The sequence below is a fragment of the Schistocerca serialis genome, chromosome 9 (assembly GCF_023864345.2).
Source record: "Schistocerca serialis cubense isolate TAMUIC-IGC-003099 chromosome 9, iqSchSeri2.2, whole genome shotgun sequence".
Taxonomy (NCBI): domain Eukaryota; kingdom Metazoa; phylum Arthropoda; class Insecta; order Orthoptera; family Acrididae; genus Schistocerca; species Schistocerca serialis.
The window spans coordinates 59,183,988-59,328,166 of record NC_064646.1 but is presented as its reverse complement, the minus strand read 5'-3'; the positions used below and the strand labels follow the sequence as shown (position 1 = coordinate 59,328,166).

At 41.4% G+C, this 144,179-nt stretch overlaps 1 protein-coding gene and 2 non-coding genes across 3 annotated transcripts; 1 reads left to right on the top strand and 2 right to left on the bottom strand.

The window, feature by feature from the left end:
* Window positions 1-61,509: 61,509 nt before the first annotated feature.
* LOC126419188 (alpha-tocopherol transfer protein-like) lies at window positions 61,510-120,594 on the bottom strand. The gene is made up of 6 exons (XM_050086322.1): window positions 120,366-120,594; window positions 77,046-77,202; window positions 68,796-69,048; window positions 63,218-63,328; window positions 62,625-62,733; window positions 61,510-62,507 (listed from the first exon to the last, which is right to left on the bottom strand). Exons 1-6 carry the CDS (start codon window positions 120,442-120,444, stop codon window positions 62,356-62,358), a joined length of 861 nt encoding a protein of 286 aa, XP_049942279.1. The 5' UTR covers window positions 120,445-120,594; the 3' UTR covers window positions 61,510-62,355.
* On the top strand, window positions 92,957-93,029 carry Trnav-aac (transfer RNA valine (anticodon AAC)). The gene has a single exon. It is a non-coding gene; the product is annotated as a tRNA-Val (tRNA).
* Trnap-cgg (transfer RNA proline (anticodon CGG)) lies at window positions 93,246-93,317 on the bottom strand. The gene has a single exon. It is a non-coding gene; the product is annotated as a tRNA-Pro (tRNA).
* Window positions 120,595-144,179: the final 23,585 nt, after the last annotated feature.

Here is a 144,179-nt window from a genome sequence, read left to right as displayed (position 1 = left end):
CACATCTATGTGCAGAAGTGCTGTCCTACAATAAGATATAACACAAGCTGTATGATGGAGTGATACTAAACACTTTCTATGGATGTTGTACTGTATCTATAAAATCAGTAATAATTTAAAAAATTGTGACTTTTTTTTTTGGAAGGGAGGGGTTTAGGGTGGTGGATTGGGCTGATAGAGGTGATAGGTGGAAAAGGAGGTAGGTAGTTTAGTCTGAGGAAGCAGATAATGAGGAGGGGGCAAATAATCAAATGTTTATAAAATATTTGAAATACATTTACATATTCCAAACACTTTAAGTAACCATTATAAATGTATGGGATAATCAAGTGTTCATAAAAATTTGGAGTACATAGTTGCATTTTGGAGACACATTTAAGTAATCATTAGCAGTATATGCACTTACATCTACATCTGTAAATATTAAATGTATTAGATAATAAACCACATACAAAATACAAAACACATTAGGTGATAAGCCATTAATGCAAGCAGATGTTTATATTTATGCTCATGTAAAAATAAAATAAAGTTTGTGCAAAACAGTCGCTGTGTAGTTATTCTAAAAATCAGCGTATAGAAAGCTCAGTGGGTGAGAGAGCTGGATATTCTTTACAGTGGTAACATACCAAATATGTTATATAATGTAATCATTGTAATGTTTATGGCTGTTACATAATGTCTATAAAGCAGAGCTGAAGTATGTATAACAATTCAAAAATCATTATTTTTATTTTTTACATGAGAATGAATACAAGCATTATAAATGTGGATATACATATTATTGTACCCAATATTAAACTGCTATCCCGTAGTCTCAGTTACATTTCCCCCGCCCCCTCCTCTGTCACAAAACTCCTTTACATCTGCTTGCATCAGTGGGTTATCACCTAATATGTTTTATATCGTACGTAAGGTTTATTACTTAGTATGTTTAATAGTTGCAGATGTAGACATAGGTGCATACACTTCTAATGGTTATTCAAATATGTCTTTGCCGCGCAGAGTGGTCACGCGGTTTGAGGCGTCATGTCATGGGCTGCACGGGCCATCCCACAGTAGGTTCGAATCCTCCCTCAGGCAAGGGTGTATGTGTTGTTCTTAGCATAAGTTAGTTTAAGTAGTGTGTAAGTCTAGGTACTGATGACCTAAGCAGTAAGCAGTTTTTGTCCCTTAGGAATTCACATACATTTGAACATCAAATGTCTTCAGAATGTGACTATGTTTTCCACACTTTGATGAACACTTCATTATCTTGTATCTTTATAATGGTTACTTAAAATGTTTGCATTATGTAGATATGTTTCAAAATATTTTATGAACATCCATCCCCCTCCTTTCGCCCCCCCCCCCTCCATTATCTATTATCTACATCCTCAAACTGAACTATCTACCTTCTTTTCCATGTACCACCTTTTTAATTCAAATCCCCCCCCCATACACACTCATACAAAATTACAAATCTTTATATTATTACTGATGTTATGGATACAATATAACACCCATAGATAGTGTTTAGTATTACTGTAGTTTAAAGAATACTCTACTGATTTAACCAGTGAGCTTTCAGATATTGTTAATTATCAAACAACTATTGTCTTACACTTGAGAAAATACTTCATATTGTTCATTTATTTTCTTATGGATTTTTACCATCTTCTTAACCTTCATGCAAATCGTGGCATATGAGCACATGCTTAAGCATTTTATAGACGGGGGTACACATGTTTTATTAGTATTTCAATAAGTGTTGTAACATGGACTCTACAGAAGTTTTATTTGTATTTGTCCAATGGTATGGATCTGAGTCCAATAAGTTTATGAATTTTGGTCTCCCCTGCAATGGGACAGCATCCTCTAACATTACCTTTTTTTAATAGAAATAACCGATATCACATATGCTCTTGAATCTGGTGTAGGTGAACATTCTCAGCTGTTTAACTAAATGAACTTCATATATGATTTTGTGTACAATGTGTTATGTTTCAGGCTAAAATATGTAAAAAGAAATGAATGTGTTACAATAAATATGTAGTAACAATTAAAATAACTCTTCTTTTAGAAATATTTGAAATTAGAAATTCTGGCATACTTAAAATTCATATTATTAATTGCACAATCTGACAGTAATTATTAAATTTGTATCTGGACTCATTTATAAAATAATGATATAGTTTAGTAAAGATTCTTTTTTTGTCAAGAAAGTTAGGAAATTATTTTGCTTTGTAAACTCTTTGGAATACTATGAATACCACAGAATGTAGGTAGTGGTGGGCATGCCTCTGGTGGAAGTACATGTTTTTCTGAGTTTGTCAACAATAATGTAATTATTGTTTTTTTTTAAGTGAAAAATTGTAAAGTTGGTATGATTTAGAAGAATGGGCAAATCTTCATCAGTTATTCAGTTCAACAAGGACCCACAATGTTATAAAACTACAGGCTCAAGAATGTACCCTAGATGCAAAACTTGGAACCAACAACAATGAGATAATTAAGATAAGTAAAAAGTTTTTCTTTTGTGTATCTTACACCTCTCGAAGCTTTATGAAAATAGTGAACAGACGAAGAGAAATGTAATGGAGATGTGTGGGAGGGTAAGATTACAGCCCCCTCCACCTTTGAGCTCTTCAGAATACCCCTTTCTCCTCAGTTCCCCCATGCCACTACCTTGCCAGCCACACCACTGCCACCCAAATCCAGTTTAATTAATGTCTCATGTTCTGCTGGCTCCACAGTTACATCTATATTCCTTCCCCCTCCTCACCTTTTTACTGGTTGATTGTACTTATGTGAGCATTTGTGTACTGCTGTTGCAAGTTGTAATGATACACTTTTTTTTCCCTTTATTGAATTTCGATTCCCCTTGAAGGGGGCGGGCTGGCAGTAGCTTAGTATGCTGCTCTTCAGCCTACAGAATTTTTAAAACATAAGAAGATAAGAAAATATAAAAGCAGGTGAGAAAACAGTGACTTAAGTTGTAAAACAGAGGAAAATTGTGGAAAGTTAAAACATAAAACAAAGGGGTTGGTGATGCTAATAAAATACGCAGGAAGCAGACAGGTAAAATAGTAGAAGGCAATTAAAAAGACACAGTGACAGTCTGGTTTCTGTTCACAAGAGATATAAAAATCACACCCAGCGACAGTATGATTTCCATTCGCAACACTTCGGAAAAGACACACAACACTTAACACTCACTGGAAACACTGCACGAATAAGTCGGCATGATGACGACACACCACAGCCAAGGACAGTTGCGGGGGGGGGGGGGGGCATGGACAGATGAGGGGAAAAAAAGGGGGGAGGAGAGGAAAAACGAAAAGGGGGGAGAACTGATTGGTGGGGGGGGGGGGGGGGGGGGCAGGGCAGACGTGAGAGGGAATGGGGAAAGGCAGAGGAGGGAAATGCAAAAGGACTCAGGGGAGAGGAGGGAGGCAGAGAGAGGGTAGGTGGGGAAAAACCAGGATGGAAGGGGGCGTGGGGAGGGAGCCCAGGAAAAGTACAGAGGAAGGGAGGGGGAGGTGAGAATCAGAGTCAATAGGAGGGATAAATGGAGGGAGAGAGGGCATCATCCGGGAGGGGGAGTCGACGGAAGCCACCTTGAAGATGAAGGGTGTAGAGATGGAGGGTAGGGGGGACACAACAGTGAAGGCACGGCAGAGGGTGGGGGTTGGAGAGGAGAGGAGCAACCAGGGGATGAGGGAGATCAAGGCAGCAGGAGGTGTAGAGTATGTGGATATGTTTGAGGAATAGGAGCAGATGGGGGAAAGGAATCAGGTCATAGATGATCTGTGTGGGGGACGGGAGGTGTATACTGAAGGCGAGGCAGAGTGCATGGTGCTATGGATCTGGAGGGACTTACAGAATTATGATACATACTACTACTCACCTATGTAGTACTCCAAGGTTAACATAATTAACGGTATTAAAGGGTAGAAACTCTACGTTTGTTGCAAATATGTTATGGTAAGACCTCCCAGTGTTTACATGTGAACTTTAACAGTGGATCTCGATGTCATACACTGTAAACATTACTGTTTACCAGTGTACACAAAGATAATGTATCTACCATGCAAAATTAACAGTTCAGCTACCTTGTTTCCTAAAACACCACAGATTGCATGACGCAGACTGTGATGTCTCTCAGGCGATCTCTGGAAGCTCACTTCATCAATGTCCATGTTAGTTGTTCAGACACAATAGAGAGGCGTGTACCTGTTTATTGCTTAGCAGTTCCATATAACAGTTTTGGTATAGGTTCCAGACAGGAGTGTTTTCAATATATTTAGGCATTTTAGAGATGTTCTCAGTCCTGAAAATGACAGATCTGGTCTACATGACCAGATATACCTTTTCGAAAAGGGCTTGTATTTCATACCAGTCTGATATCTTTTGACTTGTAAGTAAGGTAAATAATCATGGTATTTATATTCTATTTTTCATGGTTGTCCTGGTTCTTGATGTGTGATTAATACCTCTATTTTTTATTTCAGTTTTTGTACTTGGAAATGGCCTCAGGCCAAAGTGTGGGTAGTACAACAATAAAATAAAATTTACAGTCAAACAATGGCAGTATCATTGAAAAAATTTACTCTGACTGTAGCTCCAGCCAAAATAAAAAAAAAAAAAAGAATCAACTACACAAAAATAGTCCACCAACTCGTAGATGGCTATAGTAAAGATGAAATAAGGTGCCAGATTACCAATGTGACAAAAAACTGCATTTTTTTAGTAACTTATCCATATGATAACACCATCTCAGTTTATTATCCATATGAATGCTTCAGAACTACACACATGGAGCAACATCCAGTGTGTGCCCACTGATTTCTTCTGGTACTACTAAGTCAATTTTATTTTTGGTATGCAACGGGCATTACTTATAGACTTCATAAAAAAGTAAAAGTGATCATGGGACAGTACTGCATTGAGTTACTGGACATCTCTGACAAGAAACTGAATGAAAGAAGCTCCATTTGGCAAAGAAGAAAAGTGCTGTTGGCTATGAAAATGTGTCAGCACCTTCATATGGAGTTGTTGCAAAATGTGTGAATTCTTGCTACATCTATTGTACTAGACCAGCCTAGCCCACTGTAATGTTATTGTTCTCAAAAATGAAGAAATGGCTTGTAGGAAAAAAATCAGCTCAAATTAGGTCATTGTCAAGATGGAGGCATGTATGTGGCTAATTCCCAATTTTGGATATGTTAAGAACTCTTGGGGCATAGGAAAAAGTGTAGATCACTGAAAACAACAATACTTTTTTTTTATATGTATCTTCATTGCTGACTTAGATACTCGAACTGTCCTCATTTTTAATAACAGCCAATCACTGTCAGCCTATTTGTGGAATGTAGATATGTATAATTAGTGAGGTTTTGATCGGTGTTTCTGAGTGTGATGCCTGCCACCAATGAAACCATTATGCTGGATTCTACAAAGCGCTACACAATTATTGTGATAGTTATCTAAGAAAGTTACCTTAATGAAATATGAAGGCAGACAATTTTATAGCCCACAAACTAATCAATTTGTAGACTATAAAAGTGAAAAAAGATGTAAAACATGTGATTTTTAATAAACTCTTTGGATAAAGAAATGAATTGCAGTCATAGGTCGTTATCAAAACAGAATGTCATATCCATTTATATGGTGTTTTCTACAAAATGTCAGAGTTTTTACAGTTCCAGAACATTCCAGAACAATTTGCAAAGTCATATAAGGGAATGTGTGTTGCTTCTATTATTTTATGCATCCAGCATTCTCCCATTAAACAATTTCTTACCAATATGTTATGTACAGAACAAAATGCAACTACAGCTCATACTCACTGAGGTCTTCCCTCATCCATTTTGCTGTTTTATGAACAACAGAAATGTTTTCTGTCAGATATCATATTAGTAGCACACACTCAGATATGAACAATCATTTTCCAGTGAACAAATTATTATTTTCAGCTTTAATATCTAGAAATTACATTAAGCTTACCTTTATCTTGCCTAGACATATGCTTACCCATTTTTCCGAGCAGATTACCCAAATATTTCTGTGATTTTTGACTTCCGGGGCACTGAGAGAATCTGTGGACAGATACATGCATACCAAGTGTCGACCATGGCAATGCATAATCGCTGATTTTTTTATTCTTCTCTACGCTGACCCCCTTCACTTGTCCCTCATCTCAGAAATTTCTTGTGTCATGCTTTGTAAAGTTTCGTGTTGTACTGTGTTCTCATATTGAAAAAATCTACTCAAATCATTATGAGGCTGACTATTAATAATGCAGTATACATCACTACCATATGCAATATCTCAAACTAATTTTGATTTATTTGAGCACTTGTTTCCTTACATCTGGATCAGCACTTTAAAAAAACAGGCCTGCAACTGTTGCACCATCACTGCAATGTATCTCTCCTCTACCGTCAAGAATAACAGAATGTATACATGTGTTTTGTTTAGTCAGCAAACAACTATAATTCAAATTGTAAGATTTTTTATTTTATGCTGAGGTTTTGCTGTATTTGAATTTAGCGAGTGTGAATAAGACTGGTGGCTGCAGTAAAGTTCGGGTTAAACTGCTATTCAAAATCATCTGGTTAGGTAATTTGAAGCATGGTGCACAGATTATGTACAGTAAATTCTCTACCAACTACTGCTTAATACTTTTTATTAATTTGTCCAACAGCATACCTGGCAATATGTTGATACGAGTTGTGTTCTTTCAGCTGTGGCTTCTTTAATAACAGGGGCATGCCAAAGTTGATTCAGAATGCCATTTCTTCCACTTGATGAAACCCATTACAGACACATCTAACAAAGCCACACATATGATCTGTCATGTTGTTGTTGCAGTTTACAGTCTGAAGATTGATTTGCTGCAGCTCTTGACCATAATGTAACATATTCAAGTCTTTTCATCTGTGCATAACTACTGCAAACTACAACCATTTGAACCAGGTTACTGTATTCAAGCTTTCACCTCCTTCTACAATCATTACCTCCCCCTCACTCTTCCTTCCACTACAAGAGCATGTCCTGTTAAATTGTCTCTTATTTTAATCAAATTGTACCGTAATGCTATTTTTTCCCCCAAGTGATACAGTAACTCTGATCCACCTTATTATGTCCTATATGTTCTTCTGCACCACAACATTTCAAAACATCCTGTTCTTTTCTAGTCTATATTGCTTATTGTTCACATTTCACTACCATGTAAGGCTACACTGAAAACAAAAACTTTCAGTTGTGACTTTCTGAAAGTTAAGTTTATATTTGATCCTATAACATACCTCCTTTTCGAGAAAACTTTTCTTACTATTGTCAGCAAACATCGTATATTCTCTTTAATTCAGTCATCACCAGCTACTTTGCTTCTTAAATAGTAAAACTTATCTACTAATTTTGGTGTCTCATTTCCTAATCAATATACTTCAGCATCACCTGACTTAATTTGAATGCACTTCATTAGCCTTGTTTCGATTCTAGTAGGGTTCATCTCATAATCTCTTTTCAAGACACTATCCATTCCTGTCAACTGATCTTCTAACTCCCTTGTCATCTCTGACAGAATTATGATGTTATCAAAAATGTCTTCTTCACCATCAGATATTTATGATTTTCAAATTTCCCCTTAGTTTTTGTATAAAAAACTTATTAATGCATGTAGGTATAGTCAGATTTAATGGGTAAGAGGTTATGAATAACGTTTCACAAAATTGTACATAGCAAACTAAAATGTTACAGCATTGGCAAAATCCCATTTTTGCTTGAATGAAGTCTTATCCTCACAGCAGAAAACAGGATGACACACAGAATGTGTCACAAGTATGAAGCTAACCTCAGAATGGAGAAACAGAATACATTGGTACTAAGCTTGCTCTTTTTCTGAACTTACATAAATGATCTTCCAATGCTTTTAAAGAACAATTAAAAATTGTAAGGTATATTGATGACACAAGCAGTCTACCTTATTACATATAGTACATTCCATTGGTTGTATTCAATGGATGCCACAGAGCATGTGTGTGTCCAGGGGTTGGTTCTGGATGGAACGAAATCACAGTTTGCTACAGCCTCCTCCTCTTCCTCTGCCTCTTCCTGCTTATTTTGCAGTAAGTGGTCTGATATTACTTCTATTCCTATATTGTAACTAAAGCTGTCATAAAACTGAAAGTTGCATTACACACCTCAGTGCTTCCTTAGACATGGTATGTAGGAGATGGTATGCTCTTACTTACCTCCAGCCTTCAAACTGACTTACCCTGGCTCTTAGAGAAGGTCAGACAGTTGAAATAGACTTCAAACCACATTCCATCTCAGTATTTTCCATTTAATGTTACCAGAGGTTAAAGAAGTGAGAAGCAACAAATTGAAATTCTAGGATTAACTGGAGATCAGACTTTAGAACAGTGGATTCAAGTTCTAGAACTTACCAACTGTGCCGCCTAACCACAACTGTATCATCTGCAGAAAGGACACATATTTATGTGTCCTGAAACTACAAATGAAAAGTCACTTGCTCTCATGTTCAAAGAAAACAGAGCACATTGAATGACTAGAGATAGGACGTTAATATTCAGAGTACATGTGCGTTAGTATGTTCTGCAGAATGATTAGTATTTCAGTCACTTCACATCAGCACGTTTCCTATTGCCTAGAAGGCAAAGGGTCCTCCATGGGATGTGATGATGTATTCTATGCATGATGGAATCGACGGGTGTAAGGCATGAATGGCATCCTTTATTAGGCCATCCAGTCTGCACCCGCCTGTTTCCAAAGTCCATCTGTGGTGGTTGACATTGGGTCACAGTGCTGCACCCATTTCACCATATTCCACATTTTCAATTGGTGACAAATCTTGTGATCTGGTGGGCCAGGGCAAAAGGCTGACATCCTGTGACACCAAGAAGGCACGTATTCATGCAGACACATGTGGTTGTGCATTGTATTGCTAAAAAAAATGGCATCTGGGGTGCTGTGCACAAAGGGTGTGACTATGGGTCACAGGATGTCATTCATGTGCCCTGGACACGCAGCAATTGCAATTTGTGGTTGTGCCCAATAGCACCCCTCACTATAAGGCCTTGAGTTGGCACTGTAAAACTTGTGCAAATGCAGCTCCTCCTGTCTGCAACGAACCAAAATGTGACCATCAATTTCAATCAAACAGAACCTGGATTCGTCCAAAAACGCTATCTGATGCCATTCCTGTCCCCACTGGTGTCATTCCATATACCATTGCTGTCTAGTATGTCACTGCACATTCGTCAAAGGTAGGCAGAGAACTGGATGACACACACGTAACCCATGCCACAATAAATGGCGATGGACTCTCACTCCTGATAGTATATGATCAGTTACACTGTTCCAGTGTTGCACCAGAGCTGAGGATGACGCAGGTCTGCCCTGCAATGCCACTCGAATGAGGTGTCAATCCTCTCGGGAGGTGGTCTGAATGGTCAGGTGGTTAGGTCAACCCATCTCATCATGTTCTACGGCCTTAAGTGAACCATTCTACACACGCTTGTTGCGCTGCCAAAACACTTCATCCCACACAAGCAGGAATTTCCCTGACAGATGCATCACATTCTCTCATGCCAATAATGCACCCTCCTTCAAACTCAGTGATTTGATGGCATGGTCTCCACATACATCTGCGAGGCATCCTGCAGATCTGCTAAAGTCACATTGATTCATTAGCTTTAGTTTATAGTGACAACGATAGCTGCAGGACCATTTTACCAGTAAGTGGTGTTGCACTTCAATATCAATGTTGACCTTGAACCTATGGGCCAATGTGGTTCGAATGCTAATCATTTCTACAGGACATACTACTGTGCATGCCCAGTGAATATGAATATCCTAATTCTAGTTGTTCACGGTGTTCTGTTTCTTGTGAGCATGAGTTTATGTTTATCAGAAACAAAAGAGGAACAAGAATCGAACCTTGTGGTACACCATACCTGATTGCTTAAATGTCTAAGTGCAGTGCTGTATGATCACATGTAAGTGATACTCTGATTTCTCTCATTCAGGTAAGATAATAACCATGAATCTGTTCTGTTTACAGTTCCAAAACACCTTTATTTTTGCAAGAGTTTATCTGGGTTCACGCAATCCAAATCCTTAGCAAGTCACAAAATATTCCCAGACATAGTAACTTATGATTTAGTAATTCTAATACATTTGTGAATATAAATATAGCCTGTACTGTTGACAGACCTTTTAGAAATCCACACTGTTAAGTTTAAAGTACTCGAATCTTGCCCTTGTCCATATCACAACAATATACAATGACTAACGTTCCCTCACAGCTAGGTAAGGTGTTAAGTGACGACTATCACTGTGGAAGATTACAGAACAACATGACGTGTTTGAGGTCCAATGCGAATTCCCGATGCGACGTACTGAGGTACAGAGATCGAAAGATTGAGCCAGCTCGGTCGGCGGCGGCGGCTTATATGCACGCTCTCCAGGGGGCGTTTTCGTCGTGTAGCCTGGGGGCATGTCTTTGTTTTCTCGTCATTGGCGCGCCTAGTTCAACGTCTGCTATACAATGTTTCCTAGTGCCGACCTGTAAGATGGCGAAGGCGTAGGCCAGCTCAGTAAGTGCAATAATTTCCAAGAGGACATAATAAAATTAAAAATCGTCGGGTTAGTGATGGAGAGATTAGGGCAGATAACAAAAAGGGCAGTCAGGAAACTACACGAAGCTGTGGTAGTGTTTTGGGGAAACAACTGATAGTCGATCAATTGAATGCAGAAGAAAAAAACGCGTTAGCAGAAATTTGCAACGAGTAAGGAGACATACTTCATTTAATACGTGACACATTTGTCATGTGCATCCACAGTAATGCATTGAATACCAACACATCGGAACGTGACAGGAACATGGTGAACAACAGACCATACAAAATATCTAAAACACAGATAGGGGTTTTTAAGGAGCAGATAGAACAGATGCTGAAAAATGACATCATCGTCGAAAGCAAGAACACAAGGAATTCACCGTAATTTTTGGTCTCAAAAAAGAGATACGTCAGTGGCAAACAGAAGTGGAGAATGGTAGCTGACTACAGACCGTTAAATGATAGCACATCAAGCCATACATTTCTGTCACCAGATATCTCCGTCAGGGGCGATTCTAGAAGTCGGTCAAGGAGGGGGGGGGGGAGGGCTAATGGGGGGAGGGGGTTTGCGGGAATGGAATATCACTTAACAAAAGGAGAGTTTGGGTCCTCTACCGACAAATTGGTAAAATTTAGTGTTGCTTAAAGTAGTTTTTGGCAACTGTTTTGGAGTTCAGGGCAAAAAATGTGTTTTAATAAATAATAAGACGCCAATTTTAAGTTAAATGATATTTGTTGGTTTAGATAGTAAGCTATTTCCACTCATATTCTTTTGTTAAAATGTGTTTGAAATACTTTGTAACCTACATTGTTACATAATTATTAAAAAAACTGATTTAATCTGTTGGGCGTAATATATTCGCTGATTTCTGAAGTCATTTTATCCAGTGTAATATGATACTCCATGGGAGGGGGGCTATAGCCCCCTCCCCCCCCCCCCCCCCCCTTGCCACTGCCCCTGATCTCCGTTATCTTTGATCAACTAGGACAGCCAAAATACTTCTCAATGCTTGATCTTGACCTTAAATGTTGTCAGTTGAAGACAGAGATAAGAAGGCGTTCAGCTCAAATTATCAGCACACTCAAAATACATATGGGGCTGACAGAAGCCCCAGGTTGTACTCAACGATTAATGAACACAGTTTCGGCAGGTCTGCAAGGAATTAAATGTTTTGTGTATCTAATGATGTCTTACGGGAGAAGCTCTGTTTAATTTTTGATAGATTTGGGAACACAACTTTAAACTGCAAACAGGGAAGTGTGAGTTCTTAAGAAGAGACGTGATCTTTTTGGGTCATTGTATTAGGGACAAAGGGATTTCACTGGACATAGCAAAGACAGAGAAGGCAAAGCTCTTTCCGCAGCCAAGAAACAATGAAAGAATTAAAAGAGTTCTTAGGATTAACTGAGTACTTTGGAAGATCTGTTGTAAAGTTTAGCAAAATCGCGAAGTCACTCCACGAATTGCTAATGAAAGGAGTAGAATATTAATGGGGTGAAAGACAACGTAATGCTTTCGAGGAACTGAATGATGCCACGGTACCTCAACTGCTACTGCTTCAGTAGTTGCTCTCCCAAACGAGCAAACCAGTTGCGTCTTTATCTGTGTTCATTCGTACTTTAGGTACTGGCGCTAAGCACGGTTATTTTTAAAAAGAATAGCTCGATGTAGTCGTAAGGTCTGATCCACGCACGTCTGCTGTCATGTCCCATATCTAATTCGCTGCGGATGACAATCTGTAGCTGCGACCCTACACTCAAATAATCTATGCATTGGCTAGAATTGCAAAGTAATAAAATACAGGGTGTGTTTAAAAAATTCCGTAACTTTGTCCACAAAACTTTTCTACGCTTACCTTTTACTTGTGGTCTCCTTCGAAATACTCTCCACCACAATTGATGCACCGCTCCCAACACCGTTTCCACTTCCGGAAGCGGTCTTGGTGCGCCTATTGCAGGATCGCGCCGTATGCGAATTTTCTTTTATGTGGTCATCATCGCAAATCTTCGTCCCTTCAAGCAACTTTGGAAATTAAAAACAAAAGTACGCAGGGGAGTAGGGAGGATGAGGCAGCAAAGTGATTAGTTTTTTTTTTTTTTTTTTTTTTTTTTTTTTTTTTTTTTTTTTTTTTTTTTTTTTTTTACGGTCACGCACCACAGAGATAAATGTACGGGTATGATATCGTGATGCAAGAGCCTTGAATTGTCTCGCCACATTTCAGGTTGCTCCCTTCTCACATTTTCTCGCAGTGGTCGCAACACGTCCCAAGAGTGCCATCGATTAACAGTTTGTCCCTGGCACGAGTTCATGATGAACTAATCCTTCAAAGTCAATCAAACTAAGCCTTCAAAGTCAAAGAAAGCTATCAGCATGGCTTTGACATTTGACATGACTGACGAGCTTTTTTGGTCTTGGAGAACCTATCCCGATCAACTGTGAAGCCTGAACCTTGTACTCAACATCACAATCATAGACCCACGTCTCATCACCAGCTATGATCCTCTTAAGGAACATCTCGTTCTCATTTGCGCGACCCAAAACTGCTTCAGATTGACTCTTGAGCCGTGGGACGAACTTGGCGGCAACACGCATTCCAAGATGCTGTGTCAGGATTTCGTGACATGAAGCAACTGAAATGTTAAAATTCTTCTGAAATCTCTCGGACAGTCAGTCTTCATTTGGCACACACTGTTTCGTTAACGTTGCTGACATGAGCGTCGTCGGTAGATATCGAAGGACATCCTGAACGCGAATGACCTTTAACTTCCGTCTGGCCATTTTTAAACCGTGTGAATCATTTGTAACACCGAGTACGGTTTAAGCACTCACCGTCATAGGCTTCTCGCATCAGTTGGTGTATCTCTGTTTCATGGAAAATTTAATGCAAACGCGTTGCTCCCCTAACTCTGCCATCTCGAAATTCGCTAACTGTGCGACACGATGTTCTACTCAACACAGCACTGAACAGTAACTAACAGACACAACAAGGAAATTTCCGGCAGTTACACGTTAAACACAGACGTGTGCAAGGAAGCCATCCGCATTTCGCTCCAACACACCACTGGTTCGAAATTACAAATGAGCCGGAATATTTTGAACGGTGCTATTCTAACGTCTGTAATTGATGCAGACGATGTAGAATTATATTGAATTATTTTTGTTCAAGAAAGGACGTCTCAAATAAATGGGAAGTGGGTCTATGATATTTCAGATAAAATAGAGATAGCAAATATCCTTATCAAATGCAGTAAAGTTATATTGAGGGGGTTACGGGAAAGGTAACAAAAGCTCCAAACTGAATTGTCATCAAAGATACATGAAAACGAATTTCATTCGTAATCTCAATACATTAAATATTCACAGTTCAGAGTTCGACCTGGTGACTTACAAATTATCACATGCGATACAAAGAATAGTAACCCATGCTCTATCTATTCTCAATTCCTTGATACAAGCGGAATGAGTTAAGAGTCCTACTCCGGAGCATATTTAAACCTCTCGAAGTATGAACCCCTTCTTAAGTTTAAAGTATGGCAGCAGCCATTCGCTACCCAGGATCAGTCACCTCCCCATTCGACTTCCACTTTTTACTATAGCAAGTCTGCCTCCTTCCAGAACCCACGTAAAACTGTCTGAATCTCTCCCTCTCTTCACTCCGTAAGTCCCAGTCTCCATTTGACTCCTGTAGTGTTCCGCTATCGTCTGCCTTTCCATTGGCTGAAGGTCATTCCCACGAAAAACACATCATTCCTTCGTGTTACATGACATCTTGAACACTTCCTGGGCTAAAATAATATATTACGACAATATTAAAATAAAGAAATTTTATAAATATGTGAATACACTCAGATCATTCACAATAAAATGAATATAAAAATAAAATAGAGGGGTTGTACATAAATAAATAATATAGTGTTCTTGTGCAGATACGCTCACGTTAAATGACGACGAATTGTTAAATATTATTAAAACAATTATTCATGCATTCTTGACAGACGCGTCGTTTGGTTCTTTTTTCGATTGTGGTGTCCGCTAACATATGTGACTGATCACTTTTAAATCAGATCAGGTTTTTTAATAGCACTTGCTATCAGCATTTCAATAATGCTTATTTAAACGTCAGTTTACTGTGTTGTCTGCAGGCAAAATAGTAAACTGCCCATTAAATAAGCATGACAAAACATGAAATACTGATGCTGTGTTCATTTGCCATGTAAATGTAAAGAATACTATGTTCTGACAAAAGTTTACGTAATAAAAAGATACAGAAGACGGAATTAGTCAAGAAATAAAATAGATACAAATACGTGGTTTTCAGAAATAATGGCTATAGTCCAATGCTGCCATCTGAGATATCGTTTGTTGAAATCGCATAAAGCGATTAAAAGTTGTTAATTCACAGGTTAGTTGTGAAGATGTTTACACATTGTGAAATATTAACTTCTGTAGTTTTAAACATAAATATTCTGTCATTGGATGTGCCTCATTTTCCTGGGATCACAAATGTATTCAGATCTGCTTTAATATTTGATTGTAAATTATTATTAACTCTCAAAAAGCTATAAGAAGCCATCTTGCAGCTTGTCTGACACTCTACCATTTCTTGGAGTATTGTCTGTCCTCTTAAACATCAAAATTCCCCGTATCAAGATTTTCCCATTTCTAGCCATGTGTTTCTTGTTACGCATCTGGACGTGCCTGGACTGGTCACGTAGGCTGACCTGCAACGGCGTTCCCTGAACCCTTGGACCCACCAGCATTCAGCTGCACATCAAATTCACCTTACCTCGTAAAAATTCTAGGCGGGCGATTAGTTCCTCTATATACTTTCAATATTATAAGGAGAAATTGGTCAGTCCATCACTGCTTCTGCACCCAGACTTTACAAACCCATCGACAGTGATAACACTGCTCCGGTCGCAGGTTCGAATCCTGCCTCGGGCATGGATGTGTGTGATGTCCTTAGGTTAGTTAGGTTTAAGTAGTTCTAAGTTCTAGGGGACTGATGACCACAGATGTTAAGTCCCATAGTGCTCAGAGCCATTTGAACCATTTTTTTCATAGTGATAACAGATGCTAGCAATGCAGCTCTAGGCACAGTTGTGTCACAAGGTAAGAAAGCTTGCTAAGCCTCACCCATCACAGACACATCAAGGTCATTAAACAAGGTGGTGTTCAATTGTAGTACTACAGGGAAAGAATTTTTGGCTATAGTGTATGCAGTATTGTAATTCCAACCATACATATACGGACAGCAGTTATAGTGGTAACAGCCCATAAACCATTAACATGGACATTAATCACACCTAAAGTGGAAGCTTAAACTCAAGGAGCATGATTCTGAAATAATTTACTAGTTTAGTTCTAAAGTACGGAATTCCATCAGTGCTTGTAACTGACCACAGGTCAAATTCCTTAAGTTATCCATTTAACAGAGTTTATAAATTGTCATGAATTAGCAGGATTCACACAATAGCTTAACATCCAGAACTCAAGGTCCACCGATGAAGCACTCACAACACTTCAAGATGGGGGATCAAAGCATATGGGACAAGTGAATTCCATAGGCACATTTTGTGTTTAAGACGCCTCCACACAGTAGTACATGTCATACACCTTCTGAAGTAATGTACAGTAGGAAATTAAGCATTACAGGAATACTGCAACGAGAATCAGCAATCTTTCTTGGGGCCTTTATCCCGCTGCAACACACGGGGTCGGCCGTGTTATTACGGATTTGGCAGTTTTAGTTGCAGATGGTCGCTGGATGCCCTTCCTGCCGCCACCACGAACCCCCCCGGGACAGAAGGAGTGTACCCTAGCTGTCTGTGTCCAGTGTAAGCTATGAAATAGCGCAAACGTTTTCAAATGTCTGCGAGTCAAGTAACTGAGGTAGAATGTGGCGACCAGTCCGGTATTCACCTAGTGGGATGTGGAAAACCGCCTAAAAACCACACACAGGTTGGGCGGCACAGCGGCTCTCGTCGTTAATCCGCCAGGCGGATTCGATGCTTGGCCGGCGCACCTACCCAAGCCCAGGAAGCAGCGCATTAGCGCTCTCGGCTACCCTGGTGGGTTAAAGGTAAGTTAAGACTATGACTTATATGTGACAAACTGAAGGCTATAAAGCAATAAGCACATGATGTAGCTAGAAAACAAGTAATTCGACATAAAATGACTAACAAAGAATGGTATGATAAGTTACATAATCCAAATGAGTTTAGAGTAAGTGAAAAAGTGTTATGTGATGGAAGAGGTAGGCATGGCAGATGTAGTAGTAGTAGTAGTAATAATAGCAAATGCCAATGCAGAACAGTTGACAACGAATTTTGAAGTTTCAAACGTAGACTATGACAGTTTAGAGGAAGTAGAAACATATAGTAGAACATGGAGAATTGTAACATACAAAAGTTTCCAGAAGGCTGAAAGATACGTCAAATCAGCAGTACAGAGATGTAGGAACACTCTGGAAGAGCTTAATGTAGGGTTAATAGAATACTGGCAAGAACAACGAGTGATGTATCAAATAGAAAGGTTGACAGAACCACAGAAGCTGCTCTATCAATTGACGAGTCACGGACAATATGTTAAGGAGACAGATGTAGGATTTAGGAGAGTTGTAACATTTATAACAGTATGTGAACTTGTACTACAATTGCCAGATGTATTTGCGTATAACCTATAGAATCAGAATATGAACAAATGATGAAAGCTATAGTCAGTGCACAGAGGGACATATTGCAGTCTCACATACGAAACTCTATACAAATTATGAAGTTCTTCATTCCAATAAGAGACAAATTAAAAGACGTCCAGTTCTCTGTTCCTCCAGGCGAATCATCAGGCTGTGAATTTTCAAAGTTAATCGAAATAGATATATTTATAGCGGGAAGTATACTAGAACACATAATAACTGTTCCCTTAGAAGATAATAACATGTATAACTTATACCCTATATTTCCCTGACCAAAAGAGGTCTCTCAGTCAAAAGGGAAATATCTTTTCCCGTCAACCAGAAAAGGAGTTTTCATTTATAAATGACACAGAATGGCAATATGCGAAATTATCGTTGGAATAATTACATTGTAAGGAGATGAAAACAAAAGGATTTGCAGACAACCTCATACATTATTATCAACATTCGATCAATAAGAGTGTGAAGCCCAGTACCTTCAGCCAGTAAAAGCTCGGCTATACCAAGCGACTATGTAAACAAAATTGTGTATTTAAATCTAAGTATATGGTCGTATTTGAATAAAAATTAGGGGCTATACGTAGTTCCTAATGAAGAAGGTCTAACTGTATAATGTGGGAATTGAGCTCCATATGATGTAGTACTAAGAGGAGTTGGAAAAGTGAGATTCTACAATAAATGTAACGGATGTGGAACAAGAACTTTCATACAAATGCTCTGAATGACATGTACAGCTACAAATAAGAAGTTTTACATTTTTAATTATAAACAAATGAAATTCTTTCAGCAAAGTGAGTACAAACGTTCCTTTTCTGAAAAATCTTACACAAAGGCTCTAATATATTTTTGTGTGGCGTTTGATATGCAGTTATTACAAATATTTGTGGTACAGAATATTGATATCTTCTTTTTCTAGATTTCTGTGAAAATAAAAATACCAAATCTTAGGGCTTTTCTCTTGTATAAATGCCTTACTATTGCAGTAAATGAAAATTCCATCCACAGAACGTTTCATTATAATATTGGAAATTGCATGCCAGATGCAAGTATAATGTCAGTGGTTGTAAGTTATGGGAAACCTGAATCAAATATTTGACAGTGTTTGCATTAGATCTTACTTTATACGGATGTATTAGTGCAAACCACATGCATCCTCTTCTTTATCCTGAAGCAGTCTTTTCTTTGCTTGTCCTCTTAGGTTAACCTGATTTACAAAGTGAGTAGGAATAATCTCAGTTGCATCAATTCTCCTGTTATTGATTTCCTTCAATATCGACAGTGTGAAAGCTCCTGGATCATATCCTAGCCTCCTTAGAGTCCATAATCTCCCAACATTAGGACAGTTAAATACTAAACACGCATCATATACTGCAACTTCATCAGCAGTTGTCGTGACAATGTTGTCTTGGGCCATGGTTTTCCTATCAGAGAGCTGTAATGTTCATTAGGATTTTGAGTTTTTCCGTGCACACACTTTTGTAGAAGTTCTGTATCTGCAAAATACCGAAATATTCTCCACACTGTGACTGCATAAAACTGGAAGAAAACACCGTAGAAATAAATAATATGAGGAAATACAGAACAAAAAAGGGCGTAGTCCAGTGCAAGCTTTTGTTAATTATTGTTTTTATCACAATTAGGAGTGAAATTGGATTGTAATATTCAAGAATTGAAATTTCAGTACCAAGTATTAAATGAAGATCTAATAAAAAATTTTTCACAGTTTTGGTAGCTTTGGTGTATGCCCCCCCCCCCCCCCCCCACCTAAACGTAAGCACTCTTAGCTGCCCCGCCCTTAATCTTAAACAGTACGGAAATCACCTTTTCTTCGTCTGTAAAAAATAATAAAAAATGGTTCAAATGGCTCTGAGTACTATGGACTTAACAGCTGAGGTCATTAGTCCCCTAGAACTTAGAACTACTTAAACCTAACTAAACTAAGATCCTCACACACATCCATGCCTGAGGCAGGATTCGAACCTGCGACCGTAGCGGTCTCGCGGTTCCAGACTGAAGCGCCTAGAACCGCTCGGCCACCCCGGCCGGTTCCTCTGTAAGGAATGTTGGGATAATTCTGGACCATTATCTAGACTAGACTGAACACACAACCGCAGTCTGTAAGAAAGTGTCAACATTACTTCGTTCATTGCAGAAATATCAAAAAGTATTTCCTTTTGAGCTTAAAAACAAACCTATGGAGACTAATACTCCCTATCCTTGACTATGGTGATCCGATTCTACAAGAACTTTTGTATGAGAGCTCACGCTGGCTGGAACTGACAATGAATGCTTGTTTGTGATAGAGTTGTGATGTACACTGTTTCAACCATACCACTCATGCCTCTGAATAATTATTATGAGTACATGCTGATAAGCGTGGGGATTTTCATACCCTGTGTTTGCTGCATCGTCTTCACAATCATTGGACTCCTTCCTATTTATCTTCAATCCTTATGCTACTATCTAAACAACACAACAGAACTACTTGTCCGCAATAAAGTAAAACCTTCTCTGTAGCGCTTCACAACACTGCCACGGTCTTTAAATTATTTTCTGTAACAGGAACCTTACGTTGGAACAATCTTCCTCAACATATTAGAGAATTTATTATCCTTTCACTGTTAAAAAGACAGCTAATGGCCCACCTTCTATCACAATAGTGATCTGTTCTTGCAGCTCGCTCTCATCAATCCTCCCACCCCCACCACTTTTCCCTCTCCTCGTCTATAGAGTTCGCTACTGAACTTCTCGTTTTTCCCAACTGCCATTGTCACGTTCATTTGCTCTTCTCTTTCATTATCCCTTCCACTTCCTCCAATACCAAACAAGGCTTCAAAAGTGCTAAACTAATACGTAAAATTCGTAAAAATCATTCTTAATGCTTACATTATGTTATTATTATACTATTATTATTTTTAGTGTTATTATTATTATTATTATTGTAAGTTATTACTTTTTGACAGTAATGCAAATTATTATTATTGAGTTTGTTAACTAATTGATATCATTCTTAATTCCTACATCATTTTATCCTCATTATTAGTGATACTGTTATCACTATTACCAATTATTATTTTTATTAATAATTAAAATCATTGTTATTGTGATTGCTATGTAATAGCTTTTTGTTGTGTGTTGTTTCCGCTCAGATATGAGAGAGGGCCTTAAGGTCCTAATCTGGTAAGCCTAAATAAGCAATAAACAAATAAGCAATTAAAAAAAGAAATTGTTTGTCAAAGCAAACATTGTAACCCTACAGAAAGAAATAGTTTAACTGTAAATAAGGAGTTTTACACTGACGCTTCTCTAAGGAGTAAGACCAATTTACTGGGAAGGGGAGATGGAGTATCAATAAAGAAAAAACTAAGTCTAGAGAGAAAATAGTAACTGATAGAGAGTAAAGTACATCATCGAAGTACTGTGGCACAGGGCCATGACGTGCCAGGCGCAGTACTGCAGCATAGCCAGGAAGTCGACAAACAGTCGAATGCCAGGCGCTAGTCCACCAAACGATTACACTACAAACAAGGGCATTAGTAAGTATACTGTTTACGGACATAGCTCCACGTGAATCCGACATGTGGATCATATGACTAGAAAAAGAGCGTTGGAGGAGAGAGAGATGGAGAGTCTTTGGAAGGGCAGCAATGCGCTATCAGGAGCCAATGACAGGTCTAGGGTGCAGTGAGTGGCCATATAAGGGGAGACGCCTCTCTCCCTCTAGCCAGTTTCTGAAGAACATACTGAAGAGCTACTGAAAGAGTGGTGCATCTTCAGGGCCATGTCAGGGATGGTTGGGGTAACAAGGGAAAATTCAGAATCGAGGGAAAAACTATGAATAAAACTCAGGGAGCAAGACGTTCCAGAGCAGAGCAGAGTAATGAGCAGAGAGTAGATGAGTAGGACACTCTGAATGAGATGTATACAGACAGCGGGAGCCAGGTAAGCCTAAAATACGAGTATGAGCAGCTATGTGGCCAGGTAGAAGTAGCTGCAATAGTATCAACATAGCTGAAGGAATCATAGGCGGGAATCTGAGGAACTCTGCATGTTGTGTCGTGGCTGCAGGTCACACTGTCATTTCGTAGCAGACAGGATGGTGAAAGTCAGGCGTCTTCTCTGTACTAATATTTGGTATTTTCCTGAGTACGACTTCTTCAGTATGAATAGAACAGGAGCGCACTCCGTTTCTGAATAAATTACAAGTTCCATACCACTTCTGCTTGACGTTATTTCAGATCATCTTCAGATCATTACCTATTGCAATAAGGGCTTCAATGCTATAGCTAGGTCAATACCCCCTCACATATAGGCTAAACGGTTACCAATCCCCTTCTCTCAGTCACAAGAAATATCCATGTCTGGGATGTGACAGAAAGTCAGAATTTTGGCTCCAGGTGTAAGGTTAACAAAATGTGTTCACAAAGACATTTGGAAGATAATCTGACTTAGATTGGAATGGTGGCAAATTGCAGGATGTTGTGGTGATTCACAACTTTTGGTGTGAATAGAAACTCTAGGACAGCAGAGTTCAGATTGAGATCTTAGCAAATGTGGGGTAACGCAAGGCAACAGTAATATAGCGCCCAATCACTAGGCACAAGGGTGGCCTGGCTAACCAAGGGTCCATGGGGTTGATGCTGAGGGTCTTGGCACAGCAGCAGATGCAGAATCAGGTATTAGCGATAGGTTCAGTGCAGCCAAGTATGGCAGCAGCTGATGCATTGTAGACCGCAGGCAAAAGGGGCATGGTTGACAAACTAAGAGTTCAGTATGGAAGACAGCAGCGGCAACCCGTGAAGCGACAGTTGTGATGAAGTGCACCAACACGTCGTGAGCACCGTACAAAACCGAGGAATATATATCCAGAGTAACCTGTAATAGCTGTAACTGTAATTGTAAGCTCTTAGCTGAATGGTGTTTAAAATGGCTTCCCCTAGCGAAGTAAGGAAACAGTAAAATAAATGCTTAGGAAGCATTACGTATTATAGGGAAATCTTTTGACGGTAACAAGAGAGATCTAACAGAATTTATTGAAAACATAGATTCGGCGAAACGCGAGTTTGTTTACATTCATTGAAACAAAAATTATGGGCAAAGCAAGATCCAGACAGCAAGTACATGAGAGAGTGTACATGACAACAGTTAAAGCATGTTTTGGAAGAAAGGTATGCGAGTAAGAGGACAGTAGACTATTATACCTGTAAGGTGTGTCAGGCAATACAGGGTCTTGGACAAATAGGATCAACGAAACGCAGAGAGACTTTCGGGAAGCCACAGCCAGCCGGCCGGTGTGGCCGAGCGGTTCTACGCGCTTCAGTCTGGAACCGAGCGACCACTACGGTCGCAGGTTCGAATCCTGCCTCGGGCGTGGATGTGTGTGATGTTCTTAGATTAGTTAGGTTTAAGTAGTTCTAGGGGACTGATGACCTCAGATGTGGAGTCCCATAGTGCTCAGAGCCATTTGAACCATTTTTTGAAGCCACAGCCAGAGTCACAAGCAGAGAGAACCAGAAATGTGTCATAGGGCTGGACGCCTCTTAAGGACGAGCATATTTTATTCAAGGGCTGAGTAATAATACAATTTATGATAGTTATAAGTCATTGTGATGAAACTGATCAAATTGCAGCCATGTAGGAGCACTACATGAAGACTGCGCTACTTTCAGTGACAGAACAGGGAATACCCTGACTAGCCCGGTGGAGTGTGCGAATGCAACTGTAAGATCGCATGGCGAGGATAAGAAGTTAAGACGTTTTGCATGTAGCTTGCTAGGGCACATAGCAAGCAAATGTCGGAGGAACAAGGAGGACAGAAGAGCGTGTGCAATGACGGAAAAACAGTTCAATAATTTATGCTATAATTGAAACTTGAAACTTCCTTTCTTTCAGGAGTGCTAGTTCTGCAAGGTTCGCAGGAGAGCTTCTGTAAAGTTTGGAAGGTAGGAGACGAGGTACTGGCAGAAGTAAAGCTGTGAGTACCGGGCGTGAGTCGTGCTTCGGTAGCTCAGTTGGTAGAGCACTTGCCCGCGAAAGGCAAAGGTCCCGAGTTCGAGTCTCGGTCGGGCACACAGTTTTAATCTGCCAGGAAGTTTCATATCAGCGCACACTCCGCTGCAGAGTGAAAATCTCATTCTGGTATGCTATAATTGTTACAAACCAGGTCACACAGGAGCAGAATGCGTGGCTTGGGGAAGAAAAGTGACAGAAACTGATCCCAACAAAATGAAAAGAAACTGCAGGGAGGTAAATGGTTCATATTCAGCGTGTGAATGGAATTGTAATTTTCCGGGTAACTGTGGCGTGCCATGTACTATAGTACGGAATGTAACCTGTTTCAGACACAAACAAGCAAGACAGTACAATAAGGCTTGTTAGGTAGGACTTTGGCATGCCTGGAGAAAGGGCAGAATGCCAGTGCCAAGTAAGTTAGAGAAAGTAGTTCAGAGACATTAAAAAGTGACAAAGTCATGTAGTTGGGTAGTGTCGCTTTAAGAAAGGCCGTGGTGTGAGTCGTAGATTGTGCCACAGAAAATGATGCTGAGTATTGCACTAGATCGAGTTAAGCAAGAGATTGAAGCTGTTAATAGACACAAGGCCACAGTTGTGTTTGTTAAAGGGGAAGAGTATTCCTGTAAATTGTACGGTCAGAATAGACGAAGCAGAAAGGCTTTTGCTAAAGAGCGTTAGCACCAAAGCAATAGGTATATTAGGTGCGGGGGAAGTAAACCTATATGTGGAAGATGTCGGAGATGTCGGGCACAAGTTTCGTGTTTATGGATCAGACCTAGACATCTCGTACGATGGCTGATGGATAGACATTTCGCAACCCAGTGGAAGGTTAAATTATACTATGCAGGAAAAGTGGACGTAAGATACCCTTAGAAGTGGAGGAGGAACCGAAAGCATATGAGTTTAAGGCCGATCAGGAGTCCAATGGCGAAAGTGGATCACACAAACAGAAGATATTGTAATTAAAAGCGGATGGTATAATACCGTGAGAGACTGTAAAGGAAGTGGTTATCACAAAACAGGACATGGTACAAGAGATAATATGTACCATAGTCACTAGTGAGAGTGGGAAATGGCAAATACACAGCAACTGCCATAAATTTTTCAAAGGACAAAGTAAAATTAAAAACGGCAGGTTAGTGACAGACAACAACAAAAGTGCCTGAAGTGATGGGCATTTGGGAATCAGTAAATTCGAAAGGAACTCAGGTTTGTGTTTTACGAACACAACTGCGAGTGAATCACTTGAATGTGGAAGAAAGAATGCATTAGTAGAAGCTTGCACCGAGTATGGGGATGTATTCTATCTACCAGGTGACAAATGCTCATGTACATCCTCAGTGACACATAGAATACCATAGTTGCACAACATGTCGGGAAGGTGGTGAATGTTAGACCATAGACAAAACCCTACACACTGAAAAAGATTTTAAAGGAGCAGATAGAGTAGACACTGAAAAAATGATGTCATTGTCGAAAGCAAAATTGTATGGAATGGACCGTTATTGTTGGTCCCAAAAAAGAGAGACGTCAGTAGCAAACGGAAGTGGAGGACCATTGTTGACTGCAGACTGTGGCGTCGCAACTAGTGCGCGATCGCCCATTTTTCTATTAAAACCTTTACTTCAGAATGTATGTGGGCTGCAATGTAAGCCGGTAGAGTATTATACGGTCAGTAGCAGACGAGTGAGCAGAAACTTTAGTAATTTTCGTAAATGTGGGCTGATGATCTTGCTTAACGGCAATAAAGATCTATTGAAGGTTTAAATTTGAACTTCATGTTTAAAGTACGAGTGACATCCCCTTTCCTAATCATTTCTTTAAAGTACATAGACAATTTTCAGCAAATTTTACTTACAGCGGCTCTGGCGTGTAGCTATGAGGTTACAGTTTCCTCAACACTGCTTTTCTGTGATCTCGTAAGTAGCTGCAGTCAGGAGTTTACGTGTGAAGATCTATCGCTGTAAAGAGGTAGGTGAACAAAAATTATAAAAGAAATTGCATTGCAGCAGCAACGTATAATTCGTCGCAATTGGTGCATCGCACGCACGCACGTAAAAAATCCGTCGCAAGACCGTTAAATGACATCACGATAGGTGATACATTTCCGTTACCAAATATCTCAGGTATCTTGGATCAGCTACAGCAGGAAAAGTACTTCTTAACGTTTGACCTTGTAAGTGGATACCATCAAATATTGACGGACAGAAGGTCAGACAGAGATAAGACAGCGTCCAATTCTAACTAACAACATTACATACAAACGAGTGCACATCGGACTGAAAGGAGCCCAAGGTTGCTTTCAACGATTAATGAGCACAGTGTTGGCAGGTTTGCACGGCATTAAATGTTTTGTGTACCTGGACAGCATAGTGTGTTTTGGAAGAAACTTGCAGGAGCATAATGAGAAGCTCTATTAAATTTCTGATAGGTTGTGGGAACACAGTTTGAAACTGCTACCAGATAAAAGTGAGTTGTTAAGAATAGTGAGCTTTTCGGGTCACTGTATTACGATCAAAGGAACTTTACTGGACATGCAAAGGTGGAAAAGCTATAGGTCTTCCCACAGCCAACAGCAACGAAAGAATTAAAAGGCTTCTTAGGATTAATTGAATACTACCGGAGGCTCACTGCGAAGCGAAATTGTAGAACCACTCCATGAAATGCTAACAAAATGAGTAGAATATGAATCGGACGAATGACAAAATAATGTTTTCGAGAAAGTGAGGGATAAATTGGCCAATTCACCATTACTTCAGTACACAGATTTTACAAAGCCATTTATAGCGACGACAGACGCTACCATTGCAGCCCTAGGCGCAGTTCTGTTGCATGGTAGGAAAGCCGGAGAAGACTTATCCATCATATACACATCTAGATCATTAAAGAAGGCAGAATTAACTTCTAGTACTTCAGAGAAAGAAATGTTGGCTGCGCATAAAGCAGTTCTCACCATAGACGACTGCTTACAGTGGTAACAGATCATAAACCGTTTACATGGTTATTTAGTGTAAACGATCTTAGAGACTCCTAACGTGGAGAGAAGCTGAAAGAATATGATTATGAAGTAATCTCCAAGCCAGGTAGCATAAATAGCAATGCAGATGCTCTTAGTAGGATACGGACCAGTAAGCATATCCACACTCCCAGGGATCAGAGGGAAGAGAACGAAAAGAGAAACCAGGTGAATTTGCGCCAGACACAAGTGAACACAAAAATAGAGAGCGATGATGAAACAGCAATCAATACAGAAAGAGAAATTAAAGAAAACACAGTTAGACCTGAGGAAAAGAAAATACTAATAAAGAAAATGCATGATAATCCATTGGAAGAACACCAGGACACGCATAGAACGGTATAAACAGTGGAAAGGAACGTAACACGCTATGGAAGAATATGTATGGAAATACCGTGATACCAAAATAATAAGTTTACACAAGCAAAGACAAAAATGCCACTGGAAACGTCCAATTGAGACGACAGATCATTTAGATATATCAATCACAGACGAAATATGCATGCTTACATTCCAAGACGATCTTAGTATGTTCACATTAGCTGCGCGAATAGAACGGCAAGATGCCGACAAAGTAGCAGAAACATTTGTGGGAAATGTAGTTTTAAGGAATGGAATTCTGACAGTATTTTTAACTAATCACGGGTCAAATTTCTTAAGTGATCTGTTTAACAGCGTTTGTAAATCGTTAGATGTTAGCAGGATACACACAACGTGATATCATTCAGAATCAGGAAAAAGTCACCATACACTTGTAGAGTACTTGCGACACTTTGTGATAGGGGATCAAGTGGCTACCGCATGCATTTTTTGTATTCAACACAATATCCAAAGAGGTACAGGTTATACACCTTTGAATTAATGTGTGGTAGGAAAGCAAACATTCAAGGAATATTGCAGCGAAAATCGGCAAATGTAGGTTATGACTACGATACATATGTGAACAGGCCGAAGACTATAATGCAAGAAGCACATGATGTAGTTAGAAAATCGATAATACAACACAAAAATACTAGCAAGGAACAGTACGACAAGCGACAGAATCCAAAAGAGTTGAAAATAGGTGATAAAATGTTATTACATGACGAAACAGTGAGGTGCGGTAGATCTACGAGCAATACTCAGTGGCGAGGCTATATGAAGTAGTAAGGACAGACACACCGAATTTAATAATAAACGTGGAAAGAAACATAGTTACAAGCAAACATTAAAACAGTAGTTTTAATTTCAGGCTCAGGCAGGAAGGTGACTGCCACAAGTAATAGCAGCAGGTGCCAGTGCAGAACAATTGACAAAGGATTTCGAAGTTTCAGAAACAGACCATGATAATTTAGGGGAAGTAGAAACATACAGTGCCATGCAGAGAATCGTAAATCCGTAAGTTTAGATGCTATAATAAAGCGTTTTCAGAAGGCTGGAAGATATGACAAATTAGCAGTACAGAGATGTAGGGAAACTCTGAGAGCGCTTAGTGTAAGCTTCATAGAATGTCGTCTGCGAGACCAACAAATGACACGTCGTACAGAAACTTACCAGAACCACAGAAGCTGCTCTATCAATTAACGAGGCACGAAACAAGAAAGAAGAGAAGCCTCCATGACCTCGTCAGTTGGGTAGGAAAGATAATACCTGGACCACTAGATAAAGGTGATGCTGCCTGCATATTACAAGGAACACGTGGAGGAGCTGGAGAAAAATTCAAAAGACCTTTTGAGGCTAACTAAGGAACAAGTGGCGATGGTAAGTGGCACATTATCAGGGGTAAATAGAACAGTAAGTGTGCTACAGGAAAACGAAAACACTTTAAAGTTGGGAATGGAGAGACCAGAAAGATTTATTAAATCATATGTTAAGGAGACAGTCGTAGGCAGACCTAAGATTCAGAAGAATTCCAGCATCTGTAACATGTGAGCAAGTACTTCAATTGGTACATGTGTCTGCGGATACAGAATCAGAATTGGAAAAAATGAAAAATGCTATAGTCAATGGACAGAACGGCGTATTGCTGTCTCACATAATAAACCCTACACGAATTGTGAAGTTCCTCAGTATAACAAACGATGAATAAAAATATGTAACGTTCCTTGTTCCTCCAGGTGAATAATCAGATACCACTTGTTAAGGTTAATCGATATAGATCCATTTATAGCGGGAAGCATAGTAGGACACCTATCCTTAGTAGATAATAATATGTTTAACTTATACCGAATGTTTCCCTTGTCGAAAGAGATCCCTCAGTCAAAAGGGAAGTATCTTTTCATTCAACCAGAAAAGGAGTTTTTACTTACAGAGGACACAAAAAGACAGTCTGCGAAATTGCCATCGGAACAGTTAGATTGTAAGGAGACTGAGTGAAATAGAAGGATTTGCAGACGAAGTTTTGCGTTATTATCAACGTTTGTGCAAGAAGAGTTCATGCTTCAGGCATTAAATGTTATAACACGCAACTGTGGAAACAAAACGGTACATTTAAATCAAAGTTTATGTACACATCTGAATTATAGCGGGTGGTTATAACTAACTTCTAAAGGAGAATGTGTAACCGCATTGTGTGTGAATCGAGCTCCAAAGGATGTAGTACTAAGAGGAGTTCGAAAGATGGGCTTCTACAATAAATGCAAAAGTTGTGGAACGATAGCTTTCATACTGATGGGCCGAATGACATATATAACTACAAACAAGGATATAATAGAAATAGAGTTAGACATAAATTGTTGTGTAGCAGATAAGAAAGAAATATAAATCTCTCTACCATTAGATCATGTGGTTACACGATTAGATGATTTAAAAACTACAGGAAAGCGGTCAAACTACATCGACAGAATGATCACTGACCAGCAGAAAAGTATGACGCACTCAAATTATCTAACATGCTATTCAATCATGACATACGTGTGCATAATATTGATTGTACTTGTTATATTAACTTGTTATTATAGATACTGTAAATGGTTTAGAATTGTATGGTAATATTTTGACGACAATGATTGTTGTGGAAAAATATGTGCACGGAACACGATTGTAAATGAAGGCCCGGAAAACATTAGAGTACGAAGACCGCTTACCAGTAGTACCGAAGAAGTAGTGACCTCTGACAGGGATCCTAAAGGACAAGATGATGCAATGTCCCTTAGAAATAGACGGCAGACTAATAAATTCTTGTATAATGAAATTGTAACGCCGGAAATGCATATCCTCATATTGCCATCTGCAGCACTATAAATTTTTTTTCCTTATTTTGTTACCTGAAGATACGACATTTCTGTGTCTCTATATATTGTAATTGTTTTACTGTTTGTATATATATATATATATATATATATATATATATATATATATATATATATATATATATGCATTTATGTTGGTTTGTCTTGTGAATATTATTTTTATACGCTGGGTCTGGCCTAGGCTAGGGAAAACTATGCTATCGAACGAATACATCGATAGGTCGTGTGGAGAACAAAAGTGTTTATGACCTTTGGTAGTGTTAACTCTGCCGCGTGGAGCGCGGGCAGAGCAGAGGGAGTCTGGCTGGGGTAGTGCAGTGGAGCAGGTGTGTTGTGTGACGCTCCCGCGAGTTGCCGCGCTTTCGGGGTTGGGCAGCATGTAATTGCGCTCGACTTGCTATGATAGTTTCTGACACGGTGTCGCGGACGGGAAGCATCAGCTGGCGCACATCAAGAGCCCGTTTCGCCTGGTGACCGAGTCAAGATGAAGGCGCGCCAACAACCAGCTTCTGCAACAGCGACGGCCGACAATGAGTGACTGTCGCCACCTCCTCGATCGACGGCTTCAAACCTTCAATCAACCAACAAGGAAGACTGGAAGCACGTAAAGTTTTAGAACTGTGTGGCAGACCTCAGCTTTGAAACTGTTCAAATCAAAATTACAGCAACTTAGCATGAACCTTTGTTGCTCATTGACCCAATTGCATTACCAAGCAGGGTCCCTTCCTTTTCCGGAATGAACCCGAGTGTCGAAATTCAAACGCCAGCATCATTCGATTTCACTGCTTTAATTTCTAAGTTCAGTTAAGGTATTCGTAGCTGGCAACAATATTTAGATTACACAAGCACAAATTAAGAGTGCGAGTTTTGTTACCGTATTTTAGCTTACCTGTGACTGCAGCTCAGCTTGGTACGTACTAAATTTTACTATTGTTAATTGTTCAGAATCATTTAATTCAAGATCAAAGTTAAATCTCTTATTTCTAAATTGCGTAGATTCAAGTAGCTTTTGAAATGATTGTTGAGGTAGTCCAAGACTAACCGTATTTTACTGAATTTCGATGTGCTTCAGAAAGAAAGCTCACTATTAACTTCAGTCACTAAATTAACTTTCGATTTTCCGGTTTTATTAATTCTTTTGCTAAATTAAGTCAGAGTGTAGCGAAATTTATTACTTCTGATAAACTTTCAGTTTTCACACTACACGTGTCAACCTTCAGTTGCCACGCTTCTAGTGCTAATTATATGTGTAATAACCCTTCTTTTTCAGTTACTGTAGTAGTTGTCCTTAGGACTGGCGACCGTAATTTCCCCCAAATCTCAAATATCTAATTACCGCTAGTTAATTGTTAACGTAACAGCCGCACATTTACTTTCTTTACCCCTTTTCAAAATTAATTTCCACCAGTTTCATTTGGATTTTTCCTTTCATTTAGATGTAACCCTTTCCTCCCTCTTTACCGACAAATTAAGTTCGGTGACGATTGCTTTTCCCAAATTTCCATTAGGTACACGCGGTTTAATTTTTCACTGTCATTAAGGTCGATAAGTGAGGGGGAGGTTACAAAATGTAATTGCATCATCTAATCGTGTAATTACTTCACCTCTGAGGAAGCTTCATAAATGTGTAGAAAGGGCATGTGATAGTGTCACTTCGGCGAAAGTTTTATGTGGAATGTGATTGTTTCAGTCTAGTCGTATAATTGTTTCACGGCTGGGAGATTTTTATATGTGTCTAAAAAGGAATTGTTTGTCACAGCAAACACTGTAGCCCTGTGGAAAGAAATAGCTTAATTGTAAATAAAGAGTTTTACATTGACGCAACTCGAATGAGTAACGCCAATTTCCTGGAAAGAGGGTGCAGCATCCACAAAGAAAAAGTCAAGTCCTGAGAGAAAGAAGTAACAGATTGAAAGTAAAGTGCTTCGTCAAAGACTGCGGCACAGCGACGAAGGCGACCAACAGCAGCATACCAGGCGCCAGTCCATCAAGAGATTAAGCTATAAACAAGGGCATTTCAGTACGCAGTTAACGGACCTAGCTCCATGTGAACTCGAAATGTGACCAGGGCGACATGACAAAGAGCGTTGGAAAAGAGAGACAGAGTGAGGATCTTTCGAAGGGACACCTATACGCCATAAGAAGCCAATGACAGGCCTAGGATGAAGTGTTTAACCATATAAGGAGAGACCCCTCTCTCCCTCCACCCGGCCAACATACTGAAGACAATACATAATTAGAGCCAATGAAATGGCGGCGCATTTTCAGGATCACGTCCTGTTAGGGACAGAAGAGGTATCGAGGGATAATTACGCATCGAAGGAAAAACTGTGAAAAAAACTCGGGGAGCAGGATGCTCCAGTGCAGAGTAGCATAGCAGATTAGGGAGCAGAGTAATGGACAGAGAGTAGGTGAACAGGGCACTCGGAATGAGATGCGTAGAGGTAGCAAGAGCCAGGCAGAACTAGAACAGGAGTATGAGTAGCCATACAGGGGTAGGCGGAAGTGACTGCATTAGTATCAGCAAAGCTGAAGGGATCACAGGCGAGAATCTGAGGAACTCTGCGTGTTACGTCGCGGATGCAAGTCATCGTAACAGTGTCATGTCGTAGCAGATGGAATGGTGCAAGCTAGTTGTCGTCTCTGTACTAAGACTTGGTACTTTCGTGAGAATGACTCCTCCAGTACGAATAGAGCAGCAGTTGACACTGTTTCTGAGTGAATTTAGAAGTTCCAAACCACTTCCACGCGACGTTATTTCAGATCAGCTTCCAATCATTACCTTTTGTAATTCGAGCTTTAATGTTGTAGCTAGGTCAACACTCCCTCTCACACAGGCCAAACGGTTAGTTCCCTTCTCACAAACCCTGTCGTCCAACCTCAGGCAACACCTGTGGTATCGTACAGAGATTGCGTTGCCACACCAAAGGTAGCAACACACATCGATACCACAGACATTGCTGCGCGGAATGGACGAGCGGTTTAAGGCGCCATGTCACGGACTGTCTGGCCCCTTCCGGCAGAGGTTCGAGTCTTCCCTCTGGCATGGCTGTGTGTGTTGTTCTTAGCATAAGTTAGTTTATGTAGTGTGTAAGACTAGGGACCGATGACCTCAGCAGTTTGGTCCCTTACAATTTGACACACATTTGAACATTTTACCACAGACATTAGTGAGGGCTCACTTCAATCCACGACGCCAGATGGGAGGTGCTCATGAAGAACACACCTCGCCTCTCAGTACGGCAGCGCCCTCACACTGATGTCAATATGGTGTCGAACTAGCAAGCGCTCTGATCTAGTTCGAGTCATCAGCTGTCGCAGTCAGCATCATCGTCTAGGACCAACGATTAGTTAAAGTCTCCTACGAACTTGTAGCATTGTTAAGGTCGAAGATTGTACATCAAGAGAACAGTTTGTTAATTAGTGCATCAAGTGATGCTTTGTGAGTGCACGACAGTTGTAAATTATCCAGTACTCCTGCGGGAATGAATTATTCATTTACGTAATAAAAGGAAGTAATATTTCATGTATTCTAGTCGACGAACCTTCTCGCAGAGCGGTCGATGAACCCACGATTGTGGCCAGACTAAAGTGGTTTCGCTTGGTCACAACACAGTACCCACGTTTTGGATGTGGCACTGGATTGTTACCTGGCCTCTTGACTTCGACGACCATCAAACGTCAGACGCACTAGTCGGCGAAGAGAACTTGACGCCACTGGTTCAAATTCCTCTCCAAGCGCTCTCATTCCCACCTTCTTCATCCACGACGGTACAGTCGGAGAACGCATCTTTCAGTCTACGCAGGAGCAGTGAAATGAACAACCAAATGAAAACAATCGAGTCACTCGTTTGCTGGAAAACAATCGACTCAACCTGTTGTAGTTTCATGTATCAGCTGAATTGTTGATTCATTCTTTTGACTGAAACCAGTTTATGGGGCAACCGAATAAAAACCATTGATTCAGTCAGTTATAGCTTTACGTGTTCGCAGTGTTACTATTCATTCATTTCTTTTGAGTAAAAGCAGTCTCTGGAAGCAACCGAACGAAAACTGTCTGGTGCATTCAGTTCTGAGAAGAAACGTGCGACCGTTTTGCCAAAGCACTACTGTTGATTGCACTCTTTCATCACTTGTCGTCCTTGTTAATGGCGTTTCGTTATTTAGTTGTTATTGACTCCCGCTAGGGAGATTTCAGTTCAGTTTTTAGTCCAAGTTTATGAACGGAAGTTTTCTTAATAGTGAGCTTTGTGCCTGGATCAGAAGGCCGAAGTGCTCAGCCGCTTGGGAATGGGAGAAATGGTATTGTAAGTAGGCTGTTTATGTTTTCTCTATGTAAGTAGGCTGTTTATGTTTTCTCTATGTAAGTAGGCTGTTTATGTTTTCTTATTGGCAACGTTACGTAGCGCTCAATATGAAAATCACTGGCTGTGCTGTGTGCAGTCTGTGGCTGCTTTGCATTGTTGTAATACTCGCCATTGTAGTGTTAGGCAGCTGGCTGTGAACAGCGCGTAGCGTTGCGCAGTTGGAGGTGAGCCGCCAGCAGTGGTGGATGTGGGGAGAGAGATGGCGGAGGTTTGTAATTTGTCATGAACTGATATATATATTATGACTTGTGATGATATTAAGGTAAATACATTGTTTGCTCTCTATTAATATCTTTCATTCGCTAACTATCCCTATCAGTAGTTAGTGCCTTCAGTAGTTTGAATCTTTTATTTAGCTGGCAGTAGTGGCGCTCGCTGTATTGCAGTAGCTTGAGCAGCGAAGATTTTTGTGAGGTAAGTGATTTGTGAAAGGTATAGTTTAATGTTTGTCAGGGCCATTCTTTAGTAGGGAATTTTGAAAGTCAGATTGCGTTGCGCTAAAAATATTGTGTGTCAGGTTAAGCACAGTCCTGTACAATTGTTCAAAGGGGACGTTTCATATGTCGACCCTTAGCCTAGGATACCTCACTGGAATCTTCTGATTTTTTCTTGTAGTTTGTGTATTTAGTGTAGATTTTGTTTATTGCTAGCGCGTAATTATAGAGAGAATTTCCTTTGTAGTTGTAGTTTTTCATTGTTGTACAGTAAAACAGTTGTGGCATGCATGTAGATTTGCAGCAAGTATTTCGCAGCTGCGCTTGCAATTAACTAGATATTATTTTCAGTGCTATGTTAATGTGTTCTCTTATTTTTGATCTTCAAATTGTGTTTTTCTGTGTTGTCGTGTGAAATACTGTGACAATAATGGCGTGTGAAAAACGTAACACTAGGCTCCAAACTAAACTGAGAAATAATAGTGATGACGAGCGTAGCTTATCAGCGCCGCCGAGTAATGAATTTACTAATGTTCAAAGTAGTAATTTGGTAACTGTGCACAGGGAAATGGAGCGGGCGTCAAACAATGGCGTGGACAGTGAAACAATTAGTGAAGAGGGAAGCATTATCGATCGACCGGTCGGCAATAGCTCGCCTCAGGAATCCGAAATGACAGGACACAATTTCGCAAATACTGTAGATTCAGGTTTTGGGTCATCACCGTTTTCTCAAATAAGTCAAGACACATTTTCTGCTTGTCAAAATGTGAATGTTGCCGGTGCAAATGCACTGCCGAAAAGCGTAGAGAAACAGATTCCAGACACTAATACATTATTATTGCAATTAATGCAACAAATGGAACAAAATCAGAGACAAACACAGCAAAAGCTTGAAAAGTTAGACACAATGGAACAAAATCAAAGACAAACACAGCAACAGCTTCAAAAGTTAGACTCATTGGAACAAACTCTTGAACAAACGCGTGAAGATTTAACTACTGAGTTACATCACATTGAATCGAAATGTCAAAAAGTCTGTAATGACGTAAAAACACAAATTTGTGAGCATTTCCAACCTATTTTTTTGCGTCATGAAAATGTATTAGAGAATCACGAAGCAGCCATAAAAGAACTGCAAATTATTGTTCATGAAAATCATGAGACCTTGCAAGCTAAAATTGACTCAGTTGCATCTACCGATTCGGTTACGCAACTTGCAAGAACTCAGGAAAACTTAAAGAACACAGTAGATACCCTGAAAATTGGTTCAGAAAGACACATGGAGGAAATAAGTACACTATCGGAGAAAGTAGCCGAACTTTCGGATCAGGTCACTAATTTATCTACGAAGGTAGATGATAATCTGAATGACACAAAACCGGTAGTCTTTAATGACACAGAAGAGTGCGAACAAATTAGGAAACTGAAACAAAATCTGAATCAAATTAATACGCAACACCAAAGAGAAATCCGGGAGGTACAAGATCAGCTGACACAGGTAATACAAGAATTACGTATTTCAGAAGACACTCGCGCTCCAACACGGGAAGAGGAACTTAGAAATACGCAAAAGCCACAAAATAATAACACAGGGCATTTCGGTAATTATGAAAGAAATTGGCAAGGTACACCGAATTTTGAGATGGAACCGCCGACAGGACGTAACTATGACCGAGATGCTACTCGCCGACACGATGATTTTGACTATAAGCTGTTCATTACTACACGTAAATTCAAAACGTTTAAGAATTCTGCCAACGACATTCATCCACAAGCGTGGCTCCATCAATTCTCTCATTGTTTCCCTCCCAACTGGTCATTGGAACACAGATTAGAATTTATGTGTGGCTACTTGGAGAATGAACCAGCTGTAAGAATGCGATCGGTAATTCACGATTGCCACAGTGAAGGAGAATTTTACCATGCCTTCCTCTCAGCGTATTGGTCTCAAGCTACACAAGACCGTGTAAAACATAGCATCATGATGATGAAACACTTTGAACAATCTGAATTTTCCAGTCTTGTCAAATATTTTGAAGACATGTTGCATAAGAATCAATATCTTTCAAACCCATACAGCCCCTCAGAACTCATCCGCATTTGCTTACTCAAATTGCCTGAACATTTACGACATATTATTTTAGCAGGACGTTGCAAAGATGACATTGAAGCATTTCAGGGTCTGTTACAAGAATTGGAAATTGACACTGACAATCGGGGAACGCGGAAACAGGAGCACAACAATTACAGGTCACATCTGTCACAATTCCACGATGAAAGAAATAATAACTGGACACGACAAGGCTATTCTCACAACACATATCGTGACCAAAACAGACACACCCGTATGACAACCGTTGGCAGAGTAGTAATAATTACAGGGAAAGATCACCTCTCCGTGGTAATGACTATCACAGAGACAATCAGAGAAACAGACAATATGGGAACCAAAACAATTATTATCAAGGGAGACAGAATAACTTTAGACGCAACGGTCCAGCGCGCAGTTACGATTCAGGGAGAAATTCTCCACCACTTAACCGACAAGAAAGAAACTACAGGAGCTATCGACATGACGACAGACGATGTGATCGTAACGACAGACCTGAATTGCATCAGAACTGGCGGGATTTAAACAGGGCAGGGCCCTCTCGAGGAGGTGAATTTGTAGAAGTTAGGTCTCCAAATCCCAATAACGACGCGCGCCAACAGAGAGACAATAGGCAATGACTCACACCGCTGGCAGCCACAAAACATACTTATGAAACTGACGACGCAGCTGCCGTAGCTAGTAATTACGTAAAAAATGGAAGACATTAGGAACATCTTACTCCAGGAACACGGCATAAAACATAACAACATTGCATATCCTGTGATTCACATTACAGTAAATGACATAAAATTTACGGCAGTACTTGACTCTGGCAGTCCCATTTCAGTAATCAGTGAAACAGCCTTTAGCAAATGCAACAAATCGAACGATTGCCCCACACTTCCGTTACGTAAGATTAAATTACAAGGTGCAATCTTTGGAAAAAGTGTAGATGTACGCCAACAAACCAACTTAGAATTCTTTTGTCAAAGCCACAGCTTCTCTATGAACTTTCTTATTGTTCCATTATTGTCGACGGAAATTATACTGGGAGTAGACTTTTTGAATGAATACAAAGCAATCTTAAACTTTCACGATGCTGAAATAAGTTTAGAAAAAGAAGGTAAGTCAGTAGCTTTGAAATTTGAAGATTGGCTCTCAAACCATGACGAGGAAATTAATCGGCTTTACCTTCTGTTAGACAACAGTTCGGAATTTTCGACGGAACTTGACACTAACAATCACTCTGCAAGTACTGACAGGGATGACATCGACGGCATATTTGAAATTAATGAGTTAATTCAGAATAAAATTCAAGCAATTGAGAATTGTAATGACACTAATAGGCAGGACCTTTTTGAGATTTTACAAGAACATCCCACAGTTTTTACTCATAAAACAGGAACAATCAAGGGATTTCAATACCAAATTCGTGTTCGTGAGCATACTAAATTTTGTGTTAGACCATACGTAATTCCGGCGCATTATAGGGACCGTGTTAGAACAGAAATACAATCTATGCTTGACGAGAGCATTATTGAGCCTGCAGTAAGCTCATACAACAATCCGTTACATGTTGTTGAGAAGAAAAATGGATCGATCAGACTTGTCTTATATTCGAGACAAATCAATACTATCATTATTCCTGAAACAGACAGGCCGCAAACGTTGGAAGAACTTCTTCAAAATTTTAATGGTGTAAAAGTGTTGTCTTCCATTGATCTCAGATCCAGCTTTTATCAGATCGAACTTCATCCAGAATGTAGAAAATACACAGCTTTCCTTTGTTTCGGCGTTTGTTATCAAGTTTCGGAAACTTCCCTTTGGTTTGAACATTTCTTCAGCAGCATTCATTCGCGGGCTAAATTCCATATTGCCTGAGTTCTTAAAACGTCACATCACCTTATATGTGGACGATATTCTAATAGCAGAAGCTTCATGGGAACAACATAATCGCATCCTCAACAGTTTGTTACGCATTTTTGCAGAATCTGGAATTACAGTTAACTTGGAAAAGTCTGAATTCGGTCGGACAAAGGTGAAGTTTTTGGGACATATTATTTCTTCTAAAGGCATTCAGCCGAATCCTGAAAAGTTAGAAGCAATCAGAGCCATTCCAGTTCCATCCACAAAAAGACAAGTCCGCAGTTTTCTAGGTCTCGTAAATTTTTACCGTCGTTTTCTGAATATGCAAATTCTTGTTACACCAAAACTTTGTTCTCTCACTGGAAAAAATACTATTTGGAACTGGGACGAACAAGCACAGTTGGAATTCGATTCTTTAAAAGAAGCGTTACTTCATGCGCCAATATTAGCTCATCCAGATCTATCACAAGATTTCTGCCTTAGCACGGATTCTTCTAAAGTCGGTCTTGGTGCCCATTTATTTCAAGAAGCCATGGAAAATGACATTACTGTTCAGAAAACCATTGCTTTTGCTAGCCGAGTGCTAACAAAATCTGAAAAAAATTATTCCGTTACTGAATTAGAAGCTTTAGCAATCGTTTGGGCATTTAACAAATTCCGTTTCTTTCTTTCTGGTAAGCACGTAAAAGTATACAGTGATCATCGTGCATTACAATTTCTTATGTCTTCAAAATTAAATCATGACAGGTTAAAACGTTGGGCATTGTTTCTGCAAGAATTCCGCTTCACAGTAATCTACATTCCCGGCAAGGAGGACATTGTTGCGGACGCACTGTCACGCGCACCGGCTGGGCTTGAGAAAAGTAACACAGAAGGCAACATTGAGAAAAATTTCAGTATTCTTTACATTCAGAAAGTCGCCTTTGAAAACTTCATCACCAAATCTTTAAAGGACATTGCTCATGAACAAGATAAAGATCCGATTTGGAAAGACATCAAGAGCAAATGGCATGAAAAGACACACACACAGATTCGGCATTATTACCTGGTTAGAAACAACATACTCTTCAAACGCTGCACTGTTGATGACAAGCTATGGGTACTTTGCATTCCAGACGATTTTGTTAATAAGCTCATTTGGTACATTCGTTTCAGCTACGCACATTTTGGTCCACGAAAATGTTATCATATTCTTCGAACGACTTGTTATTTTAACAATATGGAAAAAAGAATTCGAAGAGTCTTATCTATTTGTAAACTTTGTCAAAAGGCGAAACCATCTACTGTCTCACATCGTGCTCCGTTGTTTCCTATTATTCCTTCTAAATTAAAAGAATTTGCTGCTGTTGATCTCTTGGGACCGCTTGTCAGAACATCTAATGGATTTTCGTACGTTCTAGTCGCTGTTGAACTTATTTCAAAATTTGTTTCTTTCACTCCGTTACGTAAAGCCACTGGACGGTCTGTATCCAACGCCTTTGTTAAAAATTTCTGACGTGAAGTTGGCCACGTTGCTAAAGTCATTTCAGATAACGGACCGCAATTTAGATCTGCTGTTTGGTCACGCATGCTTCGCAACCATAAAATCAAACCTGTTTTTATTTCATTGTACTCACCACATTGTAACCCCTCCGAACGGATTATGAAAGAAATCAATAAGCTTTGCAGGCTTTATTGTCACACAAAGCATCAGCATTGGGACAGATATTTACACTTATTTCAAAACGTGCTGAATGAAATGCCTCATGATTCCACTGCTTTACCACCTACTCTTGTACTGAAGAATGAAGAACCACCGAACAGAATCAGAGAGCTTGTACCTTTCCCGAATACACGTAAACTTCGACACAAAGACATAATTGATTTGGCTCTTAAAAATATAAAATCTGCAGCAGACAAAAGGAGAAAACTACACGGTAAAGCAAATGCAAAGAAATTGTATATTGGTCAGAAAGTTCTCATTAAAGCTCATTCATTGTCACATAAGAAGAAACACTTGAGTCACAAATTCTTTCTAGTTTACAATGGACCATACAGAATCCGACGTATATCACATGATAATTGCGTTGAAGTTGAAACTCGGCGTATTAGGAAGAGTAAAGGTTTACACCACATTTCACATGTAAAACCATTTATTGAAAGATAATCTGCTTTTTAACTTTGTCTTTGTCATATAACTTTTCACTTCACATTTTTAGTATGCTTTGTCAGACTTAAGAAACTGTTAACATGCAACAATGTTTGAAGTTAAATATCCAGTCTAGAACCTAGGGAACATTTTTAAAACAGAAATTACGAATGCATTGTTATAGTGAACAGACGACACAGTGTTGTATTTGTACATTCTTGCTTGTTAGTTGCACGATTACGTAACGACTATCAGGGTTACATACTTAGGACACATACTGGTACTGCTAATGAGATTTTAATGCAACATTTTGGTTTACTTGAAAATACATTCTGGGTTTAAAGTACTTTCTGTGAGATACCAGACGACACAGTGGTTAGTTTATGTGATAGCTACACGATTTTTATCACGACGCTACTAATGAGTGACAATGTACAATGTTGATTTTGCGGTGTTTCTGTTTTATATCTGCACAGTTTTTCTGTATTATTCTGGAAAGTAAAACATGTTTTAGTAGTAACTTTTATGGTATAGCTACAAGGAGACAGCCTTTTCTGTAGCACAACAATACGTTACAGCACAGTACTTTCTTCATCACGGCAATAAGCGTAATAAGTATGATATCTATACGCAAAGCATTTCACTTTTGTTTATCATGAGGTAAGTACATTGGCTTCTGCAGAACTTAGCTTTCGGAGGACGATAACTACGACACTTCCACACAGATTATGTTGCAACAAGACGCACATTTAGCGCTACAGTACACGTATTTGAGTGATTAATTTTGTACTTGAAACATTTATTTTTAAAGATTTTTTAATTACAAAGAAAGTTGTCCGTGATACATTTCATTCCATTGCTGTAATTTGTAACACCTGAGGGCATAATTACATTTATCCTCAGGGGGGTACACACTTACTTTGTGTACCATGTGTGTGGCAACCACAAGGAACCCTAGCTAATATGGTATTTGCTTATACAACTTTACACATCGGTACCTTATTTCTCTAACACACAAATTACACAGCTATCTGATTATTTAACTGAGAGAGACAAACATTTATTTTACTGCATCAGTGACACATGTTTACGCAATTACACGGTTGGATAACTTCACACTTATGAAACTGTATTTTGTCTGTACTTTGTAAACTGTTCATATTTTTTCGGAACCATTGTGATACTATGAGAGATTTGAATGATATATTTGGTAAGGGAGCATGATTTTAAAGTACGTTTGAGGTAGATGACACTATTGAAATGAGCAGAGAATTTTTTTTACGTTTTGAAATTATTGGAGGAAGTTACGACGTTTTTAAGATTTGACTGAAGTGTTATGATGTTATTATTACGACGACGATGTGTACTATGCTGTTGAGGTATGTTTATGATAAATAAGCTGATGCTATGTGAGGAATCTGATTATGCTATGTAGCTATTATGATGAAATATTGAAGACGTGTTGATGAATATGAATATGTATATGTGTAATAAGGTAAGGAATAAGGAGTAGGGGTTAGGGACTCTGATTTATGAAAAGGTTGTTGGAAACCAAGAATCGTACTTTAAGAGTTATGAAATGTGTGTGTATATGCATGAATGTATCACAATGCCACTGAAAATTTTTTTGGACACTGTTATATTTATAGGGTTTTGTTTCTACAGATTTGCAACGCTAATTCTTGACCTGTGAAATATTTTTATATGAGACTACCACGGTAGCAGAATCTCCTGTCGTAAATATTTCCGTACGAAAGTTAAGTGACCACCTGCACGTAATGCGTCGCGGGCACCCAGCTGTGTCAAGACGCCTGGAGAAAAAGCCATTATTGCGAGCCCTTTTCAGCGGCACAGGTAGCACAAAAAAAAAGGGGGAGGCCATTATCCTTGGAAATATTCTTACATCTGCAAACCTGATAATGACAAGTGTCTTTCTACGAGAATTGAGAGCTACTGACTTACGAAATGCCACATAGCTATTGAATGATGTTTTTATGCTTTGGTTTGCGTAATTGCTTATTTCATTTGACATCTGTTTTCCAGCTGTGTTGCAGCATTGGTTTCATAAAATAAAATTAAATGCATTTGCTAATGTGAACACTTTCTGTCAACAGATCTATTAAATAATTATTTTATGATCCACATTCTTTAAAAAAGGAGCACTTGGAAAGGAAAGAACAATAAGAAGGAACTAGTAACTGCATTCATAATTTTCTTTTCAAGTAATTGGTAACTTTTTGGTAGAATAACTTCTTGTGGTGCACCACTTTAATTACATAGACATTAAGATGTGATTATACATTTCCCTTATCTGCATTGTTATCTTTAGTGTACTATTTTTTCTGCTTGAGCTATGTCATGTTTTGATATAAGTTATTACATTTGCTGCTGCTAGCTTTGCCAATCTGTATTTTTTGTCATTGCTGCTTGTGTTAATTGTTTTGTGCTGCTGCATTGCCTCGTTCCTTAGTTTAGCATCTGAGCTCAGTAGATTTAAGTTAGCTTAAGAGGGGGTAGCCTCTAAGAGAATGAGTTGCGATGAATTGGAAGAAATGCATTGAGAAAACAGGTTTAGGTAGGATTTTCTTGGAAATAAATGATGAGGTAAGATAATGGAAAATAAAAATGAGGTAAGAAATGTGTGAACATATAAACACAGAAAGCATGCTTAGTTAGAATTTTTTTTGGTAGAAACAAAGGATGAAATAAGAGGAAAGATATATGAAGTTTTGGGTTGGACTGCAGTACTAAATGTTACACTGAAAACGAACCCTGTCCTTTCCTATTGGTGTTATCCCACTATGTGTTTGTGTACCCTTGAGTATTTGTTTTCTTCCTGTCTCTGTGTACTGTTTCATAGAATTTTTTTTCTCTTCTAATACTAAGCTATATTCACTATGAGGAGGAATACTGTTATCCTCAAATATAAGTTGCATTAATAATATGTTATTTTCTTTGTAAAGTTGTTTACAATTCTGTTCTGTTTCAATGTTCATGTGTGAAATTAATGTTTCGAAAACTATTCTCATTATTTTATGTATGTACTTATGTCACTATTTTTGTAACACTGACGTATATGTCTATTTCTATTCTTTTGTAAAGCCCCTATTACTACAAATGTTATCTATATTGTTATGTTTTTAATGATGTATTGTGTACCTTTGTTATTGTATTCTCATGTTATAAAATTGTAATTGTTACCAGTTCTTCAAATTAAGTAACATTTCACTGCACACGTTTCTGTTGGTCATAGTATATGGACAATATGTGAGAAGTTGGGACTGTTAGTGTTTGCACGTGTGTTAATAATTCAGCAAGGGACTGGATAACAGCATTGCTGGTTCTAAGGACAATTCCAAAAACGTTGTGAGTGCACAAGTGGTGGTTTATGGACTTGCTATATTCTCTGCAAGACTCTTCGATGGTGATTGTGCACCTGCACATTTGCAACAGATGGCTGCTGGCCGTCTCTACAAGGACTACAGTGGGTCTACATCTTTGATGGCCCACCAATACCGTAATCTCTACCAGGACTACAGTGGGTCTGCTCTGTGATGACCTACCTACCAATATTCATCAAAACTTCGACTGACTCTGCTGTGGGTTTGCTCTGTTGTGGCCCATTACCTGTATGCATATCACGAGTCAGCACTGTCTTTACATTGGAAGGACAACACTACTTCTTCAAGACTGCATGGAAATCCACTACTTCCGTGTGCATTTTCTTTTACTGCTCAGACTTTGAGAAAAAACACTGCTATTCTACTGTTATGTACGATTAGGACTGTCTTTATGGACTGTGAGAAAATTTTAGCTTTTGACCAACATTGTATCAATAAGTGTGTGCATTTGACATGTTTGTTATTGTAATTATGAAAAATTTTATCAAATCATTATTGGCCACTGCCCAAAAAAAAAAAATTTGTAAAATTTTTTGTGGGGAGCATGGGGGCTATGTAAGTAGGCTGTTTATGTTTTCTCTATGTAAGTAGGCTGTTTATGTTTTCTCTATGTAAGTAGGCTGTTTATGTTTTCTTATTGGCAACGTTACGTAGCGCTCAATATGAAAATCACTGGCTGTGCTGTGTGCAGTCTGTGGCTGCTTTGCATTGTTGTAATACTCGCCATTGTAGTGTTAGGCAGCTGGCTGTGAACAGCGCGTAGCGTTGCGCAGTTGGAGGTGAGCCGCCAGCAGTGGTGGATGTGGGGAGAGAGATGGCGGAGGTTTGTAATTTGTCATGAACTGATATATATATTATGACTTGTGATGATATTAAGGTAAATACATTGTTTGCTCTCTATTAATATCTTTCATTCGCTAACTACCCCTATCAGTAGTTAGTGCCTTCAGTAGTTTGAATCTTTTATTTAGCTGGCAGTAGTGGCGCTCGCTGTATTGCAGTAGCTTGAGCAGCGAAGATTTTTGTGAGGTAAGTGATTTGTGAAAGGTATAGTTTAATGTTTGTCAGGGCCATTCTTTAGTAGGGAATTTTGAAAGTCAGATTGCGTTGCGCTAAAAATATTGTGTGTCAGGTTAAACACAGTCCTGTATAATTGTTCAAAGGGGACGTTTCAGTATGACTGGATAAAAAGTGTTCCTCTAGATAGATTCAGAGGGATTTGGAGTATCTGCAAGGGTGATATTATGTTAATGAAGGAAATTCACAGAATGTTAATGAATGATGGTAAATGTTACTCTTAAAAAAATCGTTCCCTCAAGTGACAACATAAGCTTAAAAAGCAATTGATTAAGTCACCAAATAATTGCAAGAATTGTAACTTATGTACTTTTCGTTCACGACAGCTCAGCATTTACCGAAATGGAATTATCGGCGGTGGGTGCAAACCAGCGAAAAAAGAGACACAGCTTCAATGGATTTAAATAAAAAAATGAAGCACCAGTTTTTAACTTTTTAAAACAAACCAAAAATCGATATTTAATGCCAGAAGTACGAAAAATTCGTATTTAAGAAAATAAATAAATAAATTTTGAAAATATTTAATTTTTAGAAATATACTTTTATTCATATCGCTTTGAAACAAGGTAATTAACTTGACTCTAAAAAATTTAGCAACTCTAGTCACAGTTCATGCCCACTGGTGTGCAAAACTTAAGGGGGAAAGTAACTTTCGCAGATTTGTGCCACTATCAAGTAACATAGCTCGGTGAAAGATGGGCCATACACAGAAAGAACTACAGCATAGTACAGGTGATAACTGAAAGAAATGCGCAATGAGACGAAGAGAAATGACAGTTTTATTTAAATACAACTACACTAAAGTCGCGAATACATGATGGTCCCCTGGACAATGCAAACGGCGTGACACTGGTCTTAATAGGATGTGTGACCACGACGGACGGCAGTGCATGCTTCGCAACGTGCTCCAATGCTGGCCACAGGATTGGCAGGAAGTTCTTGTAATAGTGCGTTCCATTCCTCCACGAGTGGAGATGGCAAAACTGCTGAATGGTCATCGATGCATGTGGACGTGCAGAAATACGTCTCCCCTACGCATTCCACGTCTGCTCGATGGGGCTTGAGGGGACCACACCCTGCCTATCAAACCCATGTTAATTTAGGCAAGTATTTGACCCATTTCTGAAAAAACTATTTGATGCACGACCTTAATATTTTTACTGTATGTTACATGATGCTAATAGAGTCAACTGTACTAAAATCTACTTTATCCATTTTATAGTTTTTAAGAAATACTTTTTTTAATTTATTAACGACAATATTAAGTTTTTTCTGCAGAAAATATTTTTGTGGACTTCCTAATGGGGGAAAATTAATGAACGTAGTACCAGAGGTGGCTTTTTGTGTTATGCAGAGTCTCTGAAAATTTCATTCATTTATCTATGATAGCTGCTGATATAATGGGGCACATGTACTAAAAATTATAGTTTGCGGTAAATTGACTTGAAAGAAAAACTTTTGAAATTCGTTACTTACAGTTAATTAAAACTGTCCTGCTGCATATGATGGTCCTTCTTTGGCCTCTAGCAGGTCTTCCAGCTTCTTTTTAACCTTCCTGGATGTTTTTTGTCTTGCTTTCTTGGCCATATTAGATGCAGACCTGTCTGCATCGGCTATCCTCATTTGATTGCAATGTTGCAGTCCAGTGATCATATTTTCACCCGGATTAATTGGTTCAAATAGCTCTGAGCACTATGGGACTTAGCATCTAAGGTCATCAGTCCCCTAGAACTTAGAACTATTTAAACCTAACTAACCTAAGGACATCACACACATCCACGCCCGAGGCAGGATTCGAACCTGCGACCGTAGCGGTCGCTCGGTTCCAGACTGTAGCGCCTAGAACCACACGGCCACTCTGGCCGGCCCGGATTAATTCCCAGCACTTTTCAATACTACCACAATTGAATGTAATAACAGCATCATGAACTCCTAGTTTCATTGTATGCATGCCTACAAATACAGTTATAGGAAGGCGGTTCCAAATTATGCTGCTGAAACATTCATTTGGGTTCTGTGTCAGCCCATGCAGACATTTCCTTAGAAGGTCAGGATGAGCAAAGTCTCTGAAAATAGGTTTAATTGCTGTAATAACAGCAGCAGGAAGAGAATGCTGGTGAGAATAAGATTCTCCAGTTGCCTAAGCCCTACTGTATTTGTACCACGAAGTTTCTCCCGATGCACACAATCCATGACATGGCCCAAACATCTCTCTTGCCTCCAGATTTTCTTTATTTCTCCTAATTGCCTGCCCATAATATACCTGCAAGTTTTCTATAGCAACTACTCGCAATCACTCTTCAACAAAACTAACCGCGTGTTTGAAAGCGTGTTGTTTACAGACAGCAAAAACAAAAGAATACCGACCGTTGCATTCCAAGGATAGCCAACACACTCGGTAGTAAAAAAATATCCCTAACGTGCAATTTAGGGGGTATAAAGATCTAAAATGTATGCAGAAAAGTGGGTGACAGAAAACTGGGTGTGGCACATAAGCACACGTGGTAGAAAAATGCTCTTTAAATGCCCGAAAAAAATTTTTTTTCAGCAAAATCGTTTTCAGAGTACTTAAATAGAACCTTAATCTATCGAAATATGATGAAAACAGAAAATCGATTTTTTCGACCTGAACTACGGTGTGGTCCCCATAAGTTGGGGGAACGGGTAGGCCAGTCCGTGCGCCGAATATCCTCTCGTTCCACGGGGTCCTCCATTTGCGCACTTCGATGCGGTCGGGTATTTTCATCCATAAAACTGAAGGCACGATCGAATGCACGCACAAAGGAAAGCAGAACAGTGCTTTAATGACATTGACCAGTGAGCATAACGTGTTCAAATATCTGGAGGTCAATACCCACAAGCAGCATTATGGCTCTCCACACTGTAACACTTGGACCGGCAAAACGATCATGTTCGACAATATTACCAGGAGCATGACGTAATGCCACCTCTCGCCGCGCGAGGGTACGTCCAGCCTTGTCGCATATGAAAGTTTTGGTGGTCCGGGAGTTATTGTGTGGGGAGCCATAATGTTGCATGAGCGTACTGACCTCCAAGTCTTTGAACACGGTGCCCTCACTAGTGTACGTTATTGTGAAACTGTACTCCTTCCCCATGTGTGGCTTGTAAAGCGTGCATTCGGCCTTGACTTCAATTTCGTGGATGACAATGCGCGACCGCATCGAACTGTGCAGGTCGAGGAGCTCTTGGAATGATAGGGTATTTGGCGAATGTTCTGGCCTGCCCATTCCCCCGACTTAAATAAGATTGGGCACATGTGGGATGAGTTGGGTGGGGAGCAGTAATGGACCACATCCACGTCCACCAATGGCCATCCAGCAATTGTCAGCTGCGTTAGTGGGCGAATGGAACGCCCTGTCCCAAGTATTCCTTACCAACCTTGTGACCACTCTGGGAGCACGTTGCAGAACATGCATTACCGTCCTTGGTAGTCAAACACGTTATTAACTACCATGGCCGCCCTTTCTACTGTCCAGGGGAACATTATGAAACGACATGACTTCAGTGTAATTGCTGTCTTTGAATAAAAGTGCCATTTCTATTCGTCTCATTGCACGTTTCTATGTTTGGTCCAGGTTTCATCAAGCTGTGTTAGTTGGTAACACATCAAGCGAAAGTCACTTTCGTCCTTCAGTTTTGCAGAGTAGTGGATAACTGAAAAGGCTGGAAAAGTACAAAGCCCACTGAGTAAAAACATTCATGTAGCTTACATGGCAACAGAGACTAGTTTCACTCGGTTGTTTCCTTCGACTGAAAAAACCGACTGAACTAAAAAAAAAGTCAACTTGCCAACCGGTTGTCCCATGTTCACAAAGGGCGCCTGGAGGCAAGATTGATCTCCTGGAGGCGATTTCCTGCTGTATGGAGCGACGCAGTCCACTGAGTTGCCTCTAAAAAGGCAACGCTCAGTTCTGATACATTCTCTTCGGGATAACTAAGAGCAGTAATTTGTAGGTCTGCAGTCACCCGAACATCTTCCATTTGTGTGTCCCGCGATAGCGGTTACATGAATGACGTCGCTATGGTGACCGCAAACGCAGCGGCCACCTTCCCGTCCTGACAACGCTTCTTGCTGCGAAGTTGCAAAGTGTATAAGTGGCTAGTTCAGTTTTTTCTATGACCCAGGTGAGTGACCGACACAGCATTTCTGCTGTTAACAGTTGTTTACCTTAGCACACAATACCAGATAGCACATACGATAGCTTGTGTGCGAATACGCCAAGAAAATTATTCTAGCTTCCAAAAATTAGTAGAAATCCGGAGACTGTTTTAATTACACAAGAAGGCCTTTCATGTGAATAAGTTGAATATTCCCCGATTTCTGAATGGAGCTTCAGCAATGAAGAACAGAAAATCACGAAAGTTTCGGGCTTTTTCTGTTTTTTTTCCAAATTCCTCCGAAATTAAGTATTTAATCGAAAAAGCCAAGTTCAACAAAAATGCTGAGCATAAAATGCTACATCGACTGAGCACCGAAACTTCGGTATTTGATTAAATTTTGATATAGAAGATCTATGTCCGAAAAAGGTAATTTTTCCCACTTTTAGAAAAACATTCGTTTCGTCGCTATACAAGCGTCACCATTATTTGATATATCGATCAGACTGGTTCAAACGGCTCTAAGCACTATGAGACTTAAAATCTGAGGTCATCAGTCCCCTAGACTTAGAACTACTTAAACCTAACTAACCTAAGGACATCACACATATCCATGCCTGAGGATGGATTCGAACCTGCGACCGCAGCAGCAGCGCGCTTCTGGACTGAAGCGTCTAGAACCGCTCGGCCACAGCAGCCGGCGATATGTCAATCACATGGTTAACATCAACTTTCTACTTGCCAAGCAAATAATTTTCCACTATTCACTTATTTTTGTTACTGTTACATAATCCCTAACAAACACGGTATCAAGATAACAACTCTGAAAACTTTGAAATTAGCAGAAAGATACGAGAGCGTGCTTAAAAATAACGCCTCCAAATTAATTTTCTATTCTGTTCTCAATATTGGCTGAGGTATTGCAAGCCATCCATATTACTCGATCGACTTTCACGTTTCGCCGACTCAAATTGCAAACCTCCGAATTGTACCGTGTAACGTGACGGAGCGTAACGTGACGTGACGGTACGTGAGAAACAGCATACTGTAATCCACTTTCTAACCGCACGCAACTTCGTCCACAAATAGAGCACTCTCTCCTTCGGCATGAGAATGCCAGACCACACACGAGCGCTGCAGCGTCTACAACAATCCGATGCCTTGGTTCACAGCCATCGATCATCCTCCATACAATTCTGACTTGGCCCCATCCAGGTTTCATTTGAAATTTCAAGAACACCTTCGAGTACTTCACTGGTGATGAAACGCTGCAAGCAGAGGTGACGTGGTTCCGTCAAGAATGTCAATCGTTTTACAGTGACGGTCTCAATAAACTGGTCTCTCCTTGCGAGAGAGTTGTTTGACGCCAGGGTGACTGTGTTGAGAAATAAACAAGTAGACATAAAGAATAAAGATATAGAATGTTACTAAAGTTTGTTTTATTTAAAAACATTAAGAGTTTCCACACTAAAGTTAGAAGTTTTTACTTTTCAGCGAACCCTTGTATAATATAAAGGACAAAAGATTGTTTAGAAGCGTATTGTTGTTGTTGTTGTGGTCTTCAGTCCTGAGACTGGTATGATGCAGCTCTCCATGCTACTCTATCCTGTGCAAGCTTTTTCATCTCCCAGTACCTACTGCAAACTACATCCTTCTGAATCTGCTTAGTGTATTCATCTCTTGGTCTCCCTCTACGATTTTTACCCTCCACGCTGCCCTCCAATGCTAAATTTGTGATCCCTTGATGCCTCAAAACATGTCCTACCAACCGATCCCTTCTTCTAGTCAAGTTGTGCCACAAATTTCTCTTCTCCCCAATCCTATTCAATACCTCATAAGCATATTAGTGAAGCGAAATACGTTAGGTTTATTATTGCTGTATTAGGAATAAAGGAACTTAACTCAATTAACAATAAACTGAGTTGCTTATGGGTAATAAAATTGTGTTGAACTAATACAACGCCGGCCGAAGTGGCCGAGCGGTTCTAGGCGCTACAGTTTGGAACCGCGCGACCGCTACGGTCGCAGGTTCGAATCCTGCCTCGGGCATGGATGTGTGTGTTGTCCTTAGGTTAGTTAGGTTTAAGTAGTTCTAAGTTCTAGGGGACGGATGACCTCAGCAGTTGAGTCCCATAGTGCTCAGAGCCATTTGAACCATTTGAACTAATACAACAAAACAAAGAATGTTCACTTATAGTGAAAGATTATCTGCTTAAATTGTCACATTTAATGAAACAACGTCAGTAACAATGGCAAATGATTTGTTCCTGAGCACTTCAATATTAAGTAAACTAATGAGGACGCCGAAACTCTAATTGATTGTAGCTGCTGAAATTGATGCTGCTCAGCATCGACCTTTGTTGTTGTGGTCGGGGAGTGTGAAGAGAACGGTTCCCAGAGGTTGTACTTTCAGATCACAGATGTGTTTATAGAAAGGCTTGTGAAAATAACCCTATTGAGAATGTGTCTTATTATATCGCCCCAAAAGAACTTGTTTTACTTCCGAACTGTGTGGAACAAAACATACTTGAATGAAATAGTCTCCCAAAAGTGTAAATCCCACATATTTCTAGTAATAAACCCGTATACGATTGAGGTTTAGGCTTTACTTCTCTACACTTATCCCCTAAAATCAACAAAACTCTATGTTTCCACTCGTGATAGTGTGGTAACATGACTCTGAGTACGATGTAAACCGCCTGTATGGTCTGACAGCTGTCACATTCAATTTTGCCCTCGTCGCAAAGCTTGCACCAATACCGAATAAATAGCTTTGATCCCATTGGTTATTGCCCAGAAAGTAATGGCGGACACCGCGTTTTTTCGCGCGCGAACGTATTACACAATAAACCATGCCAGCTCACTTTTGAATTAAGTACTACGCTCACATTTATAATACTTCCTTCCAAAAGGCAAACAAAAATACACGCAAAAGCAGCAGCGTTAACTTGAAATGAAATATAGTTTAAGTGAATGAAAACTGCTTATAAATAATGGCAGGTCAACAATACCTACAATGAAGGCGAACAGTTCAGTGAAAGTAGTTTTAATACCATAGGCAAAGTTAAACAAAATTATGGGTTTTAAAGAATTACTGTTTAGTCTTCCAATAGGGAGAGCGCAAAGCATTACATCTTATCTTTTCGTTGCTGATGTGTTGAGATAACGACAGTGTGTTGTGATGTTGAAGATGATAGTACAGCAGCTCGTCGGTACAGGCGGCGTGTTGGATCAGCTCCGTTGATTGAATTAAGACTGCCGATGATTTTATTTTGTAGCAAATGATCTCAATCCAGCGCAGATGGCGTCAGTGGCATATTACTCGTATAGGCCACTGGCGGACTGTACGTTGTTGTTGTTGTTGTTAACAACACTCAGAGTGGCGTGTGTCCATGATTTCGTATCTATCACACACGAGATTTGAGGTAACGCTGTCCGTTACACAGTTTAAAAGTTTTTCGATCGCGTAATTACAATTCATTAGTTAGGCGGTAATTTCTAAGAGTGATTGCCTGTCGAAGTCGCGGGGTCCAAACGATACATATCGAACTTGCGATGCTAACTGGATCATGTGACTCTGGTGGCGGGCGTTATGGTCAATTATTAGTGATCGTCATTTTTTTCAGTTTTCCGTTGTTCTCTTAGTTGCTCTAAATTACATACCTCCACGAATTATTTGTGAGTTGGTAGGGAAAAGCAGACGATTTATGTCGGTAATCAGTGGATATCTAGTGTTGCTGACCGTTTCTGGCGATTCTCTCACATGGAAAAATCTAATTCCATGCCTATCCAGCGTAGAATTTTTGTTTTACTTTTTGTCGCAAATATGGAGTACTACCGGAAGAGGAAAGAAGGGACTGTGGTGGTGCATAGTGTGCAAAAGTTCGTAAGAAGAGTTTCGACGCTGAAATACCGTTACAGTTTCATTGCAGACAGTGCGGAAAACGAACGAGCATAAGGAGGAATAAATGGTTCGACTCTTCAAAACTATCTATCCAGACTAGCGTGATTCTTCTTTCTTGCTGGAATCGAGACTACACCTTGCAAGCTTATCTGCTAATACCGTGTGCGACTATTTCGGGTCTTGCCAAGAAGTGTCTTATGTGGTAGTGACGAACGACGGTGTACCGATTGGTGGACCGAGTACAGTTGTTGAAGTGGACGACTCGCACATTGCAAGAAGGAAGAACCATAGAGGACGACCTTCAAAGAGTGAAATCGATCATGTTTGGGCTTTCGGTGGAATAGAACGAGAGTCGCGCAAGTGTTTCGTTGTCAGAGTATTGTCTAGAGATAAGGTCACTTCAGTGCATCTACCCATATTCTTGCGTGATATTGGCACAGTTTACCCAGGCTATGGCAAAAAGGGAATCGTTCCCGTAGCGTACACATCTAGTGGACTTTCACATGACAACACCGACGACGAGTAAGGTAAGTCGTCTCCTTTGTAATTATATTTTTGTAATGCTCTTCTTTTCTCATTGCTGTAGTGACCACCGTAAACATACTCACAATGCCCGCCACAAAAGTCGCACGATCGATTTAGGATCGCACGTTCTATATTTATCGTTTGCTCCCCGCGACTTCGATAGTCAGTCATTCTTGGTAATTACCAGTTTCGCGAAAACCACGACCGCGAACACACCACGCTTGGCGGCAATCAGCACGTTCATGGTACACATTTTTTAATACGCAATTGGCACAGTTAATGATTAGTTACTCTGCTCTCAGTCACGACGTAAACATAAGTTGAAATTTAAGTGCACGTGATCCAGTCAAAGCGAACACGGTTCACCTCAAAACCTTTAAATGCAATGTCGTCCATACACGGCTGTATTGTCGTAGTTACACCACCCAGTTGAGTTGGCGGTTTTACACAGTCCATCTTCTCTGACCACAATAAACATTTTCAGAATCCGGTACGGAAAGAACAGAAGCACATATCACCATTAACGAGTTTCGTTTGCACCGATTTGAAAGAGAACCATTACAGACAGCACACCATAGGCCTACGCGTTCGCGCCTCCTCCATCTAACACGGACTCCAATTTTATTGTTCATTTGCTAGATTGAGCCTTCTTTCTTTTTATATACATATTTTTTCTGGTGGCTAGATTGGTTCCTACTTTGCTTTTAATTTTAGTGTTGGACCGTCACTGACGATACTCCCAATTCACCCTCGTTCTATTTACTCAGTATCTCAATACATTTTTAATTACACAAACTATTTTAATCACAATAAAAATTTTCAGCGAATGATAAGCAAAGAATCAAAATATTTTACCGACTCAATAAACAAGAGAAACGTATTAACTCATGTAAAAAATTAATTTCAAAACATATTATCTCTAACAGAGGACAAATAACACTATGCTATATCATCGGAAACATACATATAGATATGAAATAGAAAGGAAGAAAAGAAAGGAAGAAAAAAAAAGAAAAAAAAAATTCTACCGCAACCGATTTTCTCCTGTTTCTGTCGTTTCAGTCTCGTTTTCCCCCCACATTCTTCAACTGAAGCCAGAAAAAAGCGAACAAGGAGCTGTGGTATAGTTATAGCACCTTAAATTTCAAGTCGTCTCAAGTATCGAAACACATCATTCTGTTCCTACATGCCTTCAGTGGTTGCAATGCAACTGTGTCGTTTTTTGACAGAGGAAAAGTGAAGTTCCTCAAAAGAATGAAGACAAAAAAGAGCCTACAGAAAGCACCAAAGATATTCAACAATCTCACTGCTACTGCTGATGAGACTGGACAGAAATTCATAGCAGCCCTGTTCTTCGAAGATGAAATAAAAGCCATTAAATATGCTGCGCTGTAAAATCTTTGAAAAATGTGTGTCAAAGACATCACTCAACGTCGCCTCTGACACCTACACCGAGCGAAGTGGCGCAATGGTTAGCTCGCTGGACTCGCTTTCGTGAGGACGACGGTTCAAACCTGCGTCTGGCCATCCTGAGTTAGGTTTTCCGTTATTTCCCTAAATCGCTTCAGGCAAATACCGGGATGGTTCCTTTGCAAGGGCACGGCAAACTTCCTTCCCCATACTTCCCTAATCCGATGGAACCGATGACCTCGCTGTTTGGTCCCCTCCCACCAGATCAACAAACCGACCAACCTTTGACTCCTACAGAAGCAGCTGGTTGGCAGCATTCCCTGAGGACTTATTTGCAATTGTGAACTTGGTAAAAGAACCACTAGATCTACTACAATGGGGCTAGAAGGCTTCAAAATTCGACCTCAAGGCAGCTCTCATATCTAAATAAGCAATACCTGCGGAACTGTTGAAAGCCTTTTACTCCACAAGCGGAACTGCTTAAAACCATTTACTCCACATGCAGCACAGGATGACATGGAGGTTGTTCCTGCAGGAAAAAAGGCACTAAGTGTACTACCATTTGTAAACTCTGCCAACGACAATCCTAGGTCATGTGTATTTGGTACCAGACTTTCGAGAAATATAAATTTTTAAAGTATGCTATAGTTCTAGAGTTCTCTGTACAAAATTTGAATAGCTCTGCAGAATTTCGCAAAAAAAAGTTTTTGGAAGACAGGATAAGATGGAGTGAAAAGAATGCCTCTGTCATTCTTCGCTTTAAATTCTTTCAAGCCGAGTAGACGTTTCATTTCTGGTAGGTTGTACATTCTCATTGGTGTTATGGTTCATAAGTATCAGTTATATTAGAGCGACGACTGCACAACAGCACCGAGTAAACGAACATAACCAAACTGTTCAAACGAGCAGGAGTAATACAGGTATTGTTGCGTACAATCCTTACAATGTACATTCTTATTGGTGTTATGGTTCATAAGTATCAGTTATATTAGAGCGACGACTGCACAACAGCACCGATTAAACGAACATAACCAAACTGTTCAAACGAGCAGGAGTAATACAGGTATTGTTGCGTACAATCCTTACATCCGTACTTCTTAACGAATGAGCTTTAAAGACATGTCATCCAAGTCTTCGCGTTTTCTTTTGAGGGGATCACACCGTGGTTCAGGTCGAAAAAAATCGATTTTCGGTTTTCATCAAATTTTGATAGATTGCTGAAAAAAATTTTTTTCGAGCATTTAAAGAGCATTTTCCTACCACGTGTGTTTATGTGCCACGCTCACTTCTCTGTCACCCATTTTTCTGCATACATTTTAGATCTTCATATCCCCTAAATTGCACGTTAGGGATATTTTTTACTCCCGAGTATGTTGACTATCCTTGAAATGCAACGTTCGGTATTCTTTTGTTTCTGCTGTCTGGAAACAACACGCTTTCAAACATGCAGTTTGTTTTGTTCAAGTGTGATTGCGAGTAGTTGTTATACTTACGTTTGCAATGCTTGTTTACGTGTGCTCTGTTGTGTTTATTGAAGATGACGAAACGTAAAAGCATTTTCAAGAAACGACAATTTAGAGGAAACAAGTTTAGAAAGATTTCTGTACAAGAGGTTATGTCGCCTGGCAACGATGTTTCTAATTGTAATTCTTCAACAACTGCATCATTAAAGAAGCTCTCACCATTTCGAGAGACTTACAACGAATTTACTGTAAGTGGCAAGGGGTGCAGTAACATTATTATAAATTTGAGAATATTATCAGATGTAATTTCTAAATTTGTACAATGTAGACAGTGTGGTGAATCACAGAGTGAAAATTTGTGAGAGTGCCAGTGGGAGAAAAGGCCTAGCAATTGCTTTGGATTTAATTTGCACTAAATGCTCAGATGTGATTTCATTTATGAGTTCTTCGAAACCAGACGCAAGTGGCCCTTATGAAATCAATACTAGATTAGTTTATGCCTTACAATCCATTGGCAGGAGCATGGCTGCAGGGAGAACATTTTGTTCAGTAATGAACTTACATCAACCACCAAATAAATTTGAAAAACTGACTGCAATATTAAAGAAAGTTGTATGTGAACTCAGTGAGGAAAGCACGAAACTGGCTGCTAGGGAAGCAGTGGCAGAAAATGATGGATGTTCGGATATTGCAGCTGCACTTGATGGAAGTTGGCAGAAAAGAGGGCATACTTCTATGAATGGAGTAGTGACTACCATGAGTGTAGACACCAGTAAAGTGTTAGATGTGGAGATAATGTCTAAATATTGCAAATGTTGTAAAGTCAATTAACATAAAGAACACAACTGTGTGGCTAATTTTAGAAGAACAAGTGGTGGTATGGAAGTTCATGGAGTACAACAAATATTAGATCGCTCCGTAGAAACAAGAGGCGGACGGTACACCAAATATTTGGGCGATGGTCACAGTAAGGCATATAACAATGTGGTGAACTCTAAGCCATATGCAGATGCCATTATTAGCAAAATAGAATGTGTAGGACATGTTAAAAAACGTTTGGGAACAAGGCTGAGAAATCTAGCTGTTGAAACGACAGGAAAAATATTAGAAGATGGAAAATTGTAGACCAGACAGGGTCTGTTAACTAAAACTGAAATAGAAAACTTGCAGGTATACTATGGGCAGGCAATTAGGAGAAATAAAGAAAATCTGGAGGCAGTGAAGAGAGATGTTTGGGCCATATTCTCCCATAAGTTCTCTACTGATGATAAGCTATGTCATGGATTGTGTGCATCAGGAAAATTCGTGGTGCAAATACAATAGGGCTGAAGCAACTGGAGAATCTTATTCTCCCCAGCATTCCCTTCCTGCTGCTGTTATTACAGCAATTAAACCTATTTTCAGAGACTTGGCTCATCCTGACCTTCTAAGGAAATGTCTGCGTGGGTAGACACAGAACCCAAATGAATGTAATTTGGAACCGCCTTCCTAAAACTGTATTTGTAGGCATGCATACAATGAAACTAGGAGTTCATGATGCTGTTATTACATTCAATTGCGGTAATATTAAAAATTGTTGGGTACTGAAAATGCTGGGAATTAATCCTGGTGAAAATATGGTCACTGGGCTGCAACATTGCGATAAAATGAGGATAGCCAATGCAGACAGGTCTGCATCTAATATGGCCAAGAAAGCAAGACAAACATCCAGGAAGGTGAAAAAGAAGCTGGAAGACCTGCTAGAGGCCAAAGAAGGGCCATCTATGCAGCAGGACAGTTTTAATTAACTGTAAGTAACAAATTTCAAAAGTTTTTTCTTTAAAGTCAATTTCCCGCAAACTAAAATTTTCAGTACATATGCCCCATTATATCAGAAACTATCATAGATAAATGAATGAAATTTTCAGAGACTCTGCATAACATAAAAATTCACCTCTGGTACTACATTCATTAATATTCCCCCATTAGGAAGATCACAAAAAATATTTTCTGTAGAAAAAAGTTAATATTTTTTGTTAATAAATTTAAAAATAGTATTTCTTAAAACTATAAGATGGATAAAGTAGATTTTAGTACAGTTGACTCTATTAGCATCATGACACATACAAAAAAAATATTAAGGTCCTGCATCAAATTGTTTTTTCAGAACTTGGTCAAATACTTGCCTGAATTAACATGGGTTAGATAGGCAGGGTGTGGTCCCCTTAACAGCATTCCATGAAATTATTCTGTTTAATAAATACCCTGGAGCTGGTGTGTGCTCATGATCGTCTTACACACATGAAAATAAGTTTCCGGTATCTCCGATAAATAAATTACAAGAATACCGCGAATTCTCACCTCAGAATCTCCATATTCCTCAGAGTCTAGAACAACTCACACTGCAAATTAAATTATGTTACCGCGATCATTAAGAACGCTATAAAATGTACCTCAGCCTCAATTTAACTTCAAATAGCAAAACTTAAATTAGATGATGATACACTACACTACCACTCGAAAGTTTTCGAATAACTATATTGTTTCCCCAGTGTCATGCTCAATATAACGTTTAAGAGTAGTGTTAACATGTTTTTAAAAATGAAATCGTTCAAAACATAACTTTCCGTTGTTATGCTGTTCAGGTTCCAAGCACTGCATGCCGCTGATTTTGTATTGTGGTGGCATAATAAAGGGTGTACATAAAGTCTGGGAACATTTTCAATTATTTATTGCACAAGAACTAAACTTTGTACAGATGTCATACATATTGCATTTTGAAGAGGAACTCTGAAAGTTTTTTTATAAACATTCGATATGCGAACCATAAGTGACCCGGCAGACGTCAATACAGTAATCGAATTCTTGTCCTACTCGTCCGAGCATGGCATCGCCGACTGTGGCAGTCTGCTTCTCTTTGCCGGGCACAAGCAACCCATCGCAACGAATTTGTTTTACCAGTGGTAAATGGCCTTCTTTGTTGGTGGCTTCTTACCGTACTTGGTTCTAAACATCCGTTGAACAGCTGTAGCACACTTGTTTTTGTCGAACTCCAACACACAGAAAGCTCGCTCCGCACCTGAACTTGCCATGTTTGCGACTAGCGCTGACTATCGGCAAATTACCGAACTATGCTGTGGCAGTGTACATGGAAGTAAACTTTCATCAGAGTTTCTCTACAAAATGACATATGTATGGTATCTGTACAATGTTTGGTTCTTGTACAATAAATAATTGAAAGTGTTCCCAGACTTTATGTACACCCCGTATAATCTTTCCTCACTAGATGACGTTCATAAGACGCCAACAAATCTGTAAACACTGTTACAGGTAAGTAAATAGCATTTAGTTATGCACAGGATAGCAACATGTGAACTTCAGTAAGTGCTTAGTTTAAACATTGATAATGAGATGAAGAAAGGAGCTTTCAACAGAAAACATTATGCAATTATGTCTTTATGTGCAGCCGGTCTTACTATGCGACAATAGTGGCCAGCATATGGACCGACCTCGAAAGGTTAGGCCAAAAGTCACATCAAAAAGTGATGACAAATATGCGGTAGTCACAAGTAAACGTGATCGCTCAAATCAGTGCCAGTTTAAGAGCAGAAGTCAACCGTAATACGGAAAAGTCGGTGGGTGTAAGTACTGTGAAAAGACACCTGAACGGGTGTGTGAAGGCTAAGAAACTATTAGTGACGGCTATTAATAGGCAGAAGAGGCTACACTGTGCAAGACAACATGAAAATTGGGCAGTAAAGCAGTGGAGAAAGGTACTTTTCACCGAAGAATCCAAATTTGAGGTCTTTGGCACAAACTGATACAAGTTTGCTCACAGGTCGCCAGATGAACAAATGTTACACCAGTGTATATCTCCAACATTAAAGCAGCACACTCTGGAGATGTTTTGGAGCCGGTAAGTCTGGTGATCTTGTACAAATAAATACAAATACACGGAACAATGGAGAAAGGGTATCACAATCGCTTTCAGTATCATGCAAAACCACGTGGAAGATGTTTGATTCTCAAGGGATTCGTCCTACAGCAACTGACATCTTGTTATTGGTATTGATGACTGTGACACTGATTAATTTGGAAGAAAGAAGAAGAAATCCCACTGAGGATATGTATACTGAGAGACTGGAAAAATTAAAGTTAATCCGCTGGGACGTTTCATAACAGCAGAAAGTTCATCATTCTGATAGTTATTCTGATAAAATTGATGTTAATTAGACCTTCATCCTCCAAGCGTGTAGAGAAGTACTGCTCTGAAATGAGAAAGAGCTAAACAGTAATCTTTTATTCTAAGTGAAGATACTTTGTTTCATTGTATTATTGAAACACAGTTTTATATAATCACATGTAAATCAGTTTATTTTTAACTGAATTAAATTTCTTCATTCCTAATAAAGGAACTACAAGCTTAACATATCTATTTTCATTACCACTCGTGTAAACAATTCTTTTGTCCGCTATATCATATTATTCTGCTAATTTCGTTGTTTTTAAAACTATTATCTTTATAACGTGTAGCTTATGGATCATGTAATAGTAACAAAAATAAAAATGTGAATGCAGGAGAAACTCATTTAATGGAAATTAGAAAGTTATATTGCTCGCTGACGTTGTGTTTTACATACGACTGAATAATGACGATAAGTACTTACCTGCCAGGTTTTTTTTGTCACTTTTTTCGTCTTTCTGAAAACAGAATTTGATGCTTTACAACTTTTCTCTTATAAAATTTTTGCGTCAAATTGACCAATTCTCAGCGTCGAAACGAGTGTTTTAAAAACGAATGAACATTACCACTTTCTGACGTAGCTTTTCTATAGCAGAATCTAGCGTTCTATATTTCTGGAAATCTTGGCTTTTTCGATTAAACACTTAATTTCAGAGCAATTTGAAAAAATACAGAAAAAGATCGAAACGTGTATCGTTTCTTTTGATTAAGGCTGATGCTCCATTCAAAAATTAGGGCAATCAGATTTTTGATTTCAGAGCCCTACTTTTATAGTTAAAACAGTTTCCTGAATTCCACTAATTCTTGGTAGGCAATCCCCATTTTGGAGGTAATTGTATTGACCTAATAAGGCAATAGAACTGCAGGAACACCCAAAAAGCACATACAAATGTACCTTTCAAATTATCAGCACGCTGTGGTCTTTTACTGTCTACTTTATTTTTCTCTTGCGGGAGCATTTGAGAAGTGACACAAGGAAACAAAAAAAATCACAGTGTATCGTCTATTGAAATTAGCAGGCACAAAAAGGCGAGTGAGCATTTTTCCTCTTCAGTCTCTATCTTTCGTCTTGAGAGAAGATTTAATTTTTGTGACAGTAAATTTGACTTTAACAATAAATCTCTCACTTATGACTTATTAATTCAGTCAATGCACAGTGAGATCCCACAAAGAAAACGTAGATTAACACGTAAAAACTAAGATATTTACCAGATTTATTACTGATATTCTATAAAGTATTTCTATAACTGCCAAAAGTATAGCCATAAGATTGTTGCACTGTCTGTAGTTTTTAAATGTAGGGAATGTTTTCATTGCAGAAAGGAAGGATAACAATGTGTATATTTGGTGTAAAAACTCTGCTTCTTACAAAGATAACTTACTGATATCAGTATGCACATAATAATTTCTGTCTACAGAAAGCACATCTCTGAAACTGTATTGCCTGATTAACTACAGCCGATGTTACAGTGTTCTTCTCTATTTAACAGTTAGAATTTAAAATCTTAATCCTATGTTGGATAGGCGCCAGAGAATTTGCAGAATGTATCTTACTTCAAGACACCTTATTTAAAATAATATTTACACAAGTGATGAGAAACAATGATGAATGATTGCAGTTTTTCTGCCAATAAATTCCATTAAGTCATGTTCTAATGTACAAAGAAGTTTCATTCTGGATACAAAGAAGCTTTTGTTACGAAAGTACACAATAAAGCAGAGTGCAGTCAGAAGCTGCGCATAATTCATGTAAGCTGTATATTTCAGTCTATATTCAATTTTTTGAATGACCCAACTGTACTGTAGCCGTTACTCAAATTCACACTTCTGATGTCACGTTTACTTTCATCTGACTTTAAGGACTCTTCCTCGTGGAACCAATCCTTGTAGCTTTCTAGTTTTTTTATTGTTTCACCTATAAAAATAAACATAACGATATCAGTTAATATTCAACTAAGCACTACTGCCATGGAACATCACTGACAAGGAAGGGAATTTGAAAAATTATCCACTGTAAGTTTTCTGTACTTACTGTGAAGGGAATCACAGGAGGTCATTTCTCCATTAAAGTCCTTTGGCATTAATCTTTGTGGTACATGCTTGTAAAATTCTTCGAAGTTGTTCGATGTGTGAAAATGTAGCTGAAAAGCAAAGTAAAACATTAAATTTTCTTTTCCTTGCTATTTTCCTTTGTTATTCAGATAAATGATTTCCTATGATAACATCATTTTCATATTAGTTCATTTAGTATCACATCGTCTTATGTTGGATCTATCATGTGAGATAATCCTTGGGTCTGTGGAAGGAGTCAAAATGTAGATTATTGCAGACTCTGATAAACAGTACATGTAAACTACGTTTATGGCTGTCTATCCTCAGTGAAAGACAGATTATATTATTTGTAAAGGGCGTGTGACAATTAGAAAGATTTTAGATTGTCGCCTGACACAATTTTCAGAAAATCCACCACTTTATCCATCTGCTGTTCATCTGAAACTACATAGCTATACTGATTACAGTTATATTTCTCAATGAGTAGGCTCATTAATAATCTTGCATTATCAATATTTCTTTTAATATCCGAACATTTGTGGCACAGAATTTTTGTGTAAACTGAAACCTTACCGCTTGCATATGCTCCTGACTCATAAAAGGCTTAATTATACTCATAATACTGGTGATGACAGAATTCACATTTATTACGTGGATTCCTCTCCTACGCAGTGGAATTGCTTCCTGTAATAAACACAAACGACAGTATTAGGAGGCATACTCAGCAACCACACTAAATTAAATTTTAAATATTCTTAACGCGTTCTTGAACGACAATAACGACACAGGTTTCCTATAAGACATTTTAGAATGACCTGGCAGTGATATTTTATTGTAATATTGCAGGATGTATTGTTACGATGTACTTTAGTATTATATTACATGAAACACAATCCATGGTTCTTGCAGAGCACAGGGGGGAAAAGAAGTAAACAACGTACATTTCATTTCATATGATACTTTTGTATGGCCCTATATCTGTACTGCGAAACTCGCGGAGAACAGCTTCCACAAGGCTGCCAACAGAAATTTTCAGTTCCCGCTGTTCACGGATATGCATGCTGTAATGTGTTAATCTAACCTTGCGTTTCGGATCCGAAAATAAGTTGAATACAGAATTTCAGAGGACATTTACAAAGGCAAAGCCATGCTCAAACGATAAGACAGTTGGCAGTTATCATCGTATTGGAGGAGGAATGTCACTCGTCTTCCTCTGATCTTCAAACTGAGTTACCCAGCTAGTGGGATCCGCATATTAACTTGAATGACGACAGAACCTAGGAATTTTCATATTTTCTGGTAAACCTTCCGGGATGTAAGGTCGTGGTCGATGAAATTCTTTCATGGACCACGACCTTACATCCCGGAAGGTTTACGAGAAGATATGTCATCCGGTCGTGAAAGCCTTCATACTAATTTTCATATTACCCAATCGTTGCCAGAAGTGATAAAAGCGTTTAGTGACAGAAAAAAAGTCATAGGATCACCTGAGAAATGAACCATGAACCTTTGGATTTGTAGTTCAGCACTTGCTAATTTAGCCACCGATTCACACATCGAAGACCTGTATAGGGCTTATTTTTACATTGCATTTTACATTATCTTACTCGCATTCCATGGGTCCCAGGGAGAGTGGTCTCTGAGATGTGCAGAGAAGTTAAAGGTGTCTATTTCATTTAACTTAAGTGCAATACGATTACACGACTTTACATTACGAAAGATTATTGTATTACAGTGCTAATTCTAATTACAATAGAAAATAATCTAAAAAATAAAATTTTCGAAGTTTTGTAAAGATTATGATCTTCCATGGAGTAGAAGGAGTTGCCTAAGAGCAAGTTCTCCGCCACATGACTTACGTGACATTTAACCCCTCTCTACTAAGGCGGGTCGTATGCGACCCAGTTCAGAGTTACATTTCGTGCCACGGCTAACGTAGAGGGCGCTCCACGCTTTCGTCCAAGGGCACGTCCTCGTCAGTCGATAAGGTACGTACACATATTCACTTATCCCCCCTATGGTCGGATCCGAACCAACAGTAGTATATGTGTGATCTGAAACCACCGTAGCAGAGGAGTGTTAATACTATGTCCGTCCAAAAAGTTCCGAAACTGATTTTGTTCCTGGCCTATAAGGAATGTCAGCGCAGTAATTACGGTGGCAGCTTGAACAAACAATTGTAAACAATAGATGCGCATTTGACCCGTCGGTTGTGAGCAGGCAGTGTTAAGCAGTGGATCTAGGAACGTAGTTTGTCGACCCTGTATAAAAGTGACAATGGAGTCACTCCTCTCAATCATGTGTTCAAGACATTCACCAAAATCTTTTAAAGAAGTCAAAAGCGTTTGAGAAACCTGTTCTGCACACCTTGACTCCCGAACAAAACGACGCGTTGGCGCCTGCCACGAAGTAACTGAAATGCAAAATGCGGACTGTTCTTGTCTGCAAAGAAAATCGTCACAATTGACGAGGCTTTGTGTCATCAGCATGCACCTACCACAGAACGACAAAGCACAGAAACTGACAAGAAAGGTGAACGCTTCGGCGACATAACCGACACTGAAGCCAATGCGACGTGCAAGTTGAACAACAGCCCATAGAAAGAGTCAAGGTGTGCAGAACAGGTTTCTCAAACATTTTTGTCTTATTTAAAATATTTTGGTGAATGTCTTAAACACATGATTTAGAGCTGTGACTCCATTGCCACTTTTATACAGGGTCGACAGACTACGTTCCTAGATCCACTGCTTAACACTGCCTGCTTACAACCGACGGGTCAAATGCACATCTATTGTTTACGGTTGTTTGTTCAAACAAAACAACATGGTTTTACGAACGTTCTGTGCGTTGTGTTCAAGTGCGAGGAGACTGAATAGAACACCCAAAGCGTTAAAAACACCATATTAAGGTTTCTAAATATTGTATTACTCAGTGCGATACCTTTATGGGATTGACAGGGTAGGCTCTGGCAGGTTGTTAAACACATGAAACTTCCTGGCAGATTAAAACTTTGTACCGGGACTCGAACTCGGGACCTTTGCAGTTCGCGAGCAAGTGCTCTACCATCTGAGCTACGCAAGCACGACTCACCCCCCCCCCCCCCCCCCCCCCCGTCCTCAAAGCTTTAGTTCTAGCAGTACCTCGTCTCCTACCTTCCAAACTTCACAGAAGCTCTCCTGCGCGCAGTGTGCTAGTTCTGTAAAGTTTCGCAGGAGAGCTTCTGTGAAGTTTGGAAGGTAGGAGACGAGGTACTGCCAGAACTAAAGCTGTGAGGACGGGGGGGGGGGGGGGAGGGGGGGGGGGAGTCGTGCTTGCGTAGCTCAGTTGGTCAGTTGGTAGAGCACTTGCTCGCGAAAGGCAAAGGTCCCGAGTTCGAGTCTCGGTCGGGCACACAGTTTTAATCTTCCAGGAAGTTTCATACCAGCGCAAACTCCGCTGCACAGTGAAAATCTCATTCTGTTAAACACATGTTTGCCCATGTATCGATTCCTTTCTGCAGTGATGTCCCTTGAAGTCTTTGTCAATGATATCTTAGGTCCTCGTGGTTTATTCTGTTTCCTCTATTTTGTGAGAAGACAGAAATATTGATTATGTGAAAGAACTATATGAATACATACACTGTCAAGAAGTTGTCAAAATACTAAATGTTTTGATAAGGTCGTCTTTCTCATTAAGGATTTCATTGATCTTTATTTCACTTCTGTATTTCTCCAGAATCGACATAAGTGGTTAAGTGGAATCCTATTCGGGAGAATAGGATTCCCTGCTTTGCTCAATTAGAGAAGACCAATATGCAAAGGGCGTTCAGTAAGTAACGCAACGATTTTTTCTGAAAGCAAGTTGGTTTTATACAGGATTCCTATACACCATATTATTCCCCAGTCTTCTGGCTACAAAACCCTATTTTTCAACATAATCGCCGTTCAATGTGACGGCCTTACGCCACGTTACTGGAAAGGCCTGTATGTCCGCATGTTACCCCTCTACAGGTCCACCTCTAAACCAACATCTTGTTCCTTCAGTAACCTCCTCATCATGCACGTACTGCTTCACACGGAGTGCATCCTTTTTTGGGTCCAACAGATGAAGTCGGAAGGCACGAGATCCGAGCTGTAGGGTGTATGAGGAAGAACAGTCCAAATAAGTTTTGTGAGCTCCTCTCGGCTGCACAGACTTTTATATGGCCTTTTGTTGTGAAGGAGGAGAAATTCGTTAAATTTTTGTGGCGACGAACACGCTGCAGTCGTTTCTTCAACTTCCTGATGGTGCTACAATACACATTAGACTTGATCGTTGCACCATGAAAGAAAACGTCAAACGAAATAACACATTCAGACTCCTAGAAGAGCGTCGCCACGATTTTACCATCCGAGGGTGCGGGTTTGAACTTTTTCTTTGGAGGAGAGATGGTGTTACGCTATTCCATGGACCGACGTTTTCTTTCCGGTTCGAAGTGATGAACCTATGTTTCATCGCCTGTGGCGATGTTCGACAAATATTGTCACGATCGCCTCCTAAGATGCAAGCAAATACACACAGATTGTCCTTCGTTGCTCTTTATAGTCTTCTGTTAGGCAGCGAGGTACCCAGCACACACACACCTTTGAGTACCCCAACTGGTGGACGATTGTATCAGCACTGAGAACACAGACGTCCGTTTGAGCAGCGACGTGTTTGATGGGGATCCGCCTATTACATCGAATGAGAGTGTCCGCACGTTCCAACACTGCAGGAGTCACAGCTATGTGCGACTGGACGACACGCTGGAGACCGGACAGGTTTGCGCGACAGACGCCTCGCCCAACGATTTTCCATGCTTTTGTTCTCTGCCAGGTCTCTGTAGACATTCTGCGGGTGCCTATGAATATCTGCGACGCTCTGGTTTTCCGCCAAAAGAAACCCAACGAAAGCTCTCTGTTTAGAACTCACCTCCGTTACAGACGCCATTTTGAAGGCTATGTATAGCGCCATCACCTATCGGAACTTCATGGAACTACAGATGCTGAAGCGGGACTATTCCACGATGTCCCACATCAAATTTCGTATTTTTTCAACCGATATTGGCGGAGAAAAAAAAGTGTTGCATTACCCACTGAACGCCCCTCGTATATTTCCATCCTTGACTTTCCATGTAGAATGTCAAAAATCAAGATCTGGAGACGCTCTGCGCACTATCACTGTATTTTATCAAGGAAAGCTGTAAGTAGGCTGTTTAAGTTTTCTATGTAAGTAGGCTGTTTAGGTTTTTATGTTGGTAACGCCACGTAGTGCTCTGTATGAAAATCACTGGCTGTGCTGCATGCAGTCTGTGGCTGGTTTGCATTGTTGGAATATTTGCTATTGTAGTGTTGGGCAGTTGTATGTGAACACATAGCGTTGCGCAGTTGGAGGTGAGCCGCCAGCAGTGGTGGATGTGGGGAGAGAGATGGCAGAATTTTGAGAGCGGACGATCTGGACGTGTGTCCGCTAGAAAAAGGAAATTTGTAAGACTGGGTGTCATGAACTGATATATATATATATATAGAGAGAGAGAGAGAGAGAGAGAGAGAGAGAGCGGACGATCTGGACGTGTGTCCGCCAGAAAAAGGAAATTTGTAAGACTGGGTGTCATGAACTTATATATATATATATATATATATATATATATATATATATATATATATATATATATGACTTTTGAACACTATTAAGGTAAATACATTGTCTGTTCTCTATCGAAATCTTTCATTTGCTATCTGTGCCTTCAGTAGTTAGAATTTTCTATTTAGCTGGCAGTATTGGCGCTCGCTGTATTGCACTAGTTCGAGTAACGAAGATTTTTGTGAGGTAAGTGATTCATGAAAGGTATAGGTTATTGTTAGTGCGCTAAAAAATATTGTGTGTCAGTTTACTGTTGATCAGAATAAGTAAAGAGAGAAATGTCTGAGTACGTTCAGTTTTGCTCAGCTGTTTGAAAATCAAATAACGTAAGAGGTTTACCAGCACAGTCATTTATAATTTTCCAAAGGGGACGTTTCAAAGCGACGGCGCAGAATGGAATCATGCAAGTCAAACAGACCTCCATGCATACACATAAAAACACAGGTGCAGATGGTTATTGGTACATCTCGACTAAAGAACTTTCAGCATGGTGACTGAACCACTATTTTACCTGAACATACATGAAGTACTTCTTGACTGTTGCGATGTTGATCCGCGTCAGATGACCGAGGGAGACACCCGTCATATCGTAAACAATTATAAACCCAGGGATCAGACCATCTTCCTTAAGCACTGCGTCGATGACCATAAACAGGTACTTGATGGCAGAAGCAAGATCGAACTGGCTGGGGTCTGTGTTGAGCAGCCGCCCGAAAATTATCCGGTAGCCTTCTGGAGTCTTCTGTGGGAACGGGCTGACTTGTCTGCAAAGACAGATTGTTTTCATGGCGCAATTAAACGTCACATCTACCAGTTGAAGTCAAGCCGCACAATACTCGCTGTAAAAGAGTAGTGAAAACTAAAATACAGAAATAACATTTCTTTTTATTTTTGTAACAGTCAGTCAATTATTTATAGAAATTTTAGTAAGACTGCTTTACAGACGGGTGTATCACTAGTGACAGAATTGTTGTTGTTGTGGTCTTCAGTCCAGAGACTGGTTTGATGCAGCTCTCCATGCTAGTCTATCCTGTGCAAGCTTCTTCATCTCCCAGTACCTACTGCAACCTACATCCTTCTGAATCTAGTGTATTCATCTCTTGGTCTCCCTCTACGATTTTTACCCTCCACGCTGCCCTCCAATACTAAATTGATGATCCCTTGATGCCCCACAATATGCCCTACCAACCGATCCCTTCTTCTAGTCAAGTCGTGCCACAAATTTTTCTTCTCTCCAGTTCTATTCAGTACCTCCTCATTAGTTATGTGATCTACCTATCTAATCTTCAGCATTCTTCTGTAGAACCACATTTCGAAAGCTTCTATTCTCTTCTTGTCTAAACTATTTATCGTCCACATTTCACTTCCATACATGCCTACACGCCATACAAATACTTCCAGAAACGACTTCCTGACACTTAAATTTATACTCGATGTTAACAAATTTCTCTTCTTCAGAAATGCTTTCCTTGCCATTGGCAGTCTACATTTTATATGCTCTCTACTTCGACCATCATCAGCTATTTTGCTTCCCAAATAGCAAAACTCATTTACTACTTTAAGTGTCTCATTTCCTAATCTAATTCCCGCAGCGTCACCCAATTTAATTCGACTACATTCCATTATCCTCGTTTTGCTTTTGTTGATGTTCATCTTATATCCTCCTTTCAAGACACTGTCCATTCCGTTCAGCTGCTCTTCCAGGTCCTTTGCTGACAGAATTACGACTACTATTTGAGTCTTTTAGCACCTTTTACTCAGGATATTTGTGCCCTTTTTAGCTTAGTACGATAGTGCCATGGCCTAAGAATGTACAAAGCGAAAAATATAACGTTTATTGAACAAACCTTTATAAGTATCGAACTTCTGTTATATTTCCTCAGTTTTATGGTTAACTGATTAAAGTCTACATCTACATTCTGTGCAACAAACCCTGTTAAGCCAAGACAGAAGTTTGTTTCCACGCTTAGCTAAAATTTTCTTGTGTATAAATAATCTAGTCGTTCTGGTTGTCCTCGTGATTAAGAACAAGAAAATTGGCCTAGTGTATGGCAGAGGGTAGTTTTAATTGAACCATACCATGCACAGTCTTATCAAAAGTATCCGGACACCGACACAGAATGTAGAATTGACCGCTAGATGTCACGAGAGGCGAATACACCAGTATAAAAGGATGCGGCTAGTATTGTGTTCCCAGCAGAGAAGAAACAACAGGAGAAAGTATTGGTCAAGAGAGCTCAATGGATTCGAACGTGGACTAGTCTTTGGATGCTCCTGAGTATCAAATCCATCACGGGCATTTCAAATCATCTAAAGCTGACCAAGAACACTGTTGATGATGGGATGACCTGATCTACTGACGGACAGGGTCTTTCGAGTACTCTGGAGGGCGGCTGTAAAAACAAAAAATCACATAAAATCGACGGAAGGTACCACTTGTGAGTTCGAAAGAGCTAACAGCAGCCCGGCTGACATAAATGATAAGCGACGCTTGAGGTAACGTAAAGGGCGACGCCACTCGACAATGGACGAGTGGAAGCGAGTGATTTGTCGTGATGAATGACGCTGCACCCTGTGGCAGTCAGTTGGAAGGATCTGGTGGACGCCTGGAGAACATTACCTGCCAACATGTGTAGTGCCAACAGCTACGCACGGAGGAGCGGTATGATGCAGTCCCATTTTTGATGCGGAAAGATACGGACACTTTTCACAGCTTTGTGTACTGTGTGCATTAGAGGATCAGTTCGGGGGCAATGTACCCTGTCACAAAGCTGTATCTGTGAGGATTCGTTTGTGGACAGTAACAATTATGGAACTGACTGACCTGCCCAGAGTTCCAGCCTGAACCCAATGAACACTTTTGGGGTGAGTTAGAACGTCGACTTCGCTCCAGACCCCAACTTCTAACATCATCATCTTCTCTGGTTTCCGCTCTCGTGGAAGAATGGGCTCCAGTTTCTCTACAGGCATCCAGAGACTTCGGAAAGTACCTCCAGAACAGATCAAGACGTCATAAAGGAAAAGGGTGAACACACCCCATATTAATGGCCACTGATTGGTTACCAGATACTTTTAATGAGATGGCGTATGCTCTTATTGATATGCTCCATTAAAAGGTAAAGCTACTAACGCCACAGCTACGATAGATTCTATTTTTCACTAACTCCTTGTTATTATTTTTTGTGGTAGGAACATTATAGGATTCTCTGGTTGCTACTACAATTGTTATACTTCTGAATAAGATGATACTACGTTTGCGTTTCAAACAAAGGTTGTCCCTTAGTGTGACTGAAAGACGGTAGATTTTCGAGAATGTACGACATGACATACATTCTGTATTACAGTATAATGAGATAATAAAATTCTTGTAACAGCTTCAGCTCAGAACATTTAGCCTCACCGAGGCATTAATTCATGAAGCTGTTCTGCTACCATTTATGTAGTGGAAACAAGAGAGTAAAAATGAAATGAAAACCAGGGTTGTCCCGTGGAATACTTTCCAGACATAATGGAATTAATAACATTAGCTGCTCGTGGACATTGATTTCAACCGTCAAGAAAGTTGAAAATTTATGCCAGACTGCGATTCGAACCTAGATATCCTGCTCACTAGGCAGATGCGCTGACCACTGCACCGTCTGGGCACAGTGGGCATTGCACGGACTATCCTGGCACGCCACCTGTCAGACGCAATTCTCAACTTATCCACACACTATTCATGTAGTGCCCCTTACCCATTATCTTCATTACTCGTGGCATTTCGCGTTTGAGTGTGGTGTTCCCTCACCTTAACTACACTCCTGGAAATTGAAATAAGAACACCGTGAATTCATTGTCCCAGGAAGGGGAAACTTTATTGACACATTCCTGGGGTCAGATACATCACATGATCACACTGACAGAACCACAGGCACATAGACACAGGCAACAGAGCATGCACAATGTCGGCACTAGTACAGTGTATATCCACCTTTCGCAGCAATGCAGGCTGCTATTCTCCCATGGAGACGATCGTAGAGATGCTGGATGTAGTCCTGTGGAACGGCTTGCCATTGGCCCCTCAGTTGGACCAGCGTTCGTGCTGGACGTGCAGACCGCGTGAGACGACGCTTCATCCAGTCCCAAACATGCTCAATGGGGGACAGATCCGGAGATCTTGCTGGCCAGGGTAGTTGACTTACACCTTCTAGAGCACGTTGGGTGGCACGGGATACATGCGGACGTGCATTGTCCTGTTGGAACAGCAAGTTCCCTTGCCGGTCTAGGAATGGTAGAACGATGGGTTCGATGACGGTTTGGATGTACCGTGCACTATTCAGTGTCCCCTCGATGATCACCAGTGGTGTACGGCCAGTGTAGGAGATCGCTCCCCACACCATGACGCCGGGTGTTGGCCCTGTGTGCCTCGGTCGTATGCAGTCCTGATTGTGGCGCTCACCTGCACGGCGCCAAACACGCATACGACCATCATTGGCACCAAGGCAGAAGCGACTCTCATCGCTGAAGACGACACGTCTCCATTCGTCCCTCCATTCACGCCTGTCGCGACACCACTGGAGGCGGGCTGCACGATGTTGGGGCGTGAGCGGAAGACGGCCTAACGGTGTGCGGGACCGTAGCCCAGTTTCATGGAGACGGTTGCGAATGGTCCTCGCCGATACCCCAGGAGCAACAGTGTCCCTAATTTGCTGGGAAGTGGCGGTGCGGTCCCCTACGGCGCTGCGTAGGATCCTACGGTCTTGGCGTGCATCCGTGCGTCGCTGCGGTCCGGTCCCAGGTCGACGGGCACGTGCACCTTCCGCCGACCACTGGCGACAACATCGATGTACTGTGGAGACCTCACGCCCCACGTGTTGAGCAATTCGGTGGTACGTCCACCCGGCCTCCCGCATGCCCACTATACGCCCTCGCTCAAAGTCCGTCAACTGCACATACGGTTCACGTCCACGCTGTCGCGGCATGCTACCAGTGTTAAAGACTGCGATGGAGCTCCGTACGCCACGGCAAACTGGCTGACACTGACGGCGGCGGTGCACAAATGCTGCGCAGCTAGCGCCATTCGACGGCCAACACCGCGGTTCCTGGTGTGTCCGCTGTGCCGTGCGTGTGATCATTGCTTGTACAGTCCTCTCGCAGTGTCCGGAGCAAGTATGGTGGGTCTGACACACCGGTGTCAATGTGTTCTTTTTTCCATTTCCAGGAGTGTATATATATGAGGTATTTACTCTTTCGGATATGTCTGAACATATTTTGATCATGCAGCCATTATAAATCAAGAGTTTCGCCTACAGCCACGTTTGCAATACAGGTAGATAATTTCGTACTCTCTTTTTTGATGACAGCATTCAGTTCTAATAAGCTGCAGTGTTTTCCTGAGATTACAAAAGCTACTCCAGCAAAATTAGGTTTTTACAAATGTGTTAAAGTGTTCCAAAGTACAACATGGTAATGGATCCAGGAACAAATAATCTATTGAAATTTAAACGTGCAGCAATCGAGAAAATTTTGCCAATACTGTATTTAACAGTCTTATTGTTATATTATTACTCTATCCCATCCCCATAATCAAAAAGTGAAGCAAAATTACGCAGAAGCATTATCAAAAACCAGCTGTTAGTTAATTTTGAAATAGAAGCTATTGAAATGTAACACAGATTTCCATATTCAAGCTAGGTAAAATTGTTAAGGCATTAAAGAAATTCAGTTCCTTTGCAAATGTCACATGTCCCATGTTAGAAGATGGTGCACAATCGATGAAATAAGGCTTAACCCTCCACAGGTTGCGTAATTAGTTTTAAAATATATACAGGGTGTACCAGAAATGTTGCGATAAACTTCGAGGGGTTGTGCACAATCGATGAAATAAGGCTTAACCCTCCACAGGTTGCGTAATTAGTTTTAAAATATATACAGGGTGTACCAGAAATGTTGCGATAAACTTCGAGGGGTTGTAGCGGGTGGCTTGAGGAACAAATCGAGGATAGGAACGTCATCCAACGACGTTACAGAGCGTGTAAGTTATAGGTGCCGGCGCCAGTTGAGCAGCAAACGTGACTTGGTACGCTGATGGACAGTAGGCGGAACATTTTTAGCTATGTTGTTTGTTATTCACTGATCGCGACCAACTGCTACGATCCCAATGGCCGGCCGGGCTGGCCGAGCGGTTCTAGGCGCTACAGTCTGGAACCGCGAGACCGCTACGGTCGCAGGTTCGAATCCTGCCTCGGGCATGGATGTGTGTGACGTCCTTAGGTTAGTTAGGTTTAAGTAGTTCTAAGTTCTAGGGGACTGATGACCTCAGCAGTTAAGTCCCATAGTGCTGAGAGCCATTTGATCCCAATGGAGAAGAAGAGGCTAGTTGCTATGTAAGCAGGCCTTGTCTCCTATGAATGCAATATACTGTTACCTTGGTGAATGATGGTTTCGGACATGGATTTCCATCTGCAGTTTATTTTTATCCTGTGTAAGCTACGATGTAGTCCCACACAAGCGCCATCGCGCAACAAAAGTGGCGCGTTGTTAGAAGACAGTACGGTACATGTTATAGTTTCCCTGCAGACATAGTTATGCTGCGATAAGGATGACAAATACGTCACAGTAAGGGTGTGAAATGGCGAGGGAACTAGAAACGTACTCCAGAATTGAAATGCACCAGAGAATACGATTCTTGTGGAGAAAACGTTTAAATAACACACAGATTCATCGTGAATTACTGTCGCTGTATGTACCAAATGCAGTCTCGCGTCTAGCTGTAGTGAAATGGTCCAAACAATTTGACCATGGCAGCTCACCCGTGGGCGATATTAACCGTGAAGGAAGATCGTCGACAGTACCCACAGACAACAATGTCCACGCAGGCGAGGAACCGATTCTGCGGCAATCGCAGATTTTCCGACTCTGAGGACGTTCACACCCTGGTTCTCGTATGGCTCCTTGAACAAGGAGCTGATTTCTGGAGTCGAGGAATCGAAAGATTGGTAGAACCAGTCGATCGTTTTTTACAGACAACTGTCTGATGGAAAATAGTGTCATGAATCTATGTCACTCTAAAGAGCAGTGCAACATTCACTAATAGTTACTTGGTCTGCCATGATAATGTGTAACTTACTTTTAGAAGTCCCATCGTATCTTAAAGTGTGTCTCTCTTACATAATACTGTAGACTTGTTTGTAAATATCTTTTCTGCTACCAATCACTATTTGTTTATTTTTATTTTGCACAAAATAAAAAAACGTGACTTGTAGCAGAAACGTTAATTATAAGAAGATCCTTAGAAGCACCCTTTTGATGTTTGGTGAAAACGATCGGTAATGAAAATGAAAGCACTTTTTAAACATCGGCTGAGGTGATGATCTACCTGTACCTTACATGCAACGTCCTAATACGATTAATCCTCTATGCTTCGCAGAGATTCGAAACTAAAAAATTTGCTTCCCCCCCCCCCCCCCCAAAAAAAAATAAGTTCAAATGTACTGGGCGATCAAAAAGTCAGTATAAATTTGAAAACTGAATAAATCACGGAATAATGTAGATAGAGAGGTAGAAATTGACACACATGCTTGGAATGACATGGGGTTTTATTAGAACCAAAAAAATACAAAAGTGCAAAAAATGTCAGTCAGATGGCGCTTCATCTGTACAGAATAACAATAATTAGCGTAACAATATAAGACAAAGCAAAGATGATGTTCTTTACAGGAAATGCTCAATATGTCCACCATCGAGAAATAATGTTGTGAACAGCACTGTAAAGCATGTCCGGAGTTATGGTGAGGCATTGGCGGCGTCGGTTGTTGTCTTTCAACATCCCTAGCGATGTAGGTCGACCACGATACACTTGCGACTTCAGGTAACCCGAAAGCCAATAACCGCACGGACTGAGGTCTGTGGACCTGGGAGCCCAACCAAGCATGACGAAAGTGTCGGCTCAGCACACGATCATCACCAAATGACGCGCGCAAGAGATCCTTCATGCGTCTAGCAATATGGGGTGGAGCGCCATCCTGCATAAACATCGTACGTTCCAGCAGGTGTTTATCAGCCAGGCTGGGGATGATGCGATTCTGTAACATATCGGCGTACGTCTCACCCGTCACGGTAGCAGTTTTGCTGTCCAGCACCATCTGTCGGACATTTTGTGAACTTTGTTTTTTTTTTGTTCTAATAAAACCCCATGTCATTCCAAGCATGTGTGTCAATTTTTACCTCTCTATCTACATTATTCCGTGGTTTATTAAGTTTTCAAATTTATACTGACTTTTTAATCACCGGGTATGTGAAATCTTATGGGACTTAACTGCGAAGGCCATCAGTCCCTAAGCTTACACACTACTTAACCTAAATTATCCTAAGGACAAACACACACACATACTCATGCCCGAGGGAGAACTCGAACCTCGGACGGGACCAGCCGCACAGTCCATGACTGCAGCGCCCGAGACCGCTCGGCTAATCCCGCGCGGCTTTGCTTCCCATCGTCGAAGTTTTACCAAGTGAAGTCTCCAGTCTGGCAGTATTTCTAACCTGGTTTGATTATTTTTAGTGTTATCATTTGGCGAACTCGGATGGCTAAGTAAATATAACGCTGGCCGCGAAAGACGAAGATCCACTTTCAATACTAGATACTGATCACTTCATTCTTTCAGATTATTCACTGTTGATTCAAAGTTTTCTAGTGGAAACTAAATCATTTGATTATATTATTTCCTCAGTCATCCAGTCTTCCTAAATTAAATCATTTAATGTTGTGTTCGGTACTTACATGATCTTGGCAGTTCGCCTCAGTTCTTCGTTCTCAGGATTTCTTTCGCTAAAGAATTCCGGCGCTGTTGTTTTGAGCGAGAAGTACGTGTCAATGGTGCTCTTCGTTCTCTCGAGGCTGTAATGGCAGCTGTGCAGGAAGAGCATAATTTTCTCGTCTGCCGGATCAGAAAAAATAAAATATACAAATTTTGCATAGAGAATCACTGTATGATAACATCATTAAACGCTAGAATTTTGGATCTTTCATAACCGATGACATTACGTGTGAAGATACCGTAAAGAACTTTCACTACACTCTAACATAAAAAATAAATAAAGATAAAAATAAAAAAAATTAACGACGCACCACGAGGGAACTCACAGACTGTATACCAATTAGGTTCCCTTCGGAGTATGCTGATGCATTAGCTCCATACTTAACGATCATATACAACCGTTCGCTCGACGAAAGATCCGTACCCAAAGACTGGAAAGTTGCACAGATCACACCAATATTCAGGAAAGTTAGTAGGAGTAATCCACTAAATTACAGGCCCATACCGTTAACGTCGATATGCAGCAAGATTTTAGAACATATATTGTGTTCGAACATTATGAATTACCTCGAAGAAAACGGTCTATTGACACACAGTCAGCATGGGTTTAGAAAACATCGTTCCTGTGAAACACAACTAGCTCTTTATTTACATGAAGTGTTGAGTGCTATTGACAAGGGATGTCAGGTCGATTCCGTATTTCTGGATTTCCGGAAGGCTTTTGACACTGTACCACACAAGCGGCTCGTAATGAAATTGCGTGCTTATGGAATATCGTCTCAGTTATGTGACTGTATATGTGATTTCCTGTCAGAGAGGTCACAGTTCGTAGTAACTGACGGAAATCATCGAGTGAAACAGAAGTGATTTCTGGTGTTCCCCAAGGTAGCCGTCTTCGGTTGTTCGGAGATGACGCTGTCGTTTATCGACTAATAAAGTCATCAGAAGATCAAAACAAACTGCAAAACGATTAAAAAAAGATATCTGAATGGTGCGGAAAGCGGCAGTTGACCCTAAATAACGAAAAGTGTGAGGTCATCCACATGAGTGCTACACGATAAATCAGTCTAACCTAAAAGCCGTAAATTCAAGTAAATACCTAGGTATTACAGTTACGAACAACTTAAATTGGAAAGAGTACATAGAAAATGTTGTGGGGAAGGCTAACCAAAGACTGCGTTTTATTGACAGGACACTTAGAAAATGTAACAGATCTACTAAGGAGACTGTCTACACTACGCTTGTCCGTCCTCTTTTAGAATACTGCTGCGTGGTGTGGGATGCTTTCCAGATAGGACTGACGGAGTACATCGAAAAAGTTCAAAGAAAGGCAGCACGTTTTGTATTATCGCGAATAATGGGAGAGAGTGTCACAGAAATGATACAGGATTTGGGCTGGACATCATTAAAAGAAAGGCGTTTTTCGTTGCGACAGAATCTTCTCAGGAAATTACAATCACCAACTTTCTCCTTCGAATGCGAAAATATTTTGTTGACACTGACCTACATAGGGAGGAACGATCGCCACGATAAAATGAGGGAAATCGGAGCTCGTACGGAAAGATACAGGCGTTCATTCTTTCCGCGCGCTATACGAGATTGGAATAATAGAGAATTGTGAAGGTGGTTCGATGAACCCTTTGCCAGGCACTTAAATGTGATTTGCAGAGCATCCATGTAGATGTAGAATGGGATCGAAATCGATAGATATGATGTACATGCACAGACATTTCAGAAAAATTGGATCACACTCGAAGGAAAAAGAGCTTCACAAATTGAGAAAGTCAAGAACGTGTTAGTCCACCTCTGGCCCTCATGCATGCAACTAATCGGCTTTTCACTAATGGATAGAATTGTGTAGAGTTGTTGGATACTCTCATGCCAAATTCTGTCCAACTGACGCCTTAGATCGTCAAAATCCCGAGCAGATTGGAGGGTCCTGCCCAGAATGCTTCAAATGCCCTCAGTTTGGGAGAGATCCGACGAACGTGCTGACTAAGGTAGGGTTCAGCAAGCACTAAGACAGTAGAAACTCTCGCCGAGTGCATGCGGGCATTATCTTGCTAAAATGTAATCCCCGGATGGTTTGCCACGAAGAGCAACGGTATGGGACGTAGAATATCGTCGACGTATCGCTGTATTACAAGAGTGACGTGGATGTCAACTGAATGGTTCCTGACATGGAAAGAAATGGCACTTACGACCATCACACCCTGTTATTGGGCCGTGTGGCAAACACGTCATCGGCCTGGAATCTCATCGAGTGGAGCAGAATTGTCACCTGTGATGAGTACCGCTTCGAAAGGAATCCAAATGACCAAGGAAGACATGTCTGGAGACGCCCCAGACAGCAGTGCATGCCAACTGACTATCAACATACGGCCTGACTTCAAGGAGTGATAGTGTGGAGTGATTTTTCATTTTATAGCAGGAACCCTTTGGTTATCATCCGCGGCACCCTTAGAGCACAGCGAAATAATATTTCAGCTAGATAATGCCTGCTCATATTCGGCGAGAGATTCTGTAGCTTGTCAAACCATACCTTGGCCAGCAAGGTCGCTGCATCTCTCCCAAACTAAGTTCAGAGTATCATGGGCATGGCCCTCCAATCAGCTCGAAATTCTGACGATCTAACGCTCCAGGTGGACGGAATTTGGAACAATATCCGTCAGGAGGACATCCACCACCTCCATCAATCAATGCCAAGGCGAATAACTGCTTATGTAAACCACAGAAATGGACCCACGCGTTGTTGACTTTCTCAATTTGTGAAGCTGTTTCTCTTGAATAAATCATCCAATTTTTTCTTGTTTGTCTGGTCATGCACTTCACATCTACCGATTTCCGTCATATTCGATAATTCTTTTGTTATGCGTCGTTATTCTTCCTTAGAGTGTATAATGAAGGAAGACAGACACCGTTCAGGTTGAAACTTCCTGGCAGATTAAAACTGTGTGCCGGACCGAGACTCGAACTCGGGACCTTTGCCTTTCGCAGGCAAGTGCTCTACCAACTGAGCTACCCAAGCACGACTCACGTCCCCTCCTCACAGCTTCACTTCTGCCAGTACCTCGTCTCCTACTTTCCAAACTTTACAGAAGCTCTCCTGCGAACCTTGCAGAACTAGCACTCCTGAGAGAAAGGATGTTGCGGAGAAATGGCTTAGCCACAGCATGGGGGATGTTTCTAGAATGAAATTTTCACTCTACAGCGGAGTGTGCGCTGATATGAAACTTCCTGGCAGATTAAAACTGTGTGCCGGACCGAGACTCGAACTCGGGACCTTTGCCTTTCGTGGGCAAGTGATCTACCAACTGAGCTACCCAAGTACGACTCTCGCCCCGTCCTCACAGCTTCACTTCTGCCAGTACCTCGTCTCCTACCTTCCAAACTTTACAGAAGCTCTCCTGCGAACCTTGCAGAACTAGCACTCCTGAAAGAAAGGATATTGCGGAGACATGGCTTAGCCACAGCCTGGGGGATGTTTCAGGCTACTTTTTCAGGTTTATATTGATAACCCCTTTCGGCCTTTGTTTCAGGTCATCCTCAGATCCAATAATTAACTACTGCGAAGGGCAGCTCTTCAGCAGAGTGAACAACCAGTTAAAACTATGCCAAACGCCTGAATCTTCTCCCTGTAGAAGAGCTGAATTTGGCAGTAATTAGACGATCAAAAATTTTCAAATATGTGTGAAAACTTATGGACCTTAACTGCTAAGGTCATCAGTCGCTAAGCTTACACACTACTTAATCTAAATTATCCTATGGACAAACATACACACCCATGCCCGAGGGAGGACTCGAACCTTCGCTGGGACCAGCCGAACAGTCCATGACTGCAGCGCCTCAGACCGCTCGGCTAATCCCGCGCGGCAGTAATTAGATGTCGGATATGAAAAATAGGTCGATACTGGTAACCCGAACAAACATAAAAAGTGAACAGGGCCGAGTCAGTCTTCATTCATTTTGGATACTGCTCCCTCTCTCTCTCTCTCTCTCTCTCTCTCTCTCTCTCTCTCTCTCTTTTACACACACACACACACACACACACACACACATACATACACGCGCACAGACACACACACACAAGAAGATCGCTTACAGTGTGTGCAAGATGTAGTGACTCTGTGAACGGTATACTTGTGGCATGAAGTGTACTTCACTTGCTCACCACTACGAATAAAAATTTGTAATATTTGTGCTATGTAGTGCCATTACGTCAAGCTTAACTATTTGGACACGAGGTAACATTCTGGCCCCTCTTCGTACGTGTCTGGGATCAGAAGGCGCGTCTACACTGCGTTTTGCACAGACTGGGTGCTGCAACTGCCAACGCCCTTGTCGCAGTGGTAACACCGGTTCCCGACAGATCACCGAAGTTAAGCGCTGTCGGGTTGGGCTAGCACTTGGATGGGTTACCATCCGGTCTCCCGAGCGCTGTTGGCAAGCGGGGTGCACTCAGCCCTTGTGACGCGAACTGAGAAACCACTTGATTGAGAAGTAGCGGCTCCGGTCTCGTAAATTGACATTTGGGCGGGATAGCTATGTGTTGACCACACATTTAGTGTTTTAACTTCGCTTAGTGTTACAGTGGTCGTGTTAATTTTTTGGTTTTAGCTAATAATATTCTGAAGTGTTGCTGATATTGGTATCGGCTGTGTTGTAGTAGTACGAGGGCAGATCAATAAGTAATGCAACACATTTTTTTCTCGGCCAATTTTGGTTGAGAAAACCGGAAATTTCTTGTGGAATATTTTCAAACATTCCTGCTTCGTCTCGTATAGTTTCATTGACTTCCGACAGGTGGCAGCGCTGTACGGAGCTGTTAAAATGGCGTCTGTAACGGATGTGCGTTGCAAACAACGGGCAGTGATCGAGTTTCTTTTGGCGGAAAACCAGGGCATCTCAGGTATTCATAGGCGCTTGCAGAATGTCTACGGTGATCTGGCAGTGGACAAAAGCACGGTGAGTCGTTGGGAAAACCGTGTGTCATCATCGCCGCAAGGTCAAGCAAGACTGTCTGATCTCCCGCGTGCGGGCCGGCCGTGCACAGCTGTGACTCCTGCAATGGCGGAGCGTGCGAACACACTCGTTCGAGATGATCGACGGATCACCATCAAACAACTCAGTGCTCAACTTGACATCTCTGTTGGTAGTGCTGTCACAATTGTTCACCAGTTGGGATATTCAAAGGTTTGTTCCCGCTGGGTCCCTCGTTGTCTAACCGAACACCATAAAGAGCAAAGGAGAACCATCTGTGCGGAATTGCTTGCTCGTCATGTGGCTGAGGGTGACAATTTCTTGTCAAAGATTGTTACAGGCGATGAAACGTGGGTTCATCACTTCGAACCTGAAACAAAACGGCAATCAATGGAGTGGCGCCACACCCACTCCCCTACCAAGAAAAAGTTTAAAGCCATACCCTCAGCCGGTAAAGTCATGGTTACAGTCTTCTGGGACGCTGAAGGGGTTATTCTGTTCGATGTCCTTCCCCATGGTCAAACGATCAACTCTGAAGTGTATTGTGCTACTCTTCAGAAATTGAAGAAACGACTTCAGCGTGTTCGTAGGCACAAAAATCTGAACGAACTTCTCCTTCTTCATGACAACGCAAGACCTCACACAAGTCTTCACACCCGAGAGGAGCTCACAAAACTTCAGTGGACTGTTCTTCCTCATGCACCCTACAGCCCCGATCTCGCACCGTCGGATTTCCATATGTTTGGCCCAATGAAGGACGCAATCTGTGGGAGGCACTACGCGGATGATGAAGAAGTTATTGATACAGTACGACGTTGGCTCCGACATCGACCAGTGGAATGGTACCGTGCAGGCATACAGGCCCTCATTTCAAGGTGGCGTAAGGCCGTAGCATTGAATGGAGATTACGTTGAAAAATAGTGTTGTGTAGCTAAAAGATTGGGGAATAACATGGTGTATTTCAATGCTGAATAAAACAACCCCTGTTTCAGAAAAATATGTGTTGCATTACTTATTGAACTGCCCTCGTATTAATACAAGTAGCTGCTTTCTTAGTAGGCAGAGAATTTCGAGACCATTATTGTTAGTTCTTACATAGTTCTACTGGTGTAAGTGAACTTTGGTAACGTAGACGTATATTTTTTTCAGTAACTGTAAAATTTTACCCTGAGTGAAAAGTGTGGTCTCTGTCGTAGGTTTGTGAGTAGTGGATTACGGTGTGGGATTTGTTCAAAGTATTTTCATTGGGGGGGAATGCAGTGGGGAAGTCAGTGGTCATTTTAGGGAGATCATCTCCTGGGAATATAGAATCTGTAGTAGAAACAAGTTAATAGAGGAGCAGGAGCGTAAGATCTGTGCCCTTCAGGTGCAGTTACAGTGCGCAAAGGAGGAACTAGATAGGTTGAGGAGGGTGAAGGGTGGTGGGGAATGGGAACTGGCAGTTGGCAAGAAGATAGCTAGGAAGAGGAGGTATTCAGACAGTTTTACTTTGCATACATGCAATAGATACGACCAACTGTCAGAGTTGAGTGGAGAGGAGCCTCGTGTAGCCGTAGATGTAGGTAACTTGCAGCAGTCCTCAGCAATTAGGAGGCCTAGGTTAGTTGCAAAGTCTAGCAGAAAGAAGGTTCTGCTGCTAGGTAGTTCCCACGGTAGAGATGTGGGCCAGCAGTTGCAGGAAGTGTTGGGGAGTGAGTACCAGGTCACCAGCATTGTAAAGCCTAGTGCCGGGTTGGCTCAGGTGACTGAAAGCATAGGGGAGTTATGTAAGAATTTTACGAAAGAGGATCAGGTAGTGATAGTGAGTGGAGCAGGGAACAGTCTCGATAGGGACGGGGAATATGATGTCAGTGGTGACTTGGTTAAGATAGCTACTCAAACTGGTGGCACTAATGTACATTTCGTGCAACTGTTTCAGCGTCATGATCGGGCCTCACCTTAATGCAGCTGTTAGGCGCGTTAATGTGGGGCTGGGGAGGGCACTGATGGCGGAGGGCATGGATCACATGTCAGTGGTGCCAGTTGGGTCTATCAGTAGATGGGGTTTCACTAGGCATGGCCTGCACTTCAATAGGTATGGGAAGGGGAGGCTGGCTAAGCTTATAGGTGACAGTGTAGTGGGTGGTGGTGGTGGTGGTAGTGGTATCACTCATGGAAAAATTCCTGTAGTAGTTGGTGTTAGAGCTGCACCTTTTTTAGACTGAAGTCAGCTGACAGGTATACCTGCTTAAAGGAAGTGCCTCTAACTAAGGGCTCACCTCCAGAGGATGTAATGTTTCCAAGTAGAGAAGGAATTAGCATATTTCATCAAAATATAAGAGGTATTAGAGATAAAGTTAGTGAACTGCTAATAGATGTTAACTCTGAAATTATTGGTATATCAGAGCACCACTTAAATAATTTGATAATTCAGAGGCTTCCTTTATCAGGCTACAGATTAGCTAGCTGTTTCTCAAGGAGTTCCCTGCGCGGTGGGGGAGTGGCTCTGTACGTAAAAAACAGTATTTCATTTGAGTCCATAGACGTATAACGACACTGCACTGAACAGATATTTGAAAGTTGTGCAGCATTAGTTGAATTTAGTGAAACTAAACTTCTAATTGCTGTTGTTTATAGGTCCCCTAACTCCGACTTCAGAGCATTTTTGCTTAAGCTAGAGAGGGTTCTTGATTCACTTTGTAGGAAGTACCAGAAAGTAGTGTATGTGGTGACTGCAATATTAATTTCGTACATGATTGTGCAAGAAAAAGGATGTTGGTAGATCTCTTAAATTCATATGATCTGATGCAAACTGTGTTTTTTCCAACTAGGGTGCAGGGGAACAGTAGCACAGTCATAGACAATATTTTTATTCGTTCTTCATTACTAGATGGGCATTCTGTTAGTAAAGGGGTGAATGGCCTTTCAGACCATGATGCACAAATTTTAACACTAAAAGGTTTTTTTACTCAAACCAATGTCGTATTTAATTACAAACTACGTAGGAAAGTTAATCCAACAGCAATAGAGAGTTTTTCAAAACTTGTCAAGGAACAAGAGTGGCAAGATGTTTATAGTGCCGATAATATAGATGATAAATACAATGCTTTTCATAACACTTTTCTCAAGCTCTTTGAGAGTTGCTTTCCATTAGAACATTCTAAACGGGGTACTAGCAGTAATGGACAGCCCGGGTGGCTGACTAGTGGGCTACGGATATCATGTAGAACAAAGCGGGAATTATATCAAAATGTTAGAAGTAGTCACAATCAAGCTACAGTAGCCCATTACAAACAGTATTTTAAGGTGCTTAAAAATGTTATTAGCAAGGCAAAAAGTATGTGGTATGCAAATAGAATAGCTAATTCACAGGATAGAATTAATGCCATATGGTCAGTTGTGAAGGAAGTGTCTGGTCAGCAGCACAAGGTTGATGATATAAAGTCAGTTCGCAGTAATAATATTTCTGTTACTGATAAATCAGATATATGTACAGTATTTAACAACCATTTTCTGAGCATTGCTGGTGAACTAAATAAAAATTTAGTTTCTACAGGAAATTATATAAATTTCTTAGCAAATGCCTTTCCGAGATTGACGTCTGAAACACTCCTCTGTGGTACAGACAAGAGGGAGATTGAGTCAATAGTTAAATCACTGAAGACTAAGGACTCTCATGGTTATGATGGAGTGTCTAGTAGAATATTAAAGTACTGTGCTGCACATGTTAACCGCGTATTTAGCCATATTTGTAATTTTTCCTTTAGGAATGGTCAGTTTCCTGAGTGATTAAAGTACTCAGTAGTAAAGCCGCTTTATAAAAAGGGAGAACGGGATAGTGTAGATAATTTTAGACCTATTTCTATGCCATCAGTGTTTGCAAAAGTTATCGAAAAGGCTGTGTATGTAAGGTTAATTGATCATTTTATATCACACGAATTGCTATCAAATGTGCAGTTCGGCTTTAGAAGTCGTTTGACAACTGAAAATGCTATATTCTCTTTTCTCTGTGAGGTACTGGATGGGCTAAACAAAAACAAAAAAGCTAAACAAAATACGCTTGGCGTATTTTTTGATTTAACAAAGGCATTTGACTGTGTTGATCTCACAATATTGCTCCAGAAGTTGGACCATTACGGAATAAGGGGAGTAGCTCACAATTGGTTCACCTCTTACTTTAGCAACAGGTAGCAAAAGGTCATTATTCACAATGTTGATAACGGCTGTGATGTGTGATCTGAGTGGGGTACTGTCAAGTGGGGGGTGCCCCAGGGATCAGTGTTGGGGCCGCTCCTGTTCCTTATTTATATAAAGGATATGCCCTCTAGTATTATGGGTAACTCTAAAATATTTCTGTTTGCTGATGACACTAGCTTGGTAGTAAAGGATGTTGTGTGCAACATTGACTCGGTTTCAAGTAGTGCAGTACATGACCTCAGTTCATGGCCTGTAAAAACTAAACTAACGTTAAATCACAGTAAGACTCAGTTTTTACAGTTTCTAACACACAATTCAACAAAACCTGACGTTTTAATCTCACAGCACGGGCATATGATTAGTGAAACTGAACAGTTCAAATTCCTAGGTGTTCAGATAGATAGTAAGCTGTCGTGGAAAGCCCACATTCAGGGTCTTGTCCAAAGACTTAATACTGCCATTTTCACTATTCGAACGGTATCGAAAGTGAGTGATACTTCGACACGTAAATTAGTCTACTTTGCTTATTTTCATTCACTTATGTCGTATGGTATTATGTTTTGGGATAACTCTTCCCATTCTAGAAGGATATTTTTGGCTCAGAAACGGGCGGTTCGGGGAATAAGTGGTGTGAGTTCACGAACCTCTTGTCGACCTCTGTTCACGAGTCTGGGTATTTTGACATTGGCCTCTCAATATGTATATTCCTTATTGTCGTTTCTTGTTACCAATATTAGTTTATTTCCAACAATAAGCAGCTTCCACTCGGTTATACTCGGCAGAAATCAAACCTCCATTTGAATCGGACTTCATTAACTCTTGTGCAAAAAGGTGTGTAGTATACTGCTGCATCTATTTTCAATAAGCTGCCACTCGAATTCAAAAACCTTAGCAGTAATCCACGCGCTTTCAAATCGAAACTGAAGAGTTACCTCATGGGTCACTCCTTCTATTCTGTCGAGGAGTTCCTTGAAAAATTAAGCTGATTCTCATTGTATTGCTGATAGCGTTTGCTTAAACTTATGGACTGATTTTCTTTCAGGTTCATGAACATTTATTTTTATCTGTTATTACTTTTATGTTGTAAGTTCATGTACCGACACGTTCCATGACCTTGGAGATTTGCTCCTCAATTTGGTCCTACGGAACTTGACATGTAAATAAATAAATAAATGCCCCTCCATATCCGCATCCAGTGACGCCTATAGGCTGAGGATGACACGGCGGCCGGTCAGTACCGTTGGGCCTTCATGGCCTGTTCGGACGGCGGTATTCGGTTGCTGCAACTGGTAGCCACCCACTTCCACGTAAGTTCAGTCGAAGACTTAAGGGGCGAAACGAATGCCATACAAAGTAATGGGATACGCTTTTGACAGGACATCTGTGGGATTATCAAGGGAAGCCATATTCACACGGACAAATCGTCTACCTGCATGATATCCATGACTAATCGTTCAGTGATAAGAGATCATTCAGTGGGACATTGAATGACACAGAGGACGAACCATCAAATTTATGGCGTGCAGCAGCAGAAATCCCATTTCTTCACAGAACAGAGGCTGCCTCACAATTCGTTTTACACTTCTACAGCCTTTACAGAGACTTAAGACACAAAGATCTAATTGGAAACAAGTGTCCGTAAACGATCCATTTGCAAGTTACAATGAAAAAGAAGGCGGCTCATGTTATCAGTTAATTTGCAAATATTAATATTTCTTACGTAGTTTCCCAGTAGATACAACCACGCTTACAATGAAGTAAATGCTCACGCTACACATTCACTTGTATTAATAGCAATTTGATAGTAACGTAGTTTATCCTCCTCACCTAATGTGTCAAAGGTACACAATCTTGCTGCACGAAATTCTGGTGGAGTTATTCGGAGAAATTAGTGAAGAAATACGGATTCAACATGATGACGTGTTACACTTTGCACTGCGTTTCCCAGACCGTGTAGACACAATACTCGGGAAAAGGTGTACAAGTCAAGGTGGACCACGTACTTGACCACAAAGGTCCACAGGTTTGGCACTTAAAAAGGTATTTTTGCTGTGCTACTTGAGAAGTTGTTTAATACGATCCCCGTACAGTAAAAATCTATACAACCGATTGATGTAGATGTAGATATTAAGAATCATATATATTTTTCTGATTTTTCTGAAAAGCTAGTTTTTTTCCTGGACAATGTGTCGTTCAATTATATAATTTCAGTATTTTGTCGGCCTGTATGCGAGAGAAAGTTTAGAAAAGGTTTGAAATTTTGTTTAAAGTTCGTTGGAAGTCACTAATTGCTCTCGTTATCAAATAATGGATAAATGTATTCTGGGTAATTTACGCGCCGCGAGTTACGATTCGTGAAGACATACACAGTTTTCTGTTAACCCTTTGAATCCCAGCAGTATGAATAAAATATAATTTTAATATTTTTCTCACACTTAACTCTCATTATCTCGGTAAGCAACGAATACAAGAAGAAACTGCTTGAAGGACATGGTTGTGCTTTGGCATATAAATGTAAAATTTTTCACGAAATTAATCTGCATCACTATAGTAGGCAAGAAATATAAGACGAAAGTGGCAAGTAAACAATCAGTTGTTTTAACGTGGTAGAACCACTAATATTACAGTTTTCAAGCAGTTTCATGCGATATATTTGCAGGCAAATTCGTATTTTCCTGGACAAAATCCAGCACCTTGAAACTTCCACGAACTCATAACGCCTAAAACAAACTATATTCCTAAATAACAAGAAAAAATGGGACTAAAATAAATTTCATATTGATGTGTTGGTAAATGTGCCAACACCTTGTAGATATAGGAGGCCGAAATGCACGCTATCTAACGCAGACGGGCGTGAATTCTGGAACAAGATAAGTAGTGAATGGTAGCAAGAAAAGTATGCAGCTCCTCGAATACTTAACTTTATTCTATCCTTGTGGTACATCGCTCTTGATAATACAAATAAGACTATCTTCAGATACGGTTAATGGCGCCTTGCTAGGTCGTAGCCATGGACTTAGCTGAAGGCTATTCTAACTGTCTCTCGGCAAATGAGAGAAAGGCTTCGTCAGTGTAGTCGCTAGCAAAGTCGTCGTACAACTGGGGCGAGTGCTAGCCCGTATCTCGAGACCTGCCTTGTGGTGGCGCTCGGTCTGCGATCACATGGTGGCGACACGCGGGTCCGACATGCACTAAATGGACCGCGGCCGATTTAAACTACCACATAGCAAGTGTGGTGTCTGGCGGTGACACCACACATATCACAACTACATACTGAATACTGACCCCGTGTTTCTTCTCCACAATACTCATAAAAACAGCAGTACAAACTCAAATTAACATTAAAATAATTTAGATATGCTTGCTTTCTCTGTCAATGATCTCCTCCATGTGCCAATTATACAGTGAGAGTCGCTCAAGACGTAACACCCCCTTTATTCCGGGGGCGATTGCACGTATCGGCATGCGGTTTTCGGCGAATCATAGCGGACTATGGGGCACATATGTTTGGACATGCACAATAATCACAACATTTATATTGTCCGAGACAATGAGGCAAGTATATGTTTTTTAAATGGGACGCTATACTTTTTTTACCATTATTCGTGCGCTCTGGAAAAGACGCGTATAGTGATGTAACGCATGTTGCTATTGTGATTCGAACTTAGCTTAAAAGAGGGCGGATGAGGATTTACCTACGTAGCGTAGGCCGTGCATGCTGCATAGAGCACGGCAACTCGGCCAGCGGGTCGCGCGGGGAGTGTTTACAGTCTGCAGCAGCTTCCGACCGCCTCGACCTTCAATCGTACAATATTTCCCAGTGTCTTTTAAGCGAAGTTTGAATCACAATACCAACATGCCTTACATCACTATACGCGTCTTTTCCAGAGCGTTCGAATGATGGTAAAAAAAAGTGCAGCGTCCTATTTAAAAACCATGTACTTGCCTCATTATCTCGGTCAATATAAACGTTGTGATTCTTGTGCATATACCAAAGCATGTGCCCCATAGTCGGCTATGATTCACCGCACACCGCTTGTCGATACGTGCAATCGCCACCGGAATAATGGGAGTGTTACGTCTTACGCGACTCACCCTGTATATACAGGGTGTTACAAAAAAGGTACGGCCAAACTTTCAGGAAACATTCCTCAAACACAAATAAAGAAAAGATGTTATGTGGACATGTGTCCAGAAACGCTTAATTTCCATGTTAGAGCTCACTTTAGTTTCGTCAGTATGTACTGTACTTCCTCGATTCACCGCCATGATTTCATACGGGATACTCTACCTGTGCTGTTAGAACATGTGCCTTTACAAGTACGACACAACATGTGGTTCATGCACGATGGAGCTCCTGCACATTTCAGTCGAAGTGTTCGTACGCTTCTCAACAACAGATTCGGTGACCGATGGATTGGTAGAGACGGACCAATTCCATGGCCTCCACGCTCTTCTGACCTCAACCGTCTTGACTTTCATTTATGGGGGCATTTGAAATCTCTTGTCTACGCAACCCCGGTACCAAATGTAGAGACTCTTCGTGCTCGTATTGTGGACGGCTGTGATACAATACGCCATTCTCCAGGGCTGCATCAGCGCATCAGGGATTCCATGCGACGGAGGGTGGATGCATGTATCCTCGCTAACCGAGGACATTTTGAACATTTCCTGTAACAAAGTGTTTGAAGTCGCGCTGGTACGTTCTGTTGCTGTGTGTTTCCATTCCATGATTAATGTGATTTGAAGAGAAGTAATAAAATGAGCTCTAACATGGAAAGTAAGCGTTTCCGGACACATGTCCACATAACATCTTTTCTTTATTTGTGTGTGAGGAATGTTTCCTGAAAGTTTGGCAGTACCTTTTTGTAACACCCTGTATATAAACAGCATGAAGCATGTTAGAATCGCCAGCAATGAGGTAGCACAATCTCTGTGCCAACTGTTGCTTTGAACTCTGTCAAAGTGACTCCTACAACGCACTTCATGCGTAAAAATATCTCAGTGTACCAGTAGCGGTCTCTGTCCGCAATAGCGTCAGTGGTTTCATGGGGATTGCAGTGCTACTTCAAATAAAATAAAATAAATAATAATAAAATGGTGGTTTCGGGCAGAAAGCACTTGGGCTCCAAGGATTAATACTGTAAGTAGATTATCACCGGATTTTAAGTTTTGAAGTTCGCCAATAATTGTATTAAATATTGAAAATAAAATTTCTGTTGCCCCTGGAAGCCATTAGGCAGGCAACTTACAATTGGAATTACGCACCGTTTTCGGTGTTTAGTAATATAGACGAGATTTAGAATGAAAATAATGAGTAACGAATACTTTGTAACGGGTATGAGTCTCGACACTACTGAATAAGTACGATACAAAACTTACTCGTCACTTTCATAGCTCCAAATAGGGTGCAATGGCCAGGCGATGTGCGTAGGTAGTGAGATTGTACAACGCGTTGGTCTGGATTCCGTCACAGCAGCAACGAGCGGACCAATGGCTGATTCTGAGTCAGTCACGTGACCCATTACCAGTAGCCCAGAAAACTGTGGCACACAGGGCGACTCGCTCTCGTCGGCGAACTCCGTTCCCAACTATCGCTTCTAGACGCTGCTTTTCTGCCCACTTCCGCCGCCATAGCGGGGCCGAGCGTTCTAGACAACTACCGCCTCACCACGTAGCTCACCTTGCCGGAGCTGCCTTTTCGAATTTCTCCCCACCAGTGCTCCATCCTACTCCAAAATACTTGCACAGCCGCTGTCAGGCTAGGAAACTATTTCTTTGCGACCCGACTTCAGCAAAAACTACTACCGTAATTCAGTAGATGGCTAGAACACGAAGTATCTCTAATCACTCGGAGAACCAGTTTACATATTTATTCTCAGGAGATACAGGCTTGTTTTTACAGCTTACTGCATGATAACTATAACTGCCCAACAGGATTCTTTTTACGTCGTTCAGTTCAACTCGAAAAAGGTGGGAGGGCTGTTGTAGAACTTCGTATCCAGCTGTACAAGATCAACTGATAGAACCTACTTGATGCCAAAGCGTGAAAATAGTACACATTGCCTGGTGTTCATTTGAGATCTGCTGCCACAGTGCTTGATATATCTCTTGTTGTCTGCGACAGGATGTGGTTTCAAGATTATGGTGCACCATCCCATTTCGATATTAGTTTCCATGAGCACCTCAACAGCAGATGCCCTCATCGTTGGATCGGAAGGTCTTATTACAAGGCCATTGCAATTACCAGCTCTCACTTCTAATGACATTTTCCTATGCAGTGACATGGAGTCATCGTTGTACTGAAAGTGGTCTCTACTTTCAAACTTTAACCAGTGAGTACATGTTATGACACCGCTTTTAATGCCCTGAAGACATTTCCGTTTGTATGAAATTTGGCTCATATGTGAATAATAACGCGATCTGATTGTCAGGAATGAATATGCTGTAGTGAACCAAACTTCTAATGGCTGCGCGAATCGACGGTATCTTGAAAGGAAAGAAAGAGCAGCAGATGCTGCTGAGGACTCTCCCTCTCGAGCGTTTCCAATGACTTTTTGAGCTCTTATTCGTCATGGCATTCAGGCAGTCTAGGGTGCTGTCGATTGTTGCACACGAATGCGAAATACCTGCACTGTGCGTTTCCGCAAAGTGATTTTTACGCCACAATGGCGATCGTCCTACAAGTTGTATCAGATGTGGAGGGCAGAGCGTAGCAGTTTCCGTGGTGTAGCGGTTATAACGTCTGCCTAACACGCAGAAGGTCCCCGGTTCGATTGCGGGCGGAAACACGTTTTCGTCACACTCAGCAAGACACTTGCTACGATCTCTACTGTGAGCATTTAAATCAACTTCAAACGTTCCACCAGCAGGGTGCACATGGCTCAAATGAAACATGAAACTGTTTCAGAACTGGTTGTCGGATTTAGCGCTGACTTGGAGGCCTGGAAATGCGCTAAACAGCCGCCGCCATGCGATTTGTTACCACACCGTTGTACAAAACGCAAGGGCTCGTCCGGGATTTCAACCCGGGACCTCCTGCACCCGAAGCAGGAATCATACCCCTAGACCAACGAGCCTGTTCGTTCCAAACACGCACTGCATGTGGATGAAGCCACCGTTGATGGTCTCACCATGTACGGCTGCAGCTCACCCAGCGTTCTCCCTGGCTGTCGCGGTTGGATTGTTTTCATCGACGTCTTTTACTATATATAATAAGGGATTGCATAGTATAAGTCGAGTTAAATCGAAACCAAAATCTTCAACTGATCTAGTGCAGCCTATAATGTTGGTGATCACTCCTTACAGGAATGAAACGTGCATTGCAGATGAGCCTGTACATTGTATTCTGTCATACCTAACTAACTGAAAATGGTTCATTTAAACGCCAAGTCTCGAATTATTCGTCGCTGCACATCACACTCAACTTATTTAGTTGAAAAGTTCATTTTTAATTAAGAAATGCTGTTTCTGTTTCAGGCAGTATACGTTCTCTGATGATTGAACATTCTGTAATCGAACATGGTTCCGTCATGGGTAAGCTTCAAGTGAGTATATGCGCGAATTAACATAAAGATCGAAGGACTGATAAATAGCGATGAAAGAAACCCAGTTTAGAAGAAGACTGAAAAATAACGATGAATTCAAAAAAATGGCTCTGAGCCCTATGGGACTTAACTTCTGTGGTCATCAGTCCCCTAGAACTTAGAACTACTTAAACCTAACTAACCTAAGGACATCACACACATCCATGCCCGAGGCAGGATTCGAACCTGCGACCGTAGCAGTCCCGCGGTTCCGGACTGCGCGCCTAGAACCACTAGACCACCGCGGCCGGCCAACGATGAATTGATACCCAGTTTAGATGAAGATTGATATTAAGTTATTGTATCGTTCAGAAAGTGGATGCAAATGCTCACGAATAATACATCCAAATGTCCCTCAACTGACCACGTGTAATTAGGGACCCATACATGTACAAAAGACTGAGATATAACCCGATATTTATACAAACGCCTGTAAAATTTCACCGTGCTGTTCTAGGCGCTCCAGTCCGGAGCCGCGCTGCTGCTACGGTCGCAGGTTCGAATCCTTCCTCGGGCATGGGTGTGTGTTATGTCCTTAGGTTAGTTAGGTTTAAGTAGTTCTAAGTTCTAGGGGCGGGTGACCACAGCAGTTGAACCCCATAGTGCTCAGAGCCATTTGAGCCATTTGTAAAATTCCAGAATGAGATTTTCACTCTGCAGCGGAGTGTGCGCTGATATGAAACTTCCTGGGAGCTAAAAACTGTGTGCCGGACCGAGACTCGAACTCGGGACCTTTGCCTTTCGCGGGCAACTGCTCTACCATCTGAGCTACCCAAGCACGACTCGCGATCCGTTCTCACAGCTTCAGTTATGCCAGTACCTCATCTCCTACCTTCCAAACTTCACAGGAGCTCTTCTGCGAACCTTGCAGACGTTCTGCAAGGGAGCTCAGATAGTAGAACACGTGCCCGCGAAAGGCTAAGGTCCCGAGTTCGAGTCTCGGTCCGGCACACAGTTTTAATCTGCCTGTAAAATTATTCAGTGAGTTGGAAGATACAGAAATAAGCGATTTGTATAGACGGATGACCGAAGAGAAATTACATATCGACTTCCACGTGTTCTAACCAAGAAACGATTTCTTACAACCAACTAGCATCGCGCGCATGAAATTCGACTGCAAAATATCTCATGTTAGTAAATCTGAAAAACCACGTTACTTATAATTATGCAAATCCAGTGTGTGCCAGCAACCAACCCACCAAACTCCAGGACGATATAGTTTCAATGTAACCATCTCAGGATCATAAGACAAAGCGTCTATACTTTACGAGCCAGTGCAATCACGGCGGCAAACGAAGAGGGCTGTCCACAGAGGTAAGTGGAAGACGAGTGTCTTTGTCCGGCAGTCCACGCTACCCTAGAGAACTAAAACTTCAGCGCCAAGCTGTACTCAGCGTTCTAGCTAACAACAGCCCTTACAGTTCCCTGCCAAACATAGAACAACTCTAGCACAGGAGAATATTGACTGTAGGGTTCCTGAATCGTACAAGTGCTCTGCAATTCACTAACAAATACAGGACATGAAAGTCGTCAAACGCAAACGGTTTTCAATACGAAATCTGATTAGGAAATGGTTGGTAGGGTCCTAGCTGCCTGTCACACCGTGTAACAGACAACATAGTTGCACGAGGGAGTACAGCGGAATTTATGTGTCACTATACTGCACACACTGAGTCTATCTGTCATCATCCTGAAGTGCTGGTTAACAGATGTGAGTTTGCACTATACTGCACACACTGAGTGCTGGTTAACAGATGTGAGTTATTTATGCCAATTAAAAAAAAAGAAACAAATACTTACCAGTTATTTGTCTCAAAACAACCAGCTTAGATTGTCTCCTAAACAGCTTTGCAAAGGATTTTGAATCACGTAATATATCATTATTTGTAACGACAAAATTCTGTATCATTGCAGTTTCCATTTTTATTGCGCTTGTTGCTTCAGTCTGACTGTCTCGCATTTCTTCAGCTGTCACCAACTATGGAGCAGTTTACTACCGTGCAGCGTGAGCTGTGATATAGCTACAGGGCTTCTGGAACACTTTTCCAACACACATAGGTACTGTATGGGCTTAGCACCGTCCCCTAAACGTCACACGCACGTGTTGCCCCCCTCTCTCTCTCTCTCTCTCTCTCTCTCTCTCTCTCTCACACACACACACACACACACACACACACACACACATATATATATATATATATATATATATATATATATATATATATATATATCCCATACACAACCCAATAATTTAAGAGCAATTAAAACAAAACAACGAGTCAGCTTGTAATCCCAGAGCTTCAATCCTGAGCATGTTCAGAAGTATTCGAATAACTTGAACTGCGTATATCGGCGCCATGTTTAAAATTATCTAGACTAACTGAATTGCAAAAGTTGGCGCCATGTTCAAAAGTATGGTATCTGAACGACCTGGATTGCGTGCATTGGCACCGAGTTGAAAAGTATTCAAACGACATAAATTGCATACATTGGCGCCATGTTCAAAAGTATCCAAACGACTTGAATTGGATAAACTGGTGCTATGTCCCAAAGTACCCGAACAACCAGAATTACATAAACTGGCACTATGTTCAAAAGTATCTGAACGATTTGAATTGCGTAAATTACCACAATGGTCAAAAATATCCAAATGACCTGAACTGAAGTATCTGAACGATTTGAATTGTGTAAATTACCACAATGGTCAAAAATATCCAAATGACCTGAACTGCATAAACGAAACAATCAGTATACAGCTTCAGAGCCACCGTCTTGGCCACGGTCAAAACTATTCTAACGACCTGAATTGTGAAAATTAGCGCCATGTTCCAAAGCATTAGAAATACGTGAACTGCCTTTCATAAATTCGTAAAGATTTTGATAATACTGGTGTAATTTACAGTATTTCTGTATGTAAAATGTCTTTATTATTTACTACAAATACGTGAGCTTCATCAGCAACACACACACACACACAAATATACACACACAGACACACATGCACACACACACACACACACACAAATATACACACACAGACACACATGCACACACACACACACACACACACACACACACACACACCCACACACACACATAATGTCTATGTCAAGTATCACAATGTTACTTCCAAATCTATAATGTCTGTATTATTTATCAAAGATGTATAACATTCATCTGAAACACACACACACACACATAATGTCTATGTCAAGTGTCACAATGTTATTTCCATATCTAAATGTCTATATTGTTTATCAAAAATTCGTAAAAATATTGAAATTACTGGTGAAACTTACTGTATCTCCTCATCTGTTTATATATTTACTTATTTATTTATTTAACCTAATATGCTTGGGGCCGTCACACACCGTCTTACACCGGACGAAGGTTTCAAACATACAGTGCTTTTTTTTTACCCAATACTTGCCTAAGAAATAACAATTTTGATATGACAAATAGTGTTAAAATGGTGTGAGTGTCTATAAAGACAAGGTGAGAAAATAATTATGTCAGTGAAGTAGTGTAATTAATACTAGCTGTACTTCTACTACTGATAATGAGGATAATAATAATAATAATAATAATAATTGTCATGACAATAATAACAATAATGAGAGTGGCAGATATAAAAAGAGTTTATAGCTGTACAAAATAGACGATTACAGATATTGGCGAGTTCTGGAGAAAGAAAATTTAAGGAGACTGTACCAGCTAAGATTATTGCGAAATTAGGAAGATCTGCTTGGAAAGAGGAAAGTATAGGGGTAACGAGTGTACACAGGGGCAATGGTCGTCATTATTGTAGCTTCAGTAGATAAGTCATTAACTGGCTTCTGAAGCTGGAGATGTCATTCATTTCTCAAATATAATGCAGGAGGTTGTTCCAGAGTCAGGACTTCCCCGAAAGTGGCTGAGCGGTGGGGTGGACAGGAAGGACTTTGCTCTGATGGGAATGGGTGTTTCCACTATGATGTTCAGACAAGAGCGTTAAGGTCGAGGAGAGATACAGGGGACAGTGTACGTTGAGAAGACGGTAGAGAAGACAGAGGGTATAGTAAACTCTGCGCTTGTTGGCATGCAGCCAGAGTAGCTGCGCATTTGATGGTTTAATACGACCAAAAATCGGACCGTGACAGATATAACGAGTACAGGTGTTCATACCCAGTTCCAGGCGCAGTGCGCTTTCCTGTGAAAGACCTTGCAGGATAACACCGCTTAGTTTCTACAAGTTTCTTTTTCAGGGCAAGAGGGAAGAGCTCCTTTTTTTCTCTAGGGCGTGGAGAGATGTTGATGTTTTCTTGTAGACTGCAGTTGCATGCTCAGTCCAGTTTAGATTTTCATCTATCATTACTCCCAGCTTAGAATGACCAATGAGTACCGATTCGGTTTTGTTTGGGATGAGCTTTAACCCAGTATTCTGTGCCCATTCTGATAGTACAAACAGGTCGGTACTGAGATTCCCGATAACTGTCTTCAGATTTATTTGTTTTGCACTTAGATACAACTGGAGCTCTTCAGTGTACATGTGGCATTTACGATGGGACAAAACTAAAGATACATAACTGACATACAATGAAAAAAGTATAGGACCTAATTTCGAAAAGTGGGGGACGCCTGTTACTACCTGCCTCTATTGTGACTTTATGTCGCTGAACATGACGCATTGCTGTCCAGACGTCAGATACGGTCTAAACCATTGCACTACACTTGGCAAGACATTTAGGCTGCTAAGTTTGGCAAGTAAAATGTTGAAGTCGACAGTGTGAATTGCTTTGTTGAAATCTAAGAAACATGCCAGTCACCTCTTATGCGTCCAGCAAGCTTCAGGTCATCTATCACCTTTATTGAGGCAGATGATGTGGTGTGATGTTTACGAAACCTGGTTGACATTGTTTTTACTTAGATAGTTTGTTAACTGGTCGTGAACTACACATTCTAAGGCCTAAAATGTATGTATTACTTATATAAAATACATACGCTTTATCAGCGAAGCATGAAAGCGGCCCTTTCCCCCTCCCCCCCCCCCCCACACACACACACACATTCCATCCGCCATCCCACACATACAGTGCTCATAACAAATGTCGTCCGCAGCTCCTGCTCCAATGGCTAGTTGATTCGTCTGGATCATGGGGTCTTGGGTTAGATTCCTCGATTCCCGGCCAGGTTGGGGATTTTCTCCATCCAGACGCCGAGTGTTTGTGTTGTCCTGCTCATTTTATCATCATTTTGGAACGTGGTGAGACTGGACAGTGACAAAGATTGGTAATTTGTACGGGTGCTGATAACCACGCAGTTGAACGCCCCACAAACCAAATATCATCATCATCATCATCATCATCAACTGTCAAGTGTCACAGTGTCATTTCCACATCTGATGCACCCACATTATTAATAAAAAATAAATGGATATATGAAAATACTGCTTTAACTTACAGAATTTCCATGTCTAAATTACACAATGCTAGAAAATGTTATTTTCACATATAAAATGTCTGTTGTATTTGTAAAAAGTACGAAAATATATTTACAATACTGATGGACTTACAGTATTTCCACAAATAAAATAACTGTGTTGTTTATCAAAACACACGTAACACTACGGATCTAACTCACAGCTTAAGCTGCAGTTGGCACCAAGCAAAGTTCGATCTTTGTACCACACTTGGTGCAAGGTACAATGGAGCCAAAAAATGAAATATTTCCACGTCTAAATTGTTTGTGTTATTCTTCTATTACTGTGTGCAACACATGTTGGCTAAAATGAAATGATTAAATGATTTCCAGGAAATAGAGATTCAGGACTCAAATGGTATTCCAAGACTAGAAGCTGACAGTGTGTGTGTACGTGGGGGGCGGGAGGGGGGGGGGGGGAGTATCAGCTATTGGATCTCAGGTGTCTCCATCTGACAGAAACCTGATACATGTGTAGCACAGATCTCTGTAACATAAGAAATAAGACAGATACAAGTCTGAATTCATCTACTGATCTGGGGCTTCGCTGAATAAGCATATGTACATGTCTTAGCACAGTCTCTTCCTCCCTCTCCACCCACCCCCTCTTATGTAATCATGATATCACCAGTGACTATGCCTCCTAAATTTAGACAAGTCTTGCATCATATGCGAGTCTGCAGGCTAAGCATGTGTACACATGTCAGTACAGTCCTTATGAGATTACACACATGCAGTCACCATCCCATACCTTGCCCTCCCTCCTCAAAGTACTGTCATTGACAAGTGCACTTTGATTTATAAATTAGATGACTAGTGTAGTGTGTGTTTTGTACTGTAATACAAGAAGCGTTTACTTACTTTGATAAGGATTGTAGACAGTATTATTTAGGTACAAAGGTCAAATTTTTGTAGATCGAGCTTTCCCCCACGCAAAACCTTTTCCATCTTTGTCTTTGACATAAACACACTGAGCAATAGCCATATATAGCCAAATGTTTATGAAGCTAAAACATCGTATTTTATGCGTTTCAAGGTTATACTCTTTACTGCAGTTTATATGACACACAGCATTAAATATCTCTACGTAAGACATTTTTTGAAAGCTTTCTTGTGCTAAAGTGTCGAAAAATGTGGCATCGGTGGATAAACGTATTATTAGTAGTTGACTGAGATACCACTTGTAAACCTTTTTAGAAAGCCATGTTACCATAGTTACTATCAGTATATTTCAAACCCTTCTTCAGAAGTTTGTTTTTGTACAGCAGTGGGACATAAACACAAGCAGGATCAAGATCAATAGTAACTTAATAAAATGACTGCATTAGCTAGTCAAAAATGTCATTTATATTCATTTAACGTAGAACATGATGCATTATCTTCTTCTGCTCTAAAATAGTGTTTGGTCAGATGATAAAAGTTCGTTTTAGCACCGCCAGTAACATAGCTTCATTTAGGCTGAAGAGGAGCTGTCAACTATTATTAACTTGCCAACTTAGCATGTTATTTTAGCCACAGATGTTTTGTACAGTTATGGAATAGTAATACAATGAATTCAGACTTGAAAATATCACTACACTTAATTTGAGAGGCCACAGTCATGCGTTAGGTGCCAAGTATATCTTAACGAGTAAGTTAAACAATAATTGCCCTCTTTCGGTAGCTGATACTGGCTGTCGGGCTATGGCACACACACTTTCAGGTTCTATTGTGAGAATATTATTTGAGTTGTGAATGCCTATTTCTTTGGAACTGTTGACTATCATTGCCTTAACTGCTTGGCGTAACGCACTGTACAGTTATACACTCTTGGAAATGGAAAAAAGAACACATTGACACCGGTGTGTCAGACCCACCATACTTGCTCCGGACACTGCGAGAGGGCTGTACAAGCAATGATCACACGCACGGCACAGCGGACACACCAGGAACCGCGGTGTTGGCCGTCGAATGGCGCTAGCTGCGCAGCATTTGTGCACCGCCGCCGTCAGTGTCAGCCAGTTTGCCGTGGCATACGGAGCTCCATCACAGTCTTTAACACTGGTAGCATGCCGCGACAGCGTGGACGTGAACCGTATGTGCAGTTGACGGACTTTGAGCGAGGGCGTATAGTGGGCATGCGGGAGGCCGGGTGGACGTACCGCCGAATTGCTCAACACGTGGGGCGTGAGGTCTCCACAGTACATCGATGTTGTCGCCAGTGGTCGGCGGAAGGTGCACGTGCCCGTCGACCTGGGACCGGACCGCAGCGACGCACGGATGCACGCCAAGACCGTAGGATCCTACGCAGTGCCGTAGGGGACCGCACCGCCACTTCCCAGCAAATTAGGGACACTGTTGCTCCTGGGGTATCGGCGAGGACCATTCGCAACCGTCTCCATGAAGCTGGGCTACGGTCCCGCACACCGTTAGGCCGTCTTCCGCTCACGCCCCAACATCGTGCAGCCTGCCTCCAGTGGTGTCGCGACAGGCGTGAATGGAGGGACGAATGGAGACGTGTCGTCTTCAGCGATGAGAGTCGCTTCTGCCTTGGTGCCAATGATGGTCGTATGCGTGTTTGGCGCCGTGCAGGTGAGCGGCACAATCAGGACTGCATACGACCGAGGCACACAGGGCCAACACCCGGCATCATGGTGTGGGGAGCGATCTCCTACACTGGCCGTACACCACTGGTGATCGTCGAGGGAACACTGAATAGTGCACGGTACATCCAAACCGTCATCGAACCCATCGTTCTACCATTCCTAGACCGGCAAGGGAACTTGCTGTTCCAACAGGACAATGCACGTCCGCATGTATCCCGTGCCACCCAACGTGCTCTAGAAGGTGTAAGTCAACTACCCTGGCCAGCAAGATCTCCGGATCTGTCCCCCATTGAGCATGTTTGGGACTGGATGAAGCGTCGTCTCACGCGGTCTGCACGTCCAGCACGAACGCTGGTCCAACTGAGGCGCCAGTGGAAATGGCATGGCAAGCCGTTCCACAGGACTACATCCAGCATCTCTACGATCGTCTCCATGGGAGAATAGCAGCCTGCATTGCTGCGAAAGGTGGATATACACTGTACTAGTGCCGACATTGTGCATGCTCTGTTGCCTGTGTCTATGTGCCTGTGGCTCTGTCAGTGTGATCATGTGATGTATCTGACCCCAGGAATGTGTCAATAAAGTTTCCCCTTCCTGGGACAATGAATTCACGGTGTTCTTATTTCAATTTCCAGGAGTGTATATTGTGAAAAGCAATGGTCCCATAAAACTCCCCTGTGGCACGCCAGAGGTTACTTTAACGTCTGTAGACGTCTCTCCATTGATAACAACATACTGTGTTCTGTTTGCCAAAAACTCTTCAATCCAGCCAGACAGCTGGTCTGATATTCCGTAGGCTCTTACTTTGTTTATCAGGCGACAGTGCGGAACTGTATCGAACGCCTTCCGAAAGTCAAGAAAAATAGCATCTACCTGGGAGCCTGTATCTAATATTTACTGGGTCTCATCAACAAATAAAGCGAGATGGGTCTCACACGATCGCTGTTTCCGAAATCCATGTTGATTCCTACATGGTAGATTCTGGGTTTCCAAAAACGACATGATACGCGAGCAAAAAACATGTTCTAAAATTCTACAACAGATCGACGTCAGAGATATAGGTCTATAGTTTTGCGCATCTGCTCGACGACCCTTCTTGAAGACTGGGACTACCTGTGCTCTTTTCCAATCATTTGGAACCTTCCGTTCCTCTAGAGACTTGCGGTACACGGATGTTAGAAAATGGCAGCAGTTTATACAGTTAAGGTCGTTTGGATAATTTTGAACACGGCATCAATTTCCACAATTCAGGTCGTTCGGATACTTTTGAACATGACACCAATTTATGCAATTCAGCTCATTTAAATAATTTTGAACATCTGGCCAGTTTACGTAATTTAGATTGTTGGGATACTATTGAACATGGCCCCAGTTTATGCATTCAGGTCGTTTGGATACTTCTGAACATGTCACCAGTTTATGTAATTCAGGTCATTCGGTAGATTAGAACATTGTCAAGATAGCGGCTTTGGGCTACATATTGACTGACTGCTTTGTTTAGCTACACAATGCAGATGGTTCGGATGCCAGACATTCTTTTTCACACCTCAAGCGGGAAGGTGCGATATGTTTGGTTTTGTATTTTGTTGCTGTATTTTGCAAAAAATAAAGTTCAAAAAGCTGAGTAATCGAAACTTGCCACGCTCTTTGAAGAAATTTTGGCAGCTGAGATTTGGATCATATTGCGTATGCACGGACACTATGCATGACTATCGTAGACACTTTGGTTCCTCAAACACGTAAATTGAGTTCGAGCGGGGCTTGTATGTAGGAACCATAATTTCAAGCAACCCTTCACGGAGACTTATAAGAGCACACATCCACTATTAGCGATGTTTTTCTGTATTGGGAACCTTAGGGAAATACTAAGCCTATCATTTTCTGACGGCCTATTAAATTACATGGACATTCTTGTCAACTTTCACGCTGAACCTTCGTTTCATCGCACTCGGCGATATCCGTAATGGTACGTTTCGTTGGGATGTCATTAGTGTCTGTTTTTATGGTCGTGCTCGCGTCCTCAGTTTCACGAGAACGGATGCATAACGTCGTTTGAAGTGGAGCAAACAACTTCGTCATTGGTCTGCAGATAAGTGGAAGATATTGTAAATGAAATATTGCACCATGACACATGGCGTACCACACAAAAAGGCGCTTTTGAAACGAATTATGTTTACCAGACTTTGTAATGGGGACATTAGAATATTTGTTGTTAGTGGTATGGTAGTACGGGGCTGTTTACGTTTGATTTGAGCACAGATAAACAGTTATGGTGGACTGCGAAATGAATGTGTAATCAAAGTTCTCAACATCTCCAGCTACACAAAATGTTGAACGAGATAGAAGAGTTTGTGTAATAGATCAAGACGTTCAGAGAGTAATTATTCCCCGTCTTAATTACGACGGGAGCAAGAAAGTTTGAAAAGAAGGAAGACTAGCTTTTAACTTTCCGGCGACATCGAGTCAGTAGAGACAGCGGATTGGTCGAAGATTCGGACACAAATCGTCCATACCCTTTTCTACTAAAACCAGCCCTGTTTTACATCGAAGTCATTAGGGAAAGGACTGAAAATCTGACCCTGAATGGCAGGATGGGAGTTTGAAACCAACTGCTCCTAAATGCGAATCGAGTTTCTTAAGCACAGTGCAGTGCTGTTCTTCAAAAAAGGGCGCGACAAATAAAAGGACACTTTTGGCCAGCGGTCAAACTTCTGACCTATTATGGCGCTTTTAGATCCTACTGCGATCTGTTGAAAGAAACTAGGCCAGAAATAAATAGGTTTTTAAAAAATCTTAATAAGTTTATTGCCTGCAAAGTTACATTTCTAGTAAAAAAGAAATGTGTTTTAATTAAATCTTATTTTTGAAAGTATGAAATAATGAACCTGCAGTTTCTTAAAATGCGGTTTTGATTAATGCGCTGTCTTTATATAATTTCTTGTTCTATGCAACAGTTTTTTAATCTCGGAATAACGCCTCAGTTACTGCTTTATTGTTCTTTACTGTTTTTAAAAAAGCTGATTGTTGAACATTAAATTTGGATTTTAGCTGCCTTGCCTCTTCTTTCCCTGGAACAGAAGCCAATGAGCAATCGTTTTGAAGTGACGTTCGGTGTTACCCTTCTTCCCAAACGACTTGCACAGCACAGTATAGAAGTTTTTTGCCTTTTGCACAAACACCGTATCATTTGAACGAACCTAGCTTAATATCAATGTGTAATCAAATTATTCACGTTAGCAAAAAAACGTCTGATACACTCACGGAAAGTATAACCTCATGCGTTTACGAACCAGGAGGCTGACAGTGTATAATTCTTGACTGACAGAGGCAGTAGTGCTGGAGAGACAAGCGGTTGTTCCTGTGGGCGTGGTCTGAGCTCGCACCAGCAACCCAGGTTAGCCAACGGGAGCGTTACCACAGGATACCGAAAATGTCCCCGCGAGCTAACAGTAGCCAGCGAGCACTGCAGATCAGATATTCCCTTGAAGAATACCGTATTATTGCACCTGGGCGTGAGGGCGATTCCCTCGGCTTGCCGTGAGTTCCTGTCGCGATGTTTCAGAAGGGTACGCTGAATCATTTAATAACACGCAAGTATCCTCAAAGCATTCACATCGCTATGCGTTTTCCTTAATCAACACTGCACTTGTTTCCTCTCATCATATGCATTTGGTAACGGCCACGGGAGACCTAGTGCAATAATATCGCGGTCAAGTAGTACATGGGCCTCGAAGAAGCAAAAAATTGCAACATTGCCACGAGCAAATATACCGACAATATGTTCTACTATAACACCATAATCAAAGTACACAAGTTATATAGGCAAAATACCATATTTTGCGACTGTAATGAATGTCTCAGTAAGACCAAACGCCTTTCGTTTCACTCTAAAGCATCTTCAATTGTCATGGTAACAATATGTTTTTTTCTTACAATTTTGTTTGTTAGACCATGAACAATTCTCTTGTTTTAAGTTACTACTACAAACAGTACTATTTACTCACGGTTTTTTCGGTGCTTAAGTCATTCCTTCTGTTATGCCACACTTATGTGGAAGATTTTTGCACCCAGCACTTGCACTAACACTGAATACAGGGTTATTACAAATGATTGAAGTGATTTCACAGCTCTACAATAACTTTATTATTTGAGATATTTTCACAATGCTTTGCACACACATACAAAAACTCAAAAAGTTTTTTTAGGCATTCACAAATGTTCGATATGTGTCCCTTTAGTGATTCGGCAGACATCAAGCCGATAATCAAGTTCCTCCCACACTCGGCGCAGCATGTCCCCATCAATGAGTTCGAAAGCATCGTTGATGCGAGCTCGCAGTTCTGGCACCGTTTCTTGGTAGAGGAGGTTTAAACACTGAATCTTTCACATAACCCCACAGAAAGAAATCGTATGGGGTTAAGTCGGGAGAGCGTGGAGGTCATGACATGAATTGCTGATCATGATCTCCACCACGACCGATCCATCGGTTTTCCAATCTCCTGTTTAAGAAATGCCGAACATCATGATGGAAGTGCGGTGGAGCACCATCCTGTTGAAAGATGAAGTCGGCGCTGTCGGTCTCCAGTTGTGGCATGAGCCAATTTTCCAGCATGTCCAGATACACGTGTCCTGTAACGTTTTTTTCGCAGAAGAAAAAGGGGCCGTAAACTTTAAACTGTGAGATTGCACAAAACCCGTTAACTTTTGGTGAATTGCGAATTTGCTGCACGAATGCGATTCTCTACCGTCCAGATTCGCACATTGTGTCTGTTCACTTCATCATTAAGAAAAAATGTTCCTTCATCGCTGAAAACAAGTTTCGCACTGAACGCATTCTCTTCCATGAGCTGTTGCAACCGCGCCGAAAATTCAAAGCGTTTGACTTTGTCATCGGGTGTCAGGGCTTGTAGCAATTGTAAACGGTAAGGCTTCTGCTTTAGCCTTTTCCGCAATATTTTCCAAACCGTCGGCTGTGGTACGTTTAGCTCCCTGCTTGCTTTATTCGTCGACTTCCGCGGGCTACGCGTGAAACTTGCCCGCACGCGTTCAACCGTTTCTTCGCTCACTGTAGGCCGACCCGTTGATTTCCCCTTACAGAGGCATCCAGAAGCTTTAAACTGCGCATACCATCGCCGAATGGAGTTAGCAGTTGGTGGATCTTTGTTGAACTTCGTCCTGAAGTGTCGTTGCACTGACTGACTGATGTGAATGCATTTCAAGCATGACATACACTTTCTCGGCTCCTGTCGCCATTTTGTCTCACTGCGCTCTCGAGCGCTCTGGCGGCTTCAGCCAAACAAAGCTTTATGAGTTTTTCTATGTATCTGTAGTGTGTCGTGACCAATGGAGCTACAGTGAATTTATAAAAACGCTTCAATCATTTGTAATAGCCCTGTATATTCACGTTTTGTCTTGTAAGGCACCACTGCCATCTTGCCATTTCGTATGTTTTGTTTTGCTATTGAGGGATGCGAATAAGGTATAAAGAACGTAAAGGAGCATCATTCAGCATTTTCAGAACACCTCCGGCAAGAAAACCATCACCATACCGCAGTAGAAAAGGGCATGAAAATAGTCAGATTCAGTAACAAGGAACAACTCCTGACCTACAAGGGAACTTCCAAATCTGAAAAGCAACAATAGAGAAGAAGTACATAATTAATGACTAGACAAACATCACCACGCAAACCATATTTAAACTAATAGAACATATCGTAGACAAAAAACAAACCCCCTAGACACCACACAATAATACGACAAACTAGGCAACATCCCCACCCTAGATCCCCCCCACCCCCACCCCCACCCCCAATGTACTATGGCAAAACAATGATTGACACACACAGTAGATGAGACATGTAAGATCCCTCACACAAATACACATGTACAAGGACAATCGTCCCCAGTTACTTAAAAAAAGATCAAAACGTACACACAAATAGAGCAACAGCAGACGCTCCCGCTACTACCGAAACAAAGAAGAGACAAATGCATCCCATAACAGTAAAACAAAGCACACGCAATAGCAAGATATCTGTGGTTCCTCACAAAACAAAAACATGAACATATTTAGGCGGGCCGCAAGATGAGACGCAGGTCCGTGTGGCCGACGATGGGGGGGGGGGGGGGGGGGGGAGGGGGGCCTCACGCCAAATTCCTCTCAGCAGCCTGAGTCACGCCGACAATCATCGCAAGTTGGATCGCAGTTTCAATACGCAGTTTGCTGAGGAACTTTGCCTCTGGCAGAGATGGCGACTACTTCTGCTATGTTAATAGATGGAAGTTCAGAATCGGATTCCGATTCTTAGTTTGAGTTCGAAACGGTGTGTTACATCGCTTTGATGAAACAAAAAGCAGAAAAAAGTGCGTACATGAAAAGAAGACTAAGTCATGGGGAATTCGCTTTAACTAAGGAATTTGATGATGAAAAATTCACGAACTATTTTAGATTAACCCGTGATCAATTCCAAGAAGAGCATGGTCTCATCAAGTATGAAACTGACGGACAGGGATGCAACGCTACAAGGCCGATTGGAACCAAGGAGAAAGTAGCTGTGTTTTTTAAGGTAAGCTATTATGATTAACATATATCTCTCTATATAAAAATGTTCTGTTGCTTTGTGTATAGCCACTAACCTCCGAAAGCTCTTGACTGATTGCTTTGAAATCTTGACACAATGTTGCATTCTAATACAGGATGGCTTTTAGGTACCTATTTCTTTAAAAATGGTTCAAATGGCTCTGAGCACTATGGGACTTAACTTCTGAGGTCACCAGTCCCCTAGAACTTAGAACTACTTAAACCTAACTAACCTAAGGACACCACACACATCAATGCCCGAGGCAGGATTCGAACCTGCGACCGCAGAAGTCTCACGGTTCCAGACTGTAGCGCCTAGAACCGCACGGCCACTCCGGCCGGCCTATTTCTTTAATATATTATATATAACCTATACAGGGTGTTACAAAAAGGTACGGCCAAACTTTCAGCAAACTTTCCTCACACACAAATAAAGAAAAGATGTTATGTGGACATGTATCCGGAAACGCTTAATTTCCATGTTAGAGCTCATTTTAGCTTCGTCAGTATGTACTGTACTTCCTCGATTCACTGCCAGTTGGCCCAATTGAAGGAAGGTAAGTACGACACAACATATGGTTCATGCACGATGGAGCTCCTGCACATTTCAGTCGAAGTGTTCGTACACTTCTCAACAACAGACTCGGTGACCGATGGATTGGTAGAGGCGGACCAATTCCATGGCCTTCACGCTCTCCTGACCTCAACCCTCTTGACTTTCGTTTATGGGGGCATTCGAAAGCTCTTGTCTACGCAACCCCGGTACCAAATGTAGAGACTCTTCGTGCTCGTATTGTGAACAGCTGTGATACAATACGCCATTCTCCAGGGCTGCATCAGTGCATCAGGGATTCCATGCGACCGAGGGTGGTTGCCCTCGCTAACGGAGGACATTTTGAACATTTCCTGTAACAAAGTGTTTGAAGTCACGCTGGTACGTTCTGTTGCTGTGTGTTTCCATTCCATGATTAATGTGATTTGAAGAGAAGTAATAAAATGAGCTCTAACATGGAAAGTAAGTGTTTCCGGACACATGTCCACATCACATATTTTCTTTCTTTGTGAGCGAGGAATTTTTCCTGAAAGTTTGGCCGTACCTTCTTGTAACACCCTGTATACATGTAATTTTTCACGATTTTTCGTAACAATGTTCCCCGTTATAAAATTTGTATAAGTGTATATCAGAAATGCAATCGGACGATAGTTTCGATTCTATATTGATATCAAAGACATGGTTAAATCCATCTATTCCGTTTTCACTGGTAGATATGGAGGGCTACACGCTAGTAAGGAGTGATATTGTAAGGGACCTAGGCGTCTTTTTTTGATGAACATTTAACCAGGACAGAGCACATCGCGAAAATTTGCTACAGAGTTTTAACAATGTCAATGTAGAATATTAACAACGAAGCTTTCAGCTTCGTTTTCAAGTAATCTTCATGGCTTGTATCATACAGAACTTTGCGAACACGTACGACTTCAATTAGCTTTTCCTCCATTTCGAACTACCAACAGCCAGAATCACCGTGAGCCTCGCAGTAACCCGTGAGGTGACGCTGGGTGACTCACGGTGAGTTTTTGCGATCCACACAACTGAATGGTCCTGCGCACGTTAGAGCGCAGCGTGACGCGACGCAGTTCCTGCGCTTGGTGACGCTGCGGACCGCAGTCTCCTGTACGCAGTTATATAACTTTTATAACTGCGACTGCTGAAAAAAGAGGTCGGAAAACAAAGAAGACGACAAGAATTAAGGTACCGACGCTTGCGCAGCACGGATAAACCACAATCCTCATCCTAAATATCTAGGCTCAAAACTACAAAGGTTTCTGGCATTTAAAAACATATTGAAATAAGCGGACAACAAAACTGAAAACTAGAAACAACATTATTATAAAGCTGACTGGAACAAGCTGCGGAGCACAAACAGACAAATTACACGCAGCAGCACCGTGCCAGTATTGGCGAATACTATGTTCCTCTGCGGTCTACATGCAGTTATGTCAAGATTAATGGCCAGCTGTGCGACACAGCAAGAGTTGACACAGGCACTCGACACAAGTTCCCTGGCTTCTTGCCTTCTTTAATATAGCATCTCACGTCTCGGGCGACAGCAGGTAACTCACCGAGGATGGTGTAAGATGTGCTGTAGATCAGTCCCTAGCGACTGTCGAGTCAGTGCATTTTTTCTCACCTTCAAAACGCCATGATGAATCTAGAAACACTGTATGGGGCCTCAACAGCGTCCACCAGCTCGCTCCTTGCGATTTAGAATAGCGCTGGACATGTTTGCCGGACACGGCCGGGAGATTCAAATTAAGCAACCACGCTGTATAAAGAAAATCCTGTAGCCGCCTCAGACGCATGGAATGCTGTACAGAGCTCAGATGTGACTGTGGCACAATGGAACAAATACCAAACACCTTATTAATGGATTTCCAATAAGAACATTTCGAAGGGATTGGAACGACAGGTCTCTCCAAATGCTACTGCACGGTTAAGATCCCTGAAACGCAGAGCTCTGATGGACCTGTGATATTAATAAGCAAACTGAATGTTCACTTGCTATAACTTGATAGTACGAGGTCTAAGTATCCGACCTTTGATTTTCCAGCGCAAAATAGAGATGATAGCGTTGTGCCACTGTACACAGTAAAGAAAGAGACATTTATGTGCCTGCGTGAATTGTCCTCGCCTTTCAGCGCGTCACTCACTGCCCGTCGGTCGCTGAGTGATGTGCTACACGACGTGTTCGTCTCAAGATGACTGAACGTGTTGAGCAAAGATACTGCATCAGATTTTGTCAAAAGCTTGGTGATTCTCAAAGCGAAACAATTCGTAAGATTCAGCAGGTGGTTAGAGAAGATGCGATGGGTGTAAGTCAAATTAAGAAGCGGTTCAACCGATTCAGAAATGGCCGCACATCAGCGGAGAGTGACCACGGAGTGCAGCTGTTGTTGAGAGGGTGCAAAATTTGGTGACGGCAGATCGTCGTTTGATCGTGCGGGAGATTGCATAAGAGGTTGCAGTGAGTAAAGATTCTGCACATGCAATTTTGCGTGATCATTTGAACATGCAACGAGTGGCTGCGAAATTCGTGCCCAAGTTGTTGTCCCCGGAACAAAAAGTCCTCCGTTTTGACATTGCACGGGACCATCTGGACACCACCAACACTGATCCTGGGTTTCTGAACACCGTGATAACTGGAGATGAGTCACGGGTGCACGGGTACGACCCAGAAACAAAAAGACAGTCGTCGCAATGGAAGCATCCCGAGTCTCAGAGGCCGAAGAAAGTGCGGCAAGTGCGAAGCAAAATCAAAGTGATGCTGACTGCCTTCTTTGATGTTCGTGGAATTGTGCATCACGAATACGCACCGGAAGGACAGCAGTGACAAAGGAATACTATCAAGATGTTCTCCGGCGACTCCGTGACGCAGTTCGTCGCAAAAATGGCAACTGCATCGCGACAACAATCCCGCACATTCATCCTACTTGATCCAAAATTTCTTGGCCAAATATGGAATTACAGCAGTTCGCCAACCTCCCTACTCTCCAGGCATGGCTCCTTGCGACTCCAGATTGTTTCCAAAACTGAAGACGCCACTGAAAGGATCCCGTTTTGAGAGTAGAGAAGGGATAATGCGGAACACGACGACGGCGCTGAACACCAGTCCAAAAGGAGACTTCCAGAGGTGTTTCCAGCAGTGGAAGGATCGGTGGGACAAGTGTGTGCTAGCAAAAGGGACCTACTTTGAAGCGGATTAGGGTCCCAACTCCGTCAGGTATTCGAAACATTTTTTCTGGCCAGAGGTCGGATACTTTTTAGACAGGCCTCGTATTTATTAGTACACGGTCCTGTCATATAAATGTGACCACCGCCTATGTTGGACGTCAACTAGCAAGAATCGCTCACAGGAGGTAGGTGGCACCACTAGAAGTCTAGCGTATATAAAGCGCGACGGAGAGATTGGGAAAACAGTGCACATACCAACAGCATACATCGAGCTGCTAAGAAGTTACCTCAAAGGCAGGACATTCAAGGTCAGACTGGACGGTGCACTGTCTACGGAGCGACCTGTTGAAGCAGGAGTACCGCAGGGTTCTGTAATGGGCCCCACCCTTTACAGTGTCTACACTGCAGATATTCCAGAGACACCACGTATCCGCCGAGCGATATACGCTGACGATACAGCACTCATCACGAGGAGTCGACGACCAGATACCCTCCACAGAAGACTGCAAGAAGCCTGCTCAGACCTAGAAAGCAGGGCAACGAAGAAGAGAATTGGTTTCAACGCCACTAAAAGCCAAGCTCTGCTGCTCACTAAAAGACGCTGTCCGGTGATACCGAATGTACAGCTCTACGGCACCAATATTCAGTGGACTGACTCTGCAAAGTATCTGGGAGTCATACTTGATAGAGGACTCACCTGGAAGAAACACATAGACGCAGTCTGGCGGAAATCGTCTCAGAGACTGTGAAACGTCCCCTTAGAAAAAATATTGAATTACTGCGCTGATAAATCTCTTACATTATTTGATTTTCAAACAGCTGAGCAAAACTGAACGTACTCAGACATTTCGCTCTTTACCTATTCTGATCAGCACTAAACTGACACACAATATTTTTTTAGCGCAACGCAATCTGACTTTCAATAATCCCTACAAAAGAATGGCTCTGACTAACATTAACCTATACCTTTCACGAATCACTTACCTCACAAAAATCTTCGTTACTCGAATTACTGCAATACAGCATGCGCCACTAGTGCCAGCTAAATAAAAGATTCAAACTACTAAGGCACTAACTACTGATAGGCATAGTTAGCAAATGAAAGATTTTGATAGAGAACAAACAATGTATTTACCTTAATAGTGTTCAAAAGTCATAATATATATAGCAGTTCATGACATCCATTCTTACACATGTACTGTTTCTGATGGACACACGTGCAGATCATCCGCTCTCAAAAATCCGCCATCTCACTTCCCCACATGCACCACTGCTGGCGGCTCACCTCCAACTGCGCAACGCTACGCGCTGTTAACAGCCAACTGCCCAACACTACAATAGCAAATTCCAACAATGCCACCCAGCCACAGACTGCACACAGCACAGCCAGTGATTTTCATACAGAGCGCTAGGTGGCGGTGGCGTTACCAATATAAGAACATAAACAGCCTACTTACAACTGGATCAACTATACCCACTCATCAACGAGAACTCGACGCTCCCTCCGACAGACGGACTGCATCTCTTCAGAACGTGTGTACGACCAATAATGGACTACGCATGTACAGTCTGGGGAAATCCAGCAAAAACACACATTGACCGATTGCAGAAGCTGCCAAACAAGGCTCTCAGAAGGATATACCATGTGCCAAGATATTTCCCCGCAACATATCTCCATGAAGCAGCGGAGGAACCACTAGTCATCGACAGATTTCGCCAGATAGCAGCGAAATTCTACGACAAGACTTGGGTTTCGGACAACCCACTTCTCAACCAACTCGGACAAACCAATGACGACCGGGACCGCCACAAACGGCCAGTGGCACTTCTCCACCTTTAAAGAGAGGAGTCCACCAGACGAGGACACTGCCCATGAAACTGCCAATCGTGAAGACGCATAAACACTATGAAAGTTTACCGCCTTACCTCCTTGCCTAGGGACGCCAGAAGAAAGTTGATGTCAAGCCCTGAATCAAAATAGCTCAACGGATAACTGGGGAGAGGAGCTTGAGAGCGCTACGTAGAGAGCGTGTCCTTTCTGTACGATACTAGGCAAGGGGCTGGAGGGCTCACACGCTGATGTGTGGGTCCCTGCATTCTATAGCTTTTATTTTAAATAAATTCTTTTAACTTGACTTCTTTGTGATTTTTAAGGTATGTTAAAGATTGATGACAGTTGATTACCTATTTATTTTAAACATTATCACTCGACTTTACAGCGATAGCACCAATTGTTTCAGTTTACAGATAATACAATTTTACAACTTATAGCTCTGGTGTATTATATACTAATCTGCAGGCACATTTCTACGGGTAAGACGGAATTGCGTTGTCCAAATGTATACCACCAAAGTCTCCCAATATTTTACATAGGACATTCACTATGTGAGGAGGATAACGGGCAAACTGGGGACCAGATACTTTAACACAGGAGGTCAAATTTCCGAAATCAAACGAGCACATGCATTAACTTACTCGATCCGAAGCTGGAAATAAAAGAATTAGTACAAATGTCCAATACCTCTCTTCCATGCGTGAACATTGAGTCAGACGCACTGAGGGCACGTCTGCTCACATACCCGTCTTCTGTAACACTCCTAGAATATGGCGGGCACCCGGAGTTCTTCCTGGGCCCCGGTGGAGGGGGTGGTCGAACCACTTGGCCGTGACCAACCTCTCCACCCCAAATCTTGTGACACTGGAAACTCTTTGACTTTTACCTGCCTGTGCTGTCTCTCTGATCCCCTAGCCAGGAGTAAGGTTGGCACTACTATACTACAGAACTACTTCCCAACAAAGATTTGGCCACGCTTTACGGAAAGGTGTGAGGAGGATTAGGAAAGTCCATGTGCAGATTCACATCCACGTACAAGAAATGCATAATACACGACACATATAAATACGCATTATGAAGCCTTTCTTTCCACCCGTCCACTTGGATTCTGTTGCACCCGCGACCGGCCTCGTCGTGTAATAAAATTGGCTGCGTAGCCGCCTCTGTTTCTATTTCCCGGTGCGAGCGAGCAGCGAAACCTGCTGCTTATAGAGCGGAAACTACTGTACCGTTACAACTAGAAGCACTTGACGACACAGACCAAAAGAATCAACAGGCGAAACCTACAAGGGGTTAATACTACACGCAGACCGAGATGAAATACTCACAGAAGAGGCATGTGCGGGAAAACAGTGCAGTCGTCGTTGTAATGCTGAGAAGCGGCGATTTATCTGACGTCGAAAATAGTACGATCACTGGCTTTCGGGCCAAGGATGAAAGCACTTCCGAGACGGCTAATTTCGTAAACTGTTCACGTGCTGCCGTAGTTGAAGAATGCAGTGCATGCCAAAATGGCTCTATCCAATCCGGCACCAAGCCAACTATGGTGCACCAGGGGCCATAGATGACGGGTGAACGGCGGCCTTGGAGACATGTACGGCAAATAGTCGTGAAGCCGTTGAGCAACTGGCCAGCAGAGATGAAGCAAGGGGCTAACAACAGGGTCTCCTTAATGATCGTTTAGCGAACGCTGCTGCGTATAGCCTGCTCATCGGCAACGAAGGATATGTAAAATGTGTGTGAAATCTTATGGGACTTAACTGCTAAGGTCATCAGTCCCTAAGTTTACACACTACTTAACCTAAATTATCCTAAGGACAAACACACACGCCCATGCCCAAGGGAGGTCTCGAACCTCCACCGGGACCAGCCGCACAGTCCACGACTGTAGCGCCCTAGACCGCTCGGCTAATCCCCGCGGCGCAAGGAAGGATAGAATCTGCACGCCGGTATCGCAACTCGAAGTCCATTGAGAGGTGACAGGTGGCCCTTTCGGATGAATCACTTTTTATGCTCCATCGGACAGATTGCCGTTGGCATCTAGAGCATAAAACGTCTGAAAGCAAGTTGTCTAGGCCGGAGGAATGAGCGTTATGGTCAGGGAAATGTTTTCGTGGCATTCGCTGTGTGATCTCGTCATTCTGGCTGGCAGATCTGTTAAAAACAAGTATGCATCTGTCCTTGGATACCATTTCCGCCCTTACATGCAGTTTGTTTCCACTCAGAGCGATGGCTTCTACACTACTAGCCATTAAAATTGCTACACCAAGAAGAAACGCAGATGATAAACGGGTATTCATTGGACAAATGTATTATACTAGAACTGATATGTGGTTACATTTTCACGCAATTTGGGTGCATAGACCCTGGGAAATCAGTACCCAGAACAACCACCTCTGGCCGTAATAACGGCCTTGATACGCCTGGGCATTGAGTCAAACAGAGCTTGGATGGCGCGTACAGGTACAGCTGCCCATGCAGCTTCAACTCGATACCACAGTTCATCAAGAGTCGTGACTGGCGGGTTGTGACGAGCCAGTTGCTCGGCCACCATTGACCAGACGTTTTCAATTGGTGAGAGATCTGGAGAAAGTGCTGGCCAGGGCAGCAGTCGAACATTTTCTGTATCCAGGAAGGCCCGTACAGGACCTGCAACAGGCGGTCGTGCATTACCCTGCTGAAATGTAGGGTTTCGCGGGGATAGAATGAAGGGTGGAACCAGCGTCGTAACACATCTGAATTGTAACGTCCACTGTTCAAAGTGCCGTCAATGCGAACAAGAGGTGACCGAGACGTGCAACCAATGGCACCCCGTCACGCCGGGTGATACGCCAGTATGGCGATGACGAATACACGCTTACAATGTGCGTTCACCGCGATGTCGCCGAACACGGATGCGACTATCATGATACTGTAAACAGAACCTGGATTGATCCGAAAAAATGACATTTTGCCATTCGTGCAAAATGGTTCAAATGGCTCTGAGCACTATGGGACTTAACATCTGTGGTCATCATTCCTCCAGAACTTAGAGCTACTTAAATCTAACTAAACTAAGGACATCACACACATCCATGCCCGAGGCAGGATTCGAACCTGCGACCGTAGTGGTCGTGCCATTCGTGCACCCAGGTTCGTCGTTGAGTACACCATCGCAGGCGCTCCTGTCTGTGATGCAGCGTCAGTCATTGGATCACGACCAACGCGAGCAGCAGTGTCGCGGTACGATAAACCGCAATCGCGATAGGCTACAATCCGACCTTTATCTAATTCGGAAACGTGATGGTACGCATTTCTCCTCCTTACACGAGGCATCACAACAATGTTCCACAAGGCAGCGCCGGTCAACTGCTGTTTGTGTATGAGAAATCGGTTGGAAACTTTCCTCATGTCAGCACGTTATAGGTATCGCCACCGGCGCCAACCTTGTGTGAATGCTCTGAAAAGTTAATCATTTGCATATCACAGCATCTTCTTCCTATCGGTTACATTTCGCGTCTGTAGCACGTCATCTTCGTGGTGTAGCAATTTTAATGGCCAGTAGTGTACAAGCAGGACAATGTAACCGGTCACACGGTTTGCAGTGTTCGTGTGTGGTTCGGAGAACACCAGGGTGAGTTTACCGTTGTTCCCTGGCCACGAGACTCCCACGACTTAACCACAATCGATAATTTGTGGGACCACTCCGATCGGACTGCTCGCGGCGAGAATTCCCAACCGTAAAACCGAGCACAGATGATCACGGCACTGGAGTCGACATGACTCCACATCACTGTCGATACCTTCCAGAATCTCGTCGACTCTCTTCCTGCACGTATCACAGCAGTCCGCAAAAGGTAGTTATTTAGGTTTTTGACAGGTGATCACATCAATGTTGCTGGACAATGTATTATCGTAGTTTCGTTTTATTTCTTAATCTTTTCTTTTGTACGTGACGCATTGTTCTATAGTTGTGGCACGTGATCGACAGTTAAAGAGCCGGTTTCGGGAGTCGCTATCGTCTTCAATCCAAAATAGAAAAAATATAAATTTTTCTCCCTTTGCAAAAAGTCTAGATGTACTAATAGATGGAAATCTACATTGGGCTGAGCGCATGACTACGGTTTTCAAGAATGCATCTCTCCATTCCCTACAAAAATAATAAAGCTCTTCCTTTTCAACTGCAAGAAAAACTTAAACGAACGCTTGTACTTCCAATTGTTGAATACAACGATGTCATCCAAAAAGAAATTTTTCAGGAAAGCTCGGAGCGCTTGTAACTGGTGATGCACACGTGCGTACCACACATCTGTGACATTAGCCTTCTTGACTCAAAAAATGGTTCAAATGGCTCTGAGCATTATGCGACTTAACTTCTGAGGTCATCAGTGGCCTAGAACTTAGAAATAATTAAACCTAACTAACGTAAGGACATCACACACATCCATGCCCGAAGCAGGATTCGAACCTGCGACCGTAGCGGTCACGCGGTTCCAGACTGAAGCGCCTTTAACCGCACGGCCACACCGGGCGGCTACGTTCTTGACTGTATTTTACCACATCACGTACAGATGTCCTGGTTACGATGGGCAGAGGCAGAGGTTTCCACAAACTCTCTCCTTTACCAGCTTACCGAAGTATATAGCCCTCATATCTCTCGACGACCTTAACCTTCTTGTCTGAACAATGCAACCGAAACTCTCTTTCCCGTCAGAGGAATACCTTTTTCTTTTTTCATCACTCAGTTGTCTTCTCTAAGTATGTTTCAGTAGCAAGCGCCATCTCTGAAATGATCTCCCTGAGTTATCAGAGAAATGATAAAATCTCCAGCTTCAAAAAGCAACTCATATCTACTAAAATAACTAATATGGATATCTTTGTTCTGTACGTACTCCTTAGGCTATAAGAACTAATTACCCTCCCTTCCCTCCACAGCATATTGGTTTTCCAAAGCCCATAACTTCCTCACAACTTGTACGGTCAGAAAACCACACTTTTTTACAACCTTCATATGCTTTTTAACTTTTACTGTCACTATTATTATTATTATTATTATTGTTCTTGTTGCAATAGCAGTACTAGCATCGGTAGTATTATTCCTATTACTTCTTCGTCAATACTGTTGCTCAAAGTAGCATCACATACATACGTAACTTGTTTTACGGCACTTTTAATTCTATTACTACTATTTTTGTTCAAAACTAAGTGGAGTAAAAACAAGATTGCCAGTAAGTTTTCATCCGTTTTCATAGCGAAACTAAGAGTGGGAAATGGACAAAGGGTATCAAAATGAACAGCTTGAAGAAATCTGGGAACTTCAGAAAAACTTACGTAGTGATTTGAGGGAAAAATTGAGATATTTCACGAACAGCTGCTGCTAGCTATGTAGATTAAGTGTCAAAAAGTTTATCTCGGCAAGACTGAGCTATTTAGTGCATAAAACGTTATATTGTTGTGAAAGTAATTGTCAAAAACGCTTTCTTAGAAAGAAGTTCTAAATACAGGACATTTCGAGAACAGAAGAAGATAGGAAGGCAAATGAGGTGTCAGTAAGTTGATCTCTTCAGTGGGTAGCTATTTTGCATAATAAAACTCGCGTTGCTGTGATATTTGATTTTTAAACTGACTGCCATCGGATCACGCACTAAATTTAGGAAATTTCGAGATCAGCAGACACCAGGAAGGCAAAATAGTTTATCCTTTCAAAGCCTGGCTATTTCGTGCATAAAAAGTTCCACTGATGTGCTATTTGACTGTCAAACTGGTTTCCTTCGAATCAATTACTAAATTCAGGACGCTTACAGAGCAGAAGATGTTAGGAAAGTAAATGACTTGTCAATAAGATAATATTCTCTGATCGAGCCTATTTTCTGATCAAGCCTTGAAAATAAAAGAATAAAAGAAAGAACTTGAGGAGAAAATCGGTCAAATGTTTTGTGAAATTATTTGTCAAACAAGAAATAAATAAAAAATGATTCAAATGGCTCTGAGCACTATGGGACTTAACATCTATGGTCATCAGTCCCCTATAACTTAGAACTACTTAAACCCAACTAACCTAAGGACATCACGAGGCAGAGAATAAAGAAATAAATAAAGTAATTAGAGGAACATCTGACGCGCCTTTGAATTATGCTCGAAACCATGTGCAACAAATGAAGTGCGTCGAAAGTTTCTCTAATTTACTCCGTTTCTTACGTTTAGACAAATCATTTCAGAAAATATCTGACCTGTCACATACAACTTTTAGCGTCCATAAGTAACTCTGATGTAAATATTATTGTATGTGTAACACCTCGGTCTGAGGTAAGTGAGGCAATGAAGGCCGTTATATGATCGGGTTAAACAAATGAGTAAAAGTCCCGTAACTCACCCGTGATCTGCGGCAGGTGTGGCTGATGCTCCAGCCACTCCCTGATGTGCCGCACGTCCTCCCTGCCTTGCACCGACATCTTCCGCCTCGCGTCTCTTTCCTCCGGAAGGCAACCAGTGCCCAGCAGGCGGCGTCCTCTTCCAGCAGACGAGTGGCTGACGTGGTTGCGCTCGAGGAACTGATCGCTTCCGTGGAGGCGTCGACCTGCTACACACGTCGTCACCGCGGCCGGTTTCAGACTCCACGCTTTGGAGGGCACGCGTAACTACTTAATGTCGCTGGCCGTCGGGTTGGCGTGACGTCACTGCGGCTCATTCCAGGACTTCTTGTTGGCGGCCTCGGCAGCGAAAGACAGCCGCAGCCGCAAGCAGAATTCTCTGAACCAGCTGTGCAGCTGACATTGGCACTGGTGTCAAGGATAATCGCTCCGTAGAATTAACGCAGCATCGTCGCTGGGTTGACAGGTCGAACATTATGCGCGCGGTGTAGCTTCTTTGGCTCGCAAGTCATCTCGTTTTGTGTGGCATGGGATGGTTTCCATTCTTATTCCTCCCTTTCTCAGTGCATTCGCGAGAAGTGTTCGAGCGTTCACCATGTGTTATAGAACCTCTGGTGTTACTAATCTATACAGGGTGTTACGGTCATAGGTAAAGATATTCTGATAACTGCTGCATTAATATGTTAGTTGCTTTTTCTCTCCATCTGACGGTCTTCCTACAAACGCATCACGAAATTTACTACCTGATGTTTTCTGCACGGTCGTAACTACACCGTGAAGTGGATTATACCTGTCATTATACACTACTGGTCATTAAATTTGCTACACCAAGAAGAAACGCAGGTGATAAACGGGTAGTCATTGGACAAATATATTATACTAGAACTGACATGTGAATACATTTTCACGCAATTTGGGTGCATAGATCCTGAGAAATCAGTACCCAGAACAACCACCTCTGGCCGTAATAACGGCCTTGATACGCATGGGCACTGAGTCAAACAGAGCTTGGATGGCGTGTACAGGTACAGCTGTGCATGCAGCTTCAACACGACATCACAATTCATCAAGAGTAGTGACTGGCGTATTGTGACGAGCCAGTTGCTCGGCCACCATCGACCATACGTTTTCAATCGGTGAGAGATCTGGAGAATGTGCTGGCCACGGCAGCAGTCGAACATTTTCCGTATTCAGAAAGGCCCGTACAGGACCTGCAACAGGCGGTCGTGCATTATCCTGCTGAAATGTAGGGTTTCGTAGGGATCGAATGAAGGGTAGAGCCACGGCTTGTAACACATCTGAAATGTAATGTCCACTGTTCAAAGTTCCGTCAATGCGAACAAGAGGTGATCGAGACGTGTAACCAATGGCACCCCATATCATCACGCCGGGTGATACGCCAGTATGGCGATGACGAATACACGCTTCCAATGTGCGTTCACCGCGATGTCGCCAAACACGGATGCGACCATCGTGATGCTGTAAACAGAACCTGGATTCATCAGAAAAAATGACGTTTTGCCATTCGTGCACCCAGGTTCGTCGTTGAGTACATCATCGCAGGCGCTCCTGTCTGTGATGCAGCGTCAAGGGTAACCGCAGCCACGGTCTCAGAGTGATAGTCCATGCTGCTGCAAACGTCGTCGAATTGTTCGTGCAGATGGTTGTTGTCTTGCAAACGTCCCCATCTGTTGATTCAGGGATAGAGACGTGGCTGCACGATCCGTTACAGCCATGCGGATAAGATGGCTCTGAGCACTATGCGACTTAACTTCTGAGGTCATCAGTCCCCTAGAACTTAGAACTACTTAAACCTAACTAACCTAAGGACATCACACAACACCCAGCCATCACGAGGCTGAGAAAATCCCTGACCCCGCCGGGAATCGAACCCGGGAACCCGGGCGTGGGAAGCGAGAACGCTACCGCACGACCACGAGATGCGGGCTGTACAATTGATTTAAGAGATAATCTGAATAGACATCTTTGATGGTTTCCAGATGGGAATTTTGGAAATTTGTGATAAGTTCCTATGGGACCAAACTGCTGAAGTCATCGGTCCCTAGGCTAGCACACTACTTTATATAACTTAAACTAACTTACACTAAGGACAACACACACACACCGATGCTTCCATGCCTGAGGGAGGACTCAAATCTCCGACGAGTGGAGGCGCGCGAACCGTGGCATGGCGCCCAAGACCGCGTGTCTACCCCTCGCGGCCTTTGCAGATGATGCTGTCATTTATAGTCTAATTAAGTTATCAGCAGATCAAACCAAATTGCAAAAGGACTTAGACAAGATATCTGGATGGTGCGAAAAGTGGCAATTGATCCTAAATGTTGAAAAGTGTGAGGTCGTCCACATATGTACTAAAAGAAATCTGTTAAATTTTGGTTACATTGTAAATCACGTAAATATATAAGCTCTCAGTTAAACTAAACACCTCTGGAATATAATTACTAGCAACTTAAGCTAGAACCATCAGGTAAACAGTTTTGTAAGGAAGGTTAACCAAAGACTGTGTTTCATTGGCAGAACACTTAGAAGATGCAACAGATTTACTTGAGAGACTGCCTACACTACAGCTATTCGTCCTCTGCTAGAGTATTTCAAAGAAGGGCAACTTGTTTTGTATTACTGCGAAACTAGCTTAGCCCTCGCTGCTTCGCTCGTTTAGACCTTATGGTACGCAGAGATTTATATTGTTTTTCTTTACTCGAATTTTATGTTGTTCACAAACTGCAGCCGGCAGTGGTGGCCGAGTGGTTCTAGGCGCTACAGTCTGGAACCGCGCGATCGCTACGGTCGCAGGTTCGAATCCTGCCTCGGGCATGGATGTGTGTGATGTCCTTAGGTTAGGTAGGTTTAAGTAGTTCTACGTTCTAGAGGACTGATGACCTTAGAAAATAGGCCCCATAGTGCTCAGAGCCATTTGAACCATTTTGAACCAAATTGGAACATCTTCTAAACCTTTCACGCTAATTAAGGCCATAGAAGCTTTGTCTTTTCCGAATGTACTTCGACCAGGAAGTGATTCTGGTAGCTGATGTCGGCGGTCTTAGTTACTCCTGCCTTTTGAGTTACTGTGGTGATATTTCCATAGAAACTTCATCCCTAACACATCTTTCTTTAGAAGTCAAATACCACTTTTCATAGACTTAGCTTCAAAAACGTTTTAATCTAATGAAATATTTTCAAAAAAGTTTTCGTCTCCTGTATCACCCTCTTTGGGTAGAAATTCCAACAAAACGTGTTTTCTCAGTTCTAACAGAGAAGACAAATACAAATTTTCAAAGATTTATTTTCAAAAATCCTTTCGTAATCAAATATTTCCATAAAAATTTCATATTTTACCATCTTGCGGGCTGAAATCCATAAACGCTGGAACACGCATTTTTTTTAATTTCTAACCGAGAAGCAAGTTACAAATTTTCTTGAACTTAGCTGTTAAAAATGCTTTCATAATGATGTATTTTCATAAAAATTTCCATGCCCTATTTCATCCTCTTAGGGACTGAATTTCCAAAAATACTAAATACTGAAACACGTACGGTATTTTTTTCATTTCCAGGCAAGATTTAAGTTACTAAATTTCAAAGTTGTAGCCTTAAAATGCTTTAGAAGTAATTTAAAAATGACTAATTTCCAAAAAAAGAACTTTCACCCACTATTTTATCTCTTAGTGGTTGATTTTTTTTTTTTTTAAAGGAAATGCTAAATACATATTTCCTTATTTGTGACGGAGAAACCGAACATCAATTTTCGTAGTTATAGCTTCAAAATTACTTTAACAGAGACATGTTTTCAAAAAACCTTTCATTCTCTATTTCACCCCCTTAGGAGCGGAATTTCGGAAAAAATCTCTTCTTAAACTATGCCTACAGTATAAGTTCAACACCCTCTCCATATCTCCATATTTCAGGCTTCTACCCTTAGAGGTTTGGACTGGGCGATGATAAGTCACTTTGTCAGTTAGGACATTTCCTTTTATATGTAGACGTAGGGGAGAGAATGATACGGATATGATAACAATTGCGTATTTCATTGCGGCAAGTTCAATTTACCAAACTTCAGTCACCAACTATCCACTCCGAATGCAAAAATATTTTATTGATGCCCACCTACATAGGTAAAAATGATCATCATAATAAAATAACAGAAATCACAATATCCACGGAAAGGTTTAAGTGCCCGTTTCTTCTGGACACTGTTCGAGAGTGGAATGGTAGAGCAATAGTTTGAAAGTTTTTCTATGATCTTTCTGCCAATCACTTAAATGTGAACTGCAAAGTAGTAGTGTAGATGTAAATGTAGATGTAGAGAACTACTGTTTCTGAGCTTTCGTATGAGCTAAAATTTATCTGATCGTCCCGTCATCAGTTTCAGCACCGATCGAACGCTGTGGCCACAGCCTCCTTTATATGAACCGTGAAGTTTTTCGGGGATTCATTCACAGTGTTCCCGGGTTCGATTCCCGGCGGGGTCAGAGATTTTCTCTGCCTCGTGATGACTGGGTGTTGTGTGATGTCCTTAGGTTAGTTAGGTTTAAGTAGTTCTAAGTTCTAGGGGACTGATGACCATAGACGTTAAGACCCATAGTGCTGAGAACCATTTTTTTCATTCACAGTGTGGGGATAAATTACAAGAATTTTTAACCACCTAAGTTGCATCCACGAGAAAGTTCAATTTACAATGGAAATCGAAATGAGGGATGCATTCCGTTTTCGGATGTTTGGCTTCATCGTAAAAACTGTTGGCCCTGGGACACATATTTTGTCGGAATCCAACTGGTACAGACTGATACTTATATGCACATCATCGCCGCCAAACTTCCCAGAAGACGAGTGTCTTCAGAACTTTAGTTCAGGGAGCACAATACATTGTTGACGAGAACAGTCTGCAGGATCAGCTTCTACGCTTAAAGAGAGTTTTCGGGGCAAGTGGGTGTTCTCCCGCAGCAAATACGTGAGGCTCCACGAATAAAACAGAAGGTGGACATAAAGAACGAAGATGATGATGATGATGGAGAGGGTTGTATGGGCACATGACGGCAAGGTCTTCAGTGCCCGCTCAGTAACAGATTGAGACGGGTCTCAAGAAAATACTCGGAACAGTAAGATAAAACAGGTAACAAGGGCGGAAAAATTTGTGCCTACCCACACCGAAACGTGGGACGAAGCATGCCGTCAGCAGTAAAACGTGGACAACACAAGAAGAAAGTGGTAGAGGGAGCTAAAACAATGTATCAGATAGAAGTGACTGGCTCACCGCAAGGAAAAAAGGGAGGAGCCAGCCACTTTGCAATACACTAAAACCTCCAGCCTAAAAGTTGAGGCCAGGGTCCAGACACATCACAAAACTTTAAAACCCTAGACACACACGTCTCATCATTAGCTAAAACACAGGGCAGATCCCCAGCAACTTGCGCTTCTGCCCTTGCATCACGGTATAAAATGCAGTCTGTTAAAATGTGCCGGACAGAGATGTGCACACCACAAGCCTCACAAAACGGGGGATCCTCCAGCCGTAATAGAAAGCTATGTGTGAGAGGACAGTGCCCAATCCGAAGACGCGTCAGGGTCACATCCTCCCGCCTGAGCAACCGGCAGGAGGAACGCCACGGCCGAGTTGTTGACTTCACCAACCGCAATTTATTGGCCGTCACCGCCAGCCATTCTTCCTCCCACAACTCCACTTCTTGTGGAGTGCAGAAATGACACACTGCAAGGGAATAGGACACTGGACCACATCCTGCTCTCTGCAGGCCTCCTTAGCAGCCCGATCGGCCTGTTCATTGCCCCATATTCCTACATAACCAGCCACCCAGCAGAAGGATACCTCTTTACCCCGCCGTTGGAGCAAGTACAGTTGGTCATATATAAGCTGGACCACCTCCTCAGTTGGAACAGATTCTGCAATGATTGTAAGGTACTAAGAGAATCGAAACAGAGGAGAAATCGACTACCCCGAACACGATTCAACGGCTCCAGTGCCTTCAGGATCGCGTGGAGCTCCGCTGCGAAAACGGTATATTCATCAGGGAGGCGAATCCGGGTAGCATGATCAGGGAACACTACAGAACAGCCAAGGAAAAAAAAAATGGTTCAAATGGCCCTGAGCACTATGGGACTTAACTTATGTGGTCATCAGTACCCTAGAACTTAGAACTACTTAAACCTAACTAACCTAAGGACATCACACGCATCCATGCCCGAGGCAGGATTCGAACCTGCGACCGTAGCAGTCCCGCGGTTCCGGACTGCGCGCCTAGAACCACTATACCACCGCGGCCGGCGCCAAGGAAAATCTCTTGCTTGGAGCCATCAGTGTAAACGACGGTAAAACCGTGATGCTCATCTAAAATGTTAAAAAACAGAGATTGGAATGTAAAATCTGGTGAACTATCTTTCTTAAAATTAGTCAAATCTAAAATAAGTGTGGGTCTCTGGAGGAGCCAAGGTGGAAATCTGCTCCAACCGCGACGATGTACTTCCAACATGATGGATGTCCAGCACATAGGTCGCGAGCCGGCCGGAGTGGCCGAGCGGTTATAGGCGCTTCAGTCTGGAACCGCAAGACCGCTACGGTCGCAGGTTCGAATCCTGCCTCGGGCATGGATGTGTGTGATGTCCTTAGGTTTAAGTAGTTCTAAGTTCTAGGGGACTGATGACCTCGGATGTTAAGTCCCATAGTGCTCAGAGCCATTTGAACCATTTGAACATAGCTCGCGTGCGGTTGAAGCGGTATTGAATGGCATATTTCATGACAGGTGGACTGGACGTCGAAGCACCATACCGTGGCCCGCACGTTCACCGGATCTGACGTCCCCGGATTTCTTTCTGTGGGGTAAGCTGAAGGATATTTGCTATCGTGATCCACCGACAACGCCTGACAACATGCGTCAGCGCATTGTCAATGCATGTGCGAACATTACAGGAGACGAACTACTCGCTGTTGAGAGGAATGTCGTTATCCGTATTGCCAAATGCATTGAGGTTGACGGATATCATTTTGAGCATTTATTGCATTAATGTCGTATTTACAGGTAATCACGATGTAACAGAATGCTTTCTCAGAAATGATAAGTTCACAAAGGTACATGTATCACATTGGAACAACTGAAATAAAATGTTCAAACTTACCTACGTTCTGTATTTTAATTTAAAAAAATTAACTGTTACCAACTGTTCGTCTAAAATTGTGAGCCATATGTTTGTGACTCTGTAAGTAGGCTGTTTAGGTTTTCTTATTGGTAACGCCACGTAGCGCTCTGTATGAAAATCACTGGCTGTGCTCTGTGCAGTCTGTGGCTAGTTTGCATTGTTGTCTGCCATTGTAGTGTTGGGCAGCGGCAGCTGGATGTGAACAGCGCGTAGCGTTGCGTAGTTGGAGGTGAGCCGCCAGCAGTGGTGGATGTGGGGAGAGAAATGGCGGAGTTTTGAAATTTTTAAAACTGGATGTCATGAACTGATATGTATATTATGAGTTTTCAACATTATTAAGGTAAATACATTGTTTGTTCTCTATTAAAATCTTTCATTTGCTAACTATGCCTATCAGTAGTTAGTGCCTTCCATAGTTTGAATCTTTTATTTAGCTGGCAGTAGTGGCGCTAGCTGTATTGCATTAGTTCGAGTAACCAAGATGTTTGCGAGGTAAGCGATTTGTGAAACGCATAGGTTAATGTTAGTCAGGGCCATTTTTTGTAGGGATTTTTGAAAGTCAGATTACGTTGCGCTAAAAATATTGTGTGTCAGGATAAGCACAGTCTTGTATAATTGTTGAAGGGGGACGTTTCATATGTCGACCCTTAGCCGAGGATACCTCACTGGAATCTTCTGATTTTTTTTTTTTTTTGTAGTTTGTGTAATTAGTGTAGCTATTGTTTATTGCTAGTGCGTAATTGTAGAGAGAATCTCCTTTGTAGTTGCAGTCTTTCATTGTTGTACAGTAAAACAGCTGTGGCATGCATGTAGATTTGCACCAAGTGTTTCGCAGCTGCGCTTGCAATTATTATTTTCAGTGCTATGTTAATGTGTTCTCTTGTTTTTGCTCTTCAAATTGTGCTTTTCTGTGTTATCGTGTGAAATATTGTGACAATAATGGCGTGTGAAAAACGTAACACTAGGCTTCAAAGTAAACTGAGAAATAATAGTGACGACGAGCGTAGCTTATCAGCGCCACCGAGTAATGAATTAACTAATGTTCAAAGTAGTAATTTGGTAATTGTACATAGGGAAATGGAGCGGGCGGCAAATAATGGTGTAGACAGTGAAACAGGTAGTGAACAAGGAAGCATTATCGATCGATCGGTCGGCAACAGCTCGCCTCAGGAATACGAAATGACAGGACACAATCTTGCAAATACTGCAGATTCAGGTTTTGGGTGCTCACCATTCTCTCAAATAAGTCAAGACATATTTTCTGCTCGTCAAAATGTAAATGTTGCCGGTGCAAATGCAGTGTCGAAAAGCATAGAGGAATCGATTCCAGACACTAACACATTATTATTGCAATTAATGCAGAAAATGAAACAAAATCAGAGACAAACACAACAAAAGCTTCAAAACTTAGACACAATGGAACAAAATCTTCAAAAGTTAGACTCAAAGGAACAACACCAGAGGCAAACACAGCAACAGTTAGACGCAATGGAACAAAATCTTCGAAAGTTAGACACCACACTTGAACAAACACGTGAAGATTTAACTACTGAGTTACATAAAATCGAATCGAAATGTCAAAAAGTCTGTAATGACGTAGAAACACAAATTTGTGAGCATTTCCAACCTATTTTTTCGCGTCATGAAAATGCATTACAGAATGACGAAGCAGCCATAAAAGAACTGCAAACCATTGTTCATGAAAATCATGAGACCTTGTGGGCTAAAATTGACTCAGTTGCATCTACCGATTCGGTTACGCAACTTGCAAAAACTCAAGAAAACTTAAAGGACACAGTAGATTCGATTTCAACACAAATGGACACTCTGAAACTTGGTTCAGAAAAACACACTGAGGAAATGTGTTCACTATCAGAGAAAGTAGCCGAACTTTCGGATCAGTTCACTAACTTATCTACGAAGGTAGATGATAATCTGAACGACACAAAACCGGTAGTCTTTAATGACACAGAAGAGTGCGAACAAATTAGGAAATTCAAACAAAATCGGAATCAAATTAATACGCAACACCAAAGAGAAATCCGGGAAGTACAAGATCAGCTGACTCAGGTAATACAAGAATTACATATTTCAGAGACCACTCGCGCTCCAACATGGGAAGAGGGACTTAGAAATACGGAACAACCACAAAATAATAACACAGGACACTTCGGAAATTATGAAAGAAATTGGCAAGGCACACCGAATTTTGAGATGCAACCGCCGAAACGACGTAACAATGACCGACATGTGACTCGCCGACATGATGATTTTGACTATAAGCTGTTCATTACTATACGTAAATTCAAAACGTTTAAGAATTCTCCCAACGACATTCATCCACAAGCGTGGCTCCATCAATTCTCTCATTGTTTTCCTCCCAACTGGTCATTGGAGCACAGGTTAGAATTTATGTGTGGCTACTTGGAGAATGAACCAGCTGAAAGAATGCGATCGGTCATTCACGATTGTCACAGCGAAGGAGAATTTTACCATGCGTTCCTCTCAGCATCTTGGTCTCAAGCCACACAAGACCGAGTAAAACATAGCATCATGATGATGAAACACTTTGAACAATCAGAATTTTACAGTCTTGTCAAATATTTTGAAGACATGTTGCATAAGAATCAATATCTTTCAAACCCATACAGCCCTTCAGAACTCATCCGCATTTGCTTAATGAAATTTCCTGAACATTTACGACATATTATTTTAGCAGGACGTTGCAAAGACGACATTGAAGCTTTTCAGGGACTGTTACAAGAATTAGAAATCGACACAGACAGTCGCGGGATGCAAAAACAGGAAAATAATCATTACAGGTCACATCCGTCACAATTTCGTCACGACAGAAACAATAACTGGACACGACAAGTCGATTCTTACAAAGCAAATCGTGACCAAAACAGACGCCACCCATATGACAACCACTGGCAGAGTAATAACAGTTACAGAGAAAGATCGTATTTCTGTAGTAATGAATATGACAGAGATTACTATAGAAACAGACAATATGGGAACCAAAATAATTATTATCAAGGGAGACAGAATAACTTTAGATGCAATGGTCCAGCGCGCAGTTACGATTCAGGGAGAAATTCTCCACCACATGACCGACAAACAAGAAACTATGTAAACTACCGACAAAACGACAGACGTGAATTTCATCAGAACTGGCAGGATTCTAACAGAGCTGGGCCCTCTCGGCAATGTGAATTTGTAGAAGTTAGGTCTCCTAATCCCAATAACAACGCGCGCCAACAAAGAGACAGACAATGACTCGCGCCACAGGCACCCACGTGCGTCGGCTGGCTCAGAGAAAAATAACATAGAAGCTAACCTTGAGAAAAATTCCAGTATTCTTTACCGAAGTATACTGCATGATAATTGTGTTCAAGCTGAAACTCTGAGTACTTTGAAGAGTAAAAGATTGTACCACATTTCAAATGTAAAACCGTTTATTGAAAGGTAATCTGCTTTTTAACTTTGTCTTTGCCATAAAACTTTTCAATTGACGCTACTAGTACGCTTTGTCACACTGAGAAACTGTTAACATGCAACAATGTTTTGAAGTTAAATATCCAATCAAGAACCAAGAGAATTTATTTAAACAGAAATTACGAATGCATTGTTATAGTGAACAGACGTCACAGAGTTATTGTGTGTGTACATTCTTGCTTGTTAGTTGCACGATTACGTAATGACTATAAGGCTTACATACTTAGAACATATACTGCTAATGTGATTTTAATGCAACATTTTGGTTTACTTGAAAATACGTTCTGGATTTAAAGTACTTTCTGTGAAATACCAGATGACACAGTGGTTGGTTTATGTGACAGCTACACGATTTTATCACGACGCTACTAATGAGTGACAATTTACAATGTTGCTTTTGCAGTGTTTCTGTTTTAAATCTGCACAGTTTTCTGTTTTATTCTGGAAAGTAAAACATGTTTTAGTAGTAACTTTTGTGTTATAGCTACAATGAGACAGCCTTTTCCGTAGCACAACAATACGTTACAGTACAGTACTTTCTTCATCACAACAATAAGCGTAATAACTACGATATCTATACACAAAGCATTTCACTTTTGTTTATCATGAGGTAAGTACATTGACTTCTGCAGAACTTAGCTTTCGGAGGACGATAACTACGAGACTTCCACAGAGATTATCTTACAACATGACGCACAGTTTAGCGCTACAGTACACGTATTTGAGTGATTAATTTTGTACTTAAAATATTTATTTTTAAAGATATTTGAAGTACAATTATACGAAGTTTTTCTGTGATACATTTCATTCCATTGCTGTAATCTGTAACACCTCAGGGTATAATTACATTAATCCTCAGGGGGTACACGCCTACTTTGTGTACCATGTGTTTGGCAAGCACAAGGAGCCCTAGCTAATATTGTATTTGCTTATACAACTTTACACATTGGTACCATATTTCTCTAACACACAAATTACACAGCTATCTGATCATTTAACTGAGAGATAAACTTTTTTTTACTACATCAGTGACACATGTTTATGCAATTACACAGTTGGGTAACTTCACACTTACGAAATTGTATTTTGTCTGTCCTTTTGAACTGTTCATATTTTTTCAGACCCATTGTGATATTATGAGAGCTTTGAATGATATATTTGGTATGGGATCACGATTTTTAAAGTACGTTTGAGGCAGATGACACTTTTGACATGAGCAGAGAATTTTTTTTAGGTTTTGAAATTATTGGAGGAAGCTACGACGATTTTGAGAGTTGACTGAGGTGTTATGATGTTATTATTACGATTACTATGTGTATTATGCTGTTGCAGTATGTTTATGATCAATAAGCTGATGCTATATGAGTTATTTGAGTATGCTACGTATCTGTTATGATAAAATATTGAAGAAGTGTCGACGAATAAGGTAAGAAATAATGAGTAGTGGTTATGGACTCTGGTTTGTGAAACAGGTTGTTGGAAACCAAGAATCGTACTTTAAGAGTTAAGAAATGTATGTAAATGCGTGAATGTATTACAATGGCGACGAAAATTTTTTGGACTCTGTTATATCAATAGGATTTTGTTTCTACACTCTTGTAACGCAAATTCTTGACCTGTGAAATATTTTTATATGAGACTCACTGTAGCAGAAACTGCTGTCGTAAATATTTCCGTAAGAAAGTTAAGTGACCACCTGCACGTAATGTGTCGTGGGCACCCAGATGGGCGACAGTCGCCTGGAAAGAAGTCATTAGTGAGTGCCTTTCAGAGGCACAGGTGAAAAAAAAAGGGAGGCCATTATCCTCTCTATTGACATTCCTTTGTAGAAAGCATCGCAAAAAACGACACGGTCGAACTTGAAAACATATGATTATACTGTGGAGCTCTTAATTTATGATATTTACTAAAATGCCTAATGAAACAATGAGAAACATTTCACGGCTATTGTCTTGCTAATTGAGAGAAATGCCATATGGCTTGCTTTATGTATTTATTTACTCATTTTGTTTAATATCTAGTTTCTAGCTGCACTGCAGCATTGGTTAAAATAAAATTTTATAGCTGTACTAATATAAATATTTTCTGTCTACAGATCGAGTAAATAATAATTTTTTTTCAAAAAAATGAGGGAGCACAAAAAGCATTTACCTTCACAGGAACTGCATTCATAATTTTCTTTTCAAGTACTTGGTAATTTCTTTTGTAGAAATAGTTGTGGTGCGCCACTTTAATTACATAGATATTAAGATGTGAATAGACATTTCCCTTATCTGCATTGTTGTCTTTAGTGTACTATTTTTTCTGCTTGAGCTTTGTCATGCTTAGGTATAAGTTATAACAATTACTGCTGCTGTTTGCCAGGCATAGTGTTACTAAATTTCACTTTGTATTACTCTTTTAAGCCAGTTTTACTACGAATTTATTTTTCTTGTTTGCTGCACAGTGCCTTATATTAGTTGCAATATTGCAATTGCTTTGCCAATTTGAATTTTTTGTCATTGATGTTTGTGTTAATTGTTTTGTGCTGCTGCATTGCCTCGTCCCTTAGTTTAGCATCTGAGCTCAGTAGATTTAAGTTAGCTTAAGAGGGGGTAGACTATATAAGAGAATGAGTTGTGATGAATTAAAAGAAATGCATTGAGAAGCTATAAGAAAATAGTTTGGCCAAAAAAGTATTTTGAAAGAGGATATGAACAAAAAAGTAGGGTTTAGGGACAACAGCTTTAGGTTGGATTTTCTTGGAAATAAATGATGAGGTAAGATAATGGAAAATAAATAATGAGGTAAGAAATATGAGAACATATAAATACAGAAAGCATGCTTGAATAGGATTTATTTTGGTGGAAACAAATGTTGAAATAAGACGAAAGATCTATGGAATGAAGTTTTGGGTTGGACTGCAGTACCAAATGTCACACTGAAAACGAACCCGGTCCTTTTCTTTTGTATTATTCCGCTATGTGTTTATGTACCCTTGTGTATTTATCTTTTTCCTGTCTTTATGTGTTTAGCTAATAAGATTTATGTTGTAGAATTTTTCAAATACTATGTTATTTTCTTTGTAAAGATGTTTAGACATTGTTTATTCTGTTTTGTTTTAATGCTTATGTGTAAAGTTGATGTTTCAAAGGTTATTCTGATCTTTTATGTATGAACTTATGTCATAATTCCTGTAACACTGATGTATATGTTATTTCGATTCTTTTGTAAAGCCTGTACTACAAATGTTATGTGTATTGTTATGTTCTTTAATGATGTATTTTGTACCTTTGTTATTGTATTCTTATGTTATAAAATTGTAATTGACACCAGTTTATCAAATTAAGTAATTTGTAAGTTACATTTCACTGCACACGTTTCTGTTGGTCATAGTATATGGACAATATGTGAGAAGTAGGGACTGTTAGTGTTTGCACGTGTGTTAATAATTCAGCAAGGGACTGGATAACAGCATCGCTAGTTCGAAGGACAACTCCAAAATCTTTGTGAGTGCACAAGTGGTGGTTATGGACTTGCTATATAATCCGCAAGACTCTTCAATGGTGATTGTCCACCTGCACAGTCACAACAGATGGCTGCTGGCCATCTCTACAAGGACTGCAGTGGGTCTGTATCTTTGATGACCCACCAATACCATTATTTCTGGAAGGACTACAGTGGGTCTACACCTTTGCTGACTTACCAGTACCATTATTTCTACAAGGACTGCAGTGGGTCTGCACCTCTGGTGGCCCACCAATACCACAATCTCTACCAGGACTACAGTGGGTCTACTCTGTGATGACCTACCTACCAATATTCTCCAAAACTTCGACTGACTCTGCGGTGGGTTTGCTCTGTTGTGGCCCATTACCTGTCTGCATGTCAAGAGTCAGCACTGTCTTTCCGTTGGAAAGACTACTTCTTCAAGACTGCATGGAAATCCACTACTTCCGTGTGCATTTTCTTTTACTGCTCAGACTTTGAGAAAAACACTGCAATTTTACTGTGATGAATGATCAGGACTGTCTTTATGGACTGTGAGAAAATTTTAGCTTTTGACCAACATTGTATCAATAAGTGTGTGCATTTGATATCTTTGTTATTGTAATTGTGAAAAATTTTATCAAATCATTATTGGCCACTGCCCAAAACAATTTGTAAAATTTTTTGTGGGGAGCGTGGGGGCTATGTAAGTAGGCTGTTTAGGTTTTCTTATTGGTAACGCCACGTAGCGCTCTGTATGAAAATCACTGGCTGTGCTGTGTGCAGTCTGTGGCTAGTTTGCATTGTTGTCTGCCATTGTAGTGTTGGGCAGCGGCAGCTGGATGTGAACAGCGCGTAGCGTTGCGCAGTTGGAGGTGAGCCGCCAGCAGTGGTGGATGTGGGGAGAGAGAAGGCGGAGTTTTGAAATTTTTAAAACTGGATGTCATGAACTGATATGTATATTATGAGTTTTCAACATTATTAAGGTAAATACATTGTTTGTTCTCTATTAAAATCTTTCATTTGCTAACTATGCCTATCAGTAGTTAGTGCCTTCCATAGTTTGAATCTTTTATTTAGCTGGCAGTAGTGGCGCTAGCTGTATTGCAGTAGTTCGAGTAACCAAGATTTTTGTGAGGTAAGCGATTTGTGAAACGCATAGGTTAATGTTAGTCAGGGCCATTTTTTTGTAGGGATTTTTGGAAGTCAGATTGCGTTGCGCTAAAAATATTGTGTGTCAGGATAAGCACAGTCTTGTATAATTGTTCAAAGGGGACGTTTCATAAGTTTGTGACTCTTACAGCGCCATCTATCACAAAACGAAAAAAGTGGTCCCACTAAAAGATTAGTATTTCTATACGTACTACACGAATACCTAATAAAAAATGGGGGTTCCTATTTAAAAAAACGCAGCTGATATAGTTTTGCCCTTCAAGCTAGACAAGTTTCGTTCTTTGTAGTTTTTTCGTTTGGCGCTTATTTTGTGAGTTATTTGGCCCGGTCACGATCAATGGACCGCCCAGTTTAGGGATTGACTCAATTATAGGGACACCAAAGACATAACACATTACCATACCTCGCAAGGTGTAAGAAAACCGTTGACTTTCAAAACAACTTCTAGTCGTCTCGGAATGGATGCAAACAGATCCTGTATGGTTTTTAAGGGCATCTTATACCATTATTCCTGCAAAATAGCGTTAAGTTCAGGTAACGATGATGGAGGTGGATAGTGATTACGAATACACATTTTCAAAGCAGCCCACAGAGGCTCACTAATGCTGAAGTCCGGTGGTGTAGTGACCAGAGGAGATGCGACAATTCATCCTCGTGCTCACGAAACCAGTCCTGGACGTTGAGAGCTGTGTATGTGGGGACCCTGTTGGCCTGGAACACGTTATCACCAGTGGCGAACAAACATTGTACCATGGGACGGACCCAATGAGCCAAAATGGTCACATAGTCCTTGGCAGTAATGCGACATTGCAGATTAACGTCGTGGCCTATAAAATACCGTGATACGGCTGTCCAAAGCATCACCGAACCTCCTCTATATTTCACTCTTGGGTCGTAAACTCGGCCAGAAGTTGGAAGCGCTGTGAATCAAGACTCGTTCGACCAAATAACTTCCTCCATTGCTCCACAGTCCAGGTTTCATGGCTTTGGCACCGTGTTTCCCATTTGGGCCACTGACGAATGGTTTTGGAATTCCAGATCGCCTTGCAGTTTCCTGCTTCTAGGGCTCCTCCGTGTCGTTTCGGTGCTGACAGAGTTTGTGGGCGCGACGTACAGTTCTGCAGTGACTTTTGCAGCTGCCGTCCTCTTATTTTTAGTCACAGTCCTTCTCAGTGAGCGTCTGTCACGATCACTCACACGCACTTTCGTCCGCGTTGTGACTCAGTGGATGATGTTCCTCCGCTTTCCCTGTATATGGTATAAATCGCCGACGTGGTGTCTCTTGAAACACCAAACCCTTTGACTCTTTTGTTGACAGAAGCACCCAACAGATGATCGCCAACAATTTACCCACGTTCGAATTTATTGTTGTTGTTGTGGTCTTTAGTCCAAAGACTGAGTTGATGCACCTCACCATGTCACTCTATCTTGCGCAAGCCTCTTCATCTCCGAACAAGTACTACACCTGCGTCCTTCTGTACCTTCTTAGTGTACTCATTTCTTGGTCTCCCTCTACGACTTTTACTATCTACACTTCCCTCCAATACTAAATTAGTGATCCCTTATTGTCTCAGAATGTGTCTTATCAACTGATCCCTTCTTTTGGTCAAGTTTAACCACAAATTCCTTGTCTCCCCAATCCTATTCCACCTTCTGATTAGTTATGTGATTGACCCATCTAATCTTCAGCATTCTTCTGTAGCACCACATTTCGAAAGCTTCTATTCTCTTTTTATCTAACTGTTCCTCGCCCATGATTCACATGGCTACACTCCATACAAATACCTCGGAAAGGACTTCCTAACACTTAAATCCATACTCGATGCTAACAAATGTCTCTTCTTCTTGCCATTGCCACTCTACATTTTATGTCCTCTCTACTTCGGTCATCATCAGTTGCTTCCCAACTAACAAAACTTATCTACTATTTAAAGTGTCTCGTTTCCTAATCTAAATCCCTTAGCATCACCTGATTTAATTCGACTACATTCCATTATCCTTGTTTTGCTTTTGTTGCTGTTCGTATTATATCCCCTCCTTTCAAGACACTACCCATTCCGTTCAACTGCGCTTCTAAGTTCTTTGCTGTCTCTGACAGAATTACAATATCGTGAGTAAATCTCAATGTTTTTGTTTCTTCTCCCTGAGCTTTAATTGCTACTTCAATTTTTTCTTTTGTTTCCTTTACTGCTTGTTCATTGTACATATTGAATAACATCGGGATAGGCTACAGCTCTGTCTCATTCCCTTCTCAGCCACTGCTTCCCTTTCACGCGCCTCGACTCTTTTAACTGCCGTCCAGTTTCTGTACAAGTTGTAAATAGCGTTTCGCTCTCCGTATTTTACCCCTGCTAGAGAGTACTGCAGTCACCACTATCAAAAGCTTTCTCTATGTCAGCAAATGCTATAAATGTGGGTCTGTTTTTCGTTAACCAGTCTTCTAAGATAAGACATCATGTCAGTATTGCCTCGTGTGTTCCTACAATTCTCCGGAATCTAAAGTGATCTTCCCTGAGGTCTGCTTCTACCAGTTTTTCCACTCTACTGTAGAGAATTCGTGCATTAGCTCCGACAAAATGGACTCAAGACTGCACACAACACTGTTCTGACCAGAACTGACACCTGCAACTTGTTAAGGACACTCCACAGGTGCACAACAACGCAATTTACAGGCTTGGCCAGCATCAGCGTTCATGTTCAAGCATGCTTTCCTGGCGGTATTTGCATATTTTTGTCCAGTCCCTGTGCACCATGTAATACTTTCATAGATAAAAAATGTCGTGTGACTAGGACCTCCTGTCGGTAGACCATTCGCCGGGTGCAAGTCTTTCGATTTGACGCCACTTCGGCGACTTGCGCGTCGATGGGGATGAAATGAAGATGATTAGAGCAACACAATACCCAGTCCCTGAGCGGAGAAAACCTCCGACCCAGCCGGGAATCGAACCCGGGCCCTTAGGATTGACAGTCTATCGCGCTGATTACTCTGCTACAGGGGCGGACACTTTCATAGATAACACTACACGATTTTCGCAGTGATGCTATTGGACCGAATTTTTTACTAAGAGAAGGCATTACGTTATTCGGCACGACGAATGTTGAACAGAAACGAAGAAACGTCGAGCGTATGCCACAGAAGCGTAATAAGAATTGACCGAGCGAGGTAGCACATTCGGGAGGATGGCGGTTCAAACTACCGTCCAGCCATCCAGATTTAGATTTTGTGTGATTTCCCTAAATCGTTTAAGGCAAATGCAGCGATAGTTCCTTTGAAAGGGTATAGCCGATTTCCTTCTCCATCCTTCCCAAATTCGATCTGGTGTTCCGGCCCTAGCGATCTCGACGTCGACGGGACGTTAAAAACAGATCTCCTCGTCCGTAATAATAGTTATAATGTTCTCAGTGCAAATAAACGATATATCTGGTAGGTTTAGCAAAACTATCAGATTGTTTGCTGACAGTGGTGTTCTGTGCAGGAAGTATCATCGTTGGGTCATTGTAAGGAAATGCTGAAAGAAGTGAACAAAATTTCTACTCGGTGACTGTCAGTTCCCTTTAAATGCGAAAACGCAAAATGTGTGTATCAAAGAGGAAAACACTGATATCATCCAATTACAACATCGCGAACGCTTCGCATCACTAAAATACGAGCGGCGCCCAATAAGTAAGTTTCTCTATTGTGTAAAAAACAGAACACCTAATTTATCCTTTTAAAAATAATTTTACTGAGATTGTAAAATGCTTCTGTTACTTTTCTACGCAGTTGTCATGTTTTTCCAAGTATTTTTGGTAAAGTGACAAGTTTTTCCAAAGCAGTGTCGGACCAGGTAGGGTCCTGTGTTCATAACCAGTTATTCACAGTTGATGCGACTTTATCATTGGTGTTGAAATGTTTACTTCCAAGATGACCTCTAAGTTACATCAATTTGGTGAATATGGACGATGCGGGAACACTTCCCAGCTGAATCTACCGAGCTCAGCCTAGGTCATTAGGGCTGTGTGAGGCCGGGCACTTTGCGAGACAAAAGTCCAGGACGTTTTCCTTCGATGGCAGCTCTCAGATTCCTCAGTTTCTCTCTGGATTCAAAAATGGCTCTGAGCACTATAAGACTTAATTTATGAGGTCATGATTCCCATCGAACTTAGAACTACTGAAACCTAACTAACCTAAGGACATCACACACATCCATGCCCGAGGCAGGATTCGAACCTGCTACCGTAGCAGTCGCGCGGTTCCAGACTGTACAGACTGTAGCGCCTAGAAGCGCTCGGCCAACCCGGCCGGCTCTCTGGATTCATAGTGGTGTTTCGACTCAGGTTGTAACCTCCCCACACGAAAATTAAAAAAATTGAAATAAAATAATTATTTTGGAGCCAAGTGTAACCTCCCTACAGAAAAATAATAATGAAAATCGACCAAGCGTAAACTCCCACAAGAATAATAATTAAATGAATTCTTAAAGTATTGTAACCTCTGAACAAAATTGTTTTTAATGTAATCTCTGAACAAAATTGCTTCCCATTTATAGTCTCCGTTCAGAAATCCATTCACATTTAATACTAAAATGTAAACTTTCACGGCCGGAAATATCATGTCCATTATAATTATCCGGGCTGTTATGCCGTGGTCGGTTGATGAATTCTGTGGTGATTCCCAACGTTTCGTCTCCGACTGCGGGAGACTACTTCAAGGGGGTCCGTAGCTTGATGGAAGCCAGTGTGTGTGTTGGACCTTCCATCAAGCTACGGACCCCCTTGAAGATGCCTCCCGCAGTCGGAGACGAAACGTTGGGAATCACCACAGAATTCATCAACCGACCTCGGCATAACAGCCCGGATAATTATAATGGACATTCACATTTAATGTACCCACAAAATTCTTTTCTCATTTAATGTTAATTTCAAAAATAGAAAAACTCCTAAACCCAAAAATAATAAAAAATTTAGTAACCTGGTAAATTTTATGAGGATAGCAGCGCTGCCCTTCGGCCCTGTATTCTGAATAAAAGAAAAGAAAAATTCTTACCTCAATAAAAACTGCAAATATATCTGCTCTTATGTAGAAATTTTTCGGCACAGCTTCGTGCAATGCTGGCGTATATTTTTTTCTGATTCTTGGAAGGAATGATCATGCATTGGAAATATTCTTTAAATTGAAATGAATGCTTTTCTTTAGAAAATTACTTTATATTGTAAAAATTATTATTGGGGCATTTTTTTGGAACAAATTAAATGACAATTAACATACATTATTAAATATGCGCAAGGCTGCTTCCTTACCTTTTACAATAATACTCATCCTCCAGAGTCCCGACCAGAGCAGACCGCCGACACGCGCAGGCACGCGCCGACTACTGCTGCAGACTAGCCCGGACTGACTACTACTGCCGACTGAAGACTACTGTCGACACGCGCACACTAGCGCAGACTACTCGAGACTACTGTCGACTGCCGGCCGAAGTGGCCGTGCGGTTAAAGGCGCTGCAGCCTGGAACCGCAAGACCGCTACGGTCGCAGGTTCGAATCCTGCCTCGGGCATGGATGTTTCTGATGTCCTTAGGTTAGTTAGGTTTAACTAGTTCTAAGTTCTAGGGGACTAATGACCTCAGCAGTTGAGTCCCATAGTGCTCAGAGCCATTTGAACCATTTGAACTACTGTCGACTGACTACTACTGCCGACTGATGCCGACTCGCGACAAGCAACAACTAACAACATACTACTCTCTGGTCAGAGACTCTGTCATGCCTCGCCCATCGCCGGCAACACATCGTCTTACTGGGTGCGAAACTCAACTTGCCCTTGTTTTCATATGATGTATTGCTAACAACGAAAGAGAGCAACAGGCAGATAACATATTTCTAAATTTCCGGGAAGCATTTGGCACGATGCCCTACTGCAGACTGTTAACGAAGCTACGACCATATGGAATAAGTCCCCAGACATGTGAGGGGATCGAAGACTTCAAGACGACGGCAAACGTTCGTCAGTGACGAGCGCTCGTTCAGGCATGTCCCAGTGAAATGCGATAGGGCCGCTGATATTTCCTAAATACATAAATGATTTGGCGGACAGGATGGGCGGCAATCTACGGCTGTTTGTTGATGATGATGTGTTGTACGGTAAAGTATCCAATTTGAGTGACTGTAGGAAGATACAAGATGACTTACACAAAATTTCCAGCTGTCGTTATGAACGGCAGCTTGTGAGAAGTAAGAAAAATATAAGCGAATGCGGATGAGTAGGATAAAGAAACAGGTACAGTAGTATTCGGATACAGCGTTAGAAGTGTCCTGTTTGACACAGTCACGCCGTTTAAATTTCTGGGCGTAGCGTTGCAAATCGATATTAAATGGAACCAGCATGTGAGAACTGTGATAGGGAAGGCGAGTGGTCCATTTTGGTTTACTGGGAGGATTGTGGGAAAGTGTGGTTCATCTGTGAAGGAGACTACATACAGGGTAACAGTTATTGAACCAGATGAAACGAAAACATCATAGATTCTGAACGGTTTGCGTTAGGAAATTAAAACTGCACGGTTGGCCGCGGGGCTGATGGGAATTAGTAAGCGCATTGTTGTTTGGTTTGCCGATGAAGCTCACTTTCATTTGCATGGGTTCGTCAAGAAGCAAAAGTGACGCTTTTGGGGGACTGAAAATCCACATTTCACCAGAAGTCTCTCCATCCTCATCGTGTGACTGTGTGGTGTGCAGTGTCCAATCACGGAATATTCGGTGCGATATTCCTTGATGGCACGGTGACTACCGGACGGTACGTGAAGGTTTTGGAAGATGATTTCATCCCCATTATCCAAAGTGATCATGATTTCGACAAGATGTGGTTGATGTAAGACGAAGCTCGACCCATCGAAGCAGGAGAGAGTTCGATTTCCTGGAAGATAACTCTGAGTACATGATTTTGGCTCTGGGGTACACAAAGTCCCTCTATCATGGGCCTCGGTTGGCCGCCATATTCTCCGGATACAAACACATGCGACTCCTTTTTTTGGGGCTATATTAAAGACGAGGTGTATTGCGATAACCCCAAAACCTTTGCTGAGCTGAAAACAGCCATCCAGTCAGTCATCGACAGCATCGATGTTCCGACATTTCAGTCAGTCATGCAGAATTTCACTATTCGTCTGTTACACATTTTCACCAATGATGGCAGTCATATCGAACTTGTCATAACCTAAATCCGAATAACTGAAGTGAATAAAGTGTGTGCACGCCGTAGTTTGTAACTAATTTACGTTTTTTTATCATGTAGTTCAATAATTGTCACCCTATGTATAACGCTGGTGCGATCTATTCCTCAGTATTGCCCGACTGTTTGGTATCCGAACCAGGTCGGATTAAAGGAAAAACATGGAATCAGTTCAGAGCTGGGCTGCTAGCTTTGTTATTGGTAGGTTCGAACAACATATAAATGTTACGAAGATGCTTAGGGAACTCGAATGGGAATCCTCGGGGGGGGGGGGGGGGGTGAGGCGTCATCCTTTTCCAGGAACACTACTGAGAAAATTTACAGAAGCGGCATTTCAGGCTAACTGCAGAACGATTCTACTGCCTCCAATATGTATTTCGCAAAAGGACCACGAAAATAGCACACGCGAAATTAGGGCTCATACTGGCATCTGGCATATAGACAGTCCCCCCCCCCCCCGCCCCCCACCCCCACGCTTCGTCTTTTGTCTGCGAGCGGAACGGGGGAAAGGTTCAAATGGATCAAATGGCTATGCGCAGTATGGGACTTAACATCTGAGGTCATCAGTCCCCTAGAACTTAGAACTACTTAAACCTAACTAACCTAAGGACATCACACACATCCATGCCCGAGAGGCAGGATTCGAACCTGCGACCGTAGCGGTCGCGCGGTTCCGGACTGAAGCGCCTAGAACCGCTCGGCTACATAGGCCGGCAACGGGAAAGGAAATGCATAGTATTGGTACAGGGTACCCTCTGCCACTCACCTTAGGGTGGCTTGCGGAGTATGGACGTAGATGTAGGTACTGAACCCACAGATTACTATTCATTGCGCAGTGAGATGGTGAAACTATATGCTCAAACTCGCAATCCGTATTTAACGTTCAGAAAAAAAAAACATTAGTACCGAAAGGTTGACGTCCACCCCTCCCACCTCAGTTGATTCGCTTTTGACTAAGCCTGCTCTACATGCCTTCATTCAAATCAGACCGCTTTATCGTTAAACTGTTTCCTCTATTTTCAAGCTCGTTTCAGTGTATAAGTAATTGTTTTAAACTTGAGTGAATACGCAAGTTGTAATTCACAAAATAGCGGGCAGCTTACGTACCGTCGCAATGTTGTGGATTGGAAAAGTCTCCTGATCAGTCTATCGTTAGGGAATACAGAAAACCAGGTTACGTAAGTGCCCGTCTGTAAACAGAAGCTAGTTGCGAGGTACATGCATACATGCATGGACTATTAACTTTTGCTACTCTTTTTTTTTCTTTCTTTTTGTAGGAAAGTTACAGCTGCAAGCTGGCTAAGTAG

Excerpts from the sequence above, each read along its gene's own strand:
- LOC126419188 (XM_050086322.1), bottom strand. The coding sequence starts at position 120,444 with ATGTCGGTGCAAGGCAGGGAGGACGTGCGGCACATCAGGGAGTGGCTG. Across the intron at positions 77,203-120,365 it reads ACACCTGCCGCAGATCACGG|ACGAGAAAATTATGCTCTTC; the intron begins GTGAGTTACGGG and ends CTGATCCGGCAG. Across the intron at positions 62,734-63,217 it reads GTCAGGAGCATATGCAAGCG|CTACATTTTCACACATCGAA; the intron begins GTAAGGTTTCAG and ends TTTGCTTTTCAG.